Genomic DNA, 141114 nt, shown 5'->3' on the forward strand with positions numbered 1-141114 from the left:
ACCGGGAGAACACCTGCCTCCACCTGGGGGGCGGGGCGGGGGGGGGGAACAGAGCAGAGAGACACGCCCCCCGCCCCCCCCCCCCCAACCCCGGCCGTGGGCAGGCAGAAAGCTGGAGGCCGGGCAGGAACACGGACAGAGACCCTCTGGCAGGAGGAGTCTGAAGGCCACGAAAGCAGCGACAAAACTAAACCCCAAACCCAGCACGAGGGCCCAACAGATGGACTCAGCCCCGCACCGCAAGCCTGCCGCTGGCTGTGCCCACTTCCGCGTGAGGCCTCTCAGCTTTGGTCTCTGCTCTTCTACAAAAAGTGTCCGGCATTCGGCCACGTAGCATAAGACACGCGGCGAAGAGAAGACAACCCCTCGCCCTCAGAACCAGCCCCGAGAGTGTCCACGTGCCGCCCGTCCCTGTCCGAGCCCGGACCGCACGGCCGCTCCACTCGGCAGGGACCCCCCAGGGCACTTCCCTGACTCCTGCCGCCACGGACAGCACGGCCGCGGGCACCTCTGCAGGTCCTCACGTGACCCTGCAGAGGAATTCTGGCAGAGCCTGTAGGACCAGAGTCCAGCTCCATCTCCTTGGGGACTGCCAGGGCTCCACGACAGCCATCCCGGTGAAGCTCCCACACTCGGTGCCACCTTCCAAACTTTTGCCGGGCAAGGCGCAGTCTCATCGTGGTCTTGATTTAGCCTCTGATGGTGGTGAGGCCCAGAACGTCTTCACGTGCTTGTTGGCTGCACGGGTTTTCCCTTCAGTGAACTGACTTACGATCTCTGCCCTTTTCTTTTGATTTCCAAGAATCCTCCCTTTACCCTCAATACGAACTCCTTGTCAGCTTTAGATGTTAACAAAGAAAGCGAGGGAGCAGCGTTTCTCCCCGAGTGTCGCCTGTCGGCGGTCCAGGCTGTCGCCCTTTTGATTTGGCCGCGTCCACCAGGGCTCGTCCTCTGACTCATGCATTGGGCCTCGCAGGTCCTCCTCCTCGCCCTGTGGTAATGACGGTGAGCTCCTCCATTAGCTTCCGCTGGCTTCGTGGCCACCAGCCCTGGGAGCCCGGCCGCCTGGTTCGGCCCCGGCCCCGCGTCCCTGAGGCTGGGCGCCTGGGGCCCCGTCCCACGTCCCCACACTCCGCTCCTCCTGGAAACACCCCTTCCTTGGTTTCTCTGGCTTGATGCCGGGGAGCATTTCCTGCAGCTCCAGGGCTGTCCTCCTGCAACAGAACTCTCTGGCTGCAAAACTCAGGTCTACACTCAGAGCATAAACTACAAAGGGCTTCACCACTTACTTGGATTGACTGCAGTGTTAATATCAAAAAAAAAAAAAAACAAAAAACTGAGTTAACATAAAGCAAAATATTTTTTAAATATACCTGATTTTTTTCTCCCAACCATTTTCTAAAAATGTGTAAGCAACTAGAGCCATCAACATCACTAAAATGTTCCTTTTCAAAGACACTGGGATAAAAGAATTCCCGATTTATCCCTGTATATTAAAGCCATTATTGGCTTTTATAGGGTGCGCTCTTGGGTTCGTTTAAACAGTGATATAAAAAAATGGAAACATCTGTGCGGGAAATGCCTTCTCAATACTATTTGTATGTAAAATACTTACCAAATTATTTCATTAAGCAACACTAACTGGTCCTTTATAGACTACCAGGGAAGAGCTGGAAGAGATCTTGCTGAGCTGAGATGGCCCTGGACCCTCCTCTGCAGAGGCCGGGCCTGGGCTGGGGGTCAGTGTGGTGAGTAGAGCAGGCTCCCAGCCTTGGGCGGAGGTGCCCGCCCCCTAGGCCAGCATTCACTAAGTGATTAAGCTATAGCTCTACTGTTTTGCAAATTTTAGTTTTAAAATGGTACGGAGACCTTAGGTCTTAGTGAAAATAAGAGGATCTGTTTGTAAAAGGGCAAAACTAACTTGTGCTAAGAATTCCTTAAGAGTGTGTATAACACAGCACGTGGGCTAAACATAATACATACATTATTCAGGACATCTCATAATGCGACAAGATGCAAAAACACTGGGTATTTGGTCCAAATTCAGTTCTTATTTTCACGACTTGCTAGCTCATTACTTATTCACTCACCTCTCTCTAGGTAGAATTTTATTCATCAAGTATTACTTTGAGCTAGACCAAATCTTATAAGCCAATTTCTTCCTTTTATAAACCAACTTCTTCCCATTTACAAATGAAGCCCTTGAAGCCCAGAGGGGCCCAGGGCTGAGCCAAGGTCTCCCCTGGTGAAATTTCACGCCTACCCTCTCACCTCTGACCTCAAAAGAGTTGGAGAGAGAAGAGGGTGACTCCCTTTTTCTGTCAAATGGATCCGAACAATGTCTTGGAGCAACACATTTCATAGCTGTCACTCCTCATTCCAGCCAAGTTCACGATTTCAGATGCACTTTACAAAATCACTTAAGTCTGCTGACTTTAGCTTGTTAAGTATAAACGGTTTGGGAGTTAAAACTCTCTGACAGTGTTTCAGTGGACAACCCCCTTCAGTATGCCCGGGGACTGCTCTGGCGGGTAATGTGACAACATGAACTATCGAAGGCGATACCTTACTAATGAATCATTTTCTCATTACTATCAAAATAATTAGATTTGTGGTGAGCGACAATAAAAAACAAGTAAAAACTTTCCAGTTTTTCTCCTGGAAAACCAATGACGACCTGAAGAAACTTAGAAAAGATTCTTGAAAATGTAAATGGGCGTGAATGTGCCAGGGCAGTGCAATCCTAATTTTAAGAATGTGCGGGGGTCACAACGGGCCCCAAGTGCCACCAGCAAACATGTCAACATCTGAATGTTGCTCTTAAAATGGAAAAGCAGCTGCGGTGACACGAACTTTAGAAAATAAAACGTCCATGAAGCATGTTTCTGTTTTTAATTTGTTTGCTTTGATAAATCAGTTGCTCCACAAAAATCCCTTTCAAAGACAACAACCCAAGAAAACAATTGTTACAGTATTCACATTTAAAGATTGTCAGTTCATAGACCAAACACCTGAAACGGGAGGATGGCGGAGTTATTCCTGTCCCTAACTGCCAGAGGTGGGCCGTTCTCACCTTCCGGGGATGTCTGAGCTTGTCTAAAAGAAAAAGTGCTCCAACACTTTCTTGCCCAGGTAAGAGTCGGGTCACGGGCAGGTTATGCAGAGATGACTCCCGGGACCCTCGGGGCTGAGGTTCCAGCATCAGGGCTCTGTGGTCTGTGAGCGAGCTGGGGCCGGGGCCCATCTCACTTTGCATGCTGGATAAATGCTTACACTGTCTTATTTCTGGAATCAAAACACGGGAAGCTCCGTTAGTGCAGCAGCTGGAGCGTGGCCAGGGCACGGACCAGCCGTCCGCTACCGGCTCACAAGCTGAGCAGCAGGTAACACACCGCGCTTAACCTGGGTCTCAAACCACCGTCAAAAGCATCCTTCACAGGGAAAGAATTTAACGAAAGCAAAGTCAAGGTCGAATTTGTTCATTTAAAATGAAAGCTCAACGGGGTCGTGCTCTCACCGATGCTCTCAAAAATCCGAGGGCTGGAAAACGGGTATTTATTAGGCACCAAGTGACCACCAATACGCCGGGCAGCGGTTAACAGTCTGCCTGTCGGGTTGTTTAAAATCCCCTTGGTTACTCAGGGGAAGGGCTTAAAGGAACCTCAGGCTGTGTCCAGAGCGCCCTCTCTCGAGTGGGCTTCATCCTTGTCCTCTGACTGTGGCGAGCAGCACGCAGACTTCGGCTGGAGGGAGTGTGGCCGAGACTCCGGGCACCGACGGCTGGACCCCCACGCGGCCCCGCGTGAGCGCTGCTGTGGCCTGTGCAGCACGCATCCCGGGACAGGATTTCTGCTGCGGGGAAACGCGGACCTGGAGCGACCACCTGCCCCTGTCACTGATCTGAGCCCAAGGGCAGAGGGATGGGGGGGGGGGGCGCGGGGGGGGGGCGAAGGGAGGGAGGTGGGAGGGAGGGGCTGGCCGGCTTCCACAGGGCCTCGTCTTAAATTCTAACTTTGTTGGACTTCAAATGATCTTTTAAACTGGTGTAGACTTGACTTAAAACATTTGAAATTGTTTACAAATGAGGGACGCAATAGATGCTTTAAAATGTTATTTTCTCCCCAAAAGAGTCGAGAAGCAAGTTTTTCTTTTAAATCTCCTGAAATATTTTAAAAGAAATTCCTGTGTGTTTCTTGCTTCCTTCTGAGTTACCTAGGAAGTGCTCTCCTATGAGTAACTTTAATTATTAATAATTTCGGGGGGGAAAGTCAGTTCCAGAAAACAACCTGCACCAGCTCAGAATACCCCCATGTAGCCTTGGTCCACACCAGTTACTGTCACTGCTTCTCAGGAACTGACGACCTTCCCCGACCGTAAGACTGTCCTTGAGAAGTGCGCTGAGCTTGACGGTAACACAAAGATTCCCTCCGTGAAACCAGGGCCTCTGTTTCCTCTCTGAGGAAAAGCCCCACTCGAAAGCAAACCAACAGAAACAAATCAAAACCCAAGGAAACAAACCCAGTCTGCTCTTGCGGTTCGTCTGGTCACCAGGAACCGAAGTCCCAACACTACTCCAGATCTGATGTGATCAAGTCAGAGGGAAAGACCACGTACAGGAGAGAACACCGACCCCAGGACCAGCGTGAGACGCGGCGGCAGGAGGGCCACCGTCACCCCATCCTCCAGGCCCCGCTCGTTCCCGTCCCGCAGGGGATGTTTGTTAATCGTGTAACAAAGCCGAGGGCTTGCTCTTTACCCCGGCTCTGAGCCAGCGGGATAGAGGACACTTCATATTAGTTTATCATAAACATTCTACACGTAACATATGGCTGACTAAAAAATTCTAAAACAACACCCAGCTAACATGGTACACTAACCATTTAACTGTGGTCAAATTTAAATTAGACTGAAATATGTCAGTAAGAGCTTTTAACTGACCACTGGCTACCATTTCTTAACTTACCTAAGCTCTACTTAGCAAGTACCTTTAGGTGCATGTTTAAGGTAAGTGTAGGATGCAATCCGAGCATTTACGGACAGACTAAAATTTGAAGATATCAAAACTTCATTACATGGGTGTTTCTTTTATAGGAGTAAATGTAGATCACTACCCTGGGATAGCAGAGAGCCATGGAAGGCTAGCTAACTTTGGGCAGGTTCATCAAATTTGGTCAATTCAGAACATTCCAAATTGAGACAGTAAGCATGTACTGTTTCTCCTCTAGAAATTTTATCCTCGATATAGTCATAATCCAATTCATAACGAATTTATAAAAATAGCTTTTTATCCAATAATTCCAGCAAGGTAAAAATAGGAGTTTCTTTTCACATACAGCAAATGACACAGGCTCACGGAACACGAGCGAACGGAACCACATTTGACTCGCCATACATTCGCCACCGGCTCGCACGCGGTTTATTGCTGTGTGCTGTCATCCGCCTCGCAGTGGCAGTTTTCAGGGCCAGAAGCTTCTTCCTAATCCACGGGCTCCGTAAATAAACCAGCCCACTGAGACCTGCTTTCACCACAGAGCTAAATTAAAACTGCATGATTTTCTAGAAAATGGCAGCACTATTCCTTAATCTAGTCGGGGGTCCAGGGGGCGGGGGAGGGGGTCTGTCATTCATCATACTTTTAGCGTTAAACCTTGCAAGAATTTCCTTAAAAACACACACACACGCACACACACGCACACACACACCTTGAAAGAAGTCGCTGCACCAGCAAAGACGCCCTGGAAGCTTACTAGGAAATACAAAAGTGCACTCTTCTATGCCTACATATAAAACATATTAGAAATAAAACTGTGTAAAATGTTTGCTGTGCCAACTATAAAACGCGGGGCGGGCAGCCCTACTGCAGGGAGTCGCTGTTCTCCAGCACCAGCCCGCCCAGGTGACCGGGCGCCAGCGCCGCCCCGCCGTCCCCCGTGCTGTCCACCGAGTCGTCCTCGCTCTGCTCGGCCATCACCACCTGCTGTACCGCCAGCGTGGCCCCGTCCGACGACAGGGACTGCAGGCTGTCCACGTTCATGCCCACGGGCGCGGTGATGGTCACGACGGCTCCTGCGGCACAAGGCGGCTGTCACCACGCCATCGGCGCTCGGATGCCAACTGTTACCCCTCGACCTGTGGGGCCGGGCTGCCCGACCTCCCGCAAAGCCCCCTGCACGTTCCTGGGACCATCCGCAGGGAGTTAAGGACCCGTGTCTCTAGGATGGGCCCCAGACCCTGCGCGGCTAAGCTCTCGGTCTACAGAGGGTCCGAGGGTCAGGACGGTAAAGGGCACAGATGCCCGGGGCGCAGAGCGAGCGCCACACAGAGGACAAGAGACCCAGGATACGGGGGAGAGGCCTCGAGACAACAAAGCGGGGAGACGGGGTGGGAGGACTGGGTCAGAGGAAGGCAGGCCGGTCTGAGACGGAGACGGAGAACCTGCGACACGCGTTCCCGCTCCCCCAGCCAACAGCAGAGGGGGGAGAGCACCAAGGGCCCGCGAGCGGGACGCCGATGAGACACGCTGGGCCGAGGACGGCGCTGCGCTAGGGAACCCCACACGGTGGGTCACACGTGCCCATCCATAAAAATCTGCACAGCACCAGCGGGTGAAGAAAGCAAGAAGATGTCATCTGTGGTTTACATAATTCGTGTAGCGTTACGTTTAGGAAACTTTTAAAAATGATTCATTCATGCATTTATTCTTGTCTGTGCACAGACCACGGCATCAGACATGCACTGGGAGCCTCCACGGGAAACTGGTACTAGGGGTTGTCTCTGGAGAAGATAAGACGCCAGGGTGGAGGAAAGATTACTTCTCACTGGATATCCTTGCCTGAAGTTCTTCCCCAGTAGATAGGTGTTGCCTTTTCCAGGATCGGGGCAAGGGAGGGGGAGAGAGAGAGGAAAAAAACCTTTCTAACTAATCCTTGAATTAAAAAGGAAAACAAAAACGGAAAATACAAATGATTTAAGTATGAAGGTAAAACCACTGCCTATCAAAACCCAGATAAAGAAGCCAAAGCTTTACAGGCACATCCCGTGAGGGGCCCATTCCAAGCCCACGGCCAGCCCGGCTCTGGGACACCCTGAGCATTGGCAGAGGACAGACGAGCGCATGTGCGCAGGAAACAACCGAGGCCAGGAAGAGAATCAGCCCCAAAGATCACAGAGCACAGTGTCCAGAGCTGGCAGAGCTGGACTGGACACACCCTGAAGCACAGGCCCTGGGCCGGGCACTGACAGGTCTTGCCTCTGTCGAGGGGGAAAAGCAGGCCAGGACCCAGCACTGCCGGGACCACCAGGCAAGAACCAATTGCAAAAGCAAAGCCCAAGAGGATCAGAGAGTGCCGAGTAACCCGACTGCTAGAACATAGCTCAGGAAGACCCGGAGCGATACGGAAACACCCATCCCCCCGATAAGGTCACACCCACAATGTCTGGCCTCTAGTCAAAGATTACCAGGCACGCAAACAGGCAGGAAAACAACCCATAATGAGAATTCAGTCAACAGAAACGAGCCCAGAGCTGACAGATGTTACAAGTAGCAGAGGAGGTCATCAAAACAGTTACTGGCCACTGTGTGCCATTTGTTCAAAACTTCAGTAGACCGTGAAAGATACAAAGGCTCCCATGGAGCTTCTAGACAACGTCCAACAGGAGAAACACAGGGATGGGATCAGCGGAAGATTAAACGTCACGGAACACAAGACCGGGGAAGCTTAAGAATAGAAACAGAGAAACTACCCAGGATGAAACAGAGAAGAAGAATCCAAAATCCTGGAGAAAGCAGCAGTAACTGTGTGAGTTGTAACGCCCTATCACAGGGACAAGGGGAGGGGAGCTCAGAAAATTGAAGAAATAATGGCCCCAAACTTTCCCAACTGAATAACAGTAAAGTGCTGAGCGGAAAACGTAAGAGGAGAACGAGAAGGTAAGAATGCGATAATAACACAACTTATTACATTTAAAAATACACACACACAACCATCTTAAGTGTGAGGGACTCACGCATACAGAAGATGCTCGTCAACTAAACACAGAAAGAGCGGCCCATGATGAGGGGACGCGCGTCAAAGGGAAGAAGAAAAGCTGGATGAGGGCCGCAGGGACATAAAGGGTGAAGCGCCAGGCGGTGAGCGCACGACACGTCCACTCCCTGCACCGAAGCAGGAGGGACAGAAAGAGGCGGGAGGGACCTCGGGGGACCGGCCTTGGACCCGGCTCTCCCGGGCACACCTGCACCCCTAACAAGCACCAGGACCAGTGCTCTCTCAGGGTCAGATGCAGAAGGACCACTGCCTGCCCTTGGTTCACAGCCTCACACACCCCCAGCCCCCAGGACAGCGGCCGCCCACCGGCTGCGAGGGCACAGGCCCGGGCCCGGTCCCCACCTTCGGACACGGTCAGCTCGCTGGCGGCTGGCTGTGCGGCTCCTGAGGCGATGGAATCGGGCCAAAACCTCTGGACGGGTCTGTTCTGAGCAGTTTTCTTCTTTGTTTTTGGAGTTTCTGAGCAACTGGAATCCAACATCGGCTGCAGGATTCGTCTTCTTGCATTGATGAACCTGCGTGCAGGAAACAGGTCAAAACGGCCTTTCCGAGGCCGCCCAAGGCAGTAACAGGCCCGCCTGACGAACCACACGAGCAGAAACATGTATTCCCTGTTGGGAGACACACTCAGAGTGACGACACGCGTATCATCTAAATGTCCGGAGAACAGGGCTGCTTTTAAAGAGACTCATCTGAGTAAAGACCAACTCTTCCATGGTGCCTTTCTTCCACTTTAACCGGTGTTTCCCTGTTGGTGAAATTGCTATTCATAATGACACTGATGATACTGTCAAAGTTGTGAATGTGGCATGATTTTCTCTGAGGAAGAGAAAGGTCAAAGCAGCAAAACCACATGCCCTGCAGTCTCGTGACGCCCGCCCGAGGCCTTGCAGGCTGTGCGTCTCTTATCTGAGGGCCCCACCCGGCCGAGCCCTGAGTGTGGACAGATGTCCGGCTCTGAGGTTGCCTAACTTCAAAGTCCTAAGATTCAAAAACATCTACAATTGCACTAGGACATATTCTAATAATACAAATGACCAGGCTGGCGCCTCAGAGCTTCATTCAGCGTCGATCTCCGGTCCCTGCAGCTGAGCGCGAGCTGGACTCCCCGGAAGCTCACCGCTGACCCCAGCGCCACCTGGGAAGGGACACCCGCTGCTACCTTTCCATCTGTCTCTTTATCCATCTTTGTCAAAGCTGCTACGAGGCAGAGGCATAAGCTAACGATGAGTGTTGTCCAATCTCGCTCCAAGATATAATTTTTGCAAATATAAAAGGAAAGAAAGTCACAAGAGGTAAAAATAGCTTCAAATATTAACTAAAAGACTTCAGAAAGTTTAGAATTTATAAAAGTCATGTTTTAAACTGTGATGAATTTCAAAATTAAAAGTTGAGGTCAAACCTTCTAGATCAGACAATTCTCTTAAGACAGCAGAGGAGCAACTTAGGGAAGGGCAGGGAGCCCACGAATGAGGAACAAATAGCGAGGAGAAGGCTGACTGGCGACAAACACATCAGAACATCCAGAGACGCACCTCTGCGTCTCTCATCCCTCAATCCATCCATCACTAAACCAGACACGGTCTCTACGTGGGACCGCATGAAAATAACGGAGAACATGCTAAGACATTACAAAACTCACAGCCACACAGTACTCGAAACCTTTGAACTCTTGTTAACACTCTATCTAAAAGATCTAACAGGAGCTAATTCAAAGAGTATGGTCTATTATGGCTACCTAAGTAAAAAATACTGGCCCAAACACAAGATACTAGAAATACTTGATGCAACGCCAAAGCATACCTCCTGCATACACAATTGCCCAAAATGGAAGATTTTATCATTTATATTGGAACTCACCTGACCTTCAAGTTTAAATTTTAACAGTTAAAATGAAAAGATAACAATGTTTACAAGTGGTAGAATCTGTATTTCCTTTTCTTTTACGCGAGCCAGTTTCATGAACCTGAAATCAATTCCTACATCTGAATAATAGGTAGATAAAAATGAGGCAAATGACTGCCAAGCAGAATGCAAGCGCACACCTCGACCTCAACGCCACTTAGTGATGTGAACGCCTCTTATGTAAGGGAAAAACCATCACGGTCAGCGTCCGAGCGTCCACACTGCCATGTGACACAAGAAGCAGAACGGTGTTTCATAAAGAAACGCTTCCCTCTCAGGACCCTGACGCCTGCTGTGGGGCAGGACCACCGCGCGGCCGGCCGGCCAGCCGTGGGACTCCCTCCCCCAGTCACTGCTGAACAAGTGACACGGGTTTCAAAAGGTATGAGGGGTGCGGATGCGCCACCAGGGGTGAGGGGAACTCACCTCGGCCGTCCACCGCCCAGAGGAGCCCGTCCACAGAAACATGGTGTTTCTGAGTGGAGGCTGGGGTGAGGGGCGCTGGCTAATGCCCTGGAGAAACCCATCTCTAATCGAGGGAGGGGGATGTCGGCAAAAGGCCCTTAGTGGGGTACCGAGCATTGAAAATTTAAGGTGAAAGTGTGTGTGATTTATGCTTACCTGGCTGCCACTGATTCCAGCCTCTGATAACACAGGAACGCTAGTTAAAAGAACTCATGTGCTTCAACCAAAATTTACTACCTATTGGTGTCAGGACTGCCAGGTGCTCTGTGTGCGGACAGCACCGCTTCAGAAAGCAGGCACAGCTTACCAGTTGTTAACCTGGAGTAGTGTCAAATTTGTCTGAGCAGCAATCTGTTTTTTCTCATCTTCTGTCGGGTAGGGATGCTGAAAATAAAAAGAAGGGTCACCGTGAGCTCCAGCTTTTAAAAAGGAACTCAAGATCATCCTGGTGAAACAGAAGCACACAAACAGTCGTTAGTAAAAACCGGCATCGAGGGTGCTTGCAGCTAAAACCTAACTTCAGTCTCATCATGTTTTCCAGAAATGCCTAAAACAAATGAAGCCTTTCTCCCCGCAGCCCAAGAGCACAGGTGTTGCAGCAGCCAGTGAAAGCCCAGGCAGAGGTGTGACGCAGACAGGAGTCCGCACGCTCAAAGGCCACGGCAAAGGGAAGGGCGCGGGGCACGCAGAGGAGCTGCTGGGCTGCACCAGCTGCTGCTCTAAGCACCCGACACAATCTATGGCTTTTGTATCAACGTTACAGGCGTAACTCAAGGACCATAAACCGCATCCATTTAAAGCAGATAAATGGCTGAGTTTCGACCCACAGCAAGACAGAGCGCGCAGGTCACCCCTGTACATCCTACGGAGATTCACTGATTCCTCACGGTCACAGAGCTGCCGCCACCTTGATGCTACGACGAGGAAACTGAGCAGGGCAGTGCACACCCTCCCCGCATCCTGGGCCGGCTGAACAAGAGGAGGCAGGAAGCGGATGGGGCTGCTCCAGGCCGTCACATTCAGGCGACACGTTTCCGTCACGGGAAGCGCCGGCATGAGCTGACACTGGGATGCACGGGTGTCACCTATGGCGTCGCTAGACTCGCGTGTGCGGCTGGCAGAGAACTGAACTGAGGGCTGGGGACGGGGTGTCTGCTATTTACTCTTCATTTCACGTATGACTGAAATATTTCACTCAGAAAAAGCCAGAAGTATAATAAATACAGACACACCTAGGAAATACTGCAGGTTCAGTTCCAGACCACCTCAGTAAAGTGAATATTGCGATAAAGCGAGTCACGAATTTTTGTGTTTCCAAAAATGTTATATAAAAGTTATGTTTAGACTCTACTGTAGTCCATGAAGTGTGCAGTAACATTACATCTAATAGAACAATGTACATACCTTATTTTAAAAAACTTTATTGCTAAAAAATGCTAACCATAGCTGAGCCTTCTTGCAAAAGTCACGTCACAGATGACTGAGCACAGATCATCATATCAAATATAATAATAATGGAAAAGTTTGAAATATTGAGAGAATTACCAAAATGTGACACAGAGATACGAAGTAAGCAAACGCTGTTGGAAACAATGGCACCGATAGATGTGATCCACGCAGGGTTGCCGCAAACCTTCAGTTTGTGAAAAACGAACATCTGAGAAGTGCAACAAAGTGCAGTATGCTTGTACCAAAATTCACAGACGCACCAGAGGAAAACAATTTCTATCTGCAGTAATAAACAACTTCTCCAAGGTCGGTTACCATCTGCCTGTAGAAACCAGTACGACATTCACTCTAAAACTTGCACGCGCTGAAGGCCCTTATTTTGCACCGAGCAGGACCCCAGGGAGTGACTGGCACCGACAAAGCAAGGAGGTGGGGGTCTCTTTTGCTTTTTAAGCGAACACTCCGTGTGTCCGGAAGGGCACTATGCCTTCTGGGATATATAACCGCATTTATCTCAACAGCAGTGGTCCCACTCCTCACACTAACCCACAGTGACTCACTTTCATTCTATAGGTGAGCATCTGGCCCCAAGGGAGAGTTTATGGAAACAGAAATATTGTTCTTGTCCTTTAAAAAGCTCGTAAAATAGGGGCTTCCCTGGTGGCGCAGTGGTTGAGAGTCCGCCTGCCGATGCAGGGGACACGGGTTCGTGCCCCGGTCCCGGAAGATCCCACATGCCGCGGAGCGGCTGGGCCCGTGAGCCATGGCCGCTGAGCCTGCACGTCCGGAGCCTGTGCTCCACAACGGGAGGGGCCACAACAGTGAGAGGCCTGCGTACTGAAAAAAAAAAAAAGCTCGTAAAATAAAAAGGGGGCAGGAAGCAAGTACACAAACCAGAAAACAAAACAAAGCAAAACAAAAAACCCACCAAAAGAGTAATGAGTGCTGCCTAGAGTGTCAGGAAAACCACAAGGAGAGGACAGTATTTCAGAGAAATGAGGTCAAGAAGAAGACACAGGAAATGCTTCATAGAAAAAAAAAAAAGGCATTTTAATTGAACCTCTGAGCAGGTCTATTTTAGAAATGATTAAAACATTAAAGGAAACTTGACAGGAAAATGGCCAGTTCCATCACTTACTTGTGTTGTAGTCCAATCACCACATTACAGGCACATTTATCGGTTGTAATACTCACAATGTATTTTGAAACATGTACGTTCTACTTTTTCACTTACGTCCACGCACCTACAGCTTCCTAGTGCTTCTGGCCCTCGCTTATCGTGTTAACTCGCTGTACAACCTTCCTAACGCACACACCAACCCATTTCCCATTATGGCAGCAAACAGCACTGTAACATTCTGTCCCTAAACGTCTCCACTGCGCGTGCCCCTCGCTAGGACCAGCTTCTAGGCGGGGTCGCACTGCCGATGACGACCGCGTTCTCCCGCGGCACGTGAGCCGCCCCCTCCGGGCCGGGGCACAGCCCGCAGAGCCCAGCTCCGGGCAGAGGAAGGGGTCTCAGCAGCGACCAGGGCCAAACCCCAGGGGGACTGGAGGCAACAGCCGGGTGAGGACGGAGGCGGGCGCCCAGGCACGGATGCGGCCGCAGCCCCGGCGGGGGGCGCCCCCAGGGGCAAAGGGGCGCTGCGGAGACCCGAGGGCACCACGGCGCACGAGGTGGAGGCGGGGAGGCCGGGTCAGTGAAGACGCGTGAAGACGCGGCCGCAGCGGGTGACGGCAGCAATGACGCCCAGGCGCAGGTCCAGGCGCAGGTCCGGGCCGACCAGCTCAGCCCTCAGGAGCGGCCGGGCCGGGGCTGCGGATGGACAGGTCCGCGGAAAGGGGTTTCTCCCTCCCGGCCCTCCAGACCCTCTGGACTTCCGCATCCGCCCGCACGCCGCCTGGGCCCCTCCCTCTGCCCGCACAGGCCGTAACCCAGTGGTGCGCCCACCCTCCCACCTCCATCCTACCGCGCCCCCCGGGGCCAGCAGCGAGAAGGCTGTCACTCCTGGAAGCTACTCGCGGTCACACCCTCCCCCGAGGTCGGGGGCGTGGGGACTGGGGCTCAGGCGGGGAACCAGCCAGCCTTCCCCAGAAATCGGTGGGCAAGCGTGCACCCTGAGACGGGACGGCTTCAGGGGGACGTGCCGAGGTCCAGGTGAGGAAAGGGGGCGCGCAGCCTAAGGCACACCAAGCTCCCCTTCACGGTCACGGCCACGTGCCGCCCCTCCGTCCACAAGCTCGACTCCTCATCTCCCTCCCAAATCCAACGTATCAAACATCGCTACTTTCCAAGGTTTTGCCCCAGAGCACCTCTTCTCTGCCCACTTCTCTAATCAACCTCACCTCCCCGCAGGCACCCTCCACGGGTAGTTTCTCTCACGGGCGCGTACCGTTAACATCAGCTGAACTTACTCCCTGTCACCAGTTTTTGGGTAACCCTCCCTTCTGTCCTGTGCTCGACCCATCATGGACAGTCAAAAGAACACCGATTCTTAAACCCAGGCCTACCAGCCCACATAAGTCCATTTTTTCTAGAAAATAAGCCAGAAAGAAAGCATCACGGAGGTCTGGCTAATTGCAGAGCACGTGTGTCCTCACCCCGATGTGCTGGAAGAGCCAGGACCTCATCACATTGGTGGCGTGCTTCGGCAGGACCCCCCTCTTGTTCTTAGATGAACCGTCATCTTGATGCAAGATGCTGAGATCCTGGTTTAACTGTAACTGAAGCTTTTAAACAATTGAAAAATAACGTTAGAAAGCATAGAAAATGATGACATATCCAAGTAGCTTATGAGTGCAGGTGTAGAGAATAACCAAGGATCTTACAGCTAAATGTCTTATTTACAGGAAAGGCATAAACACTGGGACCCTGTAGGGCTGATTTTCCGAGGATGTGGCCCCTCGCGTTGTAACCCTTTACACTCGCGTCTCAGCCGCGCAGGGGCCCCCTGTCTGGCGATGAAGGTGGGACGGGCACCGAGAAGCCCCGAGTGTCCCACCCTGCACGCAGCCGAGCCCCGCCCTCACACACACTTGTCCTCAGCTTGTCTCCTCTGGCGACAGATGAGACAACAGCCCATTTCCTGGCCTGGAGCAGGATTCAAGCAACCGACAAGGATGGACAGGGAAGCTGAAAGGGCCACTAACTAGAGGAGCCCGTCCAGGAGAGAAAGAAACACACAAAGTGCGGACAGAGCGACCACAGAGCACAGGGGCCAAGGCGATGACCTCTGCCCAGACGGCTCCACGGCCACTCAAGACACTGCCCCCCTCACCCTGAGAAGAGCCTGAGATACAGCCTGTTCATTCCATCTCGGAAGGAAAGGACACGTGTGTAACTCCCCTTAGATGAGCGTCCGTCCGCTCACACAAACACGAGGAAAGGGCATCACGCCCCACGCGTCCAGCCAGGGGCTGCAGAGATGGTGCCAGTGTCGTTCATCCCCCAGACCAGGGAGAAAACCAACACCCCGCGCTGGGGCCTCCACACAGACACATCAGGACCTCTCCACTGTGATCCATGCTTTGCCTTAGAACTTCTGTGTGACCACCTAGAGGGGTGGGACAGGGAGGGTGGGAGGGAGGCTCAAGAAGGAGGAGATATGGGGGTGCATGTGTGCATACGGCTGATCCGCTCTGTTCTACAACAGAGACTGACACGGCATTGTGAAGCAACTGCGTTCCAATAAAGATGTGCTAAAAAATAAAAGTCAGTAAGTAAGCATCAACTTCTGTAGGTCAGTTTCAGCATAATAGAGTCATAAACATAATTTACAGGATTTGGAAGTTCATTTTGGAGAGGTATCTATTATTTGTTCTTCCTCTAGATTTACATCATTTTGGATAATTCTTTAAAAGACTGAACACCAGCATCTAAACAGACAGAACTTATGACTTAAAGGAGACATTACAACCACTAACTATACCTAAAATTTCTTAAAACCTAAGATTATCACTAAGGGCATAACCGTTTTCTGGAATGCATGTGTTTGTTCATTAAAGGACTGAACAGTATTTTTTTTAAAGGTTGATTAATTTTTGGCTGCGTCGGGTCTTAGTTGAGGCACGAGGGATCTTTCGTTGCAGCGCTCGGGCTTCTCTCTAGTTGTGGCGTGCGGGTTTTCTCTCTTTGGTTGTGGCGCGCAGGGTCCAGGGCGCGTGGGCTCTGTAGTTGGCGGCACACAGCCTCTCTCATTGAAGCACGCGAGCTCAGTAGTTGTGGCGCGCAGGCTTAGTTGCCCCGCGGCACGTGGGATCTTAGTTCCCCGACCAGGGACCGAACCCGCGTCCCCTGCACTGGAAGGCGGATTCTCTACCACTGGACCGCCGGAGAAGCCCCGAGGACTGAACAGTATTAAGCAAATGCCTGTATGCTCACACTTGTGTGCAACAGGAAAAAGAATGAAAAATGGGCTTTTAAAACTAGATCCACTAGGGCCAAAAGGGAACCTGTCTGTGTTTGCCTCAATTTAATACATGACCTTCTTCATGCAATGTGACATGTTTTTCAGTTTCAGTGTTGCTTTTTTTGTGCAGGGTTAAAACAAATGTGGACCGTGAACAGGGAAAGTGACAGCTGGCCACGTGACTCGACCTCACAGATGCCCCCAAGGGGGCTGGGGAGGCCATCGAAGCCGAGGGCCTGCGGGGGGACCGGCCAACCGGCCCACCGCCCTCCAGCAAAGCCGAGCCTGCGCGTGGCAGGGGGATTTAAAAGCCTAGGAAACTGGGTGAAAACCCATTTAAGAAGCAGTGGGGCCCCCATACCACTCCCCATCATTCTCTGCGGGTGACTGATCTGCCCCCAGCCCTGCAGAGACTCGGGGTCTCTTTCCCAAAGAAACAGACCAGAGGCTGAAGACCGAGCATAGCTCGAGGGTGGGAGGAGGGGCGAGGCCAGAACCAGGGTGAAGAAGATCTGCACACAAGGTGGGAGACCCCGCCCACTCCTGCCCCTGCAACTATGCTTCCGCCCCAAGCCAGAGATCAGAGTCCTGCTCCAGGGAAATGAAGGAAGAAAAGGCTGAGGGAGCGCAGAATTTGGAGGCCAGGCCACAGAGGAGCCGGCCCGCCAAAGCGCAGCACCTGACGAGCACCAAAGGGCATTCCAGTGCCTCATGTTTACATTTAGAAGGACAGCCAACTGCCCCCAAACACTTGAACGCCTCCATCACAAAAAGCCAACAGCAAAGCAAATGAATGGTATGACGTGCGGGAAACAGGGCAAGTGCAGAAAGCAAAGCACACGCCAACCATCCGTGAACCAAGGGTAGGAGCACAGTGGGTAAAGAGGAGCCTCAGAAATTACAACCACACTGAAATGTAAAACCTAACAGATGCGTTGGAAGATAAACTATCCATGAACCAAGAGTAGGAGAGCACAGTGGGCAAAGAGGACTCTCAGAAATTACAACTACACTGAAATGTAAAACCTAACAGATGCGTTGGAAGATAGAAGGCAAGTTCTCGAAAGTAGATAGAAAGTAGACAATGGGAATACAAATATAAAAATACAGAAAAATCAAGAGACTCGGTTCAGAAGGTCTAGCGTCCGATCAGTAAGGGCTCTGGAAGGAGAGAATGTGCCGGTTGGGGGCGGGGGCAGGGCTGTCACAGAGAGTTCAGGAAAATGTCCCAGCCTCAAGGACACGAGGTCCCCGGCAGTGCCCAGCGCAGCTGACAAACAAGACCCGCGCCAAAAACTCAGGGGAAAGAGACGCGTCTGACAGAGGAGAAAACACCGAAGACGGGAAAGCGGAGCTCACACTGACCTTCTCGAAGGCAGCGCGGCTGCTAGAACACACTGACGGCGCCCGGGGAGCCCCTTCCCGGCCTGGAATCGTACATGCAAACCAACTGCGTGTCAAGGATGAGACCAAGTCACTTCTAGGTTTGCTAAGTCCCAACACGAGGCACCTCCCACACACGTTTTCTCCGCAAGTTCTCAAAGGGGCAGTGAAGCCTAGAAAGTAGAAGACGTGGGCTCGCGGAGAAGGGGCTCCTCAGGGTGAGGCGCCGGATGCCCGACGCCCGGCCGAGGTGGAGACCAGGAGGCCGAGAGCCTCGAGGCCACGCGGCCCCGACCAGCTACCTGACAGGGACACCAAAAGCATGCTAGGCATCCGTGAGGATTTAGCCGCCGACGCCATGGAAACTGTGCGCGGGGGGTGGGGGGGGGGGGGGTGGTACCCAGCTGCTAACTCGGGCAGCGTGATCACGGTTACACACGCAGCTCAGCAGAAACCAGCATTTACACGCTCACGAGGATGTTCACAATGACAACGTATCAGCTGCACTGGGTCTACACGGACGGCATCCTGGCCGGGGAGGGGACGGGAGAGGGCACAGCCCCCAGCAGGACAGATACACGGACGGCATCCTGGCCGGGGAGGGGACGGGAGAGGGCACAGCCCCCAGCAGGACAGAAAGCCCAAGCTACAGGTTGTACGCGTGAGTCAGGGGAGGGGGTTTTATTTCCAACACGGAGGGAACAGCAGAAGGAATGGCCAGGAGGCCTGAAAGCGGTCGCCCAAGGGGAGCGAAGGTGAGGGTGGGAGCTGCTGAGTCTGGTCCAGGCCTCTCAGCAACGCGGGCACAGGGCGACCTGATACCAGAGTCAAGCATCACTGTAAATCGCGAAAAGGAGGCGAAAACTTGTCACACGTCAGACAACAGCACAACCCCGACCCATACGAATAACGGTTTTGTACAAAAGACTATCCCGGGAAAGGGGAGCAGGGTGGGGCGAGGAGAAATCAGTGGAATCTCACTGCCCTGGCTACTTCTTATTTTCTCGGAAAAAAATGCTTTTAAATGAGTATGTACTGCGAGCACAACGGGGGACCCTTCTGTAGAGGTGGCCCAGCCCAGGAAGAGCGTCCGGCTCCTCCGTGTGACCGGCGCCAGGTCAGAAAACGCCCCCGTGGCCAATGCGCCCGGCGCGGGGAGGGGCCGGCCACCGCCGTGCGCCGTCAGAGACAACCACGCGCTTTCTTGACCTCCAGTTTCTAGAACACAGAAGCCATCACTGCTGAGGGACTCACCCTATAACTACCTGCAGCCCAGCAAGAACCCAGACGTCGGCCAAATGAGAAGGAAAAACGCCCGGAGTGACCACAACAGCTCTGCAGGATCACCGTACCTACACGCGTGGGCTCCCTGGTCACAGAAGGCCCCAGCCGGGCCCCAGCCGGCCTATTTACTCTTCCGTGAAACCCCCCGCCCGCCCTGCGCGGGGCTTGTCTCTCCAGCTCCCCAGCCCTGCCACCCTGCAAGGGACAGACGCCGGGGCTGTGACGGGGCGGGGACAAGGGCAGGGTGGGCTGCGGGGTCACCGAGGACCAGAGCAGAGGCGGCTCCTGGCCAGCAGCCTCAGGGAGCAGGGGCTCCGCAGACGTGACCCAAACTCTGCACGTCTGCTATGTAAACTCGGTGAAATTCTTCCTTAAACAGCAGAACGAATGAGCCTCCGCTGTACAAGTAAGCACTGGACTTCACAGTGTTTCCTTCCGCTAAAAACAGTTCACTGTGAGGCCAGAAAACGCTCTGCAAACCAGCTTTCTGTTCCCAGCCACTGTAAATGGAAAACTTCAGGCACGGCGGGCTGGCCGGGGATGGCGGGCCGGCGCTGGGTGGCTGGGCCTGGGGCCCACCTCGTATCCTGGCCTCAGGTGTGCCCAGGCGGCCCCTGCCCCAGGCCCTCTCACACCTGCTTCTGATTTAAGAAAACACTGACATCCCCAAGGCCGGGCCTCAAAGTGGTTAACGAGGATGTACAAAGCATCTGTGCAGGCCAAAGACAAAGAACAACATAAAGAATGAATCAATGGTCTTCAGTAAGAACTGATGGCGAAAACACTGCTTCTGATTTAAACCTAGTAAGTGTAAAAAATTTTAAAAATGTGTGTGTATATCCCTAGAACGTAGAGGGGACTGGTCTCACGTTACCACAAAGGCACAGGGAGGGTAAGACGACCCCCAGGTCGGGGCACATCACGGCACTGCCAGCGCTGGCACTTCTGCCGGCCCAAGCCCACCCCCTCAGCTGGAGGCCTGGGTCGGGGTGAACTTCCGGGGGTCCGGGCAGGGTGCGTCTACACAGCCTCCGCCCTACTGAAGTGGAGACAACCACACAGCCCCACGTTAGACGGGACAGCAGTGGCCCCTCGCGGGGAGGGACCCTGGGGGACCTTTTCCTCCTTCCTTAGGCTTCTCTGAACTCTGCAACAATGTGGAAGATGAACCGTGAAGAAGACGCATGACACCGACATTCAGGTTAACTGGAGACCGCCCAAATGGCCTTCACGCCAAGGGGACGGCTGGAGCCCGGGCCGCCTGTGCCCCCGCACCTGTGCTAACACACCCCCAAGCACCCCGCGGGGCCAGCTCACGGACCTGGGAGTTCTGGATCCGGATCGTGCCGGGCGACAGCGCCTGTGTCACTACCTGGCCTTGGGGAGTGACGACTGTGACCGGCTGATAGACTGTGCCCCCTAGAAAGGAACACGAAAAGCTGAATCACTCTCCAGTCCCAGCAATTATAACCGCTCTTCTTGGTGTGCTCACCGAAAGAACAAAATCTGTAGCTTATGAGCTTTGAAAATCATTTCGAACGGTCAACAGCACTTTGCTAGTTGACTCTTCACTTCAGCGGCGGGGCGAGGCGCGTAAGCCATGGCTCCTCATGAGACAGCACAGGGCGGGGCGGCTGGGGGGTGGTCTGTGAGTCCCCTCCTTTGCTCACCTCCATTTCCTGGCACGTATTAAAGGACTTGGCCAAAGGTGTTAGATAACAAATATTTTTATTCTAGTTATTTTTTTCATCCAACGTGCTTTCATCTTCCTGCGGAGGTTTCCCTTTGTGTGATTATGTGGAGGGTTTTAGTTTACTTTCTCCCCCTCCTTCTGTGCCCATTCCATTTTCATGATGGTTCTGTATGTGCAACGTATAAGAAAAACCATCACGGGAAGAGGACAGATTCTAGAGTTCCCTGGTGCATCCAAGACAAGTGATACTAACACTAAGGCTGCGTTTTCATTTGCTTATCATCGATTTATGACACTGTTTAAGATTTTCCAGGTGCTGCTAAGAGCACAATTAAAAACTATGTTATTTGAAAATTTCTGTTGGTTTTTGCTATACATTTTCAACTCCCATATAAAACCTTTCCTGCCAATATTTTTTGAGAGGGAAACACAATTTGTATAAAATATTTGTTACTGAGAATGAACAAGAACCAGGCATTCAAAGAGCTCTAGACATTGACACTCCTGTATCGGGAACTGGCATTAATTAGAAACCATGTTGATGCACTTCTTCGTTCTAATATAAAGGACTTCTTTCTGCAAAAGCTCAAGGAAAGTGTCCCTTTTTCTGTCGCCATACCTGCCACTGTTGCCATGGTGACGTTCCCCTGCTGCAGAGCGGATGCCGGCACCACGATTCCTTGGGGGCCGAGAGTGCCTGCGATGGCGCTTTGAATCTGCTGTAAGTCATAAACACACAGCGAACGGGTTATGTTATCAGAAAACAGAAAACACATGTTTAAAACTCCAAAACACGTGGCATAATGGCGTCATCAGTAAAGGAAAGACGCTTGAGGCAAAGAGCATCATCAGAGGACAAGCCTTTGTAAGGCCTGCGTTCCAGACGCGTCTGGAAGCAAGAGGTGCCAGACTGACTGCGTGTTAAATATGATACGATCAATACTGAGACACTAGTTTCAGCTTAGCTTCCAAAAGATGATCTTTCACCTCGTCAGCATACTAAACACACCCTACAGCCCTGGAGGTACAACTAGGAAGACTAAAATTACCCGATCGAGTCACACACCTTCTCCATTCAACTTGGCTCAGAGTCTTCCAAGAACCAAAGCCTCCTGCACAGGATGAGCTATTCAAAAGATGATGCCACAGGCTGGGGAGTCCCCCCCCGGGGGCACAGCCTGTACCTGCCCTTCCCACAGCACAGAGCACACCGGAGCCCCCAGTGTCCACGTCTGTGGGGTGCTGGGTCTGGGCCTGGCCTACCGCAGGCTCCATGCAAATGTCCGTAAACACCATGTCGGAGAATCTACCCATCTGAGGTCAGATGCAAATGGGCCAATGTATCCATTTCCTGTGACGGCTGGACTGGGAGCCGGCGAGGGGCGGACCTCTGCACCCAGCGTCCAGCACAGGGTCTGGCACACAGCAGGCACCCAGATGCTTGAGCGGTTAAATAGCCTAAGCAGAGGGCCTTCAGAGACAGTTACCCTGTGGCTGTCACATCCACCTGAACGTATAAGCCTTGGTAGGTCTACGTGAAGTTTGCTACATAAACTTGGTCAGAATAAAAATTAAGCAATCCAAATCAGTATTCTAAGCTCCCACATCAAGAACCTAGAAAAAGAGGAGCCAAATGAAACCAGAGCAAGCAGAAGGAAGGAAGTGATAAAGATTAAAGCAGAAATCAATGAAACTGAAAATAGAAAAACAGAAAAATCAATGAAATAAGAGCTGCTGCTTTGCAAAGATCAACGCAGTGACAAACCTCTAGTAAGACGGACAGAAAAAAAGAGAAAAAACCAAATTACCGATATCTGGAATGAAACAGGGGAGATCACTACAGACCCTGAAGATATCAAAAGATGAAAAAGGAATACTACTGTAAACAACTCGACACACGTAAATTTGATGTCTTAGACAAAATCCAACATGAAACAGATCATCTGAATAGCCCCATAACTAATAAGGAAACGGAATTAGTAATTTTAAAACTTCCAAAAAAGAAATCTCCAGGTCTAGGCAGTGTCACCGGAGAATTCTACCAAGCATTTAAAGAAGAATTAACACAATTAACCAATTCTACACATTTCTTCCAGAAAACAGAAGAGGAGGGAACACTCTCCAGTTCATTTTATGAAGCTTATACTATCCTGATACCAAACCTAGCCAAAGACTGTACCAAAAAGATAGCTACAGACGACTATCCCTCAATACAGACACGAAAATGCGTAACAAAATTCAGGAATCTATACAAAAAGAATTACGTGCCAGGGCCAAGTGGAGTTTATTTCAGGAATGCAAAGCTTGCTCAATATTCAAAAAAAATCAAGTAATGTAACTCTACCACATTGATAGATGAAAGAAGAAAAATCACATATCAATCTATGCAGGAAAGCATTTGTCAAAATTCAGCGTAATAAAAACTCTCAGAAAAATAGGACTAGAAGGGAACTTCCTCAACCTGATAAAGAGCATCTAGAAAAAAAAACAAACCTACCACTATTCCCCCGACACTGGGAAGAAGGCAAAGATGTCCCCTGAATCCCATTCCAGATAGTCCTGGATGTTCCAGCCAGAGCAGTAAGGCAGGAAAAGGAAACAGAAAGTGTAGGGATCAGAAGGGACAAAACAGAACTGTCCCTATTTGCAGATGACAAGACTAAACAGGTAGAAAATCCTAAAGAATCTACAGAAAGGATCTCCTCGGACTAATAAGGAAGTTCAGCCAGGTCCCAGGATACAAGATAAAGATACAAAAATCAACTGGATTTCTACATATTGGCATGGACTCTGAAGTTAAAAATATAATAAATTTACGATTGTGCAAAAGAGTGAAATACTTAGGTATAGTTCTAAAACCACGTGTGCAGGAATTTTATGTCAAAAGCGAGAAAACACTGATGAAAGAAATCACAGAAGAGTAAATTAGTGGAGAGAGCGCCGCGACTGTGGGCTGGGAGAGTCAACACAGTAAAGGTGTCAACTCTCCCCAAGATGACACACAGGTTTAACGCAACTCCTGTCAAAACCTCAGTAACATTTTTTTGCAGATATAGACAAGATTATTCTAAAATTCATGTGGAAAGACTAAGGAACTAGAATAACTAAAATAATCTTGAAAAATAATAAAGTAGGAGGAATCGGTCTACCCAGTTTTGAGACTTATATAGCCACAGGAATCAAGACTATACGGTCTAGATACACAGATCAATGGGACAGAACAGAGAACATAGCAACAGGGCCTACAAATATGACCAACTAGTTTTTGACAATAGTGCAAAGGCAATTCCACGGAGGAAGGACAGCCCTTTCAACAAACGGTGCTGGAGCAAATGGACGAACTTAGGCAAAAAAACCCAAACCTGAAAATTGGCCATGGATTTAAATGTAAAATTTTTAGGAAAAAAATAAGAGAAAAATCTTTGGGACCTAGGGCTAGGCAAAGAGTTCTTCGACTTGACACTGAAAGTATGACTCATAAAAGGAAATTTGATAAATGGGATTTTATCAAAATGAAAAAGGTTTGCTCTGCAAAAGACCCTGTTAAGAGGATGGAAAGATACGCTAGAGACTTGGAGAAAACACTGGCAAACCATATATCCAATGGGGGACTTGCATCTAGAGTACTCTCAAAGGTCAACCATTTTTAAAAATCCAATTAGAAAATGGACAAAAGATACGAGCAGACCTTCTACCAAGGAGGATACACAGATGGGAAATAAGCACATGAAAAGATGGTCAACACCACTGGCCATCAGGGAAATGCGAATTACAGCCACAATGAAATGTCACTACACCCCTTCAGAATGGCTAAATATTGCAGTGCTTCAACATGGATGAACCTGAGGACATTATGCTGAGGAAAATAAGCCAAACACAAAGGGACAAACATGGTATGACTGCCCTTACATAAGGTACCGAGATTAGTCAAGGTCACAGAGACAGAAAGCAGGATAGTGGGGGCCAGGGGCTGGGCAGAGGGGGAGGGAGAGTGAGGAGTCAGTGTTGCAGGGGGACAGGGTCTCAGGTTGGGAAGGTGAGAAAGTTCTGGAAAGGACGGTGCTGACGGTTGCACAACAACGTGAATGGGCTTAGTGCCGCTGAGCTGTGCACTTTAAAAGGGTTAAAATGGGAAGTTTTGTGTTATGTGTGTTTTACCACAATCTTAAAAATTCATTAAAAAAAAAAAGAATTAGAAAGAAATGACTGGTACTCTGGCCTCCAGAAATATGGGCTCCAGGGTCCAGGACACAGAGTGAAGCCTCCCTTTTTCACGGCAGGAAGCCCAGGCGGGCTCTCTCTCTGGCCTGAGGGAACACATTCCCGGCACAGGCCACGTTCAGAGACCCAGAGGATCCTCAGAGCAGGAGAGCCGAGGACAGCCCCACAATCCTGAAAGGGCTGCGGCCTCAGACATCAGCACGTTTCACCCTTGCCGACGCTGCAGGGACCAAGCAGGAGCACAGGGCCCGCCGTAAATACCTGGGACTGGACAGGGGAGTACGGGCTGCCAGGTTCCCCACTCAGGAGAGTTTCACTGTTCATTTTCGTTTTTAGACAAGCAATATAGCGACTGCAGAAATCTTTGCAGAGTTCATTAACCTTTTCCAGCTCAAGAAGATGAATACGCAGAACCTGGATTGCTTTTACCATCTAGAAGCAAGAAAATGAAGACTTTCAGACCAGAAAAAGGGAGCATGACGGTAAGTTATCATTACCACCACACGACTCTCCTTGGTTATGAGCTTGGTTATGACTCAGCTTGGTTATGAGCCAGCCAAGGCCACCTGTACCGCCAGTAACAGGAGGAGAAAGACACCAGATGTTATGCAGAACCACCAAGCATTCCAGCCCCACCGACCTGTGGCTTGCTGTTTCGGCTCCACGTGGCTGCAGGGACAGAGGCGGTCACAGCTCCGGAGCCGCCGGGCCTCGACCTTGGCCTCGCCCCGCTACTGCTCCTTCAGCTGTAAATGGGGATAAATCCGTACGCACCTCCCGGGTGGTTCTTAATGTTGAAGAAGTTCAACTTACCAACTCTGCCTTCAATGGATTCTGCTTTGGGCATCAAGTCTAAGAACTATGCCTACCCCTAGATTAGCCCCAGATCCTAAAGATTTTCTCTTACAATTTTTCTAAAAGTTCTTCGGTTTTATACAAAGTCACTACATTTGGGGGTAATTCGTCTCCCAGCAGTAGATAACTGACACTAGGGATGAACCATTACCATAAACACCACTTCCTGCGAATGAACAACCTAAGACTCAGCCCCTTCCCCGTGACCTTGGTGGTGACAGTTCACACGTCGCTGTGGAATCAACCAGTCAGCCAGCCAGTAGTGAGGATGACCAAATACCAAGCTCTGCTAGGCCCTGTGCTAGGGCACCAGGCAGGAGAGCCCTGGTCCCTGCCGGCCTGGCCCATGCTGGCTACGCCCGTTCCCTCCTTGCTGATGGCCGCATACAGAGATGCGGAGGCAGAGAGAGCATCGGGCCCTCATCCCCAAAAGGCAGGCACTGTTGGTCCCATTTCGAAGACGAGGAGACAGACTCAAAGTCAGACAACTCACCTATAAAATCTATTTGGCTGTAAGGGTTGAATATTAATGAAAAACTAAAAACAGTAACACCTAAGACCAAGGCAGTTTATTCAGGGAAAAGTTTTCCAAAGACCCTTTCCTGCTGATGAGGGGCCTAGGGTTCTGGTCTGGGAGCTGGCCAACTCTAGTGGGAATCCAGCCCCAGACACAGGCTGCCAGGGCTGCCCAGTGCTGAAGGATGCCGCTCCCCTTGGGCACAGCAGTGATGGCAGCCCAACGAACTCTCCATCGCTGTCGGGAAGCACAGAGAACCCAGGGTTTTGGAGCACTGGACCTGGGAGGGGGGCACCCGCATGAGCCAGGCTGGCTTCAGACAGGAAGCCTAAGGGAGGCCGTAAGGGGTGTCGGTCCCTTGATAGGCCCGTCCCTGCTCTGTGCTCACAGGCCACCCCGAGTCGTCACACAGTCTGTCACCCACCACCAGTGCCAGCCTCCAGACAGAGGTGTCTTGGAGAACAAAGTTGTGGTCCATGATCAGGGAAGAGCCAACACCTGAAGCTGGGCCCAGACACGTTCCCAGGAAGCAAGACACAGGGCACGCCGACCCCAGTGGACCTTCCTGAACATACGGGAGGGACTGAACCCCCAGCCCACTCAGGATGCAGGCTCAAGCCATCCTGTTGGATTATTACAGGAAGGGGTCAACAGAGAAGGCTGGAGACCTGGCGACATTCAAGTCACACACGGAAAATTATCTCACGAATTGTACAGTTCTCCCCTTCGGCAGAGCCACAAACAATCTGAAGTTCTAATTCGAAATTTAAAATTTATCGAACAGATTAAATTTAGAAGAAATAAAAATTAAGAACATGCAGGTTACTTACTAAGTTGTCAGTTTCTGGATCCTCACAAAAGAAGGGCTTTCCTTCCTTCTCTTGCCTCCTTACGAAGCTCTCAATGTCCACGTCAAAGCTGGCAGAAGTGGTGCCTTCCGAGCCCTGTGTGGACTGCTCACATTTTTCAAACAACAAAGCTAATAGCGGAAACAGCGGATGCCTGGGGGGAAAATTTTTAAAGATGTGTTCTACACTTGCATGAAAATGTTCTAGTATGTACGCATGCAATGTTGTATACAACAGCTTTGCTGAGATGATTCGCACGCCACACAATTCATCTATTTACAGTTTATAATGCAACGGGTTTTCGCATACTCACAGAGTTGCGCAACCATCACCACAGTCGATTTTATCATCTTTTCATCCCCCAAAGAAACCCTGTAACTATTAGCAGTCACTCTCCATTTTCCACCCAACCCCAGCCCCAGGCCACCACTAATCTACTTTCTGTCTCTACAGATTTGCCAGTTCTAGACATTTCATATAAATGGAGTCATATACTGTGTGACCTTTGGTGTCTGGCTTCTTTCACTTGATGTGCATGATGTTTCCTAGGCTCATCAGTGTCGTAACATGTAACAGTACTTCATTCTTTTTTATGGCTGCATAATATTTCACTGTATGGTTAACACCAGTTGGACAGTTTTAAATTTTACTTTCAGATCCATACTCCATTTTGAGTAGATCTTTGTAAAGGATGTGAGATTAGGTCAAGGATCTTCTCTCTGCATGTGGATGTCCAATTGTTCCAACTTGGACAATCTGTTGGAAACTCCACCTTTTCTCCACTGAGAAGATCAGGTAGACTGATTCTTCCAACTTTATTCTTCTTTTCAAAATTGTTTTAGCTGGTCTAGTTCTTTTGACATCCATATAAAATTTAGAAATAACTTGTCTATATGTACAGAAATATCCTGCTACAACTTTAATTGTAATTGCTATATAGCAATTTTAGGAGAAATGACATCTTTACGATGTTGAGTCTTCCAATCCATGAACATCGTATGCCCTTTATTTAGGTTTCCTTTGACTGCTTCCATTGGCATTTTATAGTTTTCAACATAAAGGTTTTGTATGTGCTTTATTAGAGTTATACCTACATCTTTTTGGAGCTCTCGAAAGTGGTATTTTCTCTTTAATTTCAGTTTCTAATTGTACATTACTGGTAGAGAAATAGGATTGGTTTTCCGTGTGTTGCCCTTGCAACCTGTGACCTAATTAAACTCACTTATTTAGTTCTGGAAGTTCTTTGGTACACTCTTTGGGATTTTCTATATGTGGACAATCATGTCAGTTGTGCATAAAGCCAGCTTTATTTCTTCCTTTCTAACCTGATATGCCTTTTCTTTCTTTGTCTTGCCTCAGTGAACTGGCTAAACGTCCATTACAGAGCTGAACAGGAGGAGTCAGGGTGGACATCTCTGCCTTATCCCCAAACTTGGGGGAAAACATTCCATCTTCCACCATTAAGTATGATGCGAGCTGCAGGGTTCTTTTGTAGTTTCCCTACATCAGGCCAAGAAAGTTCCCCTCTATTCCTGCTTCACTGACAGTTTTTAATCATAACTGGCTGTTGACTTCTGTCAAATGCTTTTCTGCATCACTTGATATGATCCCATTGTGCGTCTCACTGGTTGATCTCCGAATGGTGAACCAGTCTCATATTCCTGGGACAAGCTCCATTTGGTCACTAAACAGTCTTCTCTCTACACGTTACTGGATTTTACTTGTTAATATTTTATGAATGATTTTTATGCCAAAGTTCATGAGGCATACTAGTCTTTAGTTTTTTCTTTTTTTATATTGTCTTTGTCTGGCTTTAGTATCAAGAGTGATGTTCAATTCATAAAATGAGTTCAGAAACATTCCCTCTTCTTCTACTTCCTGGAAGAGACTGTGTCGACTTACTGCTTTTCCTTCTTTTTGGTAGAATTCTCCAGTACAACTATCTGGGCCTGAAGATTGCTTTTTGTAAGGTTGACTAAAATGTAGATTTACATTCCAAAACTTTTTTTAAAAGATATTAGGAATAACATTGTAATCTGAGAAAACCTTTACCCCAGTAGTTATCACATCACGCCTCACTGCTCTGTCTGGCTAATAGCTCACGTTCCATTTAACCAGATTTTCCATTCTCTTTACTCCTCTGAACACCCACACGCTTCACATCGCATTGCTACCTATAAATGGCCTGCTTGTCTGCATCCATCGGGGTCTGGGACCCCACAGGGGGAGGGCTCACTCCTTCCACATCTGGTTCAGAGCAGGTGGGGTCTTGCTCCGTTTTTAACTCTGTTACTACTTGCATCTGTGAAAGGAGGAAGAGAACTTTTGTTACTAAAAAGAAAATAAGCTGCTACCAAGTACAGTAAGTCCCCTACATACGAACCTTCAAGTTGTGAACTTTCAAAGATGCGAACAGATTATAAACCTATTACAGTACAGTACTATATAGCCAATTGTGTTAGTTGGATACCTAGCCTAACTTTGCTGGACTTATGAACAAATTGGACACGAACTTGCTGTTGGAAAGGAACACGTTTGTATGCAGGGGACTTGCTGTATTCTATTCTCAAACAGAAATGCAGTGGAATGGTAATCTGCCAGACGGTTATATGACAGGCAATAATACGGAAAGAATACTACCAACAAAGTCCTTTGAATTTAATGTGCTTCTAAATGGCTAAAACAAAGGTCAAGTTTCCAAAGCATTTAAAAATTGAGAGGACCACTATCTGTGAAATGCTTATGATTTTCAAAACCGTAATAACTCTACATCGCTGAAGGGAACTGGTACACATGCAGTCTTTCTCGTCTGCCTCTCCTTGTTATCTGTCCTCACGCTGAGTAACGTTGCAGGAAGAGAAGAATAAACAAATAATCCAAGCTTTCTTATCTTGTCACAAAAACAACTCAAACCCAAGATGCTCCATATTTGTGACAGGGCTGAAATTCTCCCTTACCTATCCTTAAACTCAGGAATACACAAGCTATAAAAATGTTACGGGGACTTCCCTGGTGGTGCAGTGGTTAAGAATCTGCCTGCCAATGCAGGGGACATGGGTTCGAGCCCTGGTCCGGGAAGATCTCACACGCCGCAGAGCAACTAAGCCCGTGCAGAGCCTGCGCTCTAGAGCCCACGAGCCACAACTACTGAGCCCACGTGCCACAACTACTGAAGCCCACGCACCCTAGAGCCCGCGAGCCACAACTACTGAAGCCTGCACACTCTAGGGCCCGTGTGCTGCAACTACTGAAGCCTGCGCGCCTAGAGCCCGCACTCCGCAACAAGAGAAGCCACCGCAATGAGATGCCCACACACCACAACAAAGACCCAACGCAACCGAAAATAATAAATAAAATTTTTTTTAAAAATGTTAAGGAAAGTCACTGCATCCAGAAAGCAAAGACCAGCTGTGTTTAAAGAAACAGTGTTAAACGTAAGAGGAAGCCTTAAAGATATTACCACTGAAATTGCTTTAAACTGGCTGTGTTGTTTGTAACGTCGGGGAAAAGTATTTAAATCCTTCAACATAAAGAATTCAGTTTACAAATAAAACAAAATCGCTACAGTAAACTTCTTGTTATCCCTGAGTAGATCACCGCCCTCCTCGGTTTCTTCAGGACTGGGGTATCTGGGATGCACCTGCCCCGCCCACAACTGCCACCCCCCGCCCCTCAAGGAAGCAGCCTGTTGGGGAACCTGTGGTGGGGTGGGGGGTGGGGGGAAGCTCATCCACGGAGATGGGAGAGCCTGCATCCTGCCAGGAACCCAGCCTGGTGCTCGGGGCTGCAGCCGAGAGAGCAGCCCTGCAGGTCCGGGCTCGGGCCCTGTTCTCAACTCTCCAACAGGCCAGAGTGAGCAGGTTACTTCCATTCTGCTGCCTTTAGATGGAACAGTATACTTGGGAATTGCTTCTCTCTTAAAAAAATAAACCTGTGCACCACAACTACTAAGTGGGACTTCCCTGGTGGTGCAGTGGTTAGGAATCGCCTGCCAATGCAGGGGACATGGGTTCAAGTCCTGGTCCGGGAAGATCCCACATGCCGTGGAGCAACTAAGCCCGTGCGCCACAACTACTGAGCCTGCGAGCCACAACTACTGAGCCCATGAGCCACAACTACTGAGCCCACATGCCACAACTACTGAAGCCCGCACACCTAAAGCCCACATGCCGCAACTACTGAGCCCACGTGTTGCAACTACTGAGCCCGCGTGCTGCAGCTACTGAAGCCTGTGCACCTAGAGCCCGTGCTCCGCAACAAGAGAAGCCACCGCAATGAGAAGCCTGCGCACCACAACGAAGAGTAGACCCTGCTCACCCCAGACCCAATGCAGACAAAAAAAAAAACCAAAAAACAAAAGCGACTGACTAAAGCCCAATCAAACACAGTCCGTCTGGAGAGAAGTCTGACAGTATTATAAAAAAAAGCCTTAAAGGATTTATTTCAGGATTTAAAAAAAATGATCATGAAAAAAGAGGAATCTAAATGTTCAACCTCAGAGAACCGGCTAAGTAAATGTGGTCTGTCTGTACTGTAGAAGATCAAATCCTTACTGAAAGGAATGCTCACAAGCGGTTCTCCACGTCACGGGAAGTGCTGAGCTGTTACAAGCGAGGCCTTTCCCCCACTGCGCCCAGCCCTGCCCTGGACTCCCTGCATCAGGGCAGGGACCAGCTGGAGGGAGACGGACACGTAACAGGGTGTGTCGGAAGGTGATCACTGCCACAGATGGAGAACAAAGATCAGAGGAAGGGACCGGGAAGCGGATGGCAGGTGGGGAGCAGGCCGTGGGGGTAACCAGGGCCGATGGGGGGTCCTCGCAGAAAGCGGGGCGAAGCAAAGACCTGCAGGACAGAGCGGAGCAGAGCCAAGGGGCAACCAGAGCCAGGGCCCCGGGGCAGGCAGAGGTGAGAGCCTGTGAGGTCGTAGGGCCCTCCGGGCAGGGAGTCCACGAGGAGCCACCGCAGGGCCCAGGGACAGCGGGGACATCGTTAGATGTGCATTTGAGAAACAAAATCTCTTGGAAATATCAGAGGACTTCCTGGTGAAGAGAGCAGGCTGAAATACAATTCCCTACCTCTAAGAAGCAAAAACACTTAAAACATTTTTTTAAATCAACAAAACCAAAATCACTGCAACAGGAAACATCCCAGGAATGGAACAAAACTGTCCATCAAGGAAAGACCCGACTTGGGAAGGGGACAGGGTCGCAGCTCAGGTCCTACACACCCCCTGAGTCTCACCAAGTGGGGAGTGACAGGTGGGCGAGGCACCCCAGGCCTGGGGGGGGGGTGTCCCTAAACCCTTGAGCAGGGAGCCGGGCGTCATGACCGTCTCCTGCAGGGGCAGGAGACGTACAGACAGCACCGCAGCTGCGCCCCACGTGCCATCGGACGGTCCCCTCTGCCACCCACATGCAGGGGAACGAAACCGCACAGCTCCCGCCCAGGCCAGCAACTGGGCAACACGGGAGTCTATGATTATCACCACAACCTTTAAGAGCAATGATACTTACTAACACTGACATTAGAAAGGTAAATTCCCAAGAAACTATGACTTAGGGGACTCAAAATTACAATCTCGGTGTCATTTAGGAAACTACTTGAACAATTCTACCCCTAATCTTTCTGAGCACCAAGATATAATAAATGCACCAAACGTTCAACATTGAACCTGCACCCTCACGGAGACTAGCTTGTGAATACACAAGGCACCGTTCGTGTTTCAGTACTAGGTCGGCTGACTACTTAGAATGTGGAACAGAGCACCAGCGCTCACTTGTTGCCCATCTTGATAGCTGTCTATGCTCAACGTCTGTGTAGCCATCATGGTGAGTGAGTTCTTTATAAAACATCAAATCATCTTGAGTCAAAAGCAAACGGTGTCTGGGAAGACAAAAGCAGAGAAGCATCGGTTAATAACCCAGAGCATTTCTTGTCCCCTTATGCCACAGCACCCGTATACCTTTTTAAATACATATCTTCACATGGAGAGTAAAAACCGTCCTTCACGCTACGGTATAAGCCAAATCCTACTCAGCACCCCGCACCTGCCTGGCGATCGCGTGTCTGTACTTGCCCCAGGCCCGGACGCGTTATCACGTCTCCAGGCATTTGGGTTTATTCCTTCACTCACCCAGCAAACACCTAGTAATGTCTACACGTGCAGGACACTGTCCTGGGCCCTGGGGCTTTCCCTGGGCCATAAGGAAGAGGAAGGCCAGGCAGCACACGGAGGGCGTAGGGGCGCTCGGGCAGGGTGACACAACAGAGGGTGAGCGCGCAGCTGGCGGGTCACACGGCTGCGTGACGGGGCAGGTGCACAGACACTGAGCCTGGGGAGGCCGACCTCAGGCAGGAAGGACGCAGGTGAGCTCAGGGAGGCTGCGCTGGGCATCGGCTCACATCTGCACACGATGCAAAGGTGGGAACGCTGTCATTCACCTGTCACCATGCACACAGGTAAATGAGACAAGAGAAACCAGGTGGGGATGCCACCCGTGCCTCCCGCAGACAGGAGGACAGTGGAGCCACGTGCAGTGGGACAGCAGAGTTGGGGGGCAGTGGGGGACACGGGAGCAGGTCACACCCACTCATGGGCCACGTGGAGACTGTGCGCCTTCTTGGGGCGGGGGAGGGAAGCCCCAGGAAAGTCTGACCAGAAGGGCCCTGAGGCTCCCGGCTCAGGACGGTCTCTCTGACGGTGTGCAGGGCAGGTGAGGGACTGTAGGGCCAAGGGGGGCGGAGGCCGTGTGGCCGGGGGCCAATGGGAGCACAGGGCGTGCAGATGGCCCGGGATGGGCAGGGGGGGCGGATCCGGGGAGGGTTGACAGTTCCCACCTGAGCCACCGGCAGAGCAGAGCCGCATGTCCCGAGGTGGAGCCAACGGCGGGGAGCGGGGTCTGTGGCCTGGGAGGAGAAAGCGAGAGATGGGACGTTGAAGGTTTGAGACGCTTCTCAATACCCACGAGGGAATTCTGAACGAGCGAGTCTGGGCCACCAGTACAAGCCCGGTAATCGTCAGGGCGTGGCCAGCACGTGCAGAGGTGTAAACGTGTCCTCCAAGATAGCCCAGGTCCTAACCCCCAGGCCCTGCAAGTGGGGCCTTACTTAGAAACAGGGTCTTTACAGGGGTAATCACGTTAGGGGTCTCGAGAGGCGTGTCCTGCCGAGAGGGGGAGGGGAGAGGCGCCGAGGGGGTGGCCACGTGAACCTGTGTGAATCCGAAGCAGACTGGAGTGGTGCTGAGACAGGCCGAGGACACCCAGAGCCCGCCGGTCCTGAGCCCAGCGCCGGGAGGGGCCCGAGCTGCTCACCTACAGGCGTCCACCTGACAGTGGCTTCCCAACAGCTGACCTGAACAAAATGCACAGCAGAGGCCCTGGAAGGGCCTAGACCAAGAAGGCAGAGCCACAGCCACGTGGGTCTCGGCTGGGGGCCAACTCTCCACGGTTACTTTCCAGCCTCTGGCCGGCCCGCCCCACGAGATGACAACTGCGGCCGAGCCCACAGCCGCAGGATCTAGGCAGTGGCGGATCACTCTTCCAGCTCTGGGGGCTTTCAAAATGCCCATAATAAATAGAGGGGACAAGTCAACGTTTCATTCTAAAAACATATAGATGTGTAGTAGTCCTTCTCTCTACCAACCTGGTTGAAACTTCAATATCTGACATAACTTGGTACAACTGTTCTAAAGGAAAAAATTTGAAATTTGCGTCAAAAGCTTTGAAAATACATACTCTCTCTACAATGGAACACCACGCAAGGAAGTGGAAAAATAAGAAAAAAAAAAAAGGCAACTCCATACGACTAACATTTTGTTGAGTAAAAAGATGGGGACAGAGTGCCAAGGTCCCACTCCCGCAGGACACCGAAGGCGCCTGGAAGAAGCTGCCAGCAGATGGCGCTGTCCGCTTGAAAGGGTGGTCCAGGCCCGCCGGCAGCCATCTATCTGCAAAGTCCGCAGGTGCTCAATTCCAGGCTGCAGCAAAATGGTCCTCCATGTTGGGGCAGAAACACGGCCTGGCACCTGCAAGCGGGCAGGCAGACAGCCCCCAGCAGAATTCACAGGGTCACACATCCCGCAGAGCTGCCTGGGCTCGGGAGGAAGCGCGTGCCCTGGTCCCCAGCAGAATTCACAGGGTCATCCCGCAGAGCTGCTTGGGCTCGGGAGGAAGCGTGCGCCCTGGTCCAGGCCTCTGGCAACCTCAGCTACTCAGCTACAGGCCCTCCCGGCCCTGGCCAAGGCAGGCCCAAGACAGAACCTGAGTGACGAAGGGAAACCTACCATTAACTGGGAAATAAAGCATCCAACCCAAGGAAGAAAGGTCAGCAGGCTCATCTTTGTTTAGCAAAAACTCTTCTTTTAGGCATTATATGAAAACTAAGGTTAACTTGAGATTTCTAAACAATCAATTAATCCCTAATTCTCTCCCCCATTACATAGAAAAGTAAGCTTCTATTATATTCAAACTCAACACCAGTGTCCTCACTTCTTTTTGTAAAGGTTATACTCCATTTATAATTATTAAAAAATATTAGCTATACTCCCTGTGCTGTAAAATATATCCTTGTATCTTGTTTATTTTATACCTAGTAGTTTATGTCTCATAATCCCCTACCCCTACCTGCCCTTTCCCTCTCCCCACTGGTAACCACTAGTTTGTTCTCTATATCTCTGAATCTGTTTCTGTTTTGTTAGTCGCTAGTTTATTTTATTTCTTAGATTCCACATATAAGGGAAACATACAGTATTTGCCTTTCTCTGACTTATTTCACTTACATAACACCCCCCAAGTCCCTCCATGTTGTTGCAAACGGCAGGGTTTCACTCTTTTTTATGGCTGAGTCGTACTCCATTGTGTAAATATATACCACTTCTTTATCCATTCATGTGCTGATGGACACCTCAGTTGCTTCCATATTTCTGCTACTGGAAACAGTGCTGCTATGAACATTTGAATCAGTGTTTTCATTTTCTCCGGATATACGCCCAGGAGTGGGACTGCAGGATCATATGGTAGCTCTATATTTAGTTTTTGGAGGACCCTCCATACTGTTCTCCATAGTGGCTGCACCACTTTACATCCCCAGCAACAGTGCACACGGGTTCCCTTTCCTCCAACTGTCTTCAATTCTTAACGTCACGTGAGGCTCTAAAATCCAAGTCAAAGAACTGCCAACCCAACAGACTTAACAATACCATGGTGTTTAAGGGTGAGACACGGTTTTTGTCCATTTTATTTCTACAAGTTTCATCCAGTTAAAAAAGAACACATTTATGGAAACTGTCACTTTGGTACCCTTTCAAGAGTTCCAGCCAGACTAACACAAATGAAGAAAACACAACTTTCCAATTTTCATGTACAGAAATGTTAAAACTAAAAGTAATTAAAGAAATACAAAATTTAAAATTATACATCCTTTCTCAGCTAGCAATTATTAACTTTAAAACAACAGTGCGCCACTTTGCTAGCAAAGATGAAGTGACACCCAGCACCCTGAAGGAATCCTAGGTCTCACAAACCGTGTAATTGGTTTGGAAGGCGATTTGACCATATGTATAGTTACCCATAAAAAAAAGTTACACTCTTCTCAAACTCAGCTAAGAAGACAGCGTTAGTGTTGCAACCTGAAAGGCAGACAAAAAAATGAAAGGTGAGCCAAATCTAACAGGCAGGCGTTTCAATATTTCTAAGCATCTAGTCAAGGACAACTGACAAGTCAGGGAAGAGCCAGAGGCAGACAGACTGGCTGAGTCCCACCAGGCGGAGAAGGCCTTCCTGCTCAGAGCAGACGGTGAGTCCGGGAAGGTCCAGGACGGCTCAGTCTGCAGAGACAGGAAGAGGAGGTGCAGCATGCGGGTCAGACGGTGGAGGGGGCCCCAGGTCAGCAGCACCCCAGCTCCCCTCGTCCCAGCCCACGTGGTCCCCCAGATGAGAAGCCCGACTCGCCTGAGATGACTTCCTTCCTGCCTTAGTGGTGTCTCTAAGCCCTGTGGGAGATTTAGATTTTAATATTTTTGTGTTTAGCTTCAGAATAATCTATGTATTTGACATTTAAGTTGTGTGCAGTACGCAAGAAATTTTAGCAAATTAATCTTAGGTTTTAGCCTTGATTCCAATTTAAAAGTATAACTGAGTTACTGATTTTACACATTTCTTTTTTAGTGAAAAGGCACAAGAAATTTACTAAGATTGTAAACATTACTTCATTTATGCAAGTTTACCGACTGCCAGGGTCTATTCTAGGTCCTGAGGGTGCAGCAGTGAGCAAAACCAAGTTCCTCATCCGATGAACGTCACTTCCTGGTAGAAGGTCTGGAAAGTTTGAGAACTTGAGATTCACTACATGTGTAATTTTAAGTTACTAGATCTACTGAGAAGGTTTTATTTATTTGGTCGATATTTAAGGTGCTTAAAACGAAAAGTGTATCTACTAAACTTAAAACTAGGGTTCAAAACACATAAGGAGATTTAAGTTGTATATGGGACTGATCATTAAAGATGGTGCATGTAGTCTGATCATCTTGAGTTGATCAAAGGCTGTCTTATGGGTGAAAGATCAAAATTTACTAAACTTATAAAGAGAAAAATGAAATCTATAAATTCTAACATAAAAGCATAGAGAGAAAAACAAGGCTGTAGCTTTGTAGCCTTAATAAATATTGATTTAAAAATAACCTCAGGGCTTCCCTGGTGGCGCACTGGTTGAGAGTCCGCCTGCCGATGCGGGGAACGTGGGTTTGTGTCCCAGTCTGGGAGGATCCCGCGTGCCGTGGAGCGGCTGGGCTCGTGAGCCGTGGCTGCTGGGCCTGCGCGTCCGGAGCCTGTGCTCCGCGGCGGGATAGGCCACGGCGGTGAGAGGCCCGTGTACCGCAAAAAGAGAAAAAATAAAAAAAAATAAAAATAAAAATAACCTCAAATAATCTCTTCTCAAAAGAGAAGAGCTCAAAAGCCTCATTTCAAAGGGCATTAAAAACTCACGGCAAGCGGAACAACTAAGTCCGTGCGCCACAACTACTGAGCCCACGCTCTAGAGCCCACGAGCCACAACTACTGAATCCCGCAAGCCACAACTACTGAGCCCGCACGCCTAGAGCCCGTGCTCCTCAACAAGAGAAGCCACCACAATGAGAAGCCTGGGCAGGGCAACGAAGAGTAGCCCCCGCTTGCCACAACTGGAGAAAGCCCGCACGCAGCAACGAAGACCCAACGCAGCCAAAAATAAAATAAATAAATTAAAAAAAAAAAAGAATGAAGCCTTTTGTTTTTTAAAAAAAAAAAACTCATGGCAAGAAAGTCAGAGGCAAATAATGTTTCTTATCCACATTGATAGAAAAGAGAAACAGAACCTACACGTCATCCGTAGGGGAATGGTGAAATCCATTACGGTTCTGACCATCAATCACGAACATGAAGGTTAAGTCCAAGGAAAAAGTCTCATGGGTGCTGTCAAGTGGAAAAGCAGGGCACACAATCTGCTGTGCACGTAACTGTGCCGTTCATTCAATCCACAAATATTTACTGAAAGTCTTCTCTGGGCCAAGCTCTGTTCTAAATGCTGGGTATGGAGCAGCAAACCAAACACAGTCCCTGCTGTCAAGAAACAACTTTACGGGCTTCCCTGATGGCGCAGTGGTTGAGAGTCCGCCTGCCGACGCAGGGGACGCGGGTTCGTGCCCTGGTCCTGGAAGATCCCACATGCCGCGGAGCGGCTGGGCCCGTGAGCCATGGCCGCTGAGCCTGCGCGTCCGGAGCCTGTGCTCCGCAACGGGAGAGGCCACAACAGTGAGAGGTCCGCGTACCGGGAAAAAAAAAAAAAAGAAACGACTTTACAACAATGTTGAAAAAGTATTTGGAAATTAATGTGGGGAGAAGAGACAGCTCTCTAGGACCAAGAGCGTGGGGACCTCTCCTATATCCTTTATTAAGTTTGATGGTCCGGGGAATTCCGTGGTGGCGCAGTGGTTAAGAATCCGCCTGCCAGTGCAGGAGACAAGGGTTCGAGCCCTGGTCCGGGAAGATCCCACATGCGGCGAAGCAACTAAGCCCGTGCACCACAACTACTGAGCCTGCGCTCTAGAGCCCTCGAGCCACAACTACGGAAGCCCGTGCACCCAGAGCCCGTGCTCCACAACAAGAGAAGCCACCACGATGAGAAGCCCGCTCACCGCAACCAAGAGTAGCCCCTGCTCGCCGCAACTAGAAAAAGCCTGTGCACAGCAACGAAGACTCAATGCAGCCAAAATTAAAAAAATAAATAAATGTATTAAAAAAATAAAATAAAATTTAAAAAGTTTGATGGTCCTCTCTGTGGAGGTCTTCTGTAGCCCTGGTTAATTAATCCTGAAACACGTCATGGTTTTCCTTGCTACTGTCAAAAGTATCTCATTGTCACTGTACTTTCTGGTGGACTGCTGGGTAAGAAATGCCCCCAGTCTGTGCAGGCTAACCTTGTACCCGCCAACATTCCTAACAGCTTATGGAGAGTCTACTGGTTTTTCTCAGCACACGCAGATGCAATCCCAATCAAGATTCCTGCTGTTTTTGAAAAACTCAAAAACTTTCAAAACATCCTACAAGGCCACAGGTAACAACTAAGAAGTGGGTAACGGCACAAGAACAGGTAAACAGGCCAATGGAACAGCATAAATGAGACACTGGACTCGTCAGGGCTGGAAGGAAAAGTACCAAAGATGCAAAAAGCTTTGGAATTTTGTTGCTTTTACAAACACCTCTCTGAACTCGTCAATCGCTGCGAAGTGCTGGTGAACGCGGGCTTTTGGTGTTGCTCCACACACACACTGTACGTGGTCAACCGCGCACTCCCGCTCAGCCACGGGCACGCGGACTCTCGGCCACCTGGGCGGGCCAAGCAGAAGCTCCCGCAAGATCAGAGCTCTGCATCAGAGTCCTGTTTACGGGGCCCACGCTAACGCAGAGACGCACAGAGAACTGGTCCAGGAGGGTCCATCTTCATTTTGCACTGCCAGCATCACAGCGGGGCTTAGTGAGGGCAGGAAGGAAAACGAGGGAGGAGCTATCTTCCCAGGGTCTATATATGTGCAGACCTAAGTGAGGCACTTTTAGAGCACATCCCCAAACTGCGACACTCCTCCCGAGATGGGGGTCTTTGTCCCCTCCTCTTCAACGTGGCCTACACTCAGCGACTTGCTGGGAAGCAGGAGAGCGCATCCGGAGCAACGCTGTGTGACTTCGGGGCTGCGGAAGCTCCCGCCGCCATGTTCACCGGGACACTCACTTCCGGAGCCCCGAGAAGTAAGAAGTCTGACTAAACAGAGCGCCCCTGCGCTCACTGTGAGGAAGCGCAGGCCACAGCGAGAGTCCACGCAGAGGTGCTGTGCTCAGGAGCCCAGCTCACGTCCCAGCTAACCGGCAGCAGCAACCTCCAGATTTGAGAAAACCCCTCCAAAAGAGTCCAGCCCTCAGCCACCCAGCCATCCGCGGCCCGGCGCCCTCCTAGCTGAGGACCCCAACCCTGTGGGGCAGAGACGGGCCGTTCCCACCCCAGCCCTTCCAAACTCCCGGCCCCCAGGCCCGTGAGCAGAGTGCGGTGTGCAGCCTCCTGTGCCCCCGCCAGTAGGGACCGGAGCGCTCGGCAGTCTCTGGAGCCCTGCTGATGGCAAACAGGTGCAAAGAGGAGGAGCGCCTTTGAGAGGCCGATGTGTCTGGCTCCCAGGCCTGCCATTCCCTCTATGTGCTATTTCAGAGAACACAACAGAACTCTGTCTTGTAAAAATTAATAAACAGAACCCTTAATTAAATAGAGTTGGGAGGCCAGCAGGCGCACTCCCACGCCCCGACGGGAGGGCCACCCGACAGAAAGTGGACAGACTCCTCTTCCCGCCTGGCAAGGCCTCAGCCAAGGAGACACTGCCCCAGCCCAGCAGTGAAAAGCCGCCGGGTGGACCCCATTCCTCCAGCGGACTCTCGACTCCAGAGTCGAGAGCTCTTTAAAAGAGCTCTCCTCTCCTGGCCACGCAGGGACTTGCACGGGCGCCCCATGGTTGCAGACCCCAGATTTCAATTCTTCGTTGGTCCCGAATAAACCCAATTTTGCTGGAGAAGTAACCAGCAGTCTGTGTCATGGCAACCGTTTCTAAGATAACTGTAGAACTCACAAGGAAATCAGGCAAATGTTTGACAATCTGACAACTCTGACGCCTACAAACGTTAATTACATCAATTCAATCTATGAATTATAGTGTCATTCAAAACGGGAAACACTAAGAGAATGGATGAAGAAGGTGAACCACCAGGTACACACCACAAATGACCTTCAGTCATGTAACGTTCAACACTGCACACACAGGTAACTCTGCTTTGCAAACATTAACGAGTCTAAAGAAAATGACGGCCTGGTGCTAAGTGTACAAGTGGCATCTCCCAATAACAGCCAAGGTTTGCAAGTCAGACATCTCCAAAACATCGTAACAATTACTGAAAAGGAAAGGAACTCCTCCTTCCTGCCTGATCAACACGTATGAGAAAGACATGATGCAGCCACCGTATGTTGCCAGCACATGGTAACGATACTACCCATGAGCATGTAAGAGTTGAAATGCTGGGCGATGAAGACCCCAATTGCAACCGTAAAGTTTATTTTCCAGAATTTCACTTTGGAGAAGAGCCATCTGGTGTTGTTGATTCAACAACTAAGCTTACAGAAACTATCACCAACCATCACACCTCCATTCCCTGAGCTCCCCGTAATGCCTCCAGACCTCTCTCCCATGGCCACTCTTCCCAACCCCACCCATCCCCCAAGTCCATTCTCCACACTGCAGCCCCAGTGACGGGATTTCTTAAGGCTTGCTGCTTTCCCTCTGGGATCAATTTTCAGAGTAACGTGCTGGTTCCCTAGCGTTCTCAAATAGTGACCAGTGAGGCTGTGATCCACGGGTTTAAACATGTAAAAAATAAGTACAGGGCTTCCCTGGTGGTGCAGCGGTTGAGAGTCTGCCTGCCAATGCAGGGGACGCGGGTTCGTGCCCCGGTCCGGGAGGATCCCACATTTCGCGGAGCGGCTGGGCCCGTGAGCCATGGCCACTGAGCCTGCGCGTCCAGAGCCTGTGCTCCGCAATGGGAGAGGCCACAGCAGTGAGAGGCCCGTGTACCACAAAAAAAAATAATAATAAGTACAGCTTTTTTATACATATATTTTCTGATGTTCCAAATTATCCCATCTTTTTCCAATGTAAGCCCCTTCAGTTACCTCCTACAGCTTTTAACGCACTCAAGTAATTCTTTTTTTTTTTTTTTTTTTGCGGTACGCGGGTCTCTCACTGTTGTGGCCTCTTCCGTTGCGGAGCACAGGCTCCGGACGTGCAGGCTCAGCGGCCATGGCTCACGGGCCCAGCCGCTCCACGGCATGTGGGATCTTCCCGGACCGGGGCACGAACCCACGTCCCCTGCATCGGCAGGCGGACACTCAACCACTGCGCCACCAGGGAAGTCCTCTAGTAATTCTTGATAGCTTTCTTGCTTTCAGGTAAAACGAGATACTCCAGGCTCATATTGATTATTTTCTGTGTCAAACCCAGACTTTGCCATTGATCCAAGGGGCTTTGATTCCAATGGGAAATGATACGTAGAAACCACAGTCTAGGTGCTGTGTGCTCATTGCTACTGGTTGGTCACTGTTTCTAGCCTTTCCAATGGACAGGGATAAGAAATGTTTTCTCATAAAAATTTTGTACAAATTAACACTGATACCTCCAATTCAAATTTGGGATTACAGGGTATTTACTTTACTTCAAATTAATATTTGTATATCTCTTTTCTTACCCTGAAAATAATTTCCAAATGACAGTAACATAATGACCTATTTATCACTTTATATATGTGTGTGTGTGTATATATATATATATAGTTTCAAAATAATATGAATATTACTACTAACAATACAAGTACTAAAAATTGTTTAAGATTTCTTTGTAGTTCCTTTGTCTTTAGGATTTATCCCACTAGGATAGATGTACAATCCAAGTTGTTTTGAAGTCACTGGAAATAATAATTCTCTGTGTACTTAAGCCACCAATTCAATTCCTAGTTAGGTTCTTGTTCTTTCTTTCTTTTTTTTTTTTTTGGCTGTGCTGGGTCTTTGTTGCTGTGCGTGGGCTTTCTCTAGTTGCGGCGAGTGGGGGCTACTCTTCGTTCGTTTTGGTTCTTGTGCTTCTCATTGTGGTGGCTTCCCTTGCTGCAGAGCACGGGGTCTAAGTGCACAGGTTTCAGTAGTTGTGGTGCACGGGTTTAGTTGCTCCGGGACATGTGGGATCATCCCGGACCAGAGATCGAACCCATGTCCCCTGCATTGGCAGGCGGATTCTTAACCACTGGACCACCAGGGAAGTCCTCTTTTCTTTTTTTTTTTTTTTTTAAGTATAATTTCCATGTTATTGTGTTTTCAGAGAATAGTATTTCTTCAGTCTTTAAGGACTTAGCTCCTTACTTGGGCTCTGGTGGAGGCCATGGGGCAGCACCCGCAGGTCTAAGTCAGGGTGGGAGTGTTCCAACCTTCCGGCTTCCCGAGAACCATTCTTGACTACCATGCTGTGCTCACACAGTAACGTACTTTCACATATAGCTTGGGAAGCACACAGGTATCGAAAACACTTGCTTCGGAAAAGTCCCTGACGGCTTCGGCCTTTACTATGTTCCAAATGACGAACTTCTTAATGGGCTTATTCTTGGGCATGCATTGGGCACAGCTGGCTCAGCCCCTTTTGACATGACCATTTTTCCTTCTTTTCTTGGTCATCTTAGAAGCAAGGAGGCAAGGAAGCCCTAGTTAGATTCTTTTGATTCATTTTGCTTTAATTTTTAGGTAGTCCTCCCCCCTCCTTTTGATTTAATTTTACTATAGAAGATACATTTAGAAACCTAATCTATAACCCTGTCCCCTCCGTCTCCAATAAGGAGCCTCATTTTAACTAGTCTGGGGTTTAAGCTTTTTTACCATAAGCAAATAGTTATGCCCTCTCTCAGATAAGAGTGCACACTCTTCTCAGCTCCGGGCCTTCCTTTTCTCCCTTACCACACCCTAAAGGTGCTTCCCAGCAGGCTGTCATCACCTTCACTCCTGTTTACAGCTGCAGAGTGAGCACTACAGGTGTAGCAGACTCAGTGCAGTTATTGAACCAGCCCCTCTGTGGACATGGGTGTGTTTCCAAGTCTTCAAAGGGATCTTCTGGAAACCCAAATCTGATCAAGACACACCCACTTAAAACCCTTCAGAGGATTCCCACTGCCTACAAGATACAGATCATAACTTGTAACGCAGCATGACTGGGTCATTACTGCGCTCCTCCCTCCCCGCTCCCCATGGCTCCACTCCCCGCACCGCAAGCATACCAGGCCCTTCCAGGTTCTTCAGAGCCCTGGGCTTCCCCCAACCCCCAAAGCCTCTGAGCACAGTTCCCGCCCCCATCTGGACTGGTCACCCTAATCCTCGTCCCCTCGCCCACTCCTGTTCCCCTGGACCATTCACATCAGTCATCCCCATCTTAGAAGAGCCACCCCTGACCTCTGACCCACATCTCAGAGCAAAACATGCCTCCCTTTTACAGTCTTTCCTACAGCTGTAATCTTACTTTATTCCGATGGGCCTCGGATTAACTTGTGCCTTTACTACTTCCTGGCAGGAAGGAGCCGTGTCTGTTTTTGTTCACCATTATACTCCCCACCACCATGGCAATGTCTGGTACACAGCAGGTGCACAGTAATTTTGTTAGTGAATGGTTGTTACATTTAACACAGTAAGTATCTGTTCCATGAAAATCTGACCTAACTCACGCCAGTGCCTTTTTAAAATGATAAATCTTGGGACTTCCCTGGTGGCACAGTGGTTAAGAATCTGCCTGCCAACGCAAGGGACACGGGTTCGAGTCCTGATCTGGGAAGATCCCATATGCTGCAGAGCAACTAAGCCCATGTGCCACAACTACCGAGGCTGCGCTCTAGAGCCCACAAGCCACAACTACTGAGCCTGTATGCCACAACTACTGAAGCCCCACATCTAGAGCCCGTGCTCCACAAGAGAAGCCATTGCAATGAGAAGCCCGTGCACCACAACAAAGAGTAGCCCCCGCTCGCCACAACTAGAGAAAGCCTGTGCGCAGCAACAAAGACCCAACACAGCCATAAATAAATAAATAAATAATTTTAAAAAAGAATTACTAAAAAAAATTTAAAAAGATAAATCTTGACTACCTTTCTCCATTTCATCTAAAGTTGCTGGTCTGTACAAGTTTTCTACCTCCAAGTTCAATTCTTATTTATTTATTTATTTAGTTGCACCAGGTCTTAGTTGTGGCAGGCGGACTCCTTAGCTGCGGCATGCAAACTCTCAGTTGCAGCATGCATGTGGGATCTAGTTCCCTAACCAGGGATCGAACCTGGGACCCCTGCATTGGGAGCTCGGGGTCTTATCCACTGTGTAACCATGGAAGTCCCTCCAAGGTCAATTCTGATCATTTATATCTTCTTCATAAACTATCCACAGCTCTTCAAATTTACTGCCATCAAATTGTACATGGATGTTCTTACTTGTAAAATTTTCATATCTGTAGTCATATCCCTTTTTATTTATTTTTTTAATTTATTAATTTATTTATTTTTGGCTGCGTTGGGTCTTCATTGCTGCGCGTGGGCCTTCTCTAGTTGCTGCGAGCAGGGGCTACTCTTCGTTGCGGTGCACGGGCTTCTCATTGCGGAGCACAGGCTCTAGGCGCGCAGGCTCAGTAGTTGTGGCGCACGGGCTTGGTTGCTCCGCGGCACGTGGGATCTTTCCGGACCAGGGCTTGAACCCGTGTCCTCTGCATTGGCAGGTGGACTCTTAACCACTGCACCACCAGGGAGGTCCCCATCTTCTTTTTCCTCTAAAATGTACTATGTATGGCTCTAGGGCTGTACAAAAACAGGCCACAGTGGGACGCGGCCCATAGGCCTACAGTTTGCCAACCCCAGGCCTAAAGTTTAGCTGTCCCAAGAGACATGTTACACTTGACAAATATAACCCCAGCTACAGCGCACTCTCTAACTCAGTTTCGGTGATGTCAAGTCTCTTGCACTTTTCATTTAATCCACACACATGCTGGTGCGTCCAGGCAGCTCCCTCCCTCCCAGACTGCCACGCCCACCCAGCTAGGCTTCAGTTTCCCAGCAGGGCACCTCCCCAGCTGCTCTCAGAAGCTGCTCTAAGAGTTCCACCAATTCCACAAACCGAGAAACACAGGAAATTCTGGGGTAATTTCAGTCTTAGTGGCTGTGAGAGCCGGTTATGAAGCCAGAAAAGGGCTGGGAGACAATACAAACTATATCTCTAGATTTTAGGGGGCAGTTACTTATCCTTCCCAAAACATTTAATTGATGATCCTTTTCTAAACCAAACCTGTGTACTAATAAAGCTAAGAAAGCTGTCAAGGAACCCAAGACTCTCAAAATTCTATATTCAAAAAACCAGATCCTTTCCAAGACACCTTGCAGGACACCAGTTGTACGTCACTACAGTGCAATCAATTTTCCTTCTGTGTGTGGGAGGGTTGAGGTGACTGCCACTCGAGAACACCAGCCAAATGTCGCCTGCCTTCTGTCCTGGCTCCATGTCCCATCCCAGGGAGGTGTTCAGTCAAGAACTCATTCTGAGGAAAACATTTATCAAGATATCACTTTATTTTTCAAGCAAGATTTTGGGAGGTACCACTTGAAGTTTAATATTCAAATAAAATCAAACGTTAAATCCTGCTATAATCTATCCCCCCAAAATATTTCCAAGCCAACCACCTACGTCCCCAAGAGACACAGCAAAATTCTAACAACAAAGGTGTTTAATGGTTTCAGAACCCATTTCAGTAAATTCTGGGCTGAATGGCCTTTCACAGCTGATAGAATTTCGATTCACACCACAGCTTTGTCTTTAGGGCCATGACTATCACCGGCCTCACTAAACACTGCTATTTAAAACTTTCATGACATACTTGCTACTGACGGTCAATGAATATGTTGTAGGAAAAACAGGAACCCCAACCCTTCAAGGCAAGGGCTCTTTCTTGGGACCACCTTTTCCCTAGGGCACCATCTGAGCTCAGGGACAGAGCACCGTGGACGTCGGCCTGGCAGCACCATCCCTATCCTGATCGGGCTGGCGCTCAGCTTGGCAGCCCAGAGGATGATCAAATAAACATGGGAAACAACAAGACCTAAATGCTTGAAAGGCTTCACAATATCGGGCACGGCCAGAAAATAAAGAGACTGTAGGCAAATATTTAAAATGAGAAATGTGTCAATTATGTAAATACATGAAAACATATGTAATAACACTGACTAAAAACACAACTCAAAGGAGCTGAACTGATGAATTTGTAAAAATTTATGCCTATCCCATTAAACTCGGGTTCCACACAAGGCATTTTGGGAAATGCCGTTCTAGGTCAGTACTTCTCGACCAGGGGTCTTTTTGTCCCCCAGAAAACACTTGGCGATATCTGAAGACATTTTTGGTCGTCACAACTGGGGGTGGGGGTCCCTCTGGTGTCTGCTAAAATCCCACAACGCACAGGACACGAAGTACCCAGCCCCAAATGTCAGCGGGGCCCCAGCTTTGAACGCCTGCCATAGAGGATCACAGGGGTGTTTCACTTAGGCTGCAATAAATTGTACTGAAATAAATATTTGTTTTATAGGGTTCTTTTTTATTTATTTATTTTTGGCTGCGTTGGGTCTTCGTTGCTGCGCGCGGGCTTTCTCCAGTTGTGGCAAGCAGGGGCTACTCTTCATTGTGATGCGCGGGCTTCTCATTTCTCATTGTGGTGGCTTCTCTTGTTGCGGAGCACGGGCTCTAGGCACACGGGCTTCAGTAGTTGTGGCACGTGGGCTCAGTAGTTGTGGCTCGCGGGCTCCAGAGCGCAGGCTCAGTAGTTGTAGCACACGGGCTTAGTTGCTCTGCAGCATGTGGGATCTTCCTGGACCAGGGCTTGAACCCGTGTCCCCTGCATTGGCAGGCGTATTCTGCGCCACCAGGGAAGCCCACGTATTTGTTTTTTAAAAAAACTGTGCACAAACACATAACTGAACTTAGACTATCGCAAAGTTAAATTCCTGATTTTTAATGCAAAAAAAATACAAACTTTGGGGGCTTCCCTGGTGGCGCAGTGGTTGAGAGTCTGCCTGCCGACGCAGGGGACACGGGTTCGTGCCCCGGTCCGGGAAGATCCCACATGCCGCGGAGCGGCTGGGCCCGTGAGCCATGGCCGCTGAGCCTGCACGTCCGGAGCCTGTGCTCCGCAACGGGAGAGGCCACAGCAGTGAGAGGCCCGCGTACCGCAAAAAAAAAAAAAATACAAACTTTGGTAAAATGTCTCAGACAACATGTGACATATACTGAGGGCTTGCCAAACTCTCGTGAAGGCATTATCTCTGCAAGTCTGATCAGACTGTTCAGGAAGCTGCGATCACAATTCCTACCATCCACAGTCCCTTCCGAGTGACCCCACCCACCACTGCAGACCCTGCTGAAAGGAGCCCACCCCTCCCTGGGGAGAGCTCGGGGACCAGGAGCCCCTGGCGCCCAGGTCAGCACCTGGGGGACACGGTGGAAGGCGACAGAGCTGTCACCCTGTCTCCAGGATGTCCGCTGGGAAACAGGAAGAGGATGAGGTGGGCAGAGCTGGGAAACGGAGAACATGCAGCAGACAGTGTGCAGAAGCAGTCAGTGGTTAAGAGCAACAGTGGAAGTCAACGGGGAAGGTCAAGACCAGGGTGGAAGCCGGATCCCGCCAGGGCCCAAGCCGCAGTTCCATCAGCCCCAAGGCCCAGCACTACCTTGGTCCCTGGACCCCGCTAGATTCCTTTTTTCCTTATTCCTATGTGACCCTAAACCCCTGGACTTGAAGTCGGCCCGCTCCCTGCCATCCTGGGGCCTGACTACAACAGCCAGGCGTCCATCAAAGACAGACACAAACGATAAAGGCAATTCCCACCACGTGCCCTGCAGCCTGCCACCAACAAGGCTCTGCTAGGCCAGAGGTTACACCAAATGACACACACTGTTTGGGTGGCAGGGTCGCCCTGAACAGAAATAATCCCCCAGACAGGAGCGCATCACCCCATACTGAGCAGCTCACCCTGAGGGGAGGGATGACAAGGCCTGCTGCTGGACCCGTCAGGACGAGCACACGCCAACACTGAAGGGAAGACTCAAGACAAAGGGCATCTGAAAGGTTCACTAACTCACTGGCCCTCCATCCTGCAACGTGACTGATCAGTACTTTTCAAGATTCTGACAAAGCTGTAGGACCCTTTCCCCAAGGAATCCTAGATGGAAAGAAGCAGCTGCTCTGTCCCCTCCCCAAGTCCCCCAGACGCATCCTCAGAGCCACAGTGCTTCTGCATCAGGAGTCTGAAACCACCTCGTCAGACAGCAGGTCTGCTGGGTCAGTACCAGGCCCTCTGTGAGTGAAACTCCCAGAAACAGTGACTAGGCCAGTGGGGCTGACACACCGACACTAGGCACGGCTGCTGGCGAGGGCACCCAGCAGCTAGGCACCCTGTCCACTCGCTGGAGGGCAGACAACACAGCCGGAGGGGCCTCATTTGATGGGGCCCTTTGCAGCCAGGCCTTTCCAACCAAACCACCATGCCCCCCAGCCCTTGAATGTTTATTCTAACAATTTCCAAACTGAACCTTTTCTACACTATATTTCACCTTCCACGTCTTCCTAAACAGATTGTACAAGACAGAACAGTAACCCATCACAGTTGTGAGTCATCACAACTGGTGTCAGGCAGTAAACCCATGTGGCCTCACCTCACTATGACCCCATACTGTGAAGCTTTGGGTTCCCTGGGCTGCACTGTTTTTACCTCCTCATCACCCTCGCCATCAGTATAAGCGTTTGAGGGAAAAAGGAGGCACATACATATTCCTACTAAGGGATGGGCTCCCAGTGCAGAGGTTCTTAACTTGGTCTCTGTGAACCTGAATGAGAAAAAAAATCACATCTTTATTTGCAATAACATCTGGCTGAAATTTAACACTCACTCAATTCCACCGGCAGACGTGAAATCCTGGAGAGCACCTGGGACTTCTTCACCAACAGAAACTGCAGGTATTTGCACAGAGCATTAGCATCATATACTCAAGAAGAAATTATTAGAGCCAGTGTTCAATCTGTTACTAAGTGAGCTACTAAAAAGCATGTAAAGAAATTTATCACCAGTTTGGTTCAGTATTTTGCTAACTGTATTTCAGTGTAATAGGTTCTCTTCTTGATCCTCTCTTATTTTTTCTAAACCGTTTGTAGGAGGAGAGGAGGAGTCTGGAGACCAGCAGAGCGCAGGGAAAGGTCCTCTGGGGCGCATGATTTGCATCAGTCCAGAAATTTCAAGGTTTTCTTCTAAACAGTTTCAATTAGTTTGAAACAAAAGCGAAAGTTATAACCAGAATGTTGCCTTTCACTAATCCTAAGTAATACTTTCCTAAAGTTACAACACACTGATACGGAAATGTAAACGTAGCACACTGAGGACAGCTGTTTGCACCCAATTCCATTAGTGCCGACGCTCAAACCCTCAGCATAGAACGTTAATCTTCCGAGTCGTACTTCACCTACCATATTTCAATTCCCACTTGTAAATCTCTGAAGCAGGAAGAGTCCTTCCACTGCTGCCTTCGGAAAGCCGTGTGTCAGTCAATATCACACAGCCGTGCATCGCTGATTCAACCAAATACTGTAACTAAACGATCTACATACCACTCTCCACGCTCGGTAAATTAAGAAAAAAAATGATGCAAGGCAGATTTGAGTCAGTGAGCCATCTTCCAAATGCATGTACAACTAGATTTGAGAGTATCACCAATAACTGTACTGGCAAAATTTTTACATTTCACTTCGATTCTTCCATACAATATTCAAAATACTTTATATAAAATTATGTATTATATAAATACATAAATCCCTTTTCAATATGTCAGGAAAAATCATACAAGTATACCCAACGAAAGCTGAGGGTTTCATTTACCATAAAGTAGAAAGCACTCCCTTCCTAAGGAAAAACCAGTAGTTTCTATTAAAAACTAAGTCTTGGGGCTTCCCTGGTGGCGCAGTGGTTGAGAGTCCACCTGCCGATGCAGGGGACACAGGTTCGTGCCCCGGTCCGGGAAGATCCCACATGCCACGGAGCGGCTGGGCCCGTGAGCCATGGCCGCTGAGCCTGCGCGTCCAGAGCCTGTGCTCTGCAACGGGAGAGGCCACAACAGTGGGAGGCCCGCGTACCGCAAAAAAACAAAAAGAAAAACAAAAAAACCTAACTCTTGGGATCAAAATTAATTTCAACCCTCTTGCGAATGGCAAATCTATCCTGGATGGTTGCAGGTGTGCGATCAAATTTACCAAATGCATATTCGCGCATGTATAGGTATCCCCCCCGCAAGGATCTGCCTTCTGCCCTTACCCGCGCCCCCAGTCCGCCCCGCCCCGCGCCGCCCCCGTCCGGGACTCCGACCCCAGGCAGCACGCGGTGAGACGCATTCTAGGAGTCAAACTTCAAGAAGGAGAACCTGGCTGGCCGAGGCTTGGAACCGCTATTCAACAGCCCTGACGATGATATAAAGCAGACTAACGCTCCCTGCCTTTTCTGAAGTGACTCACGATCTCTTTCTAAAGGAATGTGGAATTCCAGCGAGTGGCCGGACCGTGCCCGACGCGCCCAGGCCTCTACTTCACATCGGCTGTTTATTACTCGCGACGCATTTGTCACTCATTCCAGACACCGGGCACCCGGCTCCCTCCCAGCCTCGGACCCGGCGACGGCCGACGCAGGGCCTCGGTGACCCCCCGAAGCACCCCCGCCGCCGCCGCCGCCCCCGCGACGCCGGCCCCGCCCCCGCGCGCGCCCGCTCCAGGCCCCGCCCCCGCGCGCCTCCTCAGCCTGGGCCCCGCCCCCGCTGCGCGCCCCCGCGCCCCCCGCCCCGCCCGCGCAGGGGCGCGCGCCGCGCTCCGAGAGGGACGGTTAGGAGCGCGCGCCTCACCACGGGCCCCGCGCGGCGGCGGCGGCGGAGCCTTCCAGAAATTTCCGCGTCCCTAAGCCCACACCGAAAAACAAGCGGGGCGCGCCCCCGCGCCGGCCCGGCGGACAGCGCCCCTCCCCGCGGCCGCGGCTCCCCTCCCCCACCCGAGCCCCCTCCCCGCCCCCTGCCCCGGGCGGCGGGTCTGGCGCGGCCCTCCCGGGCGGCGGCAACCCGCGGAGACCCGGGCGGCGGCGGCGGGACGGTGGCCGCGGCGCCTGCAGGCCGGCGTGATTGATAGTGACGGGGCGGCGGAGCGGCGGCGGCGGCAGAGCGGTTGAGTGACAGCTTACCTGGGTGCCAATCTTCATCACACTGACAAGCGGCTGCAGCAATCGGGACCCGCAGTGCCGCGCCCGCGTCCAACCGTCACGCCGACGCTGGGCCACGCGACACAGCCTCGCTCAATGGGAGGAGGGCGACGCCGACGCGCGCCGCATCAATATTCACAGAGAGGGCGGGGCCTTCCGGGCCCGGGCCCCGCCCCGTCCCGGCGCCGCGGCGGCCGGGGGCGGGGCCTGGCGCCGGGGGCGGAGAGTGAGCCGGGGGCTGGCGGAGGCCGGCCCCACCCCCGCCTCGCTCCCCAGTCGGGCCCCGCCCACGACCGCTGCGCCGCGGCGCGAGGAGAGGCCCACCCCGCTGGCAGCGAGCCCCGCCTCACTACTACGCAGATGGGGGGCCACGCCCCCTCCGCTCGCTCCTCAGCGGCCGGGGGAGGTGTGTGGTGGGGCTCGGGTGGGCGAGACCATTCGCGACGGTCCGGCGGGGAGGGCGGGCTGTACCATCCGCGGGAGGAGCCTCGGGTCCTCTTCGCGCGCTAGGGCGCCGCGGGGCCCGGCCAGCTCCGGGCTGCCCTCGGAGGCCGGGCCGCGCGGGCGTTTGGCGCCCAGGCCCCTACTCTGCGCAGCGCCCTCTTTTGTGTACAGGCCCGCGGCAGCCCCCCGCTTTCTTCCCCGCGGACGCGCACGTGCGTCCCGAGCGCGGCGGCTGTGCCCAGAGACCCGCCTGACCCCGGGCGCCCTTAGCTCTGGTCCGGGCTCCAGCCACCGCAGCACGCTCGCCTCTGGTCTCGCGCTCTGCCCTCAGGGACCTGTGCCCCGGTGATCCACGCAAGGCCCGGTCTGCAGGTGAAGTGGCCTCCCTTAGAGCGACCCGGAAAGTGTGGTCGTATTTCAAGGTGGACTTTAAAAGGCGGTGCTGCCTTGCGCCCGCGGGCCCCGCCGGTGGCCGTGCGCTCCAAGACGTTAAAGGAAGGGCAGGCCTTCCCTAGTGCAGAGGCACGGGGCTTGGCTGACTGTCCATTTTTGCAGAAACCTTCCTCCTGTGTGGGATCGCTGTCTGGAGAAGGGCTCCCGCGCTGCTCCGGGAAGAAGCAGACCCAGGACGGGAACACGTGGCTGAAAGGTGCCTGGGGTGGGTTCAGTTGTGAACAGCTCGTCAGGACATCCCTCCTCTAAGTCTTCAGGGTTCCACCAACACCAGGAAGCCACAGACAGTCTGTGTGGCCCTGCAGAACGGCTCTGGTTTCCAGAGAGTAGGTTGTAGCAGCGCTTGGGCTCAGGGGAGGCCAGTGAGCCACTGACCAGTGGAAAGTTGGAGGGAGGGGACCCCAGAATCTCAGTGATGCAGACTGGCTACCTATATGTGCAGGGCCCAGTGCAAAATGGAAATACAGGTCCCTTGTTCAAAGGATATTAAGAATTTTAAGGCAGGGACAGCAGAGCATTATACGAAGCTCGGGCCCAACCGTCTGCACTGGTCACAGGCGCGGTGCAGCAGCCCTGGCCTCACTGGCTTCATCCTAGTGCTGGCCCAGGGCTGAAGCTTTCACCTGGTTCCCATCAAGTGTGTGAGGCAGCAGGGGTCTCGGACCAGGAAGACCTGGGGGTGTGCAGCCCCCTGATAGCCAGGTACAAGTCACCAGGCAGATGAGGCCCAGGACCTGCACCCCAGTCTGGCCTCTGCGCCTGGTCTCCTCTACCCGTGCCCCCCATGATCTGCCCGCTCTTTCTTTCCTTCTCTCTACAGGGCCATCTCCAGAAAAGAGGAAGAGCTGCAAGTGCCGTCGGTGATCCCCTCCAGGTTTGCGGCTCTAAGGCTCACACATTTGGGGGCCCTCTTTAGGAAAAATAATTCAAAATGAGGTAGAAGTGGGGTCACGGAGGGCAAGGCTTCCTTTGCTTCCATTTGCCTCCCTCCACAGCCTGCCCCCTAGTATTGGCACCAGGGTGGTTTACTAATAGTAAAGGAACGTTTGTGCACAAGCAGCTCTTCTGAGTACTTTCCTTCCAATTTCTTTTTTATAAAGATTTGCTACTATTTTCCCAAGGACCACGTCTAGGTGTGTGAAATGAAAAGCCTCATATAATTGTTTATAGAACTGTCCAGATGACGGTAGGTGCTGTGAGGCCAGGAGGGGAGGGCACAATAGGTGGGCGCAGGCAGGGAGGTGGAGGAACGCTTTGAGGGACCCACAGGAAAGGCAGAAAGAACTCTGCCAAGGCGCCGGCCAGCCTGACAGAGCCCCGCTCTGTGCAGCGCTGTCTCAAGCTGGAGCGGTTTGGGGAGAATGTAGGAGAAAGGCGAGCCTTGGACCCTGCCTGGCGGAGCTTATGAGTCAGTGCACAAAGCCTGTGGCAGCCTGGATGGGGTGCAGGGAGCTGCACTGTGTGGGGGATATTACAGGGTGAAGGCTGGAGGAGGTGACGGGGGCAGGCATGGCTTGGGCCATCCTCAGAGGATGGCTGGGATCTGGGGCTTTGGTAAGAAAAATGAGTGAGAAAAACACCTAAAAATAAGGGCAAGTCTCTTGGCTTGTTATGGTGGCCAGTGTGGCTGATGTGTGTAAGCTGCTTCAGTTTGCATAGGTGAGCAGGAAGTCACCAGTGATGAGTAGGGGATGATCCTTTTAAAAATATGTCAGACCTCATCACTGCTGTGCTCAACCCCTCCGAGTGTTACCCATCTCATTCAGAGCAAAAGCAAAGTCCATTCAGAGCCCCTGAGGGTCTCCCGGATCTCTCTCCCCTCTGCACTTCTGACCTCAGCTCCCACCACCCTTCCCCTCACCCACTCTGTTCCAGTCTGCCACCTTGTGGCTCCTTGCTCTCTGCAAGCATGATTCAGCCTCAGGGCCTTTGCACTGCCTATTCCCTGTGCTTGAAGCACTCTTCCCAAAGATATCTGCATGGCTTTCTCCCTCACTCCCTGAAATCTTTCTCAACATCACTTTCTCAGAAGAGGTTTAAAATTGCAAACTCCCAACCCATTCCCTATCCTCACCCTGCTTCCTCCTCTATGGTACTTGTGTAGGTACATGTAACATATGATGTAACTATGTAACCATGTAACTTGTTTATTATGTCTATCATCCAACACTCCCACCCCCAACACACACACACATAAACACTAGAATCTACTCTCCAGGAGAACAAGAATTTTACTCTGTTTTGTTCACTGATGTATACCGAGCACCTGTACTAGTGCCTGGCAAGGAAATATTTGTTGAATGCATGAACGAGTGCTTCTGAGGCATGGTGTATTGGTTAGCTATTGCTTCATAACAAATTATCCCAAACTAGTGTCTGAAAACAACATACATTATCTCAAATTTCTGTGGGTCAGGAATCTGGGCGTGTCTTGACTGGGTCCTCTGCCTCAGGGCCTGTCACGAGTGGCCGTCAGGGCTGGGGTCTCATTTGAAGGCTTCACTGGGGAAGGATCCACGTCCAAGCGCACATCGTGTGGCAGATGGACTGAGGGCCTCTGGTCCTTGCTGGCTCTTGGCTGGAGGCCCCTTCAGATTCTTGCCACATGGACCTGTCCAGAGAGGAAAACAGCAGCTTGCTTCATCCAAGCCAGCAAGGAATAGAGTCTGCTAGGCAGACAGAAGTTGCACTGTTATGTAAAGTAATCCCAGAAGCATCTTCCCATCACCCTTGTCTAGTCTATCGGTTAGAAGCAAGTCTCAGGTCCTGCCCACACACAAGGGGAGGGGGTCACAGGAAGACACAAACACCAGGAAGAGAGGATGCCCCAGGGCCAACTTAGGGCCCACCCAAGTGGTATTTCTTTTTCTGTGTAAAAGAGAGCACTGTGGTGTAGTCAGAAGAGCCCTGGGCTTGCAGTCCACAGTGCTGGGGATGGAGTCTGGCTTTGCCACTTGCTGTGTGAATGTGGATGAGGGCACTTGACCTCCCTGAGATCCAGCTCCCTGCCTTCAGTGGGGACTTCGTACATCTCTCAGGGGATCTGCAGAGGAGGCAATGAGCTGTGTGTGGAAGGCTCCCAGCACACAGTGGGTGCCCAGGGCCGAGACTGGAGGAACCACGGTTCTTCATGCCTGAGCCCCGTTTTTTTTTAATTGTGTAACTTTTTTATTATGAAACATTATCTATCTGCAAGGGAGCAGATAGCATATACGTACATTTATATAATAATAAAAGGAATATAAATACACTTATCAATCTTGGGAAATAGAACACTGCCATTACCTTTCAAACCCACTGTCCCCTTTCTTAAATGCTTTTCTTTTTCTCTAACCAGAAATAAACATATCCTGACTTCTGTTTTTTGTTTTGTAATTCCTTTGCCCTTCCTTATAGTTTTACCATCTAGATTTGAAATCTCAAATAATATATATATTTTACTTTTCACTGTTTTAAAACAATATTTGAATTTTATTGAGTCTTGTTCTTTTAACCTAATCTTTGGTTTGAGACATCCATTTATGAGTCTGCACAGTACTGAGGCTCACTCGTTTTAAGGGCTGTATACTATTCCATCTGTATAACCACTGTTTATCCAATCTACCCTTTTTTTTTTTTGACATCTTTATTGGCGTATAATTACTTTACAATGTTGTGTTAGTTTCTGCTGTATAACGAAGCGAATCAGCTATATGTATACATATATCCCCATATCCCCTCTCTCTTGCATCTCCCTCCCACCCTCCCTATCCCACCCCTCTAGGTGGTCACAAGGCACCGAGCTGATCTCCCTGTGTGATGCAGCTGCTTCCCACTAGTTATCTATTTTACATTTGGTAGTGTATATGTGTCCATGCCACTCTCTCACTTCTCCCAGCTTACCTTCCCCCTCCCCGTGTCCTCAAGTCCATTCTCTACATCTGCGTCTTTATTCCTGTCCTGCCCCTAGGTTCATCAGGACCTTTTTTTTTTTTTTTTGATTCCATATATATGTGTTAGCATACGGTATTTGTTTTTTTCTCTCTGACTGACTTCACTCTGTATGACAGACTCTGGGTCCATCCACCTCACTACAAATAACTCAATTTCATTTCTTTTTATGGCTGAGTAATACTCCATTGTACACATGTGCCACATCTTTCTCCATTCATCTGTCGATGGACACTTAGGCTGCTTCCATGTCCTGGCTATTGTAAATAGAGCTGCAATGAACATTGTGGTCCATGACTCTTTTTGAATTATGGTTTTCTCGGGGTATATGCCCAGTAGTGGGATTGCTGGGTCATATGGTAGTTCTAATTTTAGTTTTTTAAGGAACCTCCATACTGGCTGTACAAATTTACATTCTCACCAGCAATGCAACAGGGTTCCCTTTTCTCTACACCCTCTCCAGCATTTTATCCAATCTACTCTTAATGAGATTTAGACTGTTCTTTCTTTGCAAGGATTATAGACATGATATCAATATTCTTTTGCATGTCTCCTGGGGTACACGTGCAAGAACAACTCAGGGGTGTGCATCTAATAAAGAATTGTTGGGGGCTTCCCTGGTGGCACAGTGGTTGAGAGTCTGCCTGCCGATGCGGGGGACGTGTGTTCGTGCCCCGGTCCGGGAGGATCCCACGTGCCGCAGAGCGGCTGGGCCCGTGAGCCATGGCCGCTGAGCCTGCGTGTCCGGAGCCTGTACTCCGCAACGGGAGAGGCCACAGCAGTAAGAGGCCCGCGTACCGCAAAAAAAAAAAAAAAAAAAAATTGTTGGATCATAAGATATAATGAGTGGCTAAAGCAACTCCCAGATGAAGTTGCCATTAAATAACATGGGGAAGGCTCTGGCAGAGATGGTATTTGGGGGAAATGCAAAAGTTCAGTTTTGTGCATGCTGATTTTGAGGTATTTTCAAAATGACTTCTGAGAATAACAAGTGAGTGTTTTGTAAACAAATCTGGAGTTTGTGAGAGAGGTTATAGGTAGAGATACAAATTTGGGAGTTGTATCAATCAGGAAGATTTCAAGAGCGGTTTAATGAAAGTACTATTTTAAAAAGATACTTAAGTATCCAGGGGACTAATTAACAACAAACCACTGTGAACTCCTAGGCTGAAGGGAAAGGGAGAGGAATCAGTCACTAGAACGCTGAAGAAAGATGTTCTCTCTCTCTCTGTCTCTATTTCATGGCTCGTGGTTTTGTTTTTATTTTATTTTTAAATTTTTAAAAAATTAACAATAATTTTATTTGTTTACTTTCACCTGTGTCAGCAATTTGGGGTTTTTTTTGTTTGTTTGTTTTGGGGGGAGTTTTTTGCCACTGGTTATTTTATTTATTTATTTACTTTATACAGCAGGCTCTTATTAGTTATCTGTTTCATACATATTAGTTGTATATATGTCAATCCCAGTCTCTCAGTTCATCCCACCAACACCCCCCGGAGCCCCGGTTTTCTAAAGAGGACAATTCCAACAATTAAGTCCCTAAAAGATCAGGGTGGGAGACACTGCCCCCAGCTGTGACGGTTCCTCCTCAAGGATCCCAGCACAACGCAACAGGGACATGGCAGCCATGGCCAATGTTAAAAGATAATGTCGACCAAAGAAGGAATTGTGACTCTCAGGCAGACATGTAATCGGCAGGTGGCCAGCAGCTTCCTGAGCTTGTTAGTTGAGTGAGGGAACTGGTAAGACGTTCCAGCCAGTTCAAAGGAAAATGCAAAGAACACACACCTATATAGGCAGGAATATTGGCGGGAACTTGCAAATTGTGCAAATCTGGCTTTGGGTGGGAGGATTTGGGGACCATGGGGTGAGGGCTGTCCCTCCATCACAGAGTCCATAGACAAAAATAATTTGCATCGTCACTCGTTCTCTACAACCATAAGATAGCTCAAAGGCAAGGAAAAGCTAGAATCAGATAACCCAGAAGGGTGAGCTCTAAAGAATGCGTAGTTGCCCACTGGAGACGCCCAGCCAACGTTTTTGCTTATTCCAGGTGTCCTTACACCAGGTTATTACTTTGCTAGGGCGGCCGTAAGAAAGTGCCACAGACTGTGTGGTTTAAACAACAGAGAGTTATTCTCTCTCAATTTGGAGGCCAGAAGTCCGAGATCAAGGCGTCAGCAGGGTTGGTTCCTTCTGAAGCTGAGAGGGAGAATCTGTCCCAAGCTCTCCCCCAGCTTCTGGTAGCTTGCTGGCAAGCTGTGTCATTCCTTGGCTTGTAGAAGTATCACCCTGATTTCTGCCTTCGTGGTGTTCTCCCTGTGTGCCTCTGGGTGGCCAGTCGCCCCCTTTTTAAGGATATCAGTCATATTAGACTAGGGCCTACCGCAGCGACCTCACTGTAGCTTGATAAAGACCCTGTATCTCCAAATACAGCCACATCCTGAGGTCCTGAGGGTTAGGGCTCACCATATGAATCTGGGGGGGCACGATCCAACCCTCACACCAGGAAATCCTACCCTGGAAACACAGCTGGCCAGGCAGAATTGTGAGGGGGACTAGGGCCTGAGCTCTGGCCACAGCATCAAATCGCACCAGGTCCGTGCTGTGTGGGTCCCTTCCCCACCCATAGGTCAGCGTGGTCCCGTGGCCGTTTTAGGATTGGTCACCACACCTCCAAACCAAGGCCTCTCCTGGCCAGTGGGCTCCAGCCCTGGCACCAGAATGACTCGGCTTACTTGGGGTGACTCTCTGTCACTAACTGAAAATCTGCTCATCAGGAAAATGTTTCCTGAAGCATTCTGGGGGCAGGGACGCTGCAGTGGTCCTTGTCTCCCAGGCTTGCCTCCTGGCCAGGCATGCTCCCCTGAGATGAAGCCAAGGATACGAAATACCAGTCAAAACAAACAGCAGATGCTACAGTGAAAAGCCAACTTCCTCTTGGTTTTATCCTGACCTTTTATTAACCAAGGTTTTAAACTAAGTCTTATTTACATAAACACGTTCCCTGATGCAACCTCTTGTTTTTAGGCCGTGAAACCAATTTTCTCTTGATCATTTTCAGGCACCCAGAGCCTTAACTGAAATACCGGCTCGTTCCCTAGATTTTTGCTACATTAAACTATATTGTCCAGTTAAAAAAACAAAGTACGAAACACCGTGGTAGAGGACGATTCCTGGCTCTCCCCTGACTGCACAGCCTTTGGACAACTTTGCCAGTGAAAGCTTTGTTCCAACCACCTGCCCCAGTGCAGCTGTGCCGATGGCACGAAGCTTCGTTCCGCAGCTCCTATTTCCCAGCGGTCCCTCTCCCAGGCCTCGTTGTGGGTCACACCATGATGGCTGCCCACCCCTCAGACGGACCACAGGTTCTGGAGTTGACTGCTCCCGAGGAGAGCCGGGTGGCGACTTTTTTGAGCGGGACCAGAACAGGCCTCCTCGGGCCGTGCAGCTGCAAGTGGCACAGGGACCCAGCTGCTCGCTTGCAGCCGGCGACTTTCCCAAACCAGCAGGTGCTTCAGCTTCCTTTGTGATCGGGCCAGTTTCTAAATTGGGTAACGGTCAAGAGGCATGGTCTGCGATGTCACGTATGTAAAAATCTGTTTCTCGTTGAAGTTACTAAAGTAATGGCAAACGAGCTTTCGCAGGGCCGAGCTCACTTTGTTCTGATCGCTGCCACTGGCGTAGGGGGTCCAGGGTGGTGGGTGGATGAAGCCCACCTCTGCCCGAAGCATCCAGCCAGGCTGTGCGTCCACTTCCTGGTCTGAGGAACGGAACTAATAAGCAGAAAACAACTTCTCTTTATTGTTTGCTGTGAAGAGGGATCTGATTTAAACATTACTCGAAGGCCCCTGCTTATCTTACCAAGCACGATGTCCTCAACTTTCCTCCACGTTGTAGCAGGTGACAGGACTTCCTTCTCTTTTAAGGTTGAATAATATTCCATAGTCTGGATAGACCACATCTTGTTCATCCATTCACCTTTCAGTGGACACTTGGGTTGTTTCCACCCCTTGGTTAGTGTGAGTAATGCTGCTCTGAACATGGATGTACAAGTATCTGTTTGAGTTCCTGCTTTCAGTTCTTTTGGGTCTATACCCTCTTGGGCGTGAGGCGGTATCGGTGATTTTTAAGACTCCTTTGCTTCCCAATTTCTCTCCCCTCCTACCTTATGAAATACTTAAGAGGTTAAATGTGTAAGATAAGGAAATTCCTAAAAATGAGGAATTGGGAGGTTTAGACTTACATTTCTCAGAGGGATTGGAAAGAGTCCCTTTTTACCACCCTGAATTCTCCCAGCCAGAGCCTGCCCTGTCTCACTTCACAGCTGGCTTTGGGTTCATGAAAACATATAGAATATTAGAAATTAAAAGATTGTTTTTAAAAGATTTCTATTCATTCATTTAAACCTACAATAAGAAACCGATTCCATGTTACTCAACAATAAATAACATTTTATGAAAAATCATTATTTTCAAAAAATGATTAGTGAGAACAAGGGACTTGTTTCATATTTTTGCAGATCTCTTTAATGTCTAGCTTGATAAAAGACAGCTGGATTCTCATAGCTGCTTCTGTGTTCAGTCTCTTGTAATATATTGTTTTAGTTGATGTCTGTGAAGAAAAGTTGACCTCGCAGGGATGTGTAGCAGGAAAATGGAGGAGCGTTTATATAGGTTCTCCACCAAAACTGACACGTAAATGTTCCTTACAGGTTCATTGCAATGTGGACTCCAGCAGCACTGCAATGGACCTTTCCTGCTGTTAGACTAAAACCCACTGGTCTCTCTGGCACTTTGGATGGATCTATTACCCACACATGATTTTGTAACATGGCCATTTGGTCATTTGGAAAATACTAATTCACTGAACTGTGCAGTTATTCCAAATGTTGACCCATTTCACTAGACAATATTAAAAATCACAGTTGTGCGGAATGTAAATTGGAGCAGCCAGTATGGAAAACAGTAAGGAGACTCCTCAAAAAATTAAGACTAGAACTACCATATATGATCCAGCTAGTCCATATCTGAGTATTTATCCAAGGAATACAAAAACACTAATTTCAAAAGATAGATGCACCTCAATGTTCATGGTAGCATAATTTACGATAGCCAAGATGTGAAAACAACCTAGGTATCCATCAACAGATGAATGGATAAAGATGGCGATATATATATATATGTACCATTGTGTCCCCGCAAAAAGGCAAGGACCGTCTTAGTATTATTAGAAAAGCAGTTTTCTTTGATACCAGTTATCTTTTAATTGAAGTATAGTTGATTTACACTGTTGTGTTAGTTGCAGGTGTACAGCAAAGTGATTCAGTTATACAAATATCTACTCTTTCTCAGATTCTTTGCCATTATAAGTTATTTATAGTCCCTTGTGCTATACAGTAGGTCCTTGTTGTTTACCTATTTTATATATAGTAGTGTGTATGTTAATCCCAAACTCCTAATTTTTACAAGTAGCTATGGGCTTCCCTGGTGGCGCAGTGGTTGAGCGTCCGCCTGCCGATGCAGGGGACGCGGGTTCGTGCCCCGGTCTGGGAAGATCCCACATGCCGCGGAGCGGCTGGGCCCGTGAGCCATGGCCGCTGAGCCTGTGCGTCCGGAGCCTGTGCTCCGCAACGGGAGAGGCCACAACAGTGAGAGGCCCGCGTACTGCAAAAAAAAAAAAAAAAGTAGCTTTGACCCTGAACTGCTGAACCCTGAACGGGTCTGGGGGTACTTGGGGCCCATGGGCCACACATTGAGAGAAGCTGGTTAGACGTGCGTGCCGCACGGAAGACTAGTTAGTTCCCCGCAGGACCTCTTCAGCGTCGTCTTTTCCTCCTTTCCATCGTTCACCTGCTATTGTCCCATAATTGAGAGCCCACGGGGTGTGAGGTCCCGTGCGGGTCTTCAGTGATCGGTGTGACGCTCCCTCTTTTTATTCTGAGCGGAGCCCACGTTTCATACACCCCTCCAGGGCCTCTCCCTCCACACGCCGGGAACCGTACAAATATCGCCATATCGTGTCCGCTCCAGTCGTTCTGCGTATCACTCGATTCTGTAACCCTGTAAGAGACCCTTTGCTGAGGACGTCACTGAGCAGTGGAAACATGGCAACAACAGCAGGACGGAGCAAGCCAGCAAGTGCGCTCAGGTGTCCGGGAATTTAAAAGGATTCCAGTCGTACAAAGCCCGTCCTCCCACCACAATGGAACTACACTACAGATCAGTAACAGAGAGATAATGGGAAACCCCCAATATTTGGAAACCGTATTACACACTTGGGTAGAATACGCAGAACACAAGGTTTGCCTTTCCGACTGTTTGCAGGCGTCCAGGTCAGTGGCCTGGCGCACACGCGCTGTAGTCCTGCCATCACCGCGCATCCAGAGCGCTCTGTCGTCTTGCAAAGCTGAGGCGCTGGGCCCTGGAAGGGCAGCTCCCCGCACACCCCCCAGCCACTGGGGGTCACAGTTCTGCCTTCTGTCTCTGCCTCTCGGGGGCCTCATCTGAGTGGACTCATCTCTTGCTGACTGGTTTATGTCACTGGGCACGGTGTCCTCAGGGTTCATCCGTGTTGCGGCATGGGTCAGAATTTCCTTCCCTTGTAAGGCTGAATAATACTTTTGCTTTATTTTTTATTTTTTTAAAATTTATTTTTAGCTGCGTTAGGTCTTCGTTGCTACGCACGGGCTTTCTCTAGTTGTGGCGAGCAGGGGCTACTCTTTGTTGCGGTGCGCGGGCTTCTCACTGCGGTGGCTTCTCTTGTTGCAGAGCATGGGCTGTAGGTGCGCGGTCTCAGTAGTTGCAGCATGTGGGCTCAGTAGTTGTGGCTCGCGGGCTCTAGAGCGCAGACTCAGTAGTTGTGGCGCACGGGCTTAGTTGCTCCGCGGCACGTGGGATCTTCCCGGACTAAGGCTCGAACCAGTGTCCCCTGCATTGGCAGGCGGACTCTTAACCACCGCGCCACCAGGGAAGCCCAACTGTGCTTCATTTTAAAAGAGAGACAACGCCCTCAGGCCGGAGGAAGACAGAGGCAAGAGCTGTGAGATGACCCAGTGTATGCAGCTGGCACTGGGCATGGGCTCAGCTGCATTGGGTCAGGACAGGATTTCCTGGGCTTCGGCACCTGGGATGGTTAGTTTCCTGTGTCAGCGTGGCTGTGCTGGGGTGCCCAGTTGTGTGGTCACATACCCGTCTAGATATTGCTGTGAAGGTATTTTTCAGATGTGATTAACGTTTGAATCAGCTGACTTGGAGTAAAGCCGAGCACCCTCGTAATGCGGTGGACCTCATCCGACCAGCTGAAGGCCTTTAGAGAGAAGACTGAGCTTCCCTGAGGAGGAAGGAATTCTCCCAGCCGACTGCTTACTAGAATTTCTAGCCTGCCAACCTGCCTGCAGACTTCAGGCTTGCCAGTACCCACGTGGCATGAGCCACTTCCTTAAAATCAATCTCTCTCTGTCTCTGTGTCTGTCTCTCTCTCTGTGTGTGTCTGTATCTATCTATCTGTCTGTCTCTCCATCCTATTGGTTCTGATTTTCTGGAGACCCCTTAGTAAGACAGTACCCCTTTCTGTCTCTAGTTAGGCCCTGAGAATGGCACATTGAGGCCACCACGAGAACAGGCAGGCTCCATTTACTTGCTGCACCATTTCGTCCTTCCCTACCGTGGATGGCAAGGTGGCCGTGAGAGGACCCTGGGAGGCTGGCTCAGCTCCAGGTTCTTCCTACAGGAATGATACAGCTGAGGCTCGGCCTCAGAAGACGTGCTTTCAAGTCCTGCTTCCTCTCTGCCCACAGCCATCCGTGTCCTTGGGAAGGGTGCCCTCCTGCCTGAGGAGGAGTGGGGGTGGGTAGAGAGGATGAGGGGGGACAGAGAGATGGTGGCCTAGCTGCGGGCCCCTCTCCCACCCCTGCCCACCGGCTGGCTGCACTGGCCTTTGCAGGGCCTGGCGTCTCTGTGGCTCATCGGGGAGGCTGATCATGGAGGCCCAAGGGGAGAGGGAGGCGGAGCTGGCACGCTGTCCTCCTGCCCCCGGGACGGCACGAAATTAGCACAGAAAGGAGCATGAAAATGAAAAAACGTTTCTCTTTCTTCTTGCCGCCTCATTCTTGGCTCTCTTCCTGATCTTGCTGAAATTAATGTTTACCATCTCTTGAGACGTCAGAGAACAGAGCTGCTGCTTCTACAACATATTTTCAATGAGAAGAAAAGAAAGAACCAAGCCTGGCTGGGTGGTGGGCTGGGCCACCCTCTCACTGCCCGTTGGGCTGGGTGGCCCCTTGTTTGGCTGCGTCACCATGTATGACATTATCTAAATGCACTTTTTTTTTTTTTACTTTATTTTTTTAACATCTTTGTTGGAGTATAATTGCTTTACAATGGTGTTAGTTTCTGCTTTATAACAAAGTGGATCAGCCACACATATACATATATCCCCATATCTCCTCCCTCTTGCGTCTCCCTCCCTCCTCCCTATCCCACCCCTCTAGGTGGTCACAAAGCACTGAGCTGATCTCCCTGTGCTATGTAAATGCACTTTTCTTACGTGCAAATATTAGTCAGGATCAGTGGAAAGATTAAAGAATAGATTTGTTACCCGAGAACAGAAAGTGCTCGTGTAATTAGAGACCTGGAAGGAAACCCTGGGTCCTTTTATGGGAAGAAAACTGGACAAGTTGAGGGCTCCCAGCAGTCCCGAAGGGCCATGAAGCCGGGCTGGGCCCTCATCCCGGGCTTAACTAACTGGGCGTCCCCTTTTACTGCCTTCAGAGTGAACAAAGAATACAAACGCTTCCCTAGTAAGGATTCAGAAGGCTTGTTTAGCAGTGGGGTGGAATCACTTAAAATTAGCTAAGCTTTTGCCAATTGTATGTAAAAGTTCTCAAAGCCCTTAATAAAGCATTTCTTACTTATTCTGATTCCACTATAGGCTTACCTACACCATCTTATTATCTCATGGCCAAAAGGTTTGCTAACTAAGATAAGCTTTCACTCCTGCCTTGTTCCAATCCTCAGCCATCCTGCATTCCCAAAGGCACGTTAGCTGTTTTTAAAAGTTAGGGGGCTTCCCCGGTGGCTCAGTGGTTGAGAGTCCGCCTGCCGATGCAGCGGACACGGGTTCGTGCCCCGGTCTGCATCTTTCCAAGCAGGGGCAGGTTTGTTGATCTGCAAGGACGTGCGTTCCTCTGCTGCACGCACGCTGATGCTCTGTGTGTCGCCGACCACGCTTGGTAGCCTTGGTGTTGAGAGGAGCACAGTTTCCTGGAAGTATTGGCCTCTCCCGCGGGCTCATGAATCCGCTCCGTGAGTCGGGCTGGTGGGAGTCAACCAGCTGCCGCAGCTTGTCTTCATTCTGTGCGCTCATCTGCCTCTGGGAACCAGCGATTTATAAACAAACATTTATTATTTACAAGATCGGAAACGTTACATTTATGGAACTCCAGAAATAAACTGTCAGCGACCAGGAAACATATTTTTGATGCATTGCAAATGTACTTCCCACGTCAACCATTTGCCCAGATGGCCCTCCAGTTTGTCAACTGAAGATGAGCTCTTCCCTCGTAGCATCCGATGCTTTGAAAGTTTATCTTCCTCTTTCATGGCCATGCTTCCCATGGGGTCTAATCTATTTTCTGTCTCCTTGTCAACAATACCTCAAGGTGTGATGCAATAATTTGAGGGCCACGGAGTAGTAACTCGGTCTTGTATTTACGAGGCATCCTTCTCCAAGGGAAGCAAGGTGCTCTAAGGACAGCTCATGTGCCGTACACAGGGGCAGGTATTACTGTTATCTTTTAACCTTTTCATTTTGGAAATTTTCACAAAAGTTTTTGCATGCACAGAAGTAGAGGGAAGAGTATCGTGAACCTGTGTGGACGCATCATTTAGCTGTAAGATTACCAACATTTTGCCAATCTTTTTTTACGACTTTCTTTTTTTTTTCCCCAAACAAACAACCCTTTATTGCAGGTTTTTTTCTTTTCTTTTTCTCTGGCCGCTCCACGCAGCTTGCAGGATCTTAGTTCCCCGACCAGGGATCGAACCCATGCCCCCTGTAGTGGAAGCGTGGAGTGTTAACCACTGGACCGACCACCAGGGAATTCCCTGAAGTATAGTTGATTTACAATGTTGTGTTAGTTTCTGGTGTACAGCAAAGTGAGTCAGTTATAAGTATATATATATATTCTCTTTCAGATTCTTTTCCATTATGGTTTATCACAGGTTATTGAATATAGTTCCCTGTGCTGTATAGCAGGTCCTTGTTTTTTATCTATTTTATATAATAGTGTGTATATGTTAATCCCAACCTCCTAATTTATCCCTTCCCCACCCTTTCCCCTTTGGTAACCATAAGTTTGTTTTCTATGTCTGTGAGTCTATTTCTGTTTTGTAAAGAAGTTCACTTGTATCATTTTTTTAGATTCCACGTATAAGCAATAGCATATGGTGTTTGTCCTTCTTTTTCTGACTTACTTCACTTAGTATGATAATCTCTAGGTTCATCCATGTTGCTGCAAATGGCATTATTTCATTCTTTTTTATGGCTGGGTAGTATTCCATTATATATATACACCACATCTTCTTTATTCATTCATCTGTCGATATTTTGCCAATCTTGTTTCATCTATTTCCCATCCTTTCTTCCCCTTACATAGTTTAAAGCAAATCCCAGAGATCATGCTATTTCACTGCAGTAGGATGCAAGTGTTAATAATTCCACTTTATGGGAAAATAGAAGCACTGAAAAGTATCGCCCAGAATGATACACTGAGTCTGTGGGGGAAGGTAGGTACCAGAAGCCAACTTCCCCCCGTCCTCAACTTCCCCCTGTCCTAACTGTGCTCCTGCAAACTGACGCAGCCATCCCACACACAGATTGACTCGGGCATGTAGAGAGCATGTCACCCACGACACAGTGTCAGCTGGGACAGAGGTCTTCAACCAGATCCATCACATGGAGAGATTTATCTCAGCCCACAACTATTTAAATAAATTAAGAGCTTACTTCCAGAAAGTAAAAAATCAGAGTCCCTCTAAAGAATAACTAGGAAGCTAAACGCCCCAAATTACATTTACTCAGAAGAATGTTATTTAAAATCCAAACATATGGAGTCATAAAGAATAAATGTGTGACCTTTTGTTTAACTGCAACCCTAAAAATACTTATTTTTGTTGTTGCACTGGCAGCTCCAACGTTCCTGCGAGGAGAATGACAGCAAACACCATCTCCCGCCAAGACATCTTGAGTGTCTGGGGTTTTCTGTTGAGCTTTGGATGCCGCCGCATCGAGGAATCTTTGCCAGACGCGTCACCCCCTCCGGCCTCCCCACAAGGGTGGGGCTTCCGGGGCAGCTCCCAGAGGCGAGAAGGCCAGTTCAGGAGTTTCCTTGGCGCCTCGAGGCACCCCCTGGGCAGCTGTTGTACAACAAGAATTTAGCCGTCTTTGTCTCCGGTTCCGGCTCAACCCCTCACACCACACCTGAGTTTATGCTAATGAGGTGACTAACCTTGGCCCCTTGAGAGCTTCAGGTGTGGGCGGGGGGGGGGGGGGGGCCCATCATGCCAGAAAGACCTGGGTTTAGAGGGTGGGGACCTGGTGTCGAGTGACATCAGGCTGACCTCTGACCTCCAGGGAGGGCGGATGGGGGGCGGGGCTGGAAACTGGATTCAATCACAAGATCAGAGTTCAATCATGCGTATGTAACAAACCCCTAATAACTCCAGGCGCTGGAAACTCAGATGCGCGTCTGGATCACGTGGCTGTGCTGATGGGCGGATGGCGCACCCAAGGGGCCTCCCGGACCTCACCTGTAGTCATCGGGACCTGCTTTCCTGAGTTCTGTGAGTCATTCTGGCGAACGATGGAACTGGAGGGGGTGCCGGGAACCCCCAAATTTGTAGCCAGTTGGTCAGAAGTACGAGGGGCCTGGAACCCCGGAAGTGCAGCTGGTGTCCGGAGTGAGGACGGTCTTGTGGGGGGCCGTGTCCTCAACCTGCAGGGTCTGTGCTGAGCCCGGAGCTGGTGTCAGAGTCGTACCGCTCACCCCAGCGCACTCGCCTTGGGCCCAGGCGCCTGGTCCAGATCTGGCCTGCGACCACCCCCAGGTCTCAACATGGCACCCCGGGGGCCTGGGGGCCACGCCCTAAGAGGAGGCAGTACCTCCAGCCTCACCGCGAGCGCGGGGATGGGCCAGCTGCCCTAACGTTTCCCCCATCCACCCCCGTCGCTGCTTCGTGTACGTTTGGGAATGGACCAGTTGTAGTAGATTTTGTTATCGAATAACACACGTCGTTGAAAACTCAAATATAGAAGCAAACAAAAATATAGACGCCGATAAATGAAAATACCCCCAGTGTCCCCATGGGCTGTTGCCGTGCCCTGGAAGAGGTGCCCTTTTCAGGGGAGAAGGAGGAAGTCGGCCCGGTTCCGCAGGGAAGGCGGGGATGCTGCACCCGCCCCCAACCCTCCCCCTGCCCCCTCCTGCTCTGTTCCCTGAGGGGCCATCGCACTGGCTGCCCCCAGGATCCTCCTCTGGCTCCCGGGTGGGCTGGCCGATGTGGGCACCTTCAGAAGGCAGAGGGCCGGCAGAAAGCGAGGGGTCATGCCTGGGTCACCGTGGGTGCAGGGTCCTCGCCCGCTGTCACAGCCCCAGGCATCCGCCTGCCTCCCCGGTTCTGGGACCGCCCCTCCCCTGCCCTCCCTCTGGGGGCTCTCAGCTCTCGATAACCAACCCCATGTGAGGAACCAGCGGTGCCTCTTCCCTTGGCCCCAGCTCGCAGCCAGTGCCCGCAGGAAGTGTCCTCAGATGACTGGGACTGTGTCCCGCTGGGAACAGGGAGGGGGCAGCAGAAAGCAGCCTACGCCCCGTGGGAGCAGCCGCCATCCGCCCAGCACTGAGGGTCATGGTAGGGAAGCCCGGGTGGTTCTGGTCCGACCAGGTTGGGGTGAGAGGGGGCAGGCCCGCAAAGGTCACTGAGGACAGAGGGCAGAGGGCAGGTACCCTAGGCTGGCAGACCCTCTGTGCGGTGGGGACGGGGAGGCCCCTCCTCCATCGTGGGCCTGGGGTCTCCCCAGTGTCAGACGTGGGAGACCCGCCTCATGGGCCGACAGCAGCAAACGCTGGAGAGGCCGGGATACCTGCACCCTGGTGTCTCAGGTTGTCACAGGACCAGGAGGTGGCGAAGGTGTTACCAGGGCAACACGGGCCCTCCAGCCTCTCTCAGATGCTCCAGAGCAGAGTTTCTCAACGTCTGGTCCAGTCCCACCTGCCTCTCAGTCAATGAGCATTTGTCTGAAGTGCGGATCGTTGGTGCTGAGCCCCAGGAAACCCCCCTGCCCCACACGACTTAGATAAGTCCGCGCTTCCTCACGACCCCCGTAGGACTCGCAGAAGATACCCCTTTTTTTTTTCTAGAAGATGCCCTTTTACACACAGGCCCTCCCGTTCTTTGTCTTGTGAAGGGTGAGCTGAGATTAGAATTGTCCCTGTGAAACCAGCTGGACACAGAGACAAACATTTCCGTTCAGCGAACTGAGCCGTCTCTCGATGGCCCTGCCTGTGAAGCCCAAGGCAGGCCCCCTCCGCTGAGAAGCTCTGATCTTGGGCGTCCCCTTACCTTAGCAGCCTGAATAAAATCAATCTCCACTCTCGTTTGTTTTGTCTCCGCAGCTCCCACCCTGGGCGCAGGAGTCACTGGCGCCCTTGGGCGATTCCTACGGGGTCAAGTTTGAGCAGCTCAGCCCTAGAGGCAGCAGCATCAGAGCATCTCGAGGGCTGCATGGTCCGACCTCAGACAGACACTGTGCACAGCCAGGTGAGGGGCACGTGGGCGTCAGGCTGGGGGATCCGCTCTCCAGATACAGGTCTGTCCTCGGACTCGTGTTCACAGGCCTCTCTGATCTGCTCCAGGGGGCAAAAATTAGACTTTGTAAATAGAAACTGATTTAAGTAAGTAAATCAACGGTAAGCATTTTGGGGTCAAAACAGCCTCTTCACTCCCCAGGGACCCAGACTTCTATCCTCACCAGGTCCTCCCCATGCAGCCTTTTATTGGTTTGTCATCATCACCCCTGCTGACGACGAGTGATCTCCCTGGGAGTATCCCAAGAACTGCGGTGGCTGCCCCGTGCTTTGGCACAGAATTCCTCTCTGAGTCAGAGCCCGAGGCCGTTAGCGCGGGGGAACAGCTGCGAGGGCCACACCTCCTCGAGTCATTTGAAAATCTTATGATGAATAAAAACGATCCATGACACAGACTTATGCATTATATATTAGCCTAATATCTCTGCAATTACACCACCAACAGTCTTTTGTTGCACACATGTTTTCCTAAGGACGCTCCGACTCCAGTAGTAAAACGTTGACTATCCAGTGACACTACATAAAATTTCCTCTTTCTGTGTTGTCAAATCCTTAATAACAATGACAAGTCTAACATTCAGTGAAAGGAGGAGAGCGAGGTGGAAACCCCAGGAATGCTAAAAGTGTGGAAAAGAGAATTATGCGTTTTAGATTAAATAACCAAAAGACTGAGCAGAAATACAGGGTCAAAAGATGCTGAAAAAGAAACCTTAAATATGGTTCAAGCACCACAAGCTCTTTAAGCTGTCCCCTGCGTGCAGGTGACCTTCGTTTGCAGCAGTACACCTGGTGATGCCATCACGATGCTTTAAAGGACCCGGTGGCACAGTGAGAACGGGGAAGGTGGGAACTGAAAGCCATGAGCCAGAGAAGGACCTGCTTAACTATTACATTTCAAATGGATAAACAATAAGGTCCTGCTGTAGAGCACAGGGAACTGTATCCAGTCTCCTGGGATAAACCATCATGGAAAAGAATATGAAAAAGGATGTGTATATAAGTGTAACTGAGTCACTTTGCTGTACAGCAGAAATTAACACAACATTTTAAATCAACTATACTTCAATAAAATAAATTTTTTAAAAAAAGAAAGAAAAGGATCTGCTTGGAGGACCAAGAGGCCCAGGCTGGAGCTCGTCCTGCCCACAAACCTCGCTGTGCAGTGTGCACATGTTAACTCTATCCAGATCTATCTCCTTCCCTTCCCGGTCGCCATCTCAGGTAGGACGGTCAGGTCGCCAGCACCCAAGTGAGGTTTCAGCAATGCCTTTCCCCCTTTCTGTTTCTCATTAACTCTGTCATTTAACAATTCACTCTGAAGGGCTTCCCTGGTGGCGCAGTGGTTAAGAGTCCGCGTGCCAATGCAGGGGACACGGGTTCGAGCCCTGAACCAGGAAGATCCCACATGTCACGGAGCAACTAAGCCCGTGAGTCACAACTACTGAGCCCACGCGCCTAGAGCCCGTGCTCCGCAACAAGAGAAGCCACCGCAACGAGAGACCCCTGCACCGCAACGAAGAGTAGCCCCCACTCACCGCAACTAGAGAGAGCCCACGTGGAGCAACGAAGACCCAGTGTAGACAAAAATAAATAAATTAAAAAAAAAGAAATCTCAGCTTAAAAAAAAAAATTCGCTCTGAAAACAGCGTTTGGTGGCATGAAGCTTTGTCTATTTCCATGCAATAAACCCACATTTTAATTTCATGCCAGAGCATCCTTTCTTTTCTGATTTCTCCCTATGCTGGCAGCAGCGACTGGCCATATGCTCCGAGGGAGACGGTGTTTTCCTTTGGCTTCCCCCAGCTGGCTCGGAGCAGAGGATGGTGTATTTTAAGCCCCATGCTTTAAAAACCTTGGCAAGGCTTCTGATGAACTAAAGACATCAAGATATACTTGTAACCTGGGCTCCGAGTAGTTTGGATTTTGTAAGGTTTTAACACCAGTGCTTAAAAGAGAGAAAAAAGGACTGGGGGAGCCCAGGCGACAGGTCGGACTCCATCCCTCGAGGGCTGGTCCCGCTCCGGGGCGGGGCTGGCATCCCAGGACAGAGCGTGGTGGTCCAGGAAGCCGCTCCGTGGCCCTCAGAGCCTGGAGGCAGCCCTTGCCAAGGGGATGCAGGTGGTCGGTTGCCCTCGACCACCTAAGAAAGTGCAAAGAAGCTTCTCTCCAGGCTGCCCAAGTTTGCCCCCTTAATGTGTTTGCCGGGTTGCCTGTTTTAGACGTTAGACTGGCACGGCTATGCCTGGCCATATTCTGTCCCTGATTTGTTCCACCCATTACATCCCTGCTCAGCTGGGGATTCAGCAGGCGGGGTCAACAGAAGAAATAGCTTCAACCTCAATTGGTAAAAAGAGTTGCTTCTTTCTTTCTTTCTTTAAAAATTTTTTTCCAAAGATTTAAAATTTTATTTTTGAGTAAGTAATAAATTCACATACTTCAAAAATCCAAATGGATGAAAGGAACATACGTGGAGAATTTGTGTTCCAACCCACGTCTCCATCTGTCACAGGCATAGTTCTAACATGGACCTAATCATTCATGCTGCCCTAGTATCTGTTTTGTGGAAGGTCCTCTCCTGAGTGTGAGTAGACCTTGCTTAACCAGGTCCCGAGCAGCCCACTTTCTGGGACACCCATTTCCGTCCTCACCCTCCGCCCGGCCGAGGTACCCCACCACCCAGCCCCGCAGTGGCCGAGGAGCTGATTCGGTTTTACTGTTTCATTTCCAATATTACTTAGGTTAATACTTGATTTGTAAGTGTCAAACCCGGTATAAATGGAAGGTATTTTAATATGCGCTGGGCAGCAGGGACTGCTCGGGGCACAGGGCATGGGTGGTTTGGAGGGCAGAGTCTGCACCCCTCACCTTCCCCTGGGTCTTCCTGTGCCCTGATGTCTGGAGAAGCCTGTGGTGGGTGCCTGCCCTGTCCATCTCCCCTTTCACCAGCACCCTGTTCCCCCCACAGAAGAAAGGCTGGCTTCTCACTTATCTGGGAGACTGCTCGGATACATCATCCCAGAGATGTTAAAAAAAAAAAGAAATCTCCGGGGCACCCCTCAAAGAAACAACTCGCAATGTCAGAGGACGCCCCACTAATCAAGGCCCTAGGACCGCAGAGTGGGGCTCCCATCTTCCCTGGGCTTATATGTGTATTTCTGTTATGAACAAAATGTAGCATTAGACACAGACATTTTGGCCTGTGTCACGACGTTGGGTATTTGGGGTGGGGGGTGGGCTTGAAAGCAGTGGTCCCATGTAGCTGTGCCCCTTCCACCTCCGATTAGGGAAGAAGGACGAGGGTCCTCAGACAGCAGAGCAGACTCAAAGTCAGACCCCCTCTCCTGGCTCAAGGGTACGACTCCCGGCTTCATCCAGGCGATAACCTTTGGCAGGTCGGAGATGGATTTGCGGGATGCAGGGGCACCTGCTGCACGTTTCCCACAAGGAAGTGTGTGGTGAGTGCTCTCACTAACTGGGGTTCAGCTGCACAGTTTTCATGATTTCAAGGAGGCGGGGAGAAGTCCTCACTTCTGACAGATCAAGGTAACAGCCTCAAGTAAAAGAAACAGATACCGGAGAAAACTGAATGTTTCACGTGTTCTCCAGACTTGGGAAAACAGTCACTGATTTTTGCCGAAAGGTAACTGGTTACTATAAATCCACACTCTTTTATTTTTCTTTTTGACATGGGGCAATCTTGCCTGCTCTCACTCACTCCTGCCTGCACGAAAGTGTGTGTTATATTTAAATGAGCTTAATGGGAAGTGCTGAGGCTTTTGTGTGAAGATGCACTCGGCCATCATCATGGCACGTGTGCAAGCTGGACGCTGACCCCAGCCCAGGGGCGGCTCCCCCATGGCTAAGGGGACAAGCCTCAGGCCCCTCCCGGGAGTAGTGGAGGGGCCGGTCAAGGCTTCACACAGTCAGGTGGCGTCAGACTTGCAAAAGGAGGGTATTTGACCACAATCACTTAAGACCACAGTCTCTTGGGACTTCCCTGGAGGTCCAGTGGTTAGGGCTCTGCACTCCCACTGCAGGGGGCACGGGTTCGATCCCTGATCAGGGAACTAAGATCCCATGTGCCAAAAAAACAAAACCAAACCACAGCCTCTTTCCACTCCAGGGTCCTCCATCACTTTCCCCTCCTGGCCGGCTTGGAGTGGCTGTCGGGGCACACTTTGTCTGGGTTTAGAGACATGTCTATGGGTTCACACTGACTTCCTGTGTGGCCAAGCTACTGAGAGCTGTCTGCCGTGGGCACGGCCTCCGGGGACACTCCTGCTTCCCACCGAGCGACCCGCCAGGCACGGGGATGTGAAGGTGGTGACCAGAGGGGAGACTGCAGTGGGAGCGTCACAGACATGTGCTATGACCATGTCCCATGACCGTGAACATGTAGCATGCTTACAAACATGTGATGTGAACGTGAGCTGTGACCACATCCTGAGAGGTTTGGCAGCAGCGGTAGGTGGGGAAGGAGGAGAAGCAAGTTTTTGTTTTTGTCTTTTTAAACGTTTATTTATTTATTTATTTTGGGCTGCATCGGGTCTTAGTTGCGGCACACATGATCTTCCCTTGTGGCGCACAGGCTTCTCTCCAGTTGTGGCCCATGGGCTCTGGAGCATGTGGGCTCAGTAATTGCAGCGCACAGGTTAGTTGCCCCGCAGGCATGTGGGATCCTAGTTCCCGGATCAGGGATTGAACCCGAGTCCCCTGCTTTGGAAGGCAGAGCCTCAACCACTGGACCACCAAGGAAGTCCTGAGAAGCAAATTTTGAAATGCAGGGAGCCAGAAACTAGTCATGGAAAATTCTTTAAATCATGAAATATGGCATCAGATTTGATTCCCCTCCATACCTAGACGAACAGAACTTCTCTCTGTGGGGAACAAACTCCATAATACAGTACATGCAATCAAACATAGGCCTTGCTTTCTCTTTTTTGATGGGAATCATGTGAAATTATATTGATCAGAATTCCTGTGCTTGAAGCAGTGCTACAAACAGCGAGGATGTCTGTGTGCGGTCACAATTTTTATGTGTCCAGACTAAAAACAAATTTTGATCAACCCTGCAGGTGGAAAGACTGAATTATCTTTCTCTTCTATCAAAATAGTACTATAAAAATGCCATGTGAAGAAGGATTCAAAAAGTATGCAACCAAAAATTATTTCTTTATTAACTGCTCGACACATAAAGAGGTATGTCAAGCCATTATCAAAATATCATGTTATTTTTCTGGATTTTGCGAGGTTTACGGTATCTACCAAATTTTAAAATTTGTAAGCTAGTTTTTCCTCCTTCTAAATAATATCACTTTCATACCTAATTTTGAATTCATAATTGTGCATTATTTTTATTTAAGAGCGCTCCATATTCTGTCAGACTTAGGCCCCACAAAACCTGAATCAATCCTCAAGAGTGTGCTATACTTTCTCTTTTTTTTTTCTGTTAATTTTCATTGAACCTCTTCTAGCCTTAAGTACTAGTCATTCATGGATATAGGAACTAATTGAAAAAAATAGTTTCAATACAAATCACTAAGAAATACGTATCCAGTAAAAACTTACTTTATAAGTTTAGAAATGTTTGTTAAAATTGGACTTTATAAGTAAGTTACTGAGACTTGTAAAAAAATGCTTTAAGAAAAATTAGGTTTTTATTAAGAATACTGTATTTTAAAAACTTTAATGTTTTCAAAAAATTGTTTAAATTTTAAAATATTTTTTAAAAAAATTTAATATTAATTTAAAAAGTCTCTTCTGTACAAGAATCTGTCAGACATAAAAGAACTCATCTGACACTTTCAAAAATAAAAAGCATTAAATTATTAAATTTTAACAGATGGAAAGAAATTGAAGTAAAAAAGGAGTTCCTAAACATCAGAAACACATTTTTTTTCAAGACACACTGGTTCCTAAAAATCCCACTGAATCAAGAAACAGCCCGTGCGAGCCCTGCAGAGCCCGGTGGCTGTTCTCCGAGTTTCTGCTCTAGGCCCCAGCTAACTTGCTCTGAAGGTCCAGCTGAGTCACCCTCTCAGGCTTCCCCCCGACCCCCCTGCCTCCTCCAGACCCCTTGGCTTGTTTGATTCTTCCTTAGTCGGGGTTCCTGACAGTTCCGTTGTCTTGCCAACCTGACCGCGTGCTCTGTCCTAGCTCTGTGCAGAGGGGCTGTGTGTTCAGCCTGGCCCCCTCCGCGCTCTCCAATCCCTGGGTCAGAAGCAAGCTCATTCATCTCCGAGCAGCTGGATTTCACTGCCTAGTTTTTTTCCCACACCAAGGGCGCGGGGTGATATGCTGTCTGGAGAAAGGAGTTAGAAGATGGTAGATGCGGGGACAGACGGAAGTGCTATCACCGAAGGCTAGATGTCCAAACACATGGAAAAGAAAGAGAAAAGGAAATGTATTTATTTATTTTTTAATAAATCTATTTATTTATCTGTGGCTGTGTTGGGTCTTCATTGCTGCATGCGGGCTTTTCTCTATTTGCGGCGAGCAGGGGCTACTCTTCGTTGCGGTGTGCGGGCTTCTCACTGCGGTGGCTTCTCTTGTTGCGGAGCACGGGCTCTAGGCGCGCGGGCTTCAGTAGTTGTGGCACATGGGCTTAGTTGCTCCGCGGCATGTGGGATCTTCCCGGACCAGGGCTCGAACCCGTCTCCCCTGCCTTGGCAGGCAGATTCTTAACCACTGCGCCACCAGGGAAGCCCTGTAAAAGTCTTTTTATTATGAAAGTTCCCAAGGACTTAATAAGTTGCAGAGAACAGAATCGTCAATCACCCAGGCTCAGCAATGATCATTTTCCCATTCTTTTATCATCTCTGCAGCTCAGCCCTTCCCATACTTTTTGTCAGAATATTTCAAACAAATTACCAGTTAAAAAAAAATATAAAACCAGACGGTGAAATTCTTCTCCTACAGGACAGAGCCTGTTGTGGACTGAATGTTTGTGTCCCCCTCAAATTCATATGTTGAAGCCCTAACCCCGGATGTGATGGGAGGAATTAGGACTAGAGACGCCAGGAGGGTAGGGGGCCCAAGATGGGATTAGTGCCCTTATAAAAAGAGACACCAGAAATCTTACTCTCTGACTCTGCCATGTGAGGACACAGGGAGAAGGCAGACACATGCAAGCCAGGACGAGGGCTCTCACCAGACGTTGAATCAGCCGGCACCAAGATCTCTTGATCTTGGACGTCCAGCCTCCAGAACTGTGAGACAGTAAATGGGTGTGGTTTAGCCACTGAACCTGCTGCATTTTGCCGTGGCAGGCGGAGCCCTGGCTGCCTGGTTCAGCGCCAGCACTTACCACATTAGCAATGCCAAAGGACTTACAGCTTCCTGAAAACACAACGCTCTTCCAGCATCCAGGCCCGTGCATCACACCCCCCATCCCCCGTGCCTTGGAGACCGACCTTCAGGGCTCCCTCCACCAGCTACACCTGCACCGGTGAGTCCCTGGCCCCCTTCCAGCGTTCAGGTGAGACATCACGCCCCACAGAGCCTCCTCTGATGAACGCCCGCCCTCACCTCTTCTCCAGACAGCTGACTCATGTCGTGAGACTCGGCACGTGGCCTACAATGTGCCTCACATGCCTCCTTTCTCTCTCAGGCTGTGAACGCGAGAGAGGCCGGCGGCCTTTACCATCTGTGAACCCAAGGCCCAGACCCGAGCCCAGCGTGGAGCAGACATTTAGACCGATGTTGATTCCAGGCCTGCAAGAGAGAAAACTACTCCCAAAGGAGCATCACTTCGGTGGTTAATATTTTACATCTTAGTCTCTGTTTCAGACCCTTCTAGAATAAAGGCCAGAGGAGGGCGGAGGGAAGGAGGGCAGGGGAGAGGGCAGTAGAGCTGGGGCGCTGAGCACTGGAGAACACCACTTAGCTGGCCTTTCACTGAATCAAATGATCTGTGGCCGCCGCATAACACTGCGGTATTAACACTTAAAACTGCGGCCCTCAGACCAACCCGGCTCTCTGCCTCTTTCTGTAAGGCCCACAGCAAGAATGGTTTTTAACATCTTTAAAGGGTTGAAAAAAAAGAATGACTGAGCCGCGCTGACTGTATGTGTCAAAGCCAAAAATATTTACCATCCGGCCCATTTCTGGAAAAGCGTGCCACCCCCTGCTTTAACAGACTGAGTCGGTGTGCATCGTTTCTGTCTCATGCAGCCTCCCTGCAGGGTGAGGCACATCGTGCCGTTAGCGAACTCATGTTACAAACCTTTCCCTGCATCCAGCGCGCAGGGAACGGGGCCACGGTCACCCAGCGCTGGGGCTGAGCCAGGAAGCCGCCGAGCACTTTCTTGGGGTGGGAGACAAATAGAACGTACAAACTATCAAAACACAAACCTCGGGCTTGGAAGCAGCATCAGAAAAGCCACACGATAACCTGCTGAGTTTCAGGTTAAGCAGCGGCCAGCAAGCATTAGAACCAGGGTCCACAATAAGCAGGGCCTGGACTTAGGGTCTCTGTACAGCCTCCTGCGGTCCCAGGGTATGTGTTGTAACAGGTGTAAGAGAACCAACATCTAGGAAGATGTCAGAGTTCAGGTGACGTGATGGGAAAAATACAGAAGGAGGTAGAGTCATTACCTTATTGAACTCAAAAACATATTAAGCCAGTTTAGAAATCTCACAGAAATGAGAGCAATGCTTGTGTTCATGAACCACCTATGATGTGATTATATGTGTTTTTTCCTGGATATACCCATCAGCTCGGCTCCTGGAAATCCATCTTCAAGAAACACACAAAACACAAGATGGGCTACGTTCACAAACACGCTTCTGGTAGCGCTCTTTAAAGGAGAACATGGGAAATTACACAAATCCAAAACGCTGCACGTGGCGGGTAAGCACGGTGTTGCCCCCAGATGGAGGACCACGGGGTCTGAAGACAGAGCCACACCCGGTGCTGTTTATCGCGGCCGCAGGAAGCCTTTCCAGGGGGCGGGGCAGAGGGAACCAAACTCCCGGAGAGACTGAGAGATGAGCCCAACAGCACCGGTTCCAAGGGAGTGCTTCATGCAACTTAAAATATATTTGGACTGATTTTTATGTAAAAAGAACTTCAACTCTCCGTGGTGTTAACAGCCCAGGGAAACACACTCCGTGGCATCAGAGTCCATGGCCCCCCCCCACAGCACCACAGAGCACAGGGGTTCTGTGGGCCAGTGTGAGAAGCAAGCTATCCAATGAAAAAAAGCCCCAGAAGGATAGAAAACTGTACATACATTATATGGTCATATGTAAACAAAACCACCACCACCACCAGGAAAACCTGTTCAGTGTTAATAATGGTTGGGTTAGCAGAGGGGATTTTAGGTAATCTTAATATTCTCCATTTTCTTTCTTTTTCTCTTTTGCGGTACGCGGGCCTCTCACTGTCGTGGCCTCTCCCGTTGTGAAGCACAGGCTCCGGACGCGCAGGCTCAGCGGCCGTGGCTCACGGGCCCAGCAGCTCCGCGGCATGTGGGATCTTCCTGGACCGGGGCACGAACGCGCGTCCCCTGCATTGGCAGGCGTACTCTCAACCACTGCGCCACCAGGGAAACCCCGTTTTCTTTCTTTTGGTAATGGGGTTTTAGTGCTATTATAATAGAAAATGTGATTAGAAGAATCTTGCAGAGTTGCTAAGCCTCCAGGGTGGTAACAAAGTCTGAGACATATGATCACGATATTAGTTTTCAACACCATGTTTTCGGTCCTGGTATCCTTACTTGGACTCATTTTAAGAAATGCAGGATTACAGAAATGTGAGTCAGAAGTTATAATACCCTGTACTGTTTGCTATAAATTGACTAGAGGCCAAGAACCAGAATTGAAATGAAATAAGGCCCACGAGTTTGGGCACATAAACATCAGGGAAGTGTGAGAACAGGCAAACCAGGAAACGTCCCCGGTGTGCAGACGGACATTCTGCTTCAGGGGGGGACGCGAGGCCCCAACAGATGGGTGCAGTCTCTTGGCCCAGCAACACCTCATCTGGATTTGTTACTTCTCAGAGCGGACTTTTTATTCCGGCCTCACAGGGGCCTGGTGCAGGCACCGAGTGACACACGGGAACCTGCTCACACAGCGCACGTCCCCAAGCCTGGGTAATGTTCCCGCAAATGACAAGAGTTATTCAGCCAACCCAGAAGCCCTCTGTGGCTAAATGAGCTCAGTCTGCCGGGCCACCTCGGAACCCAGCTGCTGCTGGACCCTATACGACCTTCACCTATCTGTAATGCCACCGCTCGAAACTTCCCCGAGTTTACATCCCATGCCTAATTTAAGTGAGCAAAAGAATTCCGATCCTTCTGATAATAAAATGCCATAATTTAGTAATTTCTTTGCAATGCAGCAGGTAGTTAAAATGTGTAAAACTCCTATTTCCAATTCATCAAGAACTAGGTCTACCGAATCAGAAGGCCCTGCTGCCCCTATCAACACCTTGCTGGTGAACCAGAAAACGCTGAACTGACCAGGGGCCCAGCACAGCAGAATCACAGAGGGAAAGCACCTGCAATTCTCTAATTGTGTGGATCTGTCCAGTGACCCATACTTTATAATTAAGGAAAAATTCCCGGACTTCTCTGGTGGCGCAGCGGTTAAGAATCCGCCTGCCAGTGCAGGCGACACAGGTTCAAACCCTCGTCCAGGAAGATCCCACATGCCGCGGAGTAGCTAAGCCCATGCGCCACAACTACTGGGCCTGAGCTCTAGAGCCCACGAGCCACAACTACTGAAGCCCGTGCTCCGCAACAAGAGAAGCCACTGCACTGAGAAGCCTGCACGCTGCAACGAAGAGTAGCCCCCACTTGCCACAACTAGAGAAAGCCTGTGCACAGCAACGAAGACCCAACACAGCCAGAAATAAATAATTAAAATTTTTTTAAATTAAAAAAAAAAAGAAAAATTCCCTGCACATAGATGCATCTAAACACATGGTGAATAAGTCATCAGCAGGACTGCTGCCAATTCACAACTCACTATGAAAGGTGCGGAAGGGAAAGCAATCCTACACACCAGGCCTCATGACCACTGAGTGGGTTTTATTTTCGCACGCAAGAATGCAGAAAGACACCGAAAGGTTAACCTTTAAACTGAGCTCTCAGTGGCGAGGTGACTCTCGTCCTGAGGAGGGCTGAGGCATCCTGAACTTCAAGAGCTCCAGGTTTAGGTCCAAGAAGGTGTACGTGCTGTAGTCATGATGCTGGAGATTCTTGTAGGTGGTGTTGTCAAATGGCTCAGCGGGGGTGGCGGCCGGCGCGGACTCTGCGGGGCGGGGGGGGAGACAGCGCAGGTGAGGACCTCCGACAGGGAGGGAGCTTCTGAGTGAGTCAGCACACACTCACACACACACACACACTCACATACCAAGCATTCTACATGAACCTTTCCTGAATGCATTGTCTACTTAGAAAAGCCCATAAAGCAACAGTGTCTTCAAAAGCAAAATAAAGAAATTAGCTGAAAATTTATACTAAAACATATAGCCTCAATAATGTAAGAAATGGAATAGCTTTTACAACGTGCCTTAACATCTTAACTTTGTATACCTCTAGCCTTGAAAATGCCAAGAACAGTTATGGAGGGACTTTCAGTTCATTTAAAGATGCAAAAAAAAAGCAGATCTATTAAAAAATGTCTCTAATAGAAATAAAGCATTCACAGAAGAGAAATTTAAAAGCAGAAACTAAGTGAGCCTTTTAAGTCTCTAAACGCAAGAAAATTAGATAAAGCCCAGTGGTTTTAATAATGACACAGTTAAGGGGAACTGGAAATGAGATGTGTAGTTTCTGTTGTTTAACTTTTTTTGAAGAAGTTGTTGGTATACTTTAGATTCACAGACTAAGAAATACTTAGCCTTATTTCTCTAAGTGGAAAAAAGAATTAAAATCCACACACCTACGCAATTGGTGATCTTAGAACTAAGAGCATGGATGAAGCAAAAGACACCCAGCTCTCCTGCAACATGACACGTGACACAATGGAGGCACAGCGAAGCTGGCGTGGGGTGACGGCTCAGCCTGGTTAAGTTCTTACTGACCCTAAACCACTGCCGTCGGGACTCTCGCCACTCCTACTCATGCGGCACAAAAAATAACTAGTTTTCCACTATTTGGATTCATACCAAAAGTTTTGGCTTTCATTTTTTTGGTTGTATTAAAATAAATGATGTCTTATTTAAAGACGTGACATCTTTCCAATCTCAACACGCAGAGTATCTTCGATGTGGTACAGGGACATCCCAAGCAGATGCACTCTTACAGCCCAGGTGGGGAAGGTGCTGACTGGAGGGAACGAGGGTCTGGAGAACTCTTGTCCAACACCAATCCCCCCGGAGGGCCAGGAGCCAGGCAGCTGGGCTGGGAGAGCTACCAAGTCGGCCCCCCTGTAGACGCTGCCCCTGCAAGTGAGCTGCACTCCTGGACAGTGTCTTTAGCCTCTGAAGGGCAAAGAGAATACTGGAAAAATAACACAACCATGAAAAAGTAGGGGCAAATTGTTTTCAAAAAGATTGCAGTCTGAAAACCCCCAATTCTCTATGTTATCATCCTGAAGGTTTTACAAATTTACAGCAGAATGACTAACACAGCAGCATCAGGAAAGTGGTTCTTGACGTCTGGAGAAGACTGGCAGGGGCTGGCACTTCGCACATTTATGAAAGAGAAGATGGAGAGGGAAGAAAACACATCAATCCCGTCAACATAGTGCAACCCGTAAGTATAATTACAGGTAATGTAAATTAGGCAAGGGGGAGGCTTTAAAAAGAAGAGAGCAAACAGGAAGGAGCGGGGTTTGTCAGTGATGCGTTTTCAAGAGCCATAGATCCTAAGACAGGAGACCTGCTTTACAGTTTTGCCATGATCCACCTAGAGCACACTGCATTTTATGAAGTTCAAAGCGCAAGAAAATGGTAAAATAATAGGAATAAAGTTTCTCTCTAAAAATATAGGGTAGCAGGGCTTCCCTGGTGGTTGAGAGTCCGCCTGCCAAGGCAGGGGACACGGGTTCGTGCCCCGGTCTGGGAAGATCCCACATGCTGCGGAGCGGCTGGGCCCGTGAGCCATGGCCGCTGAGCCTGAGCGTCCGGGGCCTGTGCTCCGCAACGGGAGAGGCCACAACAGTGAAAGGCTCCCGTACCACAAAAAAAAAAAAAAAATTTAGGGTAGCAAAAAAGCCCTTCATAAAAATTCAATATAGAAAAAGCAGCCCGTTGTGCTTTTTAGGAGCAGGAACTGTCTGGTGTAAATTAGACTCGTGCATTTCATGGCTGCCTTCATGTCACGGCTTTACTCCCTAAAATGCGATTTTCCCTTAGGCATAAAGATGCTGAAAGCCACAGCCTGTCTGGCTCACCTGAAGACCATCAGTACAGCTGGAACTATCGCTCCTCACCTGTGGGAGTTTAATAGGACAGCCCCCCTCCACTCAGTGACACGCTCTGCAGGTTCAAGAAATGAACACTTAAACACCCTCAAAAGTTAAGGGTGACGACGTTAAATTGCCTATTTTCACAAGTTACACTGGTTAAGGGACAGTCCAAGAGTGCCAAGGGCATACTCTTCCACTGTGATATAAATTTCAAATGTTTCAGGAATTTTTATCCATAACTAACATATATCCCTCAGCTTATCTGAGACAGTGCTATAGGCCATATTCCTATTGCAGAATCTGATCAAGCGTAAGGCTTCTTCAGATCACACAGCTCTTCAGTCTCACCCACCACCACAGGACAAGAGCTCTCAGCCCCAAGTCAAGGTATACCCTGTGTGCCGTCCTGGCCTTCCATCTGAGTTGCTGAGTCTTCGATGATTCCACCCTTTTCCTCAAGCTTTAGTACCGCTGTCTTTTCATCAAAAACGTCTTTATTGTGAACAGGGACTGGCTTCAAATTATTCACTGGTAACTGATCTTCCAAAATCTCTTCCTTAGCCTTCAAGATTCCTTCTGCTACTTGCTTTCCCAGATTTTCTTTTTGGAACAGGGAAAGAGCCACCTCCCCATCAGGCTCTGGTACTTGTTTTTCCAAAAGCCTTTCCTTGGTCTCAGGAGTCGCTGGCAGCCGTCTTCCTGCTCTGGTTTCCGCAGACTGAGTGGGCGCTGGGCTGCCATGCGGTCGCGTGGATAATCCTGATTTCGTACGGTCAGATAAGGTTTTTTTAATTTCCAGTGGCTTCTGGCTTTCCTTACCTATTTCATTTGATGTAGATACTTTCTGCCATTGTTTTTCCTTTACATCTTGCTCCATAAACTTTTCACCTGCGTGTGACTTGGGTGCTGTGGTTTTTGGTTTGGGGTCTTTTCTGTCCTCTGATGGTTGACGAGAGGCCCCTTTCTTCTTTGCCCCGTGGGGCCTCTGTGCAGAGACGGGGTCCGGATGCGGTTGCTGTGACACACTCTTCTCTTGTGCAGATATTTCAATCTGGGGGGCCCCACCTGCAGAGGAATGGGAGGCCTGTGCCACGGGAAACCCTCCTCTGAGCTCGCTCTTTGCCTGAGGACCCGCTTCTGAGCTGTCACCCTCCTCATCTGACTCGGAATCAGAGGAGCTGGACGAGGATGACGACGAAGATGAATCATCCATCCCTCTCCTGCCCTGCTGGGTTCCTTCTGAGTCGGAACCCTGTTTTCTGAATGGAGGTGCAGCTTTCTGAGGAAACTCTACCAAAGTCTTTCTTGGCAAAAACTTCAGAACCCCTTGGTCTGTGAGCGGCATGCTGGCATCGGGGTTAGGGCCAGCTAGCACCCTGCCTTGCTTCACAACTGGTGGGGAAGAAGTGGGTGAAGGTACGTTTTTAGACAATTCATCTGCTGTTGGAGTGGCTAGCTGCTGGCCCCTCTCCTTTGGCTCCACTACATCTAGGAAATGGCATAAAGAGGAAGGTTATTTTTAATATTTAGTAAAACAGTGAAAATTCACCAAGGCCACAGACATTTCATTACATATCACCTTGTTATTGATAATGTCTTCAACATAATCGTCTCAGGAACTGTCCCGTCGAAACCCATCCTTAAGTGAAAGGCAAGCCACGCGAGACAGAGAGCAGTAAAAAATGCAAATGTTTTTCTTGGTGGCCGAAACTTTTTAAGATGGGATTTTTACCAATAGAAGTAACAATCTTGTCTCCATTTTTTGCAGCGAGAGCTTCTGGATGGTAATTTTTTAAGCTACTATTTTCATCTAAATTTAAGATAAACTATAATATAAAGATATGTTCAGATGACGAAGCTTTAGAAATGTACCATTTCTTAAATCCCTGAAAAAATTGGTGCACCTCAAATATTTTAAAAAATTACCCGTATTGTATGAACTTGAACTTTCTGAGCAAAACAGCAAAGCAGAAGTAAAGACAGTGGCCTGGTTTGGGTCTGGGGTGCGCATATGCATGAGTCTAAGAGTGGGAGATCAGACTGAGGGCGTAATGTGACTCAAGTGAAGGTGCCGGAGAGGATGGGAAGTCCTGCAAAATCCTATCATTTGGGGATTTCCTCTGCCAAAGAAAAGTATTACAAGACCAGAAAAGTCTAAAATAATTTAGTATCATATATATCATTGGAAACAATGAGTTTTAAGCTGTTACAAAAAGATGCTGATATAAGTCTTAGACTTTGTAGAGTCAGTTACAAAAGAAAATGAAAGCCTGCCACAGTACATTCATGAGAGCTCATTTCATTCAGGTTTCTCAGGTGCTAAATCTTTTTTAACCATACAGATTAGAAGAAAAATACAGGATAAGTGTTTACAAATTAAAATTACTTTTCAAATCTAAAGCAAAACTTTATAAAGTATATTTCAGATGAGCAAACTCTAAATGCATTCCTTACTTTCAAGTCTGGGAGTCTACTTTATACTAAAAAGTATACTACTTCTTTAAAGTGGAAAAAAATGTATTTCTAACTTTACCATCTTACTGGTATCCAAAAAAGTTTCTAATTGTTTTCTGAGCTCAGGAACTCTCTCTCTCTCTCTAAAACAGAATGATAGAAAATGGTCAAAGAAAACTGAGGAATAACCAGAAATAATGAGAAATGGGCCAGAGAGGTTAATGGGCAGTGTAAGAGGATATGACTGAACAGCTGGAGCAGTGGGTCACTGCTTAAAAAACCATCACCGTGTCACCTCCACCCCCCCCACCCCCTCTGCCATGCCCTGTCTGATTCTGTGGCCGTGTGCCACCCCAGAATCTGCATTCTGACTACAGGAGCAGAACAGAGCTCCAGGATTGTGTTAAACATAAAACCATGGCAAAGGCATGCGCATGCACTTGAACTCTGTCTTTCTAAACCATACTTGATATAGCCCAGAAATTCCTATAAGCAATGGGTAACACAGGCTGGTCTACAAACCCTGCTAGCCTGCTCACCTGTATCATTAATACACTTTTACGCTGAGCATGAATTTTCCAAGTGTGAAAAATTAACTTAAAATAAGGCTTATTTTAGATAGGCTGCTATCTAATTATTATGCCTCAATCTTCTAAAATTTATTGTGGAAATTTTTAAAACTGTAAATAAGTTATTAAAACGTTAGAGTTTATCACCTATTGAAAACAGGAAGAAAACTTCAAATGATATAGTTTATTTTGTTTGAAAAAGGAAACTTCTGTCTTATTTAATGTTATAAGAACATTAATGTTCTTATTAACATTAACATATAATGTTAATAAGAATATTAATGTTTTAAAATATCTTTTATTCAGGCTTAGTTATTGGGACAATTCCATGGAAAGGCTCACAGAATAAGCCTCAGTGGCATATTTGCTTTTTATTAAGAGCCAACCTCTGACCTGCTGCAGCACAGGCCCAGCGTCCTCTGTGACTCAGCAGGAAGCCTGCCACGACGATCTGTGGCTGCCACCAGTGACCTCTGTGCCAAAGTGCCAGTGTGGACACCACACCTGCATTCACAGTGCAGGATGTCACCTGGAGACACAACCATCGGGTACAGGAACAATGGCTCTCATTTTGAATATAAGTATGACTTTACCTGTTTGTTTTCATGAAACCTCTTGCGTGTCTAGAGGCGGGATGCCTGCATACTCTGAAAACGTTTTAGTTTCAGTGTGACTTTCCTTGAAAGATAAATATACGAAAACACAAAGCTACTTAAATAAGACTAGCCATGGAGACACCCCTCCCAGCACAAGAGGGGGGCTTTCAGGGACGGTTTCGAACCCTCAGAGACCATCACAACCCACGTAAATAAAGGTCTACGAACACTAGTGACAGCGCAGAGACAGGAGTTCTCTTATTGCTTCTCTATCTCCTCTCAATTTGAATTTCCTGAATTTCTTTCCTGCTCATTGAAAAGCAAGGGAGGGCATGACCTTCAACTTTTTAGTAGTCCCCTACTGAAAGGAAAAATGCCTTTGGTGTTTGAAACAGGTCAGCAGCCTTACAATACCACCACATCTTGTCAGTGGGTCACAAAACTAATTTCAAAAACAAACCACATTGAGAAACAAAGGTGCATTTCAACAAGATGTGAAAGAATAGTTATTCAAATTCTGTATGGTAACTAAAACCTCTTTTTACATGTTTTTTACTATTAAAAAAAGTTTTTTTTTTTTTTTGGTTTTGGTTTTAATGAACATGCGAGAACTGAGACTTTTTTCAGAGGCAAGACAGCACATTGCTTATAAATATGGGCTGTGGGGCCTTACTGCCTGGGCTCAGACTGGGCTCCACTACCGACATCTGTGTGACCTTGGGCAGCTCAGGAGTCCCCCACCCACTTTCTCATCTATAACCCAGGGATACTAATGGTACCTTCTCACGGGGTGTGGAGGGGAGATACGGGGTGTGGAGGGGAGATACGGGGTGTGCAGGGGAGATACGGGGTGCTTAAAACAGTGCCTAGCAACGCTGGTTAGAATTAAATACATCAAACCCCTATTTCCGGAGATTCCTCGTTTCTCAAACTGGAACAGGGGCTTGAAGCAGATAATGAACTTTGGCTTCCTGACAGTCTTTAGAAAGCCACATAGGAGTTATCCCGTCAATGGTTTATTACTGATTACTGCAAAATTCAGCCTAGTGATGGAATTCACCAGAACATCAAAGCTGGCAAGCCAGGCAGCTGTGCAGGGGAGGCATCCACTTGGAGACCCGGATTCTGATGTCTGTGCTCGCAGTGCTGGCAGCTCCCCTCAGGAAGGAAGCGTGGGCTACAATGAGCTGCGCCCCAGGTGGAACAATGGAGAGCGTGTTCACCCCAGATGCAGATCCCCGGACTAGATATGAACCCAAGGGTGAGCGCTCAGGGCCCCGTCTGCATGCAGGGAACTTTCCCTCGAGCTTCCAAAACCACCCACAGTGGCAATGCGCCACTGGCGGGCCAAAGCATTTCTGTATCTTACACTCACCAATCACTGACACTTCGGGAGAAATACTGAGGCCTGCACATGTTGACTTAGAAGCATCATTTCTTTTTCTTCATGGAGGGACTGTAATTATTTTTTACATTCTGAGATACAAACATAATGTGCATTAAAGACGGTGTAGCTCTAAAAACTGTCCTCCCACCTGACAGCACATACACATGACACGCCGGTCGTCAGTCTCACATCGACCAGGCCAAGGCTGGCGCACTGATCCCGCTGGGCACGGAGGAACTCCGAGGGCGGCAGGGCCTGCCACGCCCAGAGGCAGAAGCTACATGAGCCCGAGGCCAACTCCCAGCTCGGTGTTCCCTTCTCGTAACTGCACCCCAAACCGCCACAGGATGAAGTATCCCACTTCTACTCATATGCAGAAGCATGTTTGTAAAAAGGGGGATCTTTGGAAAAAAGAAGAGTCCTTATGTTTAAGATACCTGTTTAGAAACGTACAGATGAAAATGAAAATGGAATTCTGGCTTTAAAAACACAGCAGGCACAGGACAGAAAACAACGCTCCTCCTGAACTCGGACGGGGGCGCGTAGACACCACAGGGAGGGTACACCTGCTCAGCGTGGATGGATGGCGTGTGAAAGGCAGTGGGTGGCTGGCTCTCTAAACAGCGCGCGGACGTTTTATAGGCTGCCCATGTCTCCGTGGGCAGATGAAGGGGGACTAAACAAAAGTGTCTACACGCTTTTCAAGCATTCAAACTGAGTAAATGATATTTTGATGAAAACAAGACAAACTCCAATTATCCTTCTAAACCCCACACAGTCAAAGCTTTATAAAGAGACTGTATATATCACATGCATATATTAAGAGTTAACTAGGGTTTCATCAGTTAAGACTAAACGCAGTGGACCTGGGTTATAATCAGGCTCACACTGCTGCATTTCCTGCTCTCCTCCTATGAGGATTCAGGGGAAAAAGTCAAAACTGGTGATAAAAGTCAAAATGACTGTGGACAGAGCTGGAAGCAGATTAGAATCACGCTTCACCAGAGTCACAATGGAAGACGGCACCTACTCCTAACTCTCTCTCCACAGTCGTAAAAGGACGCCTGCAATCCTGGGCTATGACCAAGCAAAGCCTGGGAGACTACGGATAAGTCCCAGAGACAATGAAAAGTCACAATCAGGGAAGAAAAAAAAGGAGGGGTTCACAGCTACTTCACGGCAGTATGGGATCGGTATTAGGGCCACCTAAATGCCACAGAGCCTGCATACTCCGCATCCCGTTGCTATCCGTGGAGTCTGGCATTTAGAAAATACAGAGAGAACAGTTCAGGGCTAATCGTTGAGTTCAGCCTTAACAGAGTTAACTGTTATGTTACTGATGTGTTTGGTCTAAAGCCTGTTACAGATCCTATGTCTGATTATAACCTGGACACTGAGAAACAAAGAGTCCAATTATGTAGCTAGTAAACTCCTTTTCCTGCTTGGGAAGCTGACTGATTTACTCTGTATTCTGTCTCCCTTATGACGACCACTAAAATCTTACTTTTTGGTGGACTTTGCTTCTTGGGATTCGGTGGCAATCCCTTTTCATTCTTTCCTGATTCTGCAGAGAGAGAAACTGTAGAAGCAAGTCCTCGAAACACTCCTGCTTCTAGGAGCACAGTCTGACAAAAGAATGGCACAAATACGAATATTTTAGAGTAATACCGTTTTTAACAGCTATTATGACATAAATACTATGTATTATTATGACATATAAATGCTTTGCATACATATGGCATATTTCTAACAGTTATTACAATTCTCTTAATCTATGTGTATTATGGAAATTTGGGAAAATACTAAAAAAGCTGCAAGAAAAAAAACACCTGAGTTCAAGGACAGTCACTATTAACATTTGGGTATTTCTCCAACCAGACTTTCTCCTGAGCGTACTGTTTTGTACTCTCCAATTACCTATCAACCTACAAAATACTGATTCTTTTCATAAAATGTTTTCCTGTACTTAGAATATAAAGTAGAAGCACTATCTAGCCATGAAAAATAATGTAGATGAATAATAGTTGCTTCAAAACTGCCTACCATATATCATAAGTGGAAAGCATTTTACAGACCGTTAATTCACTCAGCATACATTTACTAAGGCCTGCTATGTGCTGGGCACTGTTCCAGATGCTGGACACAGGAGAGAGGTGCCTACAGCCCATGTATGAGAGTGAAACATTTGCTTCTTATGGTTATGACGTCAGCACGTGTGTATATGTATACATGAAAGCTAAAACAAAAATGAACTGGGACTAGATATGCGGAGGTAAACAGCGGCCTCTCTGACAACGGATCTCCCCTCCAACCATCTGTACTTTATTTTGCCACGAATAGTTCTTGCTTTTGTAATAAGAGCCCCTTTTAATTTTAGAGATAGTGAAGGGGACTTCGCTTTTCCTATATGGAGAAAACCCTTCTTTCTTCCTTTTTTTTCACAGTTGAGGTAACCTAAGCTGGCTTCACATGGCTGCCTCGTAAGTTACCGGGTCAACCAGGTGCCTGAAAGTGCCCTCATTTCCTCGCGGGTTAAATAAGCAGTAGAGACACTGTCCTCAAGGGTTCGGACAGGGCTCGGCGCGGGGCACCAGCGGCCCCAACGCCTGTCGGAGGCCCGGACCGCACACCGGAGGTTCCCGGTGATCCAGGACCAGAGGGAGCGGTGGCCAGGGTCGCCGGGACCCTCGCCGCTCCCCGGGCCCGGCCCCCGACCCGGCGTCCTCTCCTCGGCCCAGGAAGTGGGGTCAGAGGCGTCCCCGGACGGCTGGAGGTGACCGTTAGGGCCGCGGCCCTCGCCCCGCCCTCCGCGGGCTCCCGGGCGCCGGCCCGGCCCGGCCCCCCTTTACCTTCAGCTCCCCGGCTAGTCCTTGCCGCAGCAGAAACGAGGCCGCCATGGCCATGACGGGGGCGCGGGCCGGGGAACAGGCCGGGCGGAAGAAGGTCACACCTAACAGACGCGGCCGCAGCGCGCCCTCCGCCACCTGAGTGCCCGCCCCCTAGGATGAAGGCGCCAATCACAGGCAGGGACGGGGCGGGGCGGGGCTCCGGCTGCTGCGCGCGCACCACCGCCGAGGTCCTGCGCGCGCATCCTGGCGGCCTCCAGGTTCCCCGCGCTGCGCCTCGAGGCCACGCCCCCGGGAAGAGCCACCAATCACTGGCGGTTGGGGCCCGCGGACCCGGACGGCGCGGCGGCCTGGGCGCTGGGTCACCGAAGTGATCATTGTGGGTGCCGTTTCCTGTACTCCGTCCGGAGTAGTCACCTGTGGTCACCCTGCAGCGCAGCCTCAGGTGGGACCGTGGACGCTCTTTTGGCCTGTGACCGCTCTAGTCCCGTAGTCAAACAGATCAGAAGTGCAAGCTTTAGTTTACTTGAGTGTTTATAACTTGCGGTGCAGACTACCCCCAAGTTAGGCATAGACATGGAGTAGGTGTAGTTAGTTATTGGCTTCCTTCTGCCCCATTGATCGTGCCTTCAGTCCCCACTCCTGCCCATGCCCGGTGCCGGGAAGCATTCCAACCAAGAGGAGCATACCCACACCTCAACTCCACCCGGGAGAGGCCCCCCCACCGTGGCTAAGGCTGGAGACTCATACGAGTGCCAGATAAATGGGTAAAACAGATACCCCGTGAAACCGTGCCCCATAGGGTTAAAAAAAAAAGCATCCCCATAGGATTAACAGATACTGGTGACTAACAGAAATACCTGAGCTTGTCTGACAGAACAGCAGCTAAAGGAACAGCTCGCTAAAAACTCTGCTTCTAACCTGCCTTCACTGACCAAGCTCACCTTAATTACTTTTGACTCCTTAGTCACGCCTATAGATAACACCTCTGACCTATGGGTCACTGTAGTAATGGAGGCTTTTCAAGAACTTTAGCGGTTTTTCAATGACCACTTCGGTGACCCAGCGCCCAGGCCGCCGCGCCGTTTTTCAGGAACTTGAGGTGGGCTCCTGTCCAGTTCAAGCCGGCTAAGACTGGTTGGGATCACCAACCCTAAAACTGGGCCCGTGCCAGGTGTCGGACAAATGACCTTTTGAGATCAGAGGGTGGAAAACTCCACCCTCAGATCATGCTAATCAGGAAGAACAGATGTCACCCAGAGTGATTTTAGTACTTTTCTAGATATTTGGCTCATAACATCTCCTGCAAATCTCTATCTGAGGGCCTGTTCTGCCGGTTTCTCCCAGAGCACAGAGGGCCTCATTCCTGATCTCCACCCAGAGCTCCTTTCAGGGGGTGTTGAAGGTGAGCGGCTGCACTGGTGGATGACCTCATCTTTGTAGAGGCAGATGGCAAGTGACAATTTGTAGCTGGCACCAGCACCTAAGCCTGGGGGGAGCAGGACCTCCTTGGACGCTGCTGCAGTCAGGTGGGGAGGTTAAGCAGGCCTACACGACATTTGGCCAAAAGGAACGGAAGCAACAGTGCCAAGTGCAAGAGGCAAATAGGAAATAGAAAAATCAAGCAGGGGCCAGAGGAAGGGCCGGTGGTTTCACAGGTATTTGTGCAGAGGAGATTATATCTTATTTCACAGTCAGCTGGAAAAGTGTAGGCTAGATTTTGCTGCCAGCGGGGGTTGTTCCTCAGTTGTTAGTTCTCTGCCCTAGTCGTTCTGCAGACACCGTCACCTCTGCCTGAAGTTCTATCAAGTGATGATCCAGCGTTTTTAGGCAAAACCTCAAAAACTTGTGTTTGTCTCTATTCCTTCATGAATCACATACAATTCTATCTAAACTATTAGGAATCCACCACCCACCCAACCAAGGGTGAATTAAACTTCTTTTTAAGATAACTGGATAACTTGGGCATCACTTGGACCCAGTGATGCGTCCTGAACTCAAAGGTGTTTGGGCCAAAGAGGAAAATTAACATACTCAGCTATCACACCTTCCACACGCATGACCTCACTCTGCATCCTGGGCTAATATGTACATGCTTTGTAAGCCCCAAAGGAAATGTATTATGGCATTATCCTATGTAAATAAGTATGATTTAATTATGTCTTAAATTAAGATTTTTTTAAAACAAAGCTTTCAATAACAGTGTAGTTTTTAAATTTATTTTTATTGGAGTATAGTTGATTTACAGTGTTGTGTTAGTTTCAGGGGTACAGCAAAGTGATTCAGTTATATATATATATATTTTTTCAGTCTTTTCCCATATAGATTATTACAAAATATTGAGTATAGTTCCCTGTGCTATACAGTAGGTCCTTGTTGTTTATTTTATGTATAGTAGTGTGTATATAATAACAGTGTAGTTTAAAACTATTGTTTAGAATGACCATACATAGTATGCCTTACTAAGTTAGTAAGATAATTTTCTTTTTAATAATCGAATAAAAAAAACAGATTGCTCAGCAAACAGGAAAAGTAAATTTAAAAGCTTTTACATAAAGAAAATAAAGTTGAAGTTATACTGGATGTAACTAAAACTGTGTTTTAAAACATATGTAATGACTTCTATTTCTGGCAGTATGTGGCCACGAGACGTAATGAAAAACCCTCGGGTTACAAAACATGTAGCAATGCTGGGTACAATATTACAAGCATAATTTCGAACGACCAGTTCCGTTCTCACGCCAGTTCTGTTTTCCGTGGTCTCTGCTGGCTCCTATTCATGACTGCCGGGCAGTGATGTTTCTGGGCTCTTCTCTGTGGGAATTCCCAAGTTCTGGGTTGAATGTGCATTCTTCCTGAGTGGATTTGGGTTTTGCCATACCCTTCTTAGTGCTGGTTGTCTTGGTCTAGTGTGATCATGTTTTTCAGAGTCTGGAGTGTCCTGGACCACAGGAAGTGTGTGTCTCCAGGGGCCAAAAAACAGAAGCCAGAAACTGCAAGAAGCCAGCACTGCCCTGGGAGCATTTGCTGATCTCAGTAAAGCCAAAGCATTGGTTTAACTGACATCAGAAGAGGAGACAAGACTTTGCCCTGAGGACACTTGGGAGTGGGCTGGAGAGCACCAGAGGAAGCCCTTGCAGAGCTCCCCTCAGTGACAGGGTGAACCTGGGCAAAGCCACCCACTAGCAAAAAAATCTGCAAAGAAAGTCCACAGGAAATGTGTCTATTTTGGGTGGGGTTACATATCTCAAGGCCTATTCTCTCTTGAGTCTGGGGTTAAAACATACACATACCTCCCATGGTCCAGGACGTGCCAAGCCCTAAAACTAAAATTTCTCTCTAGCAAAAGATACTATAAAAAGTGAAATGACAAGCCACAAACCGGGAAATCATTTAACTCGTGAGGAATTGGTATCCAAAATACATAAAGTGTTTCCTACTTATTAACAAGAGAGACAAGCCACCGAAAAGAATCAGATAGGGGCTACCTCTGGAGGGGATTTGGGAGACTGGAGTGAGGCCTACATGGAAGGGAGCCTTGGGGCTTCAGTTCTGTTTGTAATGGTTAGTTCTTAAGGTACACTGGGGGTACATGAGTGTTTGCTCTCTTATGTGCATGTTGTTTTTTTTTTTGCGATACGTGGGCCTCTTACTGTTGTGGCCTTTCCCATTGCGGAGCACAGGCTCCGGACGCGCAGGCTCAGCGGCCATGGCTCACGGGCCCAGCCGCTCCGCGGCATGTGGGATCTTCCCAGACTGGGGCACGAACCCGTGTCCCCTGCACCGGCAGGCGGACTCTCAACCACTGCGCCACCAGGGAAGCCCATGTGCATGGTTTTGATTTGTAAGAAATATTTCATAATGCATTTTGGTGAGTTAAAAAAAACCCACAAATGTTTTGTTTCATTTGGTGCTTCAAAGTTATATGATTGTTTTCTTTTCTCTTTTTACTTTTTGACCGTGCTGTGAATCATGTGGGATCTTAGTTCCCGAATCAGGGATCCAACCCGTGCCCCCTGCAGTGGAAGCACAGAGTCTTAACCACTGGACCACCAGGGAAGTCCTGATATGATCGTTTTAGATGCCCACTGTTTCATGGAAAAGATGTAGATTCCAATGATGCTACTAGAAAGTCTGTCTTCTTGTACACTGACATGATGACTAGGGTTATCCAGCAAGGTCCTGTGTATATGAATCCTGCATATATAAGCATGCTCTAACTCATTCTCGATGGACCAACAGGGATAAAACTTGCATCCAGCTTGGAAGATCTGCTTTCACGTTTCTCCCACCTCACCAACTGGCTGTTACTGGAGACTTTCCAAGCCTCTGATGGACAAAGGTTGCTACCAACTAAGCGAGAAGCTAAGTGCTGCCACCAAGAACTTAGTTGTTATAATACTAGTGTCCTCAAGATGAAACTATGTGTCGTAGTAGCCTGCGAGGGCTGCTGTAACAAAGGACCACAAACTGGGTGGCTTAAAACAACAGAAATTTATTGTCTCACAGTTTTTCCTGGAGGTTGGAGTCCTAAATCAAGGTGTCAGCAGGGCCACGTGCCCCCTGAGATCCTGGGTAGAATCTTTCCTTGCCTCTTCTTAGCTGTGGTGGCCAGCAGTCCTTGCTGTCCCTGGGTTTCTGCTGCATCAGTCCAGTCTCTGCCTCTGTTTCCACAAGGCGTACTCCTTGTGTGTCTTCACTGAGTCTTCCTTCTGTGCCTGTCTGTGTATCTAAATTTCCCCCTATTATAAGGACACCAGTCGTATTGGATTAGGGCCCACCCTAATGACCTCATTATAACTTGACTACCTCTGTAAAGACCCTCTCTCCAAATAGGGTCATATTCTGAGATCCTGGGGCTTAGGGCTTCCATATATCTTCAGTATATCTGGGGGAAACACAATTCAACCCATAACATATGTCAAAACCACACCAAATGGGAGATTATGAGTGACTTTATTTTTTTTTAATGGAAAAAATTGTTAAGCTTTATTGAGATATGGTTGACAAAACATTGTGTAAGTTTAAGGTGAATAATGTAATGATTTGACATATGTACAGTTGACCTTTGAACAACAGGCTTTGAACTACATGGGTCCACTTATACCTGTATCTTTTTCAATAAATATAGTACCTGTATTTTCCTTTTACAGATCTTTACATTAACTAAGTGTAGGGAAAAGTTTGTGTTCGATTAGCAATCATAATACACGGAATCAAAAGAACTGGGGTTTGAGTCCTGACTTGGAACAAACTGCGTCAGCTTCCTGCCCTTTGAGGCAGAGATAGCAGTACCTGCATTTCGACTGCACAGGGGGTTGGCGCCCCTAGCCCCTGAGTTGGTCAAGGGTCAAGTGTATATATTGCAAATTCTTACCACAGTAAGTTTAGTTAACACTCCCCTTGCCTCACATAGGTATAATTTTTGTGTGTGTGGTGAGAACTTTTAAGATCTACTCTATTAAATTTCCAGTATACAATCCAATATTCCTAACTATGGTCACCATGTTGTACATTACATGCCCAGTGTTTATTCATCTTATAACTGGAGGTTTGTAGCCTTTGACCACCTTCACCCATTTTCCCCTGATTCCCCACTCCAACCCCTGTCCGTGTCAACTGCCAATCTGCTCTGTTTCTATGAGTTTGGTTTTTTTATTCCACATATAAATAAGATTATACAGTATTCATCTTTTTCTGCCTGTCTTATTTCACACAGAATCATGCCCTCTAGGTTCATCCATGTTGTTGCAATGGTGCAGTGGCAGGATTTACTTCTTTTTTATGGCTGAATTATATATATACATATATATATGTATATATATATGTAGCATTCTTTTTTCTCTTTTCCGTAAAATTTTTATTTTATTTTTTATTGAGATATAGTTGACGTATAACATTGTATCAGTTCCAGGTGTACAACATAATGATTCAGTATCTGTATACATTGTGAAATCATGACCACAGTAAGTCTAGGTAACATTCATTACCACACATAGTTGCAAACTTTTTTTTCTTGTGATGAGGACTTTCAAGATCTATTCTCTTAACTTTTTAAAAAATTAATTAATTGATTGATTGATTTTTGGCTGCATTGGGTCTTCGCTGCTGCGCGTGGGCTTTCTCTAGTTGCCACGAGCGGGGGTTACTCTTCGTTGTGGTGCGCGGGGGCTTCTCTTTTTGTGGAGAACGGGCTCTAGGTGCGTGGAGCACGGGCTCTAGGTGCGTGGGCTCAGTAGTTGTGGCTCTCGGGCTTAGCTGCTCTGCGGCAGGTGGGATCTTCCCGGACCAGGGCTCGAACCCGTGTACCCTGTATTGGCAGGCAGATTCTTAACCCCTGCACCACCAGGGAAGCCCCTTCAAGTAGATTTGATTAAAATTAAAAAGGTAGATGTTATCATGAAATTTGATGAAAAAAATCTTGAGGAAAATAAGTCTTGTTGGCACAAGTACTATAAGAATTCAAAGTATGAGGCAAGTGATTTATCAACACAAAAGCTTCAAAATGCTTAAGTTTTGTTTACATCTGATGGTCAAGTACAGATCTTTAAGTTTTCATTTATAGCTGCTCTGCGTCTTTTGATACAGTGCAGGATTCCTCTTAAGTCTTTATTATTTTTCCTCCAAATAACAAATAATAAAGACTTAAAAGGAATAGTGCAACTCCAAAAAAATTGTAGTTATTTCTCGAGGTTGTAACCTATAACATGAAAGTAGTGAAGCTTCGAGGTCAGTTTAGTGTTTGTTTGTTTCTTTGCGGTACGCGGGACGCGCAGGCTCAGCGGCCATGGCTCACGGGCCCAGCCGCTCCGCGGCATGTGGGATCTTCCCAGACTGGGACGCGAACCCGTGTCCCCTGCATCGGCAGGCGGACTCTCAACCACTGCGCCACCAGGGAAGCCCCAAGGTCAGGTTAAATACGCACATTACAGTTAATTGTATCTGTTAGAATGTGTGTTACAGAACATTTAAAACGATGTAAACCACGATTGTAAAGAAAGTTAAATTTGCCTGCAAGCCTGCGATGACTGGCTGCCCCTTTCTAGGATCTCTGTGGTCTTGGTATTGTTATCCCACCCAGAAGAGAAACTGTAAATTCACCTGCGGGCCTGAAAAATACCCCAGACCATGAGTATGGACTTTCACTGTACCGGCTAGGTTAGCTGAATAGAAATGATGTTTATAGCCGACTCACCTTCAGAAACACTGTGGAGACTCCTGCTTCCTCTGCTTTCTGCCCAGCGTCAATCCCTCCTTGGAAGCTCCCTTGCGATGATCTCATGTGAGTCTCTGGCTTAGCTCCTGCCCCTTCTCCCCACCCCCAACCTCCCGCCCCCAGCCCTCTGCGTTCTCTGTTCTGTGATACAGACTCTCTTCCATCTTCTGCCTCCATGAAGGCCCCTTTTACCTCATTGCCTTAAAGGAAGCCCGGCTTTTCCCAAGCATTCTGCTTTTTTTTGTTTGTTTGTTTTTTTGTGGTATGCGGGCCTCTCACTGTTGTGGCCTCTTCCGTTGCGGAGCACAGGCTCCGGACGCGCAGGCTCAGCGGCCATGGCTCACGGGCCCAGCCACTCTGCGGCATGTGGGATCCTCCCGGACCGGGGCACGAACCCGTGTGCCCTGCATCGGCAGGTGGACTCTCAACCACTGCGCCACCAGGGGAGCCCCCTTTTTTTTTTTTTAATATTTATTTTATTTTTGGCTGCGGGTCTTAGCTGCGGCACTAGGGTTCTTCCTTGGGATCTTTGTTGCGGCACGGGGGATCCTCCATTGCGGCATGTTGGATCCTCCACTGCAGTGCGTGGGCTCCTCATTGTGGCACATAGGCTCAGTAGGTGTGGCGCACAGGCTTAGTTGCTCCGCGGCACGTGGAATCTTAGTTTCCCGACCAGGGATTGAACGTGAGTCCCCTGCATTGGAAGGCTGATTCTTAACCGCTGGACCACCAGGGAAGTCTCCCAAGCATTCTGCTTTAAGTCTGGGTGTCAATTCATCCTTGAATCAAACTGGAGGTGGGGTTGAGTCAGGCAGAGTTTCCATGCCTCATGCCTATCGTAATTCGTCTTATGCAAAAATAGCTGATCTTTTAAGACTGCCAATTAGTTGTTCCGTTTATTTACTTAGCAAATACTGAGCACTGACTTCATGTCAGGTTTTGTGGTGCAAGCTGGGGCATCGATCGGTGACTTGCCAATTTAGTAGGCATCAGTCCCTGCTTTCATGGCATTTGTAGTCTGGAGACAGACATTAAACAAGTTATCACGGTGCTGTGGATGCAAATAACGGAAAGGCTTCCCTGATTAAGTGATGACTCCACTGTGATGAAACTGAGTGACTGGAATTAACTAGGGACATAGACAGGGTGTGCGGAGAACATTTCAGGCAGAAAGAATAGCACGCGCTAAGGTCCTGTGGTTAGTAGAACCATTGTTCCAGTGAACGGAAGGGTAGTCACGGCTAGAGCACTGAGACTGAAGCAGGCCTGGTAGGGAAGGAGGCTGCAGAGTCGTTAGGAGGCAGACCACACACTTGGTCTCATAGTGGAAGATTAGGATTTGGTTTCTGTACTGAGAACAATGAGAAGCCACTTGTTTATTTTAAGCAGGGAATTGGAACTGTGTTCTGAAAAGGTCCCTCTGGCTTCAGTGTGGAAACTGCATGAGGTGGGGGTGGCGGGGAGACAAGGGCGGATGTGACACCAGTGAGCAGCGAGATTCCTGTGGGCTGTGTCGTGGCGGAGGCCGCGGAGCTGGAGAGAAGGGGCGTCCAGGAGGATTTATAAGAATAGATGAAGAGTGTGGAATATGGGGGCGGAGAGTCCCGAGGAATCATCCCGCATAACTGATGCCTGGTGACCCACTCCATGAGCATAAGAACACAGGAAAGGAGCCCTATCTTGGGTTGAAAAATAGCAGTTCAGAGGCTTTGCGTTTCAGGCGCGTCTGGCTTATCTTCCCTCAGCTCTGAGCCCACCTCTGACACCATGTCCTCGACCTGGAGGCAAACTCAGACCCTCTCACTTTTTGAAGGACCAAGTAGGTACCAGGCCGGCCAAGTCGCCCGGCCACAGCGTGAGAAAGATCCAGAACTGGCCCTATGCAGTCTGGAGGATGAGACGAACACTAAACAATCAAGTGTATTCCATCCGGACAAACGCGATCAGCAACCCACCCCAAGCCACCAGAGGCGCGAAGGCCAGCTTGCGAGTTTTAGGGATAATGCACCTTCTGCGCATGCCCGGGGCTGGCATGTTCGCGGGGCCAGCCCGGATGACGTCTCCTCGCGGCGTCTACGTCTGACGTCACTTTTCGGCGCTGGCAGGAAGAGGCGCTAGGCGGCGCACGTGGGTAGCTGCGCGGCGGGCGGGTACATGGCGGGTTCTGCAGGGCTGGTGCTGTGCGGGCATGAGCTGGTGGTGCGGGGCGGCAGCCGGTTGCTGGCCACCTCCACTTCGAGCAGGTGAGGGGTCTGGGCCTGGAGCAGGAGCCAAGGCTGCGGTCGCGTGTCGGGGCCCTGAGACCCCCCCCCGGCTCTCCCGCACAGCCGGGGTTGCACCCGCCTTGGGGTGACCCCGGGGAGCCCCGCTACTACCTGTGAGCTCTCCGTTGCCACCTGGGCCCGGCCGCGTGCCTGCGCCGCGGAATGTCCGCTCTCCGCGTCTTTCTCCCAAGACCCGCCCAGGGGTCCCCTAGCCGCCTGCCCAGGTCCCCGCGCCCTCTGCGGCGGGTCTGCGGCGCTCTTTGAGGGTTCGGCGCGAGACACTTCCGGGCTCTGCGGGGTCCGGGGGACGCTGGTCAAACTCTCTCTGGAGAGGTGTGGAAGGCAGCCCTTGGGGAGAGGGCTTTACTCCCGGCCACCAAGTTCGGCGCACCCCTCTCTCCCTCTTCCTGCGTAGGTGCCTGTTTCCTCCTCCCAGCCCACATCCCTCGACCCCGCCCTACTTGCCCTTCGGGGCTGGAGGGTTTTATCTGACACCTCCTCGCTCGGGGGGTACTCCAGAGCCACTGCGCGCACCTCCCTAGTGGCCCATTATAAGGTCTTGCTTTTGCTTTCTCTAATTTCACGCTCCTTCCTTATCGTTCCCGGGATTTTTAAATCAGTAAATGTTTGTTGATCGAATAGTCTTGACCCAGGAACCTCTTGGATATTAGTAGTGGTAAGTTTCGGCCCCTGTTTTCTTTCCCAGGGTAGTTTTGATTCTTCCATACTTGAAACAATGTGTCTCTCAAATGTAAAGATACTATCTGTGTTCTTTGTTCAGTGTTTGGTTTCAGAGATCCAATAAGATGTTAAGTTTAGATTTCACAGATTTATTCACAAACCTGTTGTCTGGCCCAGGTTATTTTGTTTTAGAGCCTCGGGGTATCTAACACATGCCACAGTGAGAGACGGCTAAATTAGACTCCATCTGGTTGCTTCATTCCATACCTTTTGAGGAAATCTAGTGGCTGGCTGGCACAGTTTCTGGCTTGGAGGACTGTTTCGCTTCCTGCGCTGCAGTGTGCCACGTGAAAAGAGTTTGGCTGCAGTCACTTTAAAGGCTATAAATTTGCACGATGTCTTCTCTGTGCCAGGCACTGGAGGGGGAGCTCAGGGTCTGATAGGGAAGGTGGGTGGCTTCTATACTGGTAAATGCCTGGCAGCCATGGGAGCTTTTCTGGGGCAGATGAGACATTTTTCTAAACAAGTAATGGTGGTTTTAAACGGGTGCAAAAGACCCTCTGAAAACTCAGTAACATCAGAATATAACTTGTTCTTACATAGCCATTTTGCACTGATGTTCTGGTTATCAAAGAATGGTATATTACTTCCTGTTGAGTTTTTGTCTTCATTTATTTCACTTAACTGACTTTTATGGACAGACCATATCAGTTATGTATGGCAAATGTAAATAGGTTAAGCAAATAAAGCTCCTTAGCTGTTCCCTGAAATATCTTCTGGAGACAGTTTCTTGTGGATAAGACCCTTAGTGAGTATGCAAATATTGTTTTGATCCAGGTTAAAAAAAAAGAAATGAACATTATAATTACCGAAGTGCTTCCTTTAAAATGTTTTTGTTATTTTTTTCTTTAGTGATGATGACAGCCTCTTCATATATGATTGCAGTGCTGCAGAAAAGGAGGCACAAGAGCATAAAGGGTGAGATGGTAGGGGAGCCTCTTCAGGGCTGATGCATGGTTTGAATAATGGGACCGTTCCGTCTAAGGAGTAAGCTGTTGTCTTATTTGCTGAATTCTTCATTTCTGTTACCCGGCCGTGTGGATAAACCAGGGACCACCTCAGGAGAGAAATGTGGAACTACCTTTCAAACTCAGCATTAAGAATATTAGCAGTTTTTAAAATACTTTAAATTCGTTTTTGTCAGTAATTAACTATTTTATTGGCACTTTGAAATAACAGGGCACTTTTAAATGCATTGAAAGCAGGTATATGAAATTAACTTCAGCTAATTGAAAGATAAAAGTAGAGTATGGTTTTTAAAAAATTTTTTATTGGAGTATAGTTGATTTACAATGTTGTGTTTCAGGTGTACAGCAAAGTGAATCAGCTGTACATCTATATATATATCCACTCTTTTTTAGATTCTTTTCCCATATAGGTCATTACAGAATATTGAGTAGAGTTCCCTGTGCTCTACAGTAGGTCCTTATTAGTTATCTATTTTATATATAGTAGTGTGTATATGTCAATCCCAATCTCCCAATTTATCCCTCTCCACCTTTCCCCACTGGTAACCATAGGTTTGTTTTCAGAGTATGGTCATTCTGTATGGTGGTTTTCTTTAGAAGAATCAGGCTTGGGGCCCACTTTATTTTCTTAATATGATTTGATCCCTGCCTCTAGTTGTAGATCAGTTCATGTCCTTGAGGGAGTGGGCCTCTGAGGGTCTTTGCAGCTCAGCCCTTGGCATTCTGGTGTGTATGCTGAGAGACTTTTCTGTTTACTTAGCTTTACTCCTTAAAAATTAGAGTGGTCTTTAACCTCTCCGTGTCCCCTTAATGTGTTTTATGTTCTGGCTACACGAACCTCGTCACATTCTCCACATCCGACCGCGTTACAAGCGCACGGGGCTGGCCTGGAGGGTGCAGCCTCGCCTGCTGAGGTAAGGCCTGACCCGCCCGCTCTCTTCCTCAGGGAGGACGCGCAGCCTGCGGGTGAGGGGAGTGACACGGCCCTGGCGGCCGCCTTCTCCACGTCTGGCAGCTACTTCGCTTTAACTGATGACAGTAAGCGCCTGATTCTCTTCCGTACAAAACCGTGGCAACGTCTGAGCGTCAGGTATGAAATGCTAACGTGGAATCACTACGCTCTTGAACGCATGGCTTACCCTTGCATGCCAGTAACAATAGTGGCAGTAGCGATAGCGTAAGAAGCTAACACAGCACCAGTTCTGTGCCAGGAGCTGTGTCGAGTGCTGTACTTGTGTTAACTGATTTAATTCTCATACCGGGCCCATGAGTGGGGCGGCGCGGGGCGGGGCGGTGTGCTCACCCACACCGCTGCTCAGGAAACTTTGAAGCAGCTCCAGTTACTCAGCTCAGCTGGGCCCCGTCCTGGTCACTGGCTACAGAGTCTGTGCCCCTGGCCACTGTGCCATTGTGCTTTCCAAACACTGTTTCTCCAGTCTTGTGGTGGCAGAAATAGAGAATGCCAGCATGCCCCCTGGGAGTGTGTCGGGGGCTTCGTGTAAGTTAAGGCACCTGGGCGACTTTTTTTTTTTTTTTTTTTTTTTTTTGCGGTACGCGGGCCTCTCACTGCTGTGGCCTCTCCCGTTGCGGAGCACAGGCTCCGGACGCGCAGGCTCAGCGGCCCATGGCTCACGGGCCCAGCCGCTCCGCGGCATGTGGGATCTTCCCAGACCGGGGCACGAACCTGTGTCCCCTGCATCGGCAGGCGGACTCTCAACCACTGCGCCACCAGGGAAGCCCTGGGCCACGGTTTTAACTTGGTGAGTTTTTAAGTCGGTGCACTTACTTGAGTATCTCAAGGGCTGGGGGCTCAGCATTGATGGGAGATGGTGTCAGTAACTCAGCAAGAACATAGCTGTCACTGGGCCTGGGTGTTTCCTCTTACCCAGCAAAGTCCTGTGCATGCTCTTCCGACTTTTTATTCTTCTCCTGCATCTCTCTCCATCATTTCCTCAAAGGGAGGGGGCACTGTGGTTTTCTGAGCGCTGGCTTCCCGAGAGCTTCCTTGTCTTTGGAGAGGAGGTGGGTGATGCTGACAGTCGGCTGGGGGCAGATGTAAATGCCCTTTGGCTTTGATACTCTCTTAACTTGCACCTTCTCTGTTTCCTTAGGAGGGTGCAGGCGGGCTTTATTTTGATTGTTCTTTGACATTGATGGAAACACCCACACGGAGCAGAGCCGGCCCTTCCCCTTCTTCTCGCCTCCCTACAGCTGCAGGGTTTAACTCCCCTTTCATAATCAGAGATAAATGTGTGCGGTTTTAACGCTCTAACTACTGAAGGGCCAAGGTCAAGGAATTTCCTGTTGTAGCCGACTCACACCTGTATTGGGACAGCTACACTTCTAAGATTTTTATCTCATCTTATTTGCTGAGAGAAGGATAAAAAGCCAGATTCCAGGTGGCATCAAAAGCAAGGAGTACCCACTCTGCCCTCGATTCCAGTCAGGTTAAAAATAAAGTTCAGTAACATTACTTCGTTTTTACCTTATACGTGTTTTTGTGTATTAGGTGGGCAATAGATGGTCATGTTTTAAAAGCTTAAAACAGAAAATTAAAAGGATGTACGGGGAATCTCCTTGCACCCGCGCCCTCCAGCTACCGCCCACAGTCAGTTACAGTTTCCAGCCCCAGAATGACTTTTAAATGTGTGTTGCCGTGTAGCCACAGGATAATTGATGATGAACTGTTCCTTCCTGCCGATGTGAATTCACATCACCCTTAACCGGAGAGGCCTGTGAGGCAGCATCTTCCTGCCAACATAGCCGGAACATTAGCGGGTCACTTAGAGCACAGACGATGTCATGTGTTTTCGGGGTTCAGGGTTGAGCATCGCCGGCAACGTTGGGGTTTCTGACCCTGAGCTCCCCCACAGGGATCCTTGCGGGTAGCCTTGGTTTTGCTTCCACAGCCTGTAGGGAGCGGGGAGGGCAGGCCCGCGACAGTGACGGCAGGTGATGGTGGCTTATGAGGCAGCCAGGGCTGCCGTAACGAACACCACAGCTTCAGCAACAGGTATGTAGTCCTCATTTCTGGGGCTGAGGTCCAAGATCAAGGTGTCAGCAGGATTGGTTTCTCCTGGGCGTGGCTTGTAGATGGCCACCCTCTCGCTGTCTCTTCACATGGTCATCCCTCTGTGTGCTGTTTTCCTCTTGTAAGGGTGCCCATCACACTGGATTGGGGTCCACCTGGACAGCCACATCGCACCTGAATCACCTCTCTAAAGGCTGTCTTTCCAAATACAGCCACATTCTGAGGTCTGGGGGGTTTTTAGATTCCAACATGAATTTGGGGGGGGGGACACAGTTCAGCCCGTAACAGTAGTTAATCTCCTTTCTTGACCCTGACTGCTGACTTTTGTCTGTGGAGTCTCCATACCTTACGTCAGATTCTCAGAAAGGGGGCTTTGCCCCAAAAGATGAAAATCAAACGATCTAAAGGAATCTGGCAGTAGTTCTTTTGCTACAGTAAAGGCTGTCCGGCCGTGCTTCTGGTGCGCCCACCAGGGTGCCTCGAGGACATGCAGGCTGATCCTGCCTGCAGCGGGATGTTTTAGAGCTCTGATCGCCCTCCAGGGACATCCGGAAATCTGCGTCTGACCCCCAGGTTGCCGAGGGGACCTGGACAACGATCAGAGGACCCAGGGGATCAGGCCTGGGTCAGAGGAGACTTGGGGTCTTTAGGACTGAAGGGCGTGTTGCAGGTGCACCCGATGGAGCCGATGGCAGAGATGTCTGTGCTGGTCAGTACTTTGTGAAGAGTAGCAACTGCGTGCAGTCCCGTCGTTTTCTTGACCTTCTCTCTTCATGGACATTTCTTACCTGCGTTTCACTTGTTCTGCTCTTTCAAAAAGTGCTTCAGTGAATTATCATATTTTCTCAGACGTAACTTTTCTCATTTATCTGTAAAAGTTGCTAAAACTGAATTGCCAAGTCTGAAGATGTGTATTTGTAAATTATGTCGATGATCACAAATTGCCTTCCCAAGGGGTTTTCCCTTTACCCCCGGAGTGCAGGAGCAAACACCGCACCCCCCAGCGCTGAGTAGTATCTAACCTTGGGCCTGGGGCCGTGTGAGAGAAAAGTGGGACCTTGCGTGCTTGCCTCGTTAGGAGTGAGGAGAGCAGCCGTACCCTGAAGAACTGCTTGTATCTTGTGAGCTGTCTTACGCCCTTTGCTTTTCTGCGGGGTGGTGGTTCCTTTTCCCTTTGATTCTCTGTTAGGGAACTTGGGTTTTTCCCATTTGTGTTAAACGAGTCCATCCACTGCGGCTGCCCTGTCACCCGGCCGTGCCATATAGCGTCGCGTGCTGAGCGAGACACTACGGGTGAGCCTCGGCCGACAGGCTCCCCCAGGCCGCCGTCCAGAGCTGCCACGGGCGTGCTTGTGTGCAGACCGGGGTCTGCGGGAGGGCAGCTGAGGGCAGGTTCGTAGGTGTCCTGTCTGGTCCCTGGAGCAGTGTGGTTTCCTACCACAGCAATTTTTTCCATTCTCCGCCTTGAATTTTTTTGGTTCATGTAAAAATTTGGGAACCTCAGAGAAGGCCAAAGTGGGAACAAAAACAAATCACTCTGAATCTCATCATCCAGAGATCCCTAGCGAGAGACACCGCGCGGCCCTCCAACAAGGCGTTTGCCTCCCCGGCACCTGCCTTCCCCCTGAGACAGTTTCTTCGCGGGATCTGTTTCTGCCCCTGGAGACCTGTTTGTCCTCCTAGAGATCACCTCCTCCCAGGCCGTGAGGCCACGGACCTGACCTCTCTTTGGATGAGGGTGATTCTTAACCGAGGGGGTGTGCCCACTGTTAGGCCTCTTGACCCCTGGGTCCCTCGCAGTCACACTGACCACTTCTGTGAAGCGTGGGTGCGGGCGCAGGGCCTGCTGGTGGTAGGGAGAGTTGGCGGCCAGCTTGCTCTCGCTCTGTAGGTGGCAGCTCTGGACTTGCTAGAAGGCAGACACGTGGGTAAACTGCCACTTCTGTGTGCGTTCCGCGGGTGGGTAGGGATTTCACTCTGGACGTGGGCACGGGGGTGTCCATGCAGCCTGCCGCACTCCTGGGTCCTGGTTCCGGAGCTCCTGCCCTTCTGCCGGGGTGGCACGGCCAGCGCCCAGGGCTCCTGGGGGGCTCTGGCTGTTCTAGAAGGGTCCTGGCTCGTGCAGGGTCTGAGGAGGGAGCAGGGGGTCTGCGTGGCGTTGGGCTTCTTAATGAGAGAGTTTAGGTGAGGCCTCCTCGGGCGTGGGGTGGGGCGGGTGTTCAGACGCCTGGTCCCCGTGACCGTGCCTGGGTCCCCCTACCCCGAGGCCTGTGGGTGTGGACTGAAGGGAAGGTGCCGTGTTGTTTTGTTTCTGGAAGGTTGTGTGTCGGGGCTTCTTTCCACGTGAGACCCAATAACACTCGGGGCCGTAGACCTTAGCGGTCTCGGTGCTGGGCGTTTTCCCTTTAGTCGTTCTCTCTTGGCTTTTAAGTTGGTATCAACAGAATAACTTTGTGTAGGAAATGCTTGCATTAGGTGGTGTGGAAGGCATGATGTGATTGGATGAAATTAAGGAACCAGATTACAACTGCAGGACCTCCCTCGTGTTGCAGCCTTCGGATAATGGGGCCAAGGGGCTGGGCCGGGGCGAGCTCAGGGCAGGGGTCATGTGTCTCCCGTTGCCTTTTCTTGTGCATTTACCCTGAGCTCAGCGCCTTTCCTCTCTGATTACGCTTTTGCGGGAGAGCAGGGTGAGTTGAAGTCGCCTGGGCGACGACATGCAGTGGGCGGTCCCCCCCATGCTGGTCGAGTGGACGTCACCCTGGAGGGGGTGCAGCAGCTCTTCACCTTTGGGGCACAGACCCCTTTGGGATCTGATGGGCCGCCTCAGAATGGCACCCACCCTCAGTACATCTGACGTCCAGTTCATCCACATTTGACCGGCCGGGGCCCCGAGCGGCTGTGGGACCTGCTCACGGCTCAGAGCTCGCTCTAGCGGCCCTTCCTCTGTCCCTGGCAGGGAGGAGGGGGCCACACCCACCCTGGGGGGGCCTGGGCCTTGAACCCAGTGACTCTGTGGAGCAAGGGAAAGTGCTGAGGCCCCAGACCTTGCGGAGGCCGAAGGTTGGTGCCCCCGGGGCTCGTTCTGCTGGGGCGGCATGGCCAGCCACCAATGGTCCTGTCCGCCACCTGTGTCCTGATGCCTATGGGTCCCAATTCCTACACCTGTCCTGCACAGCTGAGCCACGTCCTGGAATCGTTGCCAGGACGGGTTTAGCCTGAGAAGCTGGAAGCCCCCAGCTGGCAGAGGACAAAGGGGCGAGATGCAGAGTGGGAATGGGGGGGCTGCAGTGGGGAGGGGGCCGGCTATGGAGGGCTCACTTCCTCCTGGGGTGGGCGAGCTCATTGGGATGCAAGCCTGTTGCCTCCCGAGGACTGTCCTAGGCCGGTGCCCCCTAGGAGGTCGTGCCTCCCCCTCCGCCCCTCCCAGGCCGTGGCCGCGCGCCGCGCAGGTGCTCAGTGGGCCCGTTAGGCTGTGCAGCTGTGTTGCTGGTGCAGTACAGACCGTTTGTTTAAATGACGGGCGCGCTGCGAGTTCTGATCAGTCTTGACCTGGGGTCTGATTCCCTTTCCTTGTTGTTGTTTCCCCACGTTCATGGCATCACGCCACTGGACCGAGGAGTGGGGGCCGTCCAGCAGCTGCCGAGCCCCGTGGCGGCGCCTGGAACCCAGCAGGGCCTCCCGCTCGCTCCTCTGTCCTCTCGCCCCTCCCTCGGCCCTCCCTCCCGAAAGGCGAAAGGCGGAAGGCGGGCGAGGCTCTGATGGGCCCTGCGTGGGGGGCGTAACGTTCAGTTTCCGTTTCAGGCTGACGTCTGGAGTCCGGCTGCTGTGAGCTGGGTGTCGTCTGCACGGACGTTAGCTCTTTATGGGGACAGTGGGTCTCCTTCCAGCCCTCGGGTGACGGCAAAGCTGAGGCCGGCCCTTCTGTGAAGAGGCCACGCGTGTAGATAAACGGAAGGCGTTTGTGTGTAAAGCAGCGTTATGGCTTGCCTCTAACGTAGGATGAAAAATACGGGCACCTTGTCGTGGAGAGCCTAGTTTGCTACCTGGAAGACGTCCCAGTAGAAACAAAATGAAAAATGGTAACAGGAGGAACCGGCATGACCCCGACCCGGGGCGAACGGGCCGGCGGTGGGGCCTGTGTCACCACTTGTGGTTTTGCTCCTCGTGGCTGATGTCGTTACTGAACCAGCTCGCAGACGTGACAGCTCTTGTGGCCCCGGATCAAGGATTTGGACTTGTGATGCGCCTCCAGCTCTCAGCATCGCGGCCCTCCCGTGTGCTCACGAGCAGCGCGTGCAGGATCCCGGTCCAGGCGGCAGAGCCGGCGGTGGGTGGGCGGCGCGGAGGGCGGGGTCCTGGATGGGAAGCCACAGGGGCAGGAGGGCCCTCCGCAGCTGTGGTCGCGGCCCAGAGCGCATTGGCGTTTAGGAAGCTGGCTGCTGTTGTGTCCCCCACCCCCCAACGCACGACGCGCGGGGAGGCCGGGGAGCCCCGCCCCCAGCACTCTATCAGGACAGCCTTCAAACACACTGTCAGGCTGAGCGGGTCTCACGTTGGCCACGTAGAAACCCACCACTCAGATTCTGCCATTAGCACATTTTTAAAAGAAAAGATATTGCGAAAGTAAGTTTTGTCTGAGGCATTGGCTCTGTTTCCATCCCTTATGTTTTTGGCACCATCTTCGGTAACTGCCACATGGCGGGAGCCTTGCGGGTCAGCGGGCGGCCCTGGCGCCGACCCGTAGAGGCCTAACGTGGGCTTCTCTGGCCTTGTAGGACTGTGGTGAGGAGGTGCACAGCCCTGACCTTCACGGCCTCTGAGGATAAGGTTCTGGTAGCAGACAAGTCTGGGGACGTTTATTCCTTTTCGGTGCTGGAGCCGCACGGGAGCGGCAAGCTTGAACTGGGACACCTGTCGATGCTGCTGGATGTGGTACGTGGGCGACGTGCTTCACTGGCTACAGTCCGGCTCAGGGGACGAGGAGGGGGCGGCCTGTGTGCCAGGTGGGCGGGTTTGGGCTCTGCTGTGGGCAGGGCCCCGATTTCAGAGGTGAAGCTGGCAGCAGGCTGAAGGAGGACGGTCAAGTTAGGGGCAGCTGTGTGGTCTAGACGTGGGGGAGGCCCAGGTCGGGGAGACGACGGGGAGGGGTGTGGAAAGAGCAGGCGTCCTCGGAGCCCCCGAGCCACGAGCTGCGCCCCCAGGGGCCCCGAGAGGCCCACGAGGGCTGGGCGGCGGGGGCGGGGTGGGACCCTGCAGGGGCTCACAGGACCCGGGGGGATCGTGAAAGACAGATCACCAGGACTCAGTGGCGGGCTGGACATGGGGACACGTGAAAGGAAGGAGAGGAAGGCGACCAGGTGCCAGAGACGGGAGTGGGCGTGGCCGGGCTGGGGCGGGAGCAGGTGTGGGGCAGCTGTGGCCCTCGGGGGACACGTAAGCTGAGGCCTGGGGTGGCGGGGGGAGCCGGCCATGCTGACCCGCCCCTTCTAACCCTCGTGCACAGGCCGTGAGTCCCGACGACCGCTATGTCCTCACTGCCGACCGGGACGAGAAAATCCGGGTGAGCTGGGCTGCGGCTCCGCACAACATCGAGTCCTTCTGCCTTGGGCACACCGAGTGAGTGTCCCCCGTCCCCCCACCGAGTGTCCCCCGTCCCCGTTCCCCCACCGAGTGAGTGTCCCCCGTCCCCCCACCGAGTGAGTGTCCCCCGTCCCCTGTCCCCCCACCGAGTGAGTGTCCCCCGTCCCCCCACCAAGTGAGTGTCCCCCGTCCCCCGACCGAGTGAGTGTCCCCTGTCCCCGTCCCCCCACCGAGTGAGTGTCCCCCGTCCCCCCACCGAGTGTCCCCCATCCCCCCACCGAGTGAGTGTCCCCCGTCCCCCGACTGAGTGAGTGACCCCATCCCCGTCCCCCCACCGAGTGAGTGTCCCCCGTCCCCCCACTGAGTGAGTGTCCCCTGTCCCCCCACCGAGTGAGTGTCCCCCGTCCCCCCACCGAGTGAGTGTCCCCCGTCCCCCGACTGAGTGACCCCTGTCCCCGCACCGTGTCCCCTGTCCCCGTCGCCCCAACTAGTGAGTGTCCCCCGTCCCCCCACCGAGTGAGTGTCCCCCGTCCCCCCACCGAGTGAGTGTCCCCCGTCCCCCGACCGAGTGACCCCTGTCCCCGCACCGTGTCCCCTGTCCCCGTCGCCCCAACTAGTGAGTGTCCCCCGTCCCTGTACCCCCACCGAGTGAGTCCCTCACCCTCCACAGAGGGAGGCTCAGGTTTGAAACGCAGGTGGACCCTTCAGCTGGGGAAGCTGGTGGCGAAGTGAGAGGTGCCTCCTGGGAGGCGGGGACCAGCCTGGACGGCCTGGCCTGCATCGGTTTGCTTCCTCATGGGCCCCGTCTAGCTCACCCCCTGGTCCCAGGGCTTCAGAACCTTCAGGACCTCCTTCCCTGTTCAGAATGCATTTCCCAGAGGTTTTCTTGGGGGCACCGAGGTCTCAGTCCCCAGTGCGTGGTCACCGCAGGCCAGCATTGATGCCCTTCAGCGCCTGGCAGTAGGGTCAGCGGTCAGTGGGGGTGTGTCGGGGGATGAGGAACATGCTTCAGCAATTGAAATCGTCCAGGCAGGCGTTGTTGCTCTGTGATCTGTCTTCTGGCAAGTGAGCGCTCCTTTAGTAAGTGAAGTTTGACGTCACGTGAGGGTGGCGTTTCTGAAGAGTGTCGCTCTTCTGAGGCAGAAGGCTGGTTACAGTTTGCAGGAAGGAAAAGCACTTAGTTTAACTGGCTGAAGCGTTTTAAACTGCGTTATTTGAGGCAGGGGAAGAATTGGAGGGATTTAATTCAATTCTGAGATCGCTCCTGTTTCCTGGTGTTTGAATGGAACGTAAACGTTGACCTTAAAGGGCGATGGTTGCTGGCTTTGTACGTCACGATAGCATTGTTTTAGCTTTTATTCAGTTGTCTAGTGATCCTGCGAGCAGAGTTCCTGTGGCCGGCCAGCCCCCCGCCCCGTTGCCGTCTCTCGGAGGCCTTTGCTGCTCCCCACCCCACTGGGCACACTGTGCCTCGGGGCCTTTGCATGTGCCATTTTCTCCACCGGGCAAGCTCTTGCCCACGCTGCCCAGCGCCCTCCTTCACTCAGCTTTCCGCCCGATGCCACCTGCCCTCTCAGGAAGCACCGCTCCCCCCGGCCCCTCCCTGCTGGGCTTCTCAGCCTGTGCCGGCCGGTTCAGAGCCATGAGCCGCCAGGTCTCAAGTGAGGTGTGCCAGCAGCTAGCGTAAAACGCCTGATTCCAGAGACAGTGTGAAAAACAGTGTAAAAATAGCTCATTATTAATTTGTTATATTGATTGCAGGTTGAGATGATAACATTTTGGGTGTATTGAGTTAAGTCAAAACATAGTATTAAAATTAGTCTCACCTGAGTCTGTTTACCTTTTTAGTGTGGTTATCAGGAGATGTAAAGTGCCCTTGGTGACTCACACCATGGCTGGGGCCGTGTTTCTGTTGGACGGGCCTTTCCGAGCCTCCGCGGACACCCAGGGTCTCCTATGGCCTGTCTCCCGCCGAGTCCTAGACTTGGGGGGGGGGGTGTCTTTGTCAGGTTTGCTCACTGCTGTCTGCAGCCCTCAGCACAGCGCCTGGCACGCAGTAGGTGCTCAGTGGATATTTCGGCGAATAAATGACCAATCGTTGCTCCTTAAGAGTCTTGGTGAAGGCCCTGGAAACTGTGGTTTCCACTCCTTTCCTGTAAAGACATCGAGGTGGCTCGTACCCGCTGTCGTGGACCTGCCATTGCGGGGGGACACAGGCTGCATTCATCCTGCAACGTGTTCTTGTTCCTTTTTGAGGGCCTTCGGGGAAGGCTGTCCTGGGGAGGGAGGGTGGCTGCAGCCAGGCCGGGGCCCAGGCCGGGGTGAGGCTCCAGGCGGCTGGGATGGGAACCGGTGGAGGCGAGGGAGCCACGGGGGCCCCCCCTCCCAGGGTGGTCGCGTTAGAGATGCTGGTGCACGCCTGCAGCCCCGAGGCTGCTTTCTTGGGGGGGCTGGGTTGCTCGGCTGAGGCTTGTGGGTGTGGCCCTGGCTGCGGTCCGTGGCGCTGCCCCCTCCACCCGGCCCTGCTCGCAGGTCGCCCTGGCGTCACAGACCCCGTTGAAGCGCGTGGTTGGGCAGCTCCCGAGCAGGGCAGAACCCCGGGGGCCTTCCTGGCAGGTGTGGCCGGAGACTGCCTCTGGGCCCGAGTGATGGGGCGTGCTCCCCACGCAGCCACACTACCCCTCTCGGCTTCTGTTGGGATCAGGCTCCGAGGTGACACGGGCGGGGCAGAGTCACAGCAGCCCGGCTCACCCTCTGCCTCTCTCCACCTGTAGGTTTGTGAGTCGCATCTTCGTGGTGCCCGACCATCCCGAGCTGCTCTTGTCCTCGTCCGGGGTAAGTGCTCTGCTCCCCACGGGCGCCCCGGCTCCCCGTGGTGGGGGTGCAGCCTGGAGCCTCGGTTGGGGGAGGACCTGTCAGCGAGCAGCCTGTCTTCTGTTCCCAGCGTGGTGGTTGGGAGGTCAGCACGTGCCTTTCCTGGGTGGCCGTCCACTAGGTGGTGCTTGTGGTCTGCAGGGTAGAGCTGGCCGGCGTGTGTGTGTGTGTGTGTGTGTGTGTGTGTGTGTGTGTGTGTGTGTGTGTGTGTGTGCGCGCGCGCGCGCGCGCACACGCTGAGCCAGAACCGCTGTGCAGACGGCCCTTTCCAAATCCCAGAGGGACCTGGTTCCCTCCGGTCCTGCCGCTCTCATGCCTTGTCCCTGACCCGCCCCTGTGTGAGCGCGTGGAGAGGGGCCAGGCACTCGGCCTTGGAGGTTTGAGCAGTAAGTACAGCAGCTCTGCCCCAGGGGCCGGAAGCCTTAACAGCTGAGTGATCGGTGGCACCTTTCTCTAAGGAACACTCTTTAGAAGGGTCATCAGGCAGTACTTTTGCTGAAGTGCAGGTTTTGCGTTCCTAACTGGCTCTGATTCTTCTTTTCTTTTCAGAAGCTCTGCCCACAGCCCTTTATCTTTGTCTTTCCACCCTTTAGCTTTTTATGCAACTCAGGGGCCTGGGGTGGGCTGGGGGCCTCATGGACTCCTGACAGGCAGGCCTTCCAGGCAGTGGCCACGTCCCATTTCCTTCACCAAGTGTGGTTTCTCACAGGTTTTTACTTTTCCCTTCTCTTGAAAGTGACTTGTGAAAGTAAAGAGAAGAAAATAAATGTGCTGGAGTTCCCAGAGATAGCCAGTTTCTGTGAATTTTGCTGTAAGCCTCTTTTACAATAAAAAAAAATACTCAGCCACACAGAAAAGCGTAGTGACCACCTTTGGTCTTACCACTTAGCTTTGTCAAGTCCAGCGTTTTGCTTCTACTCCTTTTTACAGAACTGCAGTAGGGCTGGCGCTGGCCATCCTGGGTGCCCCATCCCATTGCCTTCCTACCTCCTCACGGGCCACGCGGCCCAGGCGTGGTATGCTGCGTGCCCTGCATGCTGTGAAGTGCAGATTGTAGGTCGATTTAAAGAGTCAGGTGCTGCTGTAAGGCTTAGAGTGGAAACTAGTACTCCACCCGCCATGGCCTCCAAGGCAGGTCCTGGGAGCCTTCAGCTGTGTCCTCTTGATGGCCGGTGTTTCCAAACAACACGAGTCATCAAGAAACAAGCACGAGCAGTTTCTTCGTGTCAGCTGCTGCCATCTGCATGGGAATCAGCAGTGTCCTGCCTGCGTCCCCTCCCTCTTTGCTGGTGGGCTCCTTGTCTCCAGAACGTGCCCCCCGACCTTGTTTGGGGTACATGTCATGGGGCAGCTTTCTGAAGGTGCAGGGAGGGTGGTTAGGAAGGAGCCTGCCTTTCAGGAGGTGCCCTTCTCCCGTCTCCAGCACTCGGTTATCAGGCAGGTGTGTGATGCTCAGTCAGATGTTTCCCCGCAGATTGTCGAACCGTTGCTCCAGGCTTTTCTCTGGTTTTTAGTTTGCTTGGTTTTCTGCCTGCTTTTTCTTTTGAGAAGTCTGCGGCCATTGAGTCTGGGTCCTTCATGTGGGCTCTGATCGCCCTTCTCTCTGGCTGTTTTCTGGGGGCCTTCTCACCCCGTGCTCTGAAGAATGATGGAGCAGGGCGGGGGTGTCATGGGGGCCCTGAAATTAGCTGCACAGTCAGTGGCTCTTTCCGTTCTGAGTCTTCAGGTCCAGAGACCTGGGCGTTTCCTTAGGCTCCCTCCCTCTGGAGCCGTCCGCGCCTCACTCTTCCTGGGATTTGTGCAGTTGGATGTTTGACCCGCTGACTCTTGGTTCTTTCCTTTCATATTTTTTCTCTCATGTGCCTGCTCCCTGTTCTGCTTTGGGGGAGATTTTCTCAACTTTATTTTCCAGACTTCTGTGGGCATGTTCATTTCTGCTGTGGTTTCTACTTTCCAAGAGGCTCTTTCTCGTCCTTGGGATATTCTCTCTTCATAGCCCCCATCCTTGCATCCTGAATGTAGACTTTGGATCTCCTTGAGGTGCTGTGACGTGTGTTTTTTTTAGGGATTTTCCTGTGTGTGTTTTCTTTCCTCCCTGTGTGTCACACACCTTTCCAGCTGGCGGTTTTCCTCGATGTCTGGTGGTCCGTCCGCTTATGGCATTGGGGCTGGGTTTGCGAGCCCGGGTGTCAGACTCGGGCACCCGGCTGCATCCCTGTGGGAGCCCTCCTGGGTCAGTCAGTCCTCCTTTTCTCGTGGGGGTGGGGTTCGGTGTCCTGTCTTCACCCTTTGTGGGGAGGGGCCCCGTGTCTCTTCTCTACATGTGTCCCAGCGTCCCCGAGACCAAGGCCTCTTGTTCCCATCTGTCCCCAGCATCTGGGTTCTGTCTGCATCTACCCGTGATTGGCTTTGTCCTGTAGGGCTCTGCTCTAAAACACCCCTTGTCGCCTGGGGGGACTAGAGGCGAGTGGGGACACCTGTAGATGTGCGTTCGTCTCCCTGTTTATCAGCCATATTGACGGCAAGGCATTCATACTCACATCCCAGCACCCGGAGATTCCTGCCTTAACCATTTGGGGGAAGCTAATTTTCCTCTCTCTCTCGGTCATTTAAATCACACAGAGGTTCTTCTCATCAGACTTCGTATTTGCTCCGCAGGTGGATGTGATCTGTGCATGTCTGGTTATAGTAAAGGGATCCCACTCACAAGAGCGGTTTTTCTGAGGCGGATGCTGGCGTGGACCCTGCTTCGTTTCAGTCATTGTCTGGTCCTTCTCTTTAGATGTGTGGTTCTATTTCCTGCCGTCCTCATGAGTGTTGTAACAAACGTTCCTTAATATAACCCTCTCCTCTTTTCTGTATTACGGAGGTAACGTTGGTTTATAACGTGTGAGTTTCACGTGGACAACGTTGCATTTTGACTTCTTTATACATTACAGTGTGCTCACCACCGAAAGTTTAGTCACCATGCGCCACAATACCGTACAGTTGAGTCGCTTCAACTCATCTTGCCCTCCCCCCACCCCTTCCCCCCTGGTAACCACTACTCTGTTCTTTGTATCTGCATGTTTGTTTCTGTTTTGCTTGTTTACTTTTTATATTCCACGTATATTCCACGTATGAGTGAAATCATATGGTATTTGTCTTTCTCCATCTGACTTATTTCACTGAGCGTAATACCCTCCAGGTCCATCCATGTTGCTGCAAATGGTGAGATTTCATTCTTTTTTATGGCTCAGTAATGTATTGTGTGTGTGTGTGTGTGTGTGTACCACATTTTTCTGTTGATGCGCACTTCGGTTGCTTCCAGATCTTGGCTATTGCAAATAATGGGGCAGTGAACAGAAGGGTGCGTATATCTTTTCAAATTAGTGTTTTTTGTTTTCTTCTCAGGGGTGGAATTGCTGGATCATATGGTAGCTCTATTTTTAATTTTTTTTTTTTTTTTCGGTACGCGGGCCTCTCCCATTGCGGAGCACAGGCTCCGGATGCGCGGGCTCAGTGGCCATGGCTCACGGGCCCAGCTGCTCCACGGCATGTGGGATCTTCCCGGACCGGGGCACAAACCCGTGTCCCTTGCATCGGCAGGTGGACTCTCAACCACTGCGCCCCCAGGGAAGCCCTATTTTTAATTTTTTGAGGAACCTCCACACTGTTTTCCACAGTGGCTGCACCAGTTTACATTCCCACCAACAGTGCACGGGGGTTCCCTTTTCTCTACATCCTTGCCAACATTTGTCATTTGTTGTCTTTTTGGTAGTAGTCATTCTGGCAGATGTGAGGTGATATCTCATTGTGGTTTTGATTTGCATTTCCCTGGTGATTAGTGATGTTGAGCACCTTTTCATGTGCGTGTTGCCCATCTGTATGTCTTTAGAAAAATGTCTATTCATAGTCTCTGCCCATTTTTTTTAAAATAAATTTATTTATTTATTTATTTATTTTGGGTTGTGTTGGGTCTTCGTTTCTGTGCGAGGGCTTTCTCTAGTTGTGACAAGCGGGGGCCACTCTTCATCATGGTGTGTGGGCCTCTCACTGTCGCGACCTCTCTTGCTATGGAGCACAGGCTTCAGATGCGCAGTAGTTGTGGCGCACGGGCCCAGTTGCTCCGCGGCATGTGGGATCTTCCCAGACCAGGGCTCGAACCCGTGTCCCCTGCATTGGCAGGCAGATTCTCAACCACTGCGCCACCAGGGAAGCCCCTTCTCTGCCCATTTTGAAAGGTTTTTTGTTGTCGAGTTGTAGGAGTTCCTTATCTGTTCTGGTTATTAACCACTTATCAGATATATGACTTGGAAATATCTTCTCCTATTCGGTTGGTTGTCCTTTTGTTGATCGTTTCTCTTGCTGTGTAGAAGCTTTTTAGATGGAAATAGTTCCATTTGTTTATTTTTGCTTTTATTTCCTTTGCCTGAGGAGATATATTCAGAAAGATATTGCTAAGATCAATGTCAAGGAGCGTACTGCCTGTGTTTTCTTCTAGGAGTCTTATGGTTTCAGGTCTTACGTGTAAGTCTTTAATCCATTTCAAGTTCATTTTTGTGTATGGTTTGAGATTGTGGACCAGTTTTATTTTTTTGTATATGGCTGTTCAGTTTACCCCACACCATTTATTGAAGAGACTGTCCTTTCTCTGTTGTATGTTCTTTACTCCTTTGTTGTAAATTGTCCATATGTGCATGGGTTTATTTCTGGGCTCTCAATTCTGTTCCATTGATCTGTGTGTGTGTTTTTCTGCCAATACCATGCCATTTTGATTATTGTAGTTTTGCAGTATAGTTTGAAATCAGGGAGCGTGACACACTCTAGCTTTGTTATTCTTTCTCAAGATGGCTTTGGCTATTTTGGGTCTTTTGTGTTTTCATATAAATTTTAGGATTCTTTTGTCTTATGTTTGAAACATGTTGTTGCGATTTTGATAGTGATTGGAGTGAGTCTTCAATTGTTTTAGTTAATAATGTACATTTTAACAATGTTAATTTTTCTAATCCATGAGCAGGAATATCTTTCCATTTGTTTGTGTTTTCAGTTTCTTTCTACAATGTCTTATACTTTTCTGAGTACAGGTCTTTCATCTCCTTGGTTAAATTTATTCCTAAATAAATTGTAAGTGGGGTTGCTTTCTTAATTTTTCTTTCTTTTAGTCTGTTGTTAGTGTGTAGAAGCACAACAGATTTTTCTACATTGATTGTGTACCCTGCAACTTTATTCTATTCATTTATTATTTCTAGTAGCCTTTTGGTGGAGGCTTTTCTATATATAAAATCACATCTGCAAACAGTAACAGTTTTACTTTTCCAATTTGGATTCCTTTTCTTTTTCTTGTCTGATTGCTGTGGCTAAGACTGCCATTACTGTGTTGAATAAAAGTGGCCAAAGTGGGCATCTTTGTCTTGTTCCTGATAAACCGTCCTTTTTTTGCATTTATGTTATTTTTGGAGCACACATCAAGGCCGTGCCAGTTGACACTCTCATGGGTAACAAACAGATGTCCTCTTTTCACCCATTCTTAAACAGTGATGTGTGGACAGTTGTCACATGCTCATTAACCCCATGTGTTTCTCCTTGTGCGAATGCATGCTCATTGATGGGTCCGTGTGTGTACGTGCGTGCATGCGTGTGTGTTCGCTCCCAGCCCGAGCATAGCAGGTGTTGTCTTTGACCTCCGGCATGTGACAGGGTGTCTTGTGTCCTTGCCCATTTGGCTGTGTGGGGTCACCCATGTTTACTTATTGGTTTGTGCGACTCTTTGCACAGTTGTTACTAAGCAAAGAGCCTTTAGCTGGGAGAGAGGTGCAGTGGACATAGCTGAGTTATTCCCACTACCCGGTGAAGCCTGGATGCCTCATTGGGTGCTGACCCGTCCTTGGTGTGTGCAGGACTGCACCCTGAGACTCTGGCAGTACAGAAGCGGCCGCGAGTTGCATTGTTGTCACCTGCCCAGCCTGCAGGAGCCAACGGAGCCCTGGAGCAACAAGGTAACCTCACGTTTGTCTCTGGTTTATAGGGCGTCTCTCCAGTCATGGATCCTGTGGAAAAAATTCGTTTTACGTTGGAAAAGTGTTTTTCCTGTCAATGTAAACTTCTTCCAGCTTGAGAGGAATCGTGTATTTCAAATTCTGAAGGCACCTAGTCATGTAAATGGGAAAAAATTTATATCTTACCATGTTTGCATTCAAACCACTAATTTACAGAAAGGCCTCTAATCCTGCTTGGAAATGGATAAAATAGTGGTGCCTGGCGGGGAGCTGAGCATGCCCAGGATTCCCTACCTCTGTCCATCGTGGGTCAACCTCATGCCCCCAGGATGGTGCACTGGCCAGTGCATCCCCAGGTCAGGTCACCTGAGCCTTCAGCTGTCAGGGGATCTGCAGGGGAGAAGGTGGGGGCTGCCTTTCAGGCTCTCGGGGTTCTTCGCTCTGATGCTCCCGGGCGGGTGCCCTGTTTGGCTGGGGTCCAGCTGATCACACGTGGACGGTTCTGGCAGCTTCCAGAGGCCCAGCTGGGCCTGGTGGGGAGGGAGGGTCTGCTCACGCGTTTCCAGGGCCTGCAGAGCTGGCCTGGGGGCTGGGGTCATGATGCGCAGGGTGGCAGCCTGTGGCACGGGGCTTTGCTGCGTGTCTAACGAGACCTGGGCCTGAACTGAAGGGCTCTCCTCCCTCGTCCTTGGCTTCTCGGTTCTCTCGTCCACCCCGAGACCTCTCTCTAGCACGTGGGCAGGTAGGCCTGATGTGGGTCAGAGCCCCAGGACCCCAGGACCGCGGCCACCCAGCCCAGTGGCTGCAGGGCCCTCTGGGTCAGTGGCCTCCAGCTGCTCTGGCTGCCCCCGTGCGCGCCTCCGCCTTGGGTTTCTGCAGCCACGGTGCCCCCGTTAGAGCTGTGGCAGAGAGAGGCCTGCTCGTTCTGCCTTCTTCCCGTCTGCGCTCTGCTCACCCCTGACGCCCCTGGACGGCGAGGAGAAAGCGTAGAGGGGAGCAGGGGCCAGGGCAGCCCCCGAGAGCTGTGCGTGGGCCTGCCGTGCCCCCTGCGCCTCTGCTGGCTCCCAGCCCAGGCTGCTTTCTCTGCCGGAGCGTGTGGACGCCCACATGCACGCCTTTCTTTCCTCCCCGTGTGCTCTGTCCTCCCTCCTTTTTGAGCAATTCCATTGGCCTTGGAGATGTGGCACAGCTCCGGAGGGAGGGCCAGAGCCACGGAGCGGCCTCTGCCGTCTGCCCTGTGTGTCGGAATTCCCTGTGAGCTGTGCCCTCACTGGTGTCCAGAGAGTCCTGCAGTGTCTTCTCTTTGCCTGTCATGGACCACATGTGGGGACTGTCCGTCCTGCAGCGATGCTCGCAGTTTGAGCAGAGCAGCCCGGCGTCAGGTCCTGCCAGGCTGACACCCCTGAAGCCGCTGCTTTTCCTTTCAGAGGTTTGCTGCGTCCAGGATCACTTACTGGCGCCAGGAGGACTGCGTGGCGCTCCTGTGTGACGGGTGAGCCCGCGCGGCCCGTTCGGGAGGCTTGGACGGCGACGCTGGCGTGGCGTCTGCCTGCAGTGAACTTCGCTTTACGAGCCCTGCTGCTGCGGGCCGGGCGGCTCCCTTTCTGTGCGCTGCATCTTAATCCGCTAGGGTAAAGGGAGCAGTGGCCCCCGGCTGGTCTTCTGTGCAGATAGAATCCCAACGAAGGGTCGGCTGTGGTAGAGTCCACCTCAGCCAGTCCCAGTTGGGCATGAGAGACCCGTCGGGGGCTGGCGGTGCTGACGAGGTGGGTGTGGGGGGCACGGGCCACTCAGCGTTCCCTCCTGGGCCTTGTCTGCGTGTCGGGGGGGGCGTTTGGGGGCCTCCCACATTGTCACTTGTCCTGACAGCAGGCCTGGGGCGGGTGGCTGAGCTCATGTTGGAAATGAGGACGCAGGATTAGAGAGTAAAAAGCCTGCTGGGGAGGGCTGAGCGCGGCCCGGGGTCCCGTCCGCTGCTTGGCGGGCAGGGCGGCTGTCTCACTTGCACGGCTTCGACTTTGCTGCCTAGTAAGCTGCCCCGGACTTCGGGACTGGAGCGTTCGTTAGCTCACAGTTCCCGGGGTCGGGGAAGCGGGAGTGGCTTGGCTGGGGGCTCCGGGCTCAGGGCGTCCCGAGGTTGCCGCTGAGGTGTTGGCGGGGCTGGCCCGGGGCTGAGCGCCCCCGTGGGCGCTGTCGTGATCGTCCCCTCTCTCCCTGGGAAGGCTGCCCGTGGTCTGCCTCTTCCAGCTGGATGTCCCCCGGCGGCAGCTGGTCTACCAGCAGCAGCTGACTTTCCAGCACAGAGTGTGGGACGCCGCCTTTGAGGAGGCCCGGGGGCTGTGGGTCCTGCAGGACTGCCGGGAGGCCCCCCTCGTGCTCTGCAGGCCTGTGGGCGGCCAGTGGCAGGTGAGATGGGCGGCCCCGCTGTTTCCGTCGACCACGCCCGTGCCAGCGGCTGTGTCCTTGGGGGACAGCGGCCACAGGGCTTGCGGCTTGGGTGCAGGGAGCTGGGTGCCTGGCCGGGTTCTTCAGTGTCACGGTGCCTGCACGGGTGTCTCGGGGGTGAATTGCTGTCATTGGTATGTATTTCCTGTGATTGTTCTGCTGACACGTCTTTTTAGGAGAAAAGCCCGCAGTTGGTGAGCCCTGGGTGTGTATCCTTAACATTTGCAGCCTCAGTGCAGCCTTGCGCTGGGGCAGTGGTCCCGCTGGACAGTGAGGGGGCCCCTCCTTGCAGGTGGCCTGGGTGAGCCTGTGCGTAAAGCAGGGATGTCACCTCCCGCCTGTCCTGTGTCTAAGGTGCCATGGGGAGAAGCAGGTGACACCCGCAGAGCCCTTTGCAAACTTGCACGGCCTTGACGAGTGCTCAGAGCGCCCGACAGCTCGCTCGGGGGTCTTTATCTGAAAACTAGCAGTGAGCGATGCCGCCAGCCGGCGCCTGCCAGGTTCCAGGCACCTTGGGCGGAGTCCTGCGTGGCGAGCCGCGGTCGCTGCCATGCCTGATGAACCGGGGAGAGCGGCCTTTCCGCCTCCTGTGAGTACAGGGGTCGACCACTGTCCACCGGCCTCTTTCCAATAAAGGTTTTCCGTTCGTCTTCTCAGTCTCTTCCTGAAAGTGCTGTGTCGAAGAGGGTCTGTGCTCACCTTCGCGAGAACTGGGCCATGTTGGAAGGTGAGGACCCGCCCTGGCCTGCTTTGCAGGGTCATGTTCAGCCGTGGGCGCGGGCGGACGCTGGTTCCAGAGCGCGGAACGCAGCAGGAAGCTGTTCTGTGGGTGAGGGTGCAGGGCCTGTGGTGGGTGCGGTGTGTGTGTCCGCGTCCGCGTCAGGACAGCAGAGCTGCTGTGAGCCGGGGCCTGGTTGGTTCCCTTAGCGGAGATTCAGGCGCCGAGAGCCCCTCCGTTTGTATTGGCAGAAGGCAGGCTCTTGGGACGCAGCTCCTGGCTGTGTCTGGGGGTGCTTTTAACTCGGCCCTGGAACTCAGGTGCCTTTACTCGACTAAAGAAATGATTGCTCAGAAGACTTCTTGGGAAGACAAGCCACCGTCCGGATGGAGGCCTGGGTCCTCCGAGCTCTGGGGACACAAACGCAGCTTCGGTGTGTATAGACGCTAGAGCGGCCCGCACATCCCACTGTTTCTGTGGGTCCTGCGGGGTCTGCATCCAGCCGCTTGGTGGTTGGCAGATTTCAGGTCCCCGCTTGCTGTTGGCTGGAGGACACCCCAGTCCCCAGTGCAGAGGAGCAGGGGCACGGTGCCGACAGGACACAGCCACAGCCTCTGCACCTGGCCTCCCGGGGACCCCTGGGCCCCGCATGTCCTGTTAGAAGCGAGTCCTGGGTCCAGCCAGGTGTGGCCACCAGGAGGTGGGCATCCTTGGGGCCATGCCAGAGGAGGCGCCACAGGTCCACGGAGAGCCGGGTGGTCACTGTCGCAGGAGGGTCCCTCCGGCCCACCACGTCCCCCGCTAGAAGCAGAGCCCCTGCGCTCCTGTGGCACACTGGCACCCATTCTTGTTCCGCACAGGCTCTGCTGGCACGGACAGTGGCTTCAGCAGCCTCTACAAGGCCACCTGCGACAACATGACCACTTACCTGAAGAAGAAGGAGGAACGGCTGCAGCAGCAGCTGGAGAAGAAGCGACGCAGGGGGCCACCGCGCGGGTCCAGCGGGCAGACCAAGAAGATGAAGGCGGGGCGCGCACCACGGAGCTGCTCGTCCTAGCTCGGCTCGGGGTGCTCCTCGGGGGTGCTCGGCGCCTTGGGGCGGCGGGACGCTGTGCTCGCCCCTCCTGCCCGCAGCACCCTGACGCAGGCAAAGGGGGGACCTCATTCCCGACTTGGGCTGGGGGGCGGCGAGGTCCATCCCGACTCAGCGGACACCTGGGGCCGTGCCGGGTAGCTGGACGTGGGACCCTGGGCTCTGGAACATTCTGTTGCTGAGCAGAGCCCTCTGGCTGGAGGGAGGCCATGCAGCGTGCTAGCCGCTATGCCTGAGCAGTGAGGGCCTCCGAGCCCCTTCCCTTCACACTGTGGCGCTGTCCTTTCCTGCTCGTCCACGCGGCTTCCTCTAGGGGAGCCTGGGTGCGGACGGACGTCTTTCCAGCAGTGCGGTGCTTTTCTCCAGTCCCCTCGCCCTCCTGGATGGTCCACTACGCTGTCCAGCAGGCGGCTGTGCGCCGCGGGGCCCGTAAACCTGAGGGGAGTTAAGTCCTCGGTTCCCTGGGCAGCGCTGGCTCCGGTGCTCAGGCCCCTCCCCGCCGGCGCTGGTGGAGACGGGAGCTTGTCCGCGACGCGTGCGGACAGAGAAGCCCGGCTGCGCGCTTTCTCCGCAGGGAAGTGGCGGGTGACGCTGTGTACGTTTGATTTCGGTTTGCACTTCGTGCACGTGCTGCAGAGCAGGGGGTCGGCTGAATTCTAATCACTGATCAATAAAGATGAGCTTTTTTGCAGCTTCTAGAAATTTTAGCAGCAGCACCTGGAGCTAATCTCAGAATATATTGAGTGGAACCATTTGTGATGAGTGCGCTGTTTCCGACCAAAACGTTTGCCTTTTGATTTGAAGAAAAACATTTCTTTGGTTTGGGGTTTCACAGGGTACTTGGACACAAGTCATTTTGTGTATCAGAAGCTGCAAGGCTTCCAGCTTTTCCTCGGTGCCTTGTTTTACTTTAAACATTGATCTGAAAACATGCTGTTTGTGAACCGCCCGGGGTAACTTCCCACAAGGGACATCAGGACCTCCCCAGACTGGGGGCTGTCTCGGGCAAAGGAGAGCAGAGGGGGTGTGCCTGGGATGGAATGGGGTCCCCAGGGCAGAGTGGGGTGCCCTGGCCATGGTCCTGGAGGGGGAGCCTGACCTCGTGAGCACTGCATCGGGCCCAGGAAGCGTTTTTGATAATAGTCTGCTCTGAATTCTTGGTTTTAGGAGCAATTTAGGTTTGTTCTTGTTGGTGTCTTTGTCTAAGATAGGGGTCAGCAAACGGGCTCGCAGGCCACATGCTGCCTGTTGACCAGTTTTCTGTGGTCTGTGAGCTAAGCGTAGTTTTTACATTTTTAAAGGGTTGAAAAAAGTCAAAAGCAAAAGATTTCGAGATGAGTGTCCATAACTAAAATTTTACTGAGACACGCCCACGCCTGCTCGATTGGGGGTGGTCAGCGTCGGCTTTGGGGCTGGAGCCGCAGAGTGGGATGGGTGCCTCGGAGACCGGATGGCCTGCACAGTCTACAGCCTTGATTTTCTGGTCCTCTACAGAGAGCCTTGCCAGTCCCTACCGCGCTCTCTCTCAAGTCTGTGCAGTTATTTCCTCCTGTGCAGGAACCGGTTAATTTCACCGCGTTCCACGTGGTCCCTGAGGGCAGCTAGGGGAGCAGCCTCTGGAAGCCCGGTGTCCCAGCTCCGGGCAGCAGGGGTGGCGCTGAGGGGTGTGTGAGGCTGGCCTCTTGCACCTGATTGGGAGGCTCAGACTTAACGATAGCGGCAGTGCCAGGCAGCCTGTCCGGGAGAGCAGAGCACAGGTGAGAGGGGCCACGAACATCTCCCGCCTTTCCGGGGGTTGCTTTAAAGTTACTTGCGTTCTGATCGAAGCTACACACGCACGTGTCAGAGACCAGGCTGTACTGACGGGCTGACTGTGACTGTGGTCTGGTCTGCTGCTTCTCCCACACAGCCCCGCCCCACTTGGTGATCCGTGCCTCCGTTCCCGGGGCTTCGGCCGCTAGAGGCCCGGCAGCAGGTGTGGGGGGGGGAGGGGGAGGGAGGCAGCGGCCTTCTCTTCTGCTGCGGTGCCCGTTCCCGTGGGCTGCCTCCCTCTGGGACTGTCGCCTCCTGGGGGCCCTGGCTCCACCCAGCCCCAGGGGCAGACGTGGCTTCTTCTTGGTCCTGAAACCCCGTCCGCGTCTCTGGAACTAGCGTCTCCATCAAAGGACCTTAACGAATCTCAGGTGAGTGTGAGCTGAATTCTCGCTGGAAGCCTGACTTAGGAACCGTTCCTGCTCATGTGCCCCCGGTTGTCCCGAAGTTTCTCCTATGGTTGGCGGAACCCAGACCCGTGAGGAGCCAGCTGTTGGATTTCCTGGGTTTTCGTCTCTTACCTCTTCACCCATAGCAGCAGCATCCCTGCTTCCCTCCGTGGCTTTGCCTTGAGAAGACCGGTCCATCGTCATCTGGTTAGAAAAGCGGCTTCTTCCGGTTTGTCTGTTGAGCCACGGGGGCTGAGGAGTTGAGTTGGCTTTCTTACCCCTTTACTTATCTCTATTTTCCGTCCTTTCTCAGTGTCCGTGTGTTTTGCGTTTGGGGAGATTCCCTGGGCTTTGTTCCGGCTCATTTACTGATTTTTTAAAAACCTGGTCACCACAGTTGTGAATTCGAAGTGGTTTTGTTCCTTCGTTTTCATCCTAGTGAACGGCTGGCGAGTGTGCCCGGAATGGGTAACAGTCCCAGCCAGAGCCAGGACGCTCAGCAACAGCAGAGTGGTCCCCAGGTTCCCTCCTGACAGTTACCGCCGACCCCCCACCCCTACCCCCAGGCCAGGCTGACCCAACGCGCTGGTTCGCCACCTGTCGTGCTGTTGTGTACGGCTGTGGTGTTCACTGTCACTGCTTCCTCGCGTGAAAACACCACAGCGCGCTCACCCCACTGTCACGTGGGCATTTGAGTAGTTCGCACGTCTGGGCTGCGGGGAGCGAGCTGGTCGCTGTCCTGGAACACGCGTAAGCGTTTCTCTCGGGAGGGCCCTTGCTGGCCTGCAGGCACTTGGACAGCACCGCCCACCCTCGTTCATTTCAACCCCCACTGTGAACGGACAACGCACACCTCGGTACATTCTCGTGCTCAGCCTTTGAGGTTTAACTTTGCAAAGGGGCAGACTTGGAGTTATGGGCCGCTGTGTGCGGGCCAGTGAAGCAGCCCACTTCGTGTCGAGCCCACCCTGTTCTCACCAAAGGCGCCTTAACAAAGCGTGGATCACCGCTCGGGGGGGATGCCAGCACACGGTCGTGGGGACATTCAGGCCTGCCAGTAGATCACCGTGGCAGGGAACTGAGGCCTCCTGCCAGCAGCTAGCGGCGGACTGTCTTGGGAGAGCTTTCTTGTGTAAATAGAGAGAATGCTGTGGATTTGTCTCCTGCAGCACTGTTACTTGAGTTCTGTACGTGTTGCCGTGCATTTTTCTTTCTAATTTCCGTTGTGATTTCTTTGCCGCATGGGCTGTTTGGAAGTGTGGTTAAATTCCCAAACGTTGGATGTGTTTTCTTCAGATTCTTAAAATTGATTTCTGGTTTTAATTCCATTGTGGTCTCGATATACTTTGATTCCTTTCCTTTTAGATTTATTGAGCCTTGTTTTATGCTCCAGTATGGTGGCAGTTTCACGTGCCCTTGAAGAGAACATGTCCCATCGTTGCTGGCTGGAGGAGTGTTCTGTAAATGTCCATCAGGTCAAACCGGTGATGCTGTTGGTTGTTACCAGTTTCAGGAGCACAGCCATCCTCCTAATTTCTGTGTACCTCTCTCATGTACTGAAAGCAGTACTTAAATGTCTAATTGTGGAACTAATTTTCCATTGTCCTAGTGGTTTTTGATTCTGATATTAGGCGCGTACACACGTAGGAGTAGTGTGTCATCGTCTTGAGTGTGATGCCTTATCATTCTGAAATATCCCTCTGTCCCTAGTCCTATTCTTTGTTCTGAAGTGTAGGTTATCCTGTGAATGCAGCCACTCCAAGTAAAAAGTTAGTGTTAGCATGGAATTTCTTTTTTCATTCCTTCTAACCTATGTATGTATTTATATTTAAAGTGTTTGTTTTTTTTTGTTTTTTTGTAGACAGTCTCTTCTTATCCTCCCAATTTTGGATTTCAGTGGGAATTCAGCTGAGCCATATATGTAATTTAAAGTGTTCAGTAGTCACTTTGAAAAGTTTGAAAAAGCAAATAAAATTTTGAGAATAGTCTTTAACCAAATATAGCAAAAATAGTGTTTCAGCATATAATCTATATAACAGTTATTCATGAGCTATTTTACATTCTATTTTTAGTCTTAATTGTCAGAAATATGGTGTGTACTGTACATAAGGTTCCTCTTTCAGAAAGCCCTGGTAGCCTAGATAAACTGACTGCGTGAATGACCTTGCTTTGCCCTTCCCACAACCTAATTCCCACTCTTAAGCCTCAAAGTAGCCAATAAACAGTGAACCCTTGAAGCCCTAGGCACCCCAGCGCCGACCCCAATAGAGGCAGCGCCCCAGGCTCATGCGTTTGCACGGTCACTCTCTCCTCGGCCTCGCTGTGTGGCCCTCGGGCATGCTGTGCCCTCTAGGACTGAGTAATAAACCTCATTGCTCAAAGTTCCCTGATGGCTTTTGCTGAAGCGCGTCCTGCAACCGTAAGAACCAGACAGGCTGGTCCAGCCACAACCTTGGCTGTGGTGGGGAAAACGTCTGGGGGCTCGCTCTAAGTAATTCGGGTTGTATGAAGCACACGGGCGGTTTTGTAAGAAAGCTCCGTACCATTTTCCAGAGTGGGTGTGTCATTTTACATTCCTATGGGTGATGCACGTTGACCCAGTTTCTCTGCATCCTCACCAGCATTTGGTGTCGTCACTGTTTTATCTTAAGTGAGTTTTGAGAGTTCTTTATTCAAGTTCTTTGCCAGATATGGTTTGCAAACGTCTTCTCCCAGGGCGCAATTCCTTTTTTCATCCTTTGAACACGGGGTCTTTTGCAAAGCAAACACGTGTGATATTGATGGGCTCCAGTTTATCAGTTTTTTCCTTTGACGGATGGTGCCTTTGGTGTCAAGAACCCTTTTCCTAGCCCTAACCCCTCAGGATTTCCTCCTGTGATATTTCTAGATGTTTCATAGTTTCACGTTTTACATTAAGTCCATGATCCATCATGGGTTAATTTGTACGTAAGATGTGAGGTTCTGTTCTTTGACTGTGGACGTCTGCCTGCCCTGGCACGACTTGTTGGAAAGGCTGTCTGTCTGTTGAATTGCCGCTGTGGCCTTCATTGTGGAAGGATATTTTCACTGGATGTAGTTCTTTAATTTTCGTTTCTTTGGAGATGTTCCTGCTCTGTCTCGGGGCCTCCCTAGTCTCCCCAGTGTCTGTTTTCCTCTGTGCTGGTGGCCTCAGTGTCTATGCACAAAGTCCGTGCCCAGCTCCGTGCCCCTGCAGCTGGACCCTCTGCCTTTTCCTTTGCGGGTTGGCACAGTGGCAGGCATGGTCAGTGGAGGGCACTGGGCTGGGCTGGGGGGCACTGCAGGCGGACGGGGCTGCTGCTCCAGGGCCCAGGGTCCTTTCTTCGTGGGCTGTGATATGCCGGCCAGCAGCACGGGGTGCTCTGTGACACCCCAGCGGGCTCCCAGTGAGCATGCACCACACCCCAGCAGGAGGCGTCCTGGCACGTGCCCTGGCACCACATCCAGCTCCCAGGGAGTGTGTCTCCTGGTGCCCCAGTGAGTTGCTGGAACCCTGGCAGGAGGCTTTCTGCTCGCCAGCGCCACCAGCTGGCACATCACAGACGCACCCCCTCAAACAAGGTGCAGTCCCCACCCCAAACCCCCAGTGGGATGCTGCCATCTCCCCGAGGTCCACAGATGCCACGCTTCTCCTGGCTTGTTCCCTCTGCGTCAGTCCTGGAGGTGCCGGCTACTCCCAGACCTCAGATTCCTTTGTTCTTTAAAGTTCTTTACACTTTACTCAGCAACCCTCTGTTCCTGTTTAACAATTCTTTATATTAGAGTTCTTTATATTAGAGTTTTCCTTCTTAAATTGTCTGTGTGACTTCCATCTCTTGACTGACACACCTTCTTTTCCCCACTGTGCATAGCGTGTCCTCTTTTCCTGGCTTTTAAAAAGCTTCCCTCCTCATCACTGGTCTTCTGTGATTTGATCGTGATGTGCTTTGCGGGTGTGCGTGTGTTTAATCCTGTTTAGCATTTGCCGAGTTTCTTAAATCTGTGGATTTATTGTCTTTATCAAATTTGCGAGTTTCCAAGTATTATTTCTTCAAATATTTTTTTCCTTCCCCCTTCTCTCTTTGCCTCCTGCAAACTTCAGTACTTGTATTTCAGGCTGTTTGATGCGGGCACCAGGGTCAACCAGTCTCAGCAGTTTCTCTTCGGGCCTTTTTCTGCTTCTGCTTCATTGTGGATAGATTCTTTTTTTTAAATTTATTTTTGGCTGCGTTGGGTCTTCGTTGCTGCACACGGGCTTTCTCTAGTTGTGGTGAGCAGGGGCTACTCTTCGTTGCAGTGCATGGGCTTCTCATTGGGGTGGCTTCTCTGTTGCGGAGCACGGGCTCTAGGCGCACGCGGGCTTCAGTAGTTGTGGCTCGTGGGCTCAGTAGTTGTGGTGCACGGGCTCTAGAGCGCAGGCTCAGTAGTTGTGGTGCAGGGCTTAGTTGCTCCGTCACATGCGGGATCTTCCCGGACCAGGGCTCGAACCCGTGTCCCCTGCACTGGCAGGCGGATTCTTAACCACTGTGCCACTGGGGAATTCCATGGATGGATTCTTTTTCTCATCTTCACGTTCCCTGATCTTTTCTTCTGTGGTGTGTAAGCTGCTGTCATTCCAAGGCTGAGCACTTTCTGAACCAGACATTGTATTTTTCATCTCTGTAATTTCGATTTTGTTCTTTTGAAAATAGCTTCCATTTTTCTCATCATACGCATTAAAAACTGTCCTTGAGCACACGGCGCATACTTAAAATGGTGGTTTTCTCTTACATCGACTCCACCTTCCCTGTCATTTCTGGTCTGTTTCTGCTGACTGGTTTACCTTCTGTTTTTGCACCTATTTTCCGCTGCTGTGTCCAGGAGGTTTTCTATCGGGTGCCTGATATGGTGACACTGTCACGGTTGAGTGCTCAGCTTTATTACCTTCCTTTAGAGAACGTTTCGCTCCTCCTGGCAGGCTGTTAAGCTCCTGGGGATGAAGTCGATCCTTCTGGGGTCTGTTTTGGAGCTCACCGGGGCAGGTCTGGAGCAGCCTTTAGAGGGATAGTGTGCTCTGCTTTCTGAGGCCGGCCCACCTGGCATCCCTGGGGAACACCCTGTATGTTGGTGAAGTCTCCCCATGCTGGGCTGGCCGGAGGGGCCTCGGGTGACCTCTGGTCTGGGAATTGTCCTGTCCTCAGAAGCACTTGTGTGAGCCTCGCGGGGTTTCACCACACGCGAACAGGGTGGTGTTGAAGCAGAGACCCAAGGGGACCCGGGCAGCTCCCTCTTCTCAGGCGCCCTGTCCCAGACTCAGCTGTCCTGCCTCCGAATTCCCTTCCACCTGGACCGGCCCCCACTGTGCTGCGGCCAAACGATTACTTGAGGCAAAAAGTCCTCAGGCCTGTGTCGCCAGGTTTCCAGTTGGTCCTGGGGGGCGGGGTGTGTGTCTGGGCCCGCCGTGTTCCCCATGGTCTGCGGTTGAGTCACATTTGTCCTGTGACGAGTGAGGCCTGGCCTCTCGTCTCTGACCTGCCTGTGACCGTCCTTGGCCCAGGTGCTTGGCAGTGTTTCCTGGGGGGAGGGGGCGCTGATCTGAAGGACATCTTCCTAGCCTTTCCTCTGTTATGTGAATTGTGCATCTTTCCCAGTTTGGCTTCTGGCTTTGTTTTAGATATTTTCTTTTTAATATGGCCTTTTCTGGTAGTCGGATTCATCCATCTTTTTATGATTTTTGGGTATCACACTGTATTTGGGAAGGTTTTCTCCACCCTGCATACCTTTGAAACAGCTGGTTTAGGAAGCGGCGGGGGGCAGAAGCGTGCGACCAAAGACAGGACAAGCCCGCCTGACGTGGGGAGGAGCGTGTGGGAAGACTGTGATTTCCGTGTCAAAAGCCATTTGTTTTTCCCCCCAAGCCTGGCTTTTTACCCGTGAAATGGAGGCAAAGTGGTGCTAAGATTCACAGTGGGATTTGCCAATTTTTGAAGCAGAAAATCACCAGCCTGACATTTGATGTTATGTTTTGCTGGTTCCAATTCCATGACAGAGAAATGAAAGAAAATAAAAAAAGCTGTGCTCATGGCTCCTCTGGGTGATTTGTTTTGACTTTTGCTGGCCCGACAGGGAGGGGAGACGTCTGATCGGGGAAGAGCCTGTGAGCGGCCAGCGCGGCTGAGAGGGCACGGGCGGTAGCCAGGTGGGCGGGGGCGGCCACAGAGGAGGTCAGGGTTCCTGGAAGCCTGTGGTTCCGGGCCAAGCATCTCTTAGGTCAGTGTTCTTTGAGGTTACTGGCTCAGACGGACCATTACCCAGAGAAATCAAAAGGCTATGAGACATCTGTCACAGCGACCCTGCTCGGAACATCTGCTCCTTCGGTGAAATATTCCAATGACAGTGAATATTCCAGTGAAGTGGCTTGTTCTGCACAGCAGGCGAGCAGACAGCGCCCTTGACCGAGGACCACGTGATGAGCTACCTCAGCTCTCCAGCGTTCTTCATCTGACCTGAAGAGCAGACAAAGCGGACCCCCCACTTGCTGGCCCTGCACCCGCGAATCCTGCCAGGTCAAGTCTGGCTGTACAGCACCGTGTGCTCAGGGCCCCTCTGCAGCTGAGCCTTGCCGGGAAGCTTGCTTTGAACCTTAACAAAGTTCAGTATTCAAAAGACCCCCGAAGCCACCAGCACAGGTGAGAGCAGACTTTTCTCTGGTAGGTGCGTGTTGGAAAGCTCTTCACTGTATGTGGTTAAATGAGGACGACAGCATGTTAGAAATAAGTATACATAAGAAAGTTATTAAGGAACTACCCCAGAAAAACCACAGGCCCAGACATTCACAGGGGAATTCTACCAAACTTCAAGGACCAGATAGTCCCAGAGCACCATAAAGTGTTCCAGAGTGTAGAAAAGGAAGGAAAGCAGTTCCTGATTCCTCTTGTGAAGCTAGTATAATATCAGATACTTAAACCAGATAAAGACAGTATAAAGGGAAAAACCTGTATACCAATATCACTCATGAATTATCAGTGCAAAATTACTAAGTATTAGCAGCTGGAATCTAACATAAAAATAATACAATAGCATTACAAAAATAATACATGATGACTGAATGGGATTTATTTTAAGAATGTAAGGTTTGTTCAATATTAGTATCACTTATCACATTAACACATCTAAGAAAAAAATTCATAGTTCTCTCCATGGATCCGTCTTGTACAAAATTCAGTACCATGATAAAAGAATGGGAATCGAGGGAAAAAATCGTGGTAAAATATACATACAATATGCCGTTTTAGCCATTTTAAAGCCTACAGTTCAGTGGCATTAAGTACAGTCACGCTGTTTACAGCCATCTGACACGATACACCTTAGTCCTAAAGCCAGTACCTTACTTTATGAAGGGGCACTTAGAGGCATTTCCATTAAGGTCAGAAAAAAAGCATGAATGCCCACTACCTTTTCTACTATCCTGCACGTGTCAGACAAGAGGAGTCAATTAGAGGCATAACAATTGGTAAAGAAGAAGTAAAACCATCTCTATTTGCAGATGACATGATGGTATATCTGGAAAACCCTTAGGGGATCAATGATTTTAAAAAAATATTCAGTGAAGTAGCTGGATACAAAGTTAATATTAAAAAGTCAATAGCCTGCCTACATATGAACAATAAGAGACAATACGGAAAAATTCCGTTTACAATTGCAGCAAGGTTTGCTCAGGAATAAATTTAACCAGAAACGTGGGGAAACCTCTACAATTAACATTTTAAAGCAGTCTTGAAGGACACAAAAGTGGACTTGAAGAAATGGAAAGACATGTACATGTCTCCTTTTGCATGGGGTGACCCAGCCTTACAAAGATGCCAGGTCTCCCTAACTTTACAAATTCAGAGCAGTCCCACTAAAAATATTAGCTGTTTTATGGAGTTAGGCAAGTTGATCCTGAAGCTCATATGGAAAAACAAACAAAAATAGCCAGAAAAACATGGAAAAATGATGAGGGGGCCCAACCCAGCCAGCATTAACACCATGAAGCCTCTACAGTCAAGACCGTCTGGTGCAGGCACGTGAATAAATAGAGCCCAGAATAGGAGAGAAAATGCAGAAGTAGCCACAAGTGTATGTGGAAGCTGAGTGAGTGACAAGGTGGTGTCTCATATCATTGCGTAAAGATGAATTGTTTAGAAAATGTCCTGGGACAATTGGATTGCCATTTGGAAAAAGGTAAAATTAGATCCTTATCTCACTCCATACACAAGAATGAAATCCAAATAGATTAGGAAGTAAAAAATGAAACTACACAAGTAATGGAAGAAAACATAGGTGGATTGCTTCTTAACTTTGGTGTAGGGAGGGTCTAACTATGACCCAAAATCCAGAGACAATATGAGAAAAGTATTGATACATTTGACTGCATACAAATAAAAAAAAACTGTATCACAGAGAACACCATAAACCAAATAAAAACTGAACTGATAAACTGAGAGGAAATACATGCAACACAGACCAAAGAGTTGTCTCTTTGTAAAATCTAACATATAAAGAGCTCTTTAAAAAATTGAGTGACAAAAGGATTAAAAACCGGGGAGAAATGGGAAAAAGACATGCCCAGATAATTTACAAAAATGGTATAAAAATGACTCTCAAACATGAAAAAAAAGTTCAGACTCATAACTAGAGAAATGCAAATTAAAACGACAATGACATACTGTTTCTCACTTACCAGATTGCCAAAAACTTAAATAAAATGACACACACAGTGAGGCTCTGGGGAAAAGCCCTCTTGTACATTGCTAGAAGGAATGCAAATCGGCACAACTCTTTTGGAGGGAAATTTGGCAATAACTAGCAAAACCACACATGCACTTATGTTCTTCTCCTCCCACTTCTTGGGATCTACGCTGAGGATACATGTCCAACAATATGAAAATACACACCCATAAGGTTATTTATTGAGCATGATTTGTCACTGTGAAATGTAGGAACCAGTGCAAATGCCCACATAGGGAGGGCTAAATAAACAGGGTATCCCCACACAATGGAGCCTGTGCAGCCGTAGTGATGAATGAAGAAGGTCTATATGAACAGACACAGTGATTACCAGGACATACTGTTACGTGTAGGACACCATGCACAAGTGTCTGTAGCGTGATCCCTTCATGTGAGAAAGATGGGGATAGAAGAAAAGACACAGGCACCTGCTTACTTGTGCCGAAGAAATACAGGATAAACCAGCAACTAAAGAGGGTGGTTGGTTACCTGCGGGGGTGGGGGTTGGGGGGGAGTGGGAGCAAATTTCCTCTAAGGATACTTTGTTTAGTTCTGTTTTGGCCGCACGGTGTGGCACGTGGGATCTTAGTTCCCCAACCAGGGGTTGAACCCATGCCCCCTGCAGTGGAAGCACAGAGTCCTAACCACTGGACTGCCAGGGGACTGGATCCTTTTTTTTTTTGTTAAAGCTCCCATTCTTAGAACCGTAGTAGTGCACCCACAAATAGATGATGAAAACCAAGCACTATATGGGGAGAAAGGAGTACGAACAGTAACAAACGAACCTAACTCTTCTACAGCGAGTAATGAACCCCTGTGAAGGAGGCCAGGAAGGAAAGAACCAACTTCAGTCACTTTGGAGAACAGTATTTTGACAGGATACTGTTAAGTCTAAAGACAAAAAGAATTGGACAAAATACTGTCCTTTAGATAGTAAATTTGTTTCACACAGGGCTATGGGTTAGTAATGCTGAAACTACTCTGTCAGAAAATACCTAGAGACAAAGGAAAATGAAAACAAGTTTACAAATCCTATGGGATGCTGCAGAAGCAGTTCTAAGAGGGAAGTTCATAGCAATACAGGTATTCCTCCAGAAACAAGAAAAATGCCAAATAAACAACCTAACCTACCACCTAAAAGAATTAGAAAAAGAAGAACAAACAAAACCCAGGGTCAGCAGAAGGAAGAAAATAGTAAATGTCAGAGAGGAAATAAAGAGATGAAAATAATATAAAAGATCAATAAAACTAAGAGCAGTTTTTTTTTTTTAAAAAAAGGTAAACAAAATTGACAAACCTCTAGCAAGGTTCGCCAAGAAGAAAAGAGAGAGGACCCAAATAAAATAAGAAATGAAAGAGGAGAAATAACAATACCACAGAAATACAAAAAATCATAAGAGAACACTATAAACAACAAATTGGACAGCATAGAAGAAATGGACAAGTTTCTAGAAACATACAGCCCACCAAAACTGAGTCAAGAAGAAACATAATTTGAACAGATTGATCACTAGAAGTGAAATAGAATCTGTTAAAAACAAAACAAAACAAACAAAAAACCCTCCAAAACTCCCTGCAAACAAAATCCAGGACCTGATGGTTTCACTGAGGAATTCTACCAAACATACAAAGAAGAATTTATACCTGTCCTTCTAAAACTATTCCAAAAAATTGAAGAGGAGGGAACCACTCCCAAATCAATTCTTTGTGGCCACAGTTACCCTGATACCAAAACCAGACAAAGACACTACAAAAAAAAGAAAATTACAGGCCAATATCTTTGATGAATATAGAAGCAAAAATCCTCAACAAAATATTAGCAAACTGAATCCAACAACACATAAAAAGGATCGTACACTGTGATCAAGTTGGATTCATTCAGGTCACAAGGATGGTTCAATATAAGCAAAATCAATGTGATACATCACATTAACAAAAGAAAAGACAAAAACCACATGATCATCTCAATAGATGCAGAGAAAGCATTTGACAAAATTCAACATCCATTCATGATAAAAACTCACCAAAGTTGGTATAGAGGGAACTATCTCAACATGATAAAGGCCATTTATGATATACCCACAAGCAACATAATACTAGATGAAAACATTCCTGCTAAATTCAGGAACAAGACAAGGATGCCCACTCTCACCACTTCTATTCAACATAGTATCAGAAGGCTTAGCGACAGCAGTCAGACAAGAAAAAGAAGTAAAAGGTATCCAAGGGACTTCCCTGGTGGTACAGTGGTTAAGAATCCACCTGCCAATGCAGGGGATACAGGTTTGAGCCCTGGTTCCAGAGGATCCCACATGCTGCAGAGTAATCCCGTGTGCCACAACTACTGAGCCTGTGCTCTAGAGCCCGCAAGCCACAACTACTGAGCCTGCATGCCACAACTACTGAAGCCCATGAGCCTAGAGCCCATGCTCCACAGCAAGAGAAGCCGCTGCAATGAGAAGCCTGCGCGCTGCAACGAAGAGTAGCCCCCGCTTGCCGCAACTAGAGAAAGCCCGCACGCAGCAACAAAGACCCAACACAGCCGAAGATAAATAAATTAATTTTTAAGAAAGTATCCAAATTGGAAGGGAAGAGGTGAAACTGTCACTATTTGCAGATGACATGGTACTCTATATTGAAAACCCTAAAGTCTCCACACAAAACTATTGTAACTAATAAATGAATTCAGCAAGGTAGTAGAATACAAGGTTAATACACAGAAATCTATTGTGCTTCTTTATTAATGAAATATCAGAAAGAGAAAGTAAAGAAGCAATCCTGTTTAAAATTGCATAAAAAAATACCTAGGAATAAACTTAACCACTGAGGTGAAAGACCTATATGATGAAAACTCTAAAACATTGATAAAGGAGGGACTTCCCTGGCGGTCCAGTGGTTAAGACTCCATGCTTCCAGTGCACAGGGCGTGGGTTTGACCCCTGGTCAGGGAACTAAGAACCCACATGCCATGTGGCAAAACCCAACAAAAACAACAACAAAAAACACATTGATAAAGGAAGTTGAAGATGATTCAAAGAAATGGAAAGATATCCCATGGTCTTGGAATAGCAGAATTAAAATGGTTAAAATGGCCATACTACCCAAAGCAATCTACAGATTTAATGCAATCCTTATCAAAATACCCATGACATTTTCCACAGAACTAGAAAAAAATAACCCTAAAGTTTATATGGAACCACAAAAGACCCAGAATTGCTGAAGCAATCATGAGGAAAAAGAACAAAGGAGATATAACCCTTCCAGGCTTCAGACAGTACTACATAGCTACAGTAATCAAAAACAGCCTGGTACTCGCACAAAAACAGACACACACAGATCAGTGGAACAGTATAGAGGGCCCAGAAATAACCCCCCACACATACGGTCAACTAATCTATGACAAAGGAGGCAAGAATATACAATGGAGAAAAGACAGTCTCTTCAGCAAGTGGTGCTGGGAAAACTGGACAGCTACATGTAAATCAATGAAATTAGAACGTTTCTTCACATCATATATAACAATAAACTCAAAATGGTTTAAAGACCTAAAATATAAAACATGACACCATAAAACTCCTAGAAGAGAACATAGGCAAAATATTGTTGAACAAAAATTGTAGCAATATTTTCTTAGATCAGTCTCCCAAGGCAAATGAAATAAAAGTAAAAATAAACAAATGGGACCTAATCAAACTTACAAGCTTTTACACAGCAAAGGAAACCATCAACAAAATGAAAAGACAACTTATGGAATGGGAGAAAATATTTGCAAACAGTGCAACTGACAAGGGGTTAATATCCAAAATATACAAACACCTCATACAACGCAATATTGAAAAAACAAATAACCCAATCAAAAAAATGGGCACGAGACCTAGATAGACATTTTTCCCAAAGAAGACATACAGGTGGCCAACAGGAACATGAAAAGATGCTCAACATTGCTAATTATTAGAGAAATGCAATCAAAACCACAATGAGGTATCACCTCACACCGGTCAGAATGGCCATCATCAAAAATTCTACAAATAATAAAAGCTGGAGAGGGTGTGGAGAAAAGAGGACCCTTGTACACAGTTGGTTGGAATGTAAATTGGTGCAGCCATTATGGCAAACAGTATGGAGCTTCCTTAAGAAACTAAAAAAACAGCTGTCATATGAGCCAGCAATCCCACTCCTGGGAAAAAGTGAAAATTATTTTGAAAAAGATGCATGCACCCCAATGTTCATGGCATCATTATTTACAATAGCCAAGACATGGAAGCAACCTGAATGTTCATCGACAGATGAATGGATAAAGAAGCTGTGGTATATTTATACAATGGAATATTACTCAGCCATAAAATAGAATGAAATAATGCCATTTGCAGCAACATGGATGGACCTAGAGTATTATGCTTAGTGAAGTAAGTCAGACAGAGAAAGACAAATACTATATGATGTCATTTGTATGTGGAATCTAAAAAATAATACAAATAAATGTATATACAAAACAGAATCACATAGAAAACAAACTTATGGTTACCAAAGGGGAGAGGGACAAATTAGGAGTATGGGATTAACAAATACAAACTACTATACATAAAATACATAAACAACAAGGATATATTGTATAGCACAGGGAATTATATTTAATATCTTGTAAAAAAATTACTCTCTGTGCACATTAGGACTGAAAAATTAATTAAATACATGGTGGAGAAGGAGGCCAGGATTCTTACTGTTGGAGAAAGATGTTACAAATAAGGAAAGGGGAGAGCTGCAAGGAACCTGGTGGTACTGGATTGTATCTGAGAAATCAGTGTGAATCTACGGTTTTTGATATACGGGTATGTAGACACGGAAGTTAATACAGAGTATGCATATGCTTGGGTTAGCA

General features: G+C 50.0%; 3 protein-coding genes and 1 long non-coding RNA gene across 28 annotated transcripts; 2 read left to right on the forward strand and 2 right to left on the reverse strand.

The window, feature by feature from the left end:
- Positions 1-3949: 3949 nt before the first annotated feature.
- PKNOX1 (PBX/knotted 1 homeobox 1) lies at positions 3950-52596 on the reverse strand. Of its 17 annotated transcripts, none has more exons than XM_089910152.1 (13): positions 34393-51925; positions 33917-33985; positions 33426-33520; positions 32856-32962; positions 29252-29379; positions 27060-27231; positions 25119-25289; positions 21256-21355; positions 20265-20362; positions 14469-14597; positions 10726-10802; positions 8391-8563; positions 3950-6066 (listed from the first exon to the last, which is right to left on the reverse strand). In XM_089910152.1, the coding sequence occupies exons 4-13, from the start codon at positions 32904-32906 to the stop codon at positions 5855-5857; spliced, it is 1311 nt and encodes a 436-aa protein (XP_089766278.1). In that variant the 5' UTR covers positions 32907-32962; positions 33426-33520; positions 33917-33985; positions 34393-51925; the 3' UTR covers positions 3950-5854. The 17 variants fall into 17 exon arrangements, with proteins under 17 accessions (XP_089766278.1, XP_089766277.1, XP_089766275.1 ...); XM_089910151.1 differs by lacking the exon at positions 33426-33520 and having other exon boundaries at positions 33917-37070; positions 37305-37395; positions 38434-51924; XM_089910149.1 differs by lacking the exon at positions 33426-33520 and having other exon boundaries at positions 33917-36905; positions 37030-37070; positions 37305-51924.
- On the forward strand, positions 52065-77231 carry LOC111163902 (uncharacterized). 6 transcript variants are annotated; one of them, XR_016392937.1, is made up of 7 exons: positions 52065-53289; positions 53473-53566; positions 54191-54244; positions 68490-68800; positions 69027-69143; positions 70973-72385; positions 72486-77231. It is a non-coding gene; the product is annotated as an uncharacterized LOC111163902 (long non-coding RNA). The 6 variants fall into 6 exon arrangements; XR_016392939.1 differs by having other exon boundaries at positions 52834-53289; positions 70973-71117; positions 71332-77231; XR_016392940.1 differs by having other exon boundaries at positions 52834-53289; positions 70973-71117; positions 72254-77231.
- Positions 77232-77566: 335 nt separating this feature from the next.
- On the reverse strand, positions 77567-92506 carry NDUFV3 (NADH:ubiquinone oxidoreductase subunit V3). Of its 2 annotated transcripts, XM_022552862.2 has the most exons (4): positions 92382-92506; positions 91037-91157; positions 84920-86014; positions 77567-82423 (listed from the first exon to the last, which is right to left on the reverse strand). In XM_022552862.2, exons 1-4 carry the CDS (start codon positions 92433-92435, stop codon positions 82260-82262), a joined length of 1434 nt encoding a protein of 477 aa, XP_022408570.1. In that variant the 5' UTR covers positions 92436-92506; the 3' UTR covers positions 77567-82259. The 2 variants fall into 2 exon arrangements, with proteins under 2 accessions (XP_022408570.1, XP_022408572.1); XM_022552864.2 differs by lacking the exon at positions 84920-86014.
- A 9191-nt stretch (positions 92507-101697) lies between these two features.
- Positions 101698-125253, forward strand: WDR4 (WDR4 tRNA N7-guanosine methyltransferase non-catalytic subunit). 3 transcript variants are annotated; one of them, XM_022552845.3, is made up of 11 exons: positions 101712-101837; positions 103452-103517; positions 104514-104657; positions 111377-111533; positions 112105-112217; positions 114956-115016; positions 120935-121033; positions 122461-122525; positions 123256-123439; positions 124136-124205; positions 125057-125253. In XM_022552845.3, the coding sequence occupies exons 1-11, from the start codon at positions 101749-101751 to the stop codon at positions 125251-125253; spliced, it is 1245 nt and encodes a 414-aa protein (XP_022408553.1). In that variant the 5' UTR covers positions 101712-101748. The 3 variants fall into 3 exon arrangements, with proteins under 3 accessions (XP_089766266.1, XP_022408552.1, XP_022408553.1); XM_022552844.3 differs by lacking the exon at positions 125057-125253 and having other exon boundaries at positions 101700-101837; positions 124136-124499; XM_089910140.1 differs by lacking the exons at positions 123256-123439; positions 125057-125253 and having other exon boundaries at positions 101698-101837; positions 124136-124756.
- Positions 125254-141114: the final 15861 nt, after the last annotated feature.

This window comes from Delphinapterus leucas, chromosome 4, assembly GCF_059928025.1.
Source record: "Delphinapterus leucas isolate spDelLeu-1000000601 "Yukka" chromosome 4, BTC_Dleu_Yukka2, whole genome shotgun sequence".
NCBI classification, from domain to species: Eukaryota; Metazoa; Chordata; class Mammalia; order Artiodactyla; family Monodontidae; genus Delphinapterus; species Delphinapterus leucas.

What these genes read in the sequence shown, in the direction of transcription:
- NDUFV3 (XM_022552862.2), bottom strand. Translation starts at nt 92,435, where the DNA reads ATGGCCATGGCGGCCTCGTTTCTGCTGCGGCAAGGACTAGCCGGGGAG. An exon ending in GACTAGCCGGGGAGCTGAAG is followed by an intron (nt 91,158 to 92,381) that starts GTAAAGGGGGGC and finishes TTCTTTTGTCAG; the next exon opens with ACTGTGCTCCTAGAAGCAGG. An exon ending in AGGCCAGGACGGCACACAGG is followed by an intron (nt 82,424 to 84,919) that starts GTATACCTTGAC and finishes CCCGCCCCGCAG; the next exon opens with AGTCCGCGCCGGCCGCCACC.
- WDR4 (XM_089910140.1), top strand. Translation starts at nt 101,749, where the DNA reads ATGGCGGGTTCTGCAGGGCTGGTGCTGTGCGGGCATGAGCTGGTGGTG. An exon ending in GAGGCACAAGAGCATAAAGG is followed by an intron (nt 103,518 to 104,513) that starts GTGAGATGGTAG and finishes TCTCTTCCTCAG; the next exon opens with GGAGGACGCGCAGCCTGCGG. An exon ending in TTCTGCCTTGGGCACACCGA is followed by an intron (nt 112,218 to 114,955) that starts GTGAGTGTCCCC and finishes CTCCACCTGTAG; the next exon opens with GTTTGTGAGTCGCATCTTCG.
- PKNOX1 (XM_022553059.2), bottom strand. Translation starts at nt 32,906, where the DNA reads ATGATGGCTACACAGACGTTGAGCATAGACAGCTATCAAGATGGGCAA. An exon ending in CACCATGGCAACAGTGGCAG is followed by an intron (nt 20,363 to 21,255) that starts GTATGGCGACAG and finishes GTTCCTTTCTAG; the next exon opens with GGGGCACAGTCTATCAGCCG. An exon ending in CGAGCTGACCGTGTCCGAAG is followed by an intron (nt 6,067 to 8,390) that starts GTGGGGACCGGG and finishes CTTGTGCCGCAG; the next exon opens with GAGCCGTCGTGACCATCACC.